A 139,808-nucleotide genomic window follows, 5' to 3' on the forward strand; every position below is an offset into this window, starting at 1 on the left:
ATCGATTACATTCTTTCTCTATCATACTCAGACACCAGAAATATACATATACATGCACACACATATATATGCATATGCAGATTCATACAATCCATAGCCTCAGGAAGACACACAGATACAGATTCAAAGACACTCAGAATGCATAAATATACAACAGAGAGACATGAATAAACACATGGAGACACTCACCATCCCGAGACTACCATGACCTGAGTGTGTCCTTCAGATTCATATCGAAATCCTACCCCTCAAAAGAGATGATATTAGAAGAAATGTCCTTTGTAAGGTGATAAGGATTAGTGTCCTTGTGAAACAGGCTGAGAAGAAACCTCTATACGTCCTGCCATATAAAGACACAATGAGACACCATTGTCTATGAACCTGACAAAAGGCTCTCACTAAATGCCAAGTTTGTCAGCATTCTCATCTCAACAACTGCAGCTTCAGAACTGTGAGCAATACATCTCTGCTGTCTACGGTCTAGTTTAGCATACACTGCTAGAATAACTCAAGGGCTGGAGGTAGAGACAGATAGATGGATGTACTTGAACACATGATTATAGCCTCAGACACAGACATACCTTCACACTGAACACAAACAGACACATGCATGCCCGTCCCTACACACTGACAGGTATACATGCACACCAGCAGTTACACAAATGGGCATGTGCATGGAGACACTTAAAAACACATGCTGATACACCTACACACCTTCCTACGTGCTCTTGCTTCTGACTCCTGGGTCCATCAGAAGCATCAGTAATAAATGATGTGGCTACTTCCTCATTCTCTGCGTGTTAGAGCTGCCACCTCCATCAAAGGTCACACAGGTCCCCAGGCACAGGCTAATATTTGTCTTCTCATTCAAGCAGCTGTTTTCAGGAAAACACTGTCTTTTAAGTGGAGATCTGGGTTCCAGGAAAGAAACAAATCTTGAGTGCTATTTCTGCTGGTGGAAGAAACACACAGACACAGGCACACACACACACACACACACACACACACACACACACACATCTATCTATCTATCTATCTATCTATCTATCTATCTGTCTATCTATCCATCTATATCTATCATCTGTTTGTCTATCTCTCTATCCATACACACACATCTGTCTGTCTATTATATGTCTGTATATCTCTCTATCCATAAACACACATCTCTTTCTCTGTATCTCTATCATCTATCTATCTCTCTATCCATTTATCAACCTGCTTATATTTCATCTATCTTTATTTCTTTCTGTCTCCTTCTCTGCCTCTCCCCCTCTGTCTCTCCCCTCTCTCCTTCTTCTCCCCCTTCCCCTCTCCTCTCTTTTCCCCTCCCCTCCCTCTCTCTCTTTACTTCCCCTTTTCCTCCCTCTCCCTCTCCCTCTCTCTCTCCCCCTTCCCTTCCCTTTCTCTCTCCCCCTCCCCCTCTCTCTCTGAGACTGAAACAAGGGCATCCTACTTGTCAGGCAGATATTCCCCCACTGAGTGACACATCCAGTCCTCCACACCACTCTCAACATCCTGTATTGAGAGAAACATTCACTCTGCCTGAATCATGAGCAAACCCAAGCAAGGATACACTCATTCTAGGTCTTGGACTGAGCCTCTCAGAACAACCTCAGCTCTTGTGTGTCTGGAGCTTGGAAAATCACCATGCAACTCTTGCGATAGAGACTGTACTGTTAGACCTCAAGGAGCTGCCTTCATGGCACCTATGTCTGGGCTTCAGACTCCCATCCCTCTGCACATAACTTTTCATTGGGTTCTGTGTGCATCTGTGTGTGCCTTATGCTTACATTCACTGACCTGGGGCCTTTTAGGGCTCTGCATTCTGAGCATCCAACCAGGAGCCTTTGGTTGATTGATGTGCAAGATTTATGACTGCATCATTTCCAGCAAATAATTTGACCATAATTTAACTTTTTTTGCCTTTTCAAGTAACTCAGACATTCCTCTTTCGTGGGGCCGCGTACCCCCTGGGGAAGCAGGGATGGGCAAGACATGCCTGGCTTTGCTCTGGCTTTGTCCCAGTCTGTTCCAGAGAAACCGCGTGCATCCCCTTCATCTTATCTGACTTTGCAGCTTTTGATCAATAGCGGAGGATGTGTGTTTTATCCAAACACTAACCAAATGCATTCAACAGATTACACATTAATCTTACCATGCTGACATTGAATAGAAAAATAGTCCACAGAAGTGCTTCAGATTTCTTAAAAGTGAATTTAATTATAAGTGGTAATGTGGACTGCAGAGTTACAATCATGAGAGGCTATGTTCTGTAAGTCTGAAAATGAGAGCTTATATTTCAAAGGCTTATTGAGGTGGAATTAAACGACCCAATTTATTAGTTGTAACTGTATGATCACTGCAGCTTTGCTACACACACACACACACACACACACACACACACACACACACACACCCTTCCACATATGCAGCATATTCTATCTGGATTTTGTGCAACATAATCTTTCTACAAGAATCATATTTCATTACGAAAGCAGCCTCTCTGTTAATTTATTTGTGAGAGACACAGGCAGCTGATCCCCAACCTTCCGAAACCCAAATAGAAATACTATTGGGTTTTTCTGAGGAAGTGGACAAGAAAGAAAGTGCAAAGGTACTGCTGTCAAGATGGAGAGGGGGAGGTTCTGTAAGGGTCGCCCGGAAGACAGAGGCAGCAGAAGGCTCTGCTCCAGTGCTTCATACTTAGGCACTTGCTGCACACCTGCCATGCTCCGGCTACCACACAGAGCACATCCCGCAGACTCCCTCCGTGAAGCCTCTCAGAACAGTGACCAAAGGCAGGTGTATGGACCACTTATTGGACTGATGAGAAAACTCAGGCCCAGAGGGATTATCAAGGACTCTGTAGGTATCCCGAGTTCATGATCAGTGGGAGCTGGACTTGCATGTGGGTCTAATCAGAACCTGTGTTTCTGCCCCATCCTTGTCTATCAGAGACGTACTGCTCATTAGAGACAGGGGAAGAGGGAAGGTGGGCTGTGAGTGTGGCCATGGTGACAGTGAATAGGTGAGAAGGTTGGAGAAAGGGGCCCACGGCGATGATGAAGCAGGATGTGGGGTGCAGTGACAGCTAAGACAGCAGACATGGCACTGAACAAAGCCAGTGTCAGCAGGCAGAGGAAGAGCATTCCTGGAAGATGACACACTTTTTAAACAAGCACTGAAATTATGAAAGAGTCTTATGTTTACAAACACCAGATGAGGGTTTGGGGAATGAGGACATCAGGTGAGAGAGGTATTAGACATAGGTTAAGCCTGGAATGCTCATGGTAACGAGTCTTGGTCCAGCCTGAGTCGTTGAGGTTTTCTTGTCAACAATAGAAAGGTTCCGATGGTGAGTGGGCATGGACTGGCAGTACTGGAGGAAGGGGTTGCCACTTCACTTACCTATGGGACCCAGGAGGATACAGACCTGGTCAGGTTGCCTAACATGGACAGCATTTCCAGCTGCAGGGGTATCTGCTGCCTGACTCCCGTCTATTGGAGATGATGGCGAGTTGTCAAAAAAAGCACAGAAATTTTATCAAGTTGGTAGATGGGTGTCTTAGTTTCCTCTCTTTTTCAGGGCCAGAATAGCTAACAGAAACAAAGTAAAGGAAGCGCGTTCTTTCAGGAATGGCTCAAAAGCAACAGTCATCACAGCAGGGAAGGTGTGGAGGCAGAAGCAGTCCCACCTGTGGCAGAGGGACTTCCAGTAGCCATCCACATTGTGATGGCAGACAGGAAGCAGAGAGCTTACACTAGACCACAAGACAAGTTATGAACCTCAAGACCCACTGTAGTGGTCAACATTGGCCAGCATGGTCCCATGCCACAAAGAATCTACCTATGACCAACTCTCAAATAGTTTGAGAACCACCTACTAAGTCTGTGGGAGGCATTTCACACTTAAAACACAACAGTAGATTACAAGCTAGCTCCTGCCCACAACTCTTTCTCCAGGGGTCCTTTACAGTGTGATTCTATAGCTGTCCTATCACGGAACAGAGCCATCAGACATGCCATCGGGTTTGCTGTGAGAAAGGCAAGGTGCGCTTCTATTCCGAGCCTGGCCTTCAAGAAACCTTGCAGCCTCCAACCTCTTGCAACCTTTTTCCATCACCGAGCAAGTCTGGACTGGCCTGTCAGAGGACAGAGCCCAGGAGTTGTAGACCTGCCTACAGAGTCCAGACATGGCCATCCTGGACCCGTCCTCCCTCCTGACCCGTCATTCTACAGACAGGAGGGAGCCCAGCCTCATGCAGGGAGCAGCCCCACACTGTCAGCCTGCGGATTGATAGAAAATATGTCTTTTTAAAATCTATCTTGGAACAGTTTGTTACGCAGCAATAGCTAGCAGATACTCTCACTCACTCACTTATGAAACAGCTCCGTGCTGATTCCTTTCACCGCCATGAATCCTTCTGGCTTCGAGCCAAAAACTGTCCAATTGCAGCCAACATGATGGGGCAGAGGAGGGAAGGCCTAAGACCATTTTGTACTTTGACGCCTGGCCTGCCTGTCCCCATAAGTGGTTGGTTGCTCTCAGCTGGGTCGTCCGTTGTAGTTCCAGTGTTCCAGAGTCACATCCAGTCCCATCCCACTGCTGCCTGCCCAAGCAGCTGTTGTACATAGTGGCTCTGCTCACATCTGGCCCCCATCTGGCCACCTCCTTGTCAGCTCTGACCTCTGGAGCTGTCTCATCTATGAGCATGTATTACAATGTGGGCCGTGAGGACAGGAACTTGTCAGGACCCCAGGCAGCAGACTCATACCCTTACGAAATTGCTCGTCAGCCAAGTGCCCTCTGCTGAAGCCACAAGGGTGTCTAGCAGCATGAGAACTTCCACTCGCACAGTTGGGCAATATCTGCTGTTGGTCAGGTAGAGTTCTCAGCCTGGGATAGGCAGTCTTCCCCTCGCAGCAGCCATATGAGGTGGCCCTGCTCAGTTGCCCTTGCTGGTCTCCTGTGGAGCTGAAGTATTTCCTGAAAACTCCCATGATGAAGGTTTACTATCCAGTGTATCAGTGTTCAGAAATGCGGCCTTTAGGAAGGGTTCGGATGGTGAAGACCCAGACCTCTGCAGTAGATTTATTCTCAGAGGGATGCTTCGCTTAATGGACTAGTGTGTAGTAGAAAAACTTGGGGAGACAGGACCTAACTGGAAGAAGTAGGTTACTAGTGTTCCCTAAGAGGGTGTATCTCTCTCTCTCTCTCTCTCTCTCTCTCTCTCTCTCTCTCTCTCTCTCTCCCTCCCTCTCCCTCTCCCTCTCTCTCTCTCTCTCTCTCTCTCTCTCTCTCTCTCTCAAACACACACAAACACATACATGCACACATATGTGCATGCATATGCACACACACACCAGTCCCCTTCCCCCCTCCTCACAATATGCTACTTTACCACAGGCCCAGAAGCAATAGAGCAAGTGGTCACGACTAGAACCCGAGTGGAAATAAATGTTTCCTTTTGTAAATGTGTTTATCTCGAGTATTTTTTCCACAACAACAGAAATTTAGCAAGCCTGGGATCCAAGCCTGGAAAGTGAGCAGAAACAGGTTTCATCAGTGCTCCCTTGATGTCCTCAGTGCTCCCTCACCATCCTCAGAGCTCCCTCAACATCCTCAGTGCTCCTTTACCATCCTCAGTGCTCCTTTACCATCCTCAGTGCTCCCTCAACATCTTCAGTGCTCCCTCACCATCCTCAGTGCTCCTTTACCATCCTCAGTGCTCCCTGACCATCCTCAGTGCTCCCTGACCATCCTCAGTGCTCCTTTACCATCCTCAGTGCTCCCTGACCATCCTCATTACTCCCTTACCATCCTCATTGCTCCCTCACCATCCTCGGTGCTCCCTCACCATCTTTAATGCTCCCTCACCATCCTCATTACTCCCTTACCATCCTCATTGCTCCCTCACCATCCTCGGTGCTCCCTCACCCTCAGTGCTCCCTCACCAGCCTCAGTGCTCCCTCACCATCCTCATTGCTCCCTCAACATCCTCAGTGCTCCTTTACCATCCTCAGTGCTCCCTCACCATCCTTAGTACTTTCTCACCATCTTTAGTGCTCCCTCACCATCCCCAGTGCTCCCTCACCATCCTCATTACTCCCTGACCATCCTCATTGCTTCCTCACCATCCTCGGTGCTCCCTCACCATCTTTAATGCTCCCTCACCATCCTCATTACTCCCTTTCCATCCTCATTACTCCCTCACCATCCTTAATGCTCCCTCACCATCCTCGGTGCTCCCTCGCCATCCTCAGGACTCACCCACTGTGCAACCTTGAATGAACTTCATCTCTGGGTCTTTGTTTTCTCACACACAGAGGAATATTGTCCATAAGAATACATCCTCAGTGATGTTTCTAGAACCCCATGAACCAGCACACTAAAATGCTTTGACTGGGATTAGCTAACAAAGTAACAAACACCAGCTTTTCTCGGCTCTGCCTGTGATTAGCAGGTCAGTTCCACACCCATCTTCACTCCAGCTAAAATGAATATGATAGTCACAGTAAGAGGAAGTCAAAGAGATAAATAAGAGCCAGAAAGTTAGAGTCAGTAAATCCTGTCTCAGTGATGGGTTTTCTGTTTTTCTTGCTTAGTCTTATACTCCAGGTCTTGGGCATGCCTGCTAAGCACTCTATCATTAAACTACAGCCCCTTGCCTTCAGGTGTTTGACATAGTTATTGCTCTGTAGTCCAGGCTGGACTAGAACTTGCCACCTTCCTACTTTAGCCTCTAAATGCTGGGATCACAGATATGTGCCACCCAGGGCATGTTTAATAAAAAACGAGAGCCCTGGCCATCTCTGCTCTGCTCAAACTGTGGCCAGAAGTGCTTAGAGGTAGGAAAGAAGTTCTGTTAAATGGGAAGGGGGGACCTATTAGCCCTGCTACTGGTCCAGGGGCCATGTGGGCAAACACACCCGAGGAAGTCTCCTTATAGCCAGGCTTCTCAAACAAACTTCCCAGAGTTAAGAGCATGTGAGAACCAAGTCTAAAATCTAAGTTATATGACTAAATCCTCTGCACCCTCAAATTCTGAATTTGTATACCATATATCACTTGGACTTTTATTTATTATTAATATTTTTATTTATTCACTTTATATTCCACTCGCTGCACCCATCTCCCCCATAACAATCCTTACCCCATCTCCCCTTGCTCCTCTAAGCTGGCGGGTCCCCCCTGGGCCTACCCCCACCCTTGCACATCAAGTCTCTATGAGGTTAGGTGCACCCTCTTTCACTGAGGCCAGACAAGGCAGCCCACCTAGAAGAATATATCCTAGGTACAGGCAACAGCTTTTGGCATAGCCCCTGCTCCAGTTGTTCAGGACCCACATGAAGACCAAGCCGCACATCTGCTACATATGTGTAGGGAAGCCTAGGTCCAGCCCGTGTATGTTCTTTGGTTGATGGTTTAGACTCCGAAACCTCAAGGGTCCAGGTTAGTTGACTCTGTTGGTCTTCTCGCGGAGGTCCTATCCCCTTTGGACCCGAAATTCTTCCTCCTGTTCTCCCATAAGAGTCCTCAAGCTGTCTCCACCGTTTGTCTATGGGTGTCTGCCTCTGAGTCAGCTGCTGGGTGGAGTCTCCAAACATAACAGTGCATCGTTAACAGTTTCGGAGATTGGTGCTTGCCCATGGGATGGGTCTCAAGTTGGGCGGGTTATGGGTTGGCCACTCCCTCAGTCTCTGCTCCGTTCCTCATCCCTGCATTTCTCCTAGACAGGATTAATTTGGGGTCGAAGGTTTTATGGGTGGGTTGGTGTTTCTATCACTCCACTGAGGCCTCTTCGGGTTCCATATTCCTAATGCTGTGAGTCACAGCTAAAGAGACCTCCATTGTTCCTGGGAACCTCCCTTATCCCAGGTCTCTGTCTATTCCTATCACTTGGATTTTAAGAGTCTACTTGAGGCTGAGGCTGATGGGACTGTGAGGCTTAAAGCCTACAGGACTGGATGTGATTGTCGCACATAATTCACTAGGTGGAGCTGAAACCCAAGAAATTTACCAACCCAGGCGAACCGCACCCTGAAGCTGCTTTTCCAATAGTAGCCGCCAGATGGCGCAGCCTGTCCACTCTGGAACAGCTGGCCTTCGAGAACCAGAAATTGATTCCGCAGCGCGGTGCTTCCTCCATCAGAGGCCTTGTGCCAGGAACAGTGCGGGGCATCCAACTTCATCCTTACTAGGACCCCACATGGCAGTAGCTAGGCACTTTCTACCCAGACATAAGCCAGACATAGGCACATGAAGACTTTAATCTCTTGAACTAATGTATGCGTGCATGTATGTGTGCACGTGCGAACACACGGGGCGGGGAGGGAGGGAGGGAGGGAGGGAAGGGGGAGTGAAACCTGCAGAGAGCACATTATTATAAAGACAGATTGGTTTTTGAGTGTCTGCTGCATGCATGCCAGGAGGTGTTAAAGATGTAATAAAGCACTAACCCTGTTATTACAGACCTGAGTGTCGGTTTCACTATTACAGGACCCATAAAGGAAGTGAGGTTGCCATAGTTCATGACCCACCATCTGGACATGATTATGATTGCTGATGACTGGCTCCGAATTGGGGAGGACTTCCTGGAGGTGTGTTTTGAACTAACTTTGAAAGTATAATAATCTTGGATTGATTTCGGGAGCAAGGGGAGTCAGGAAGTGGAGTTCAGTGGGGGGCAGAGGGGACCCTGACAGTGAGCTAAGGACAGTCGGGTGGGGAGTGACAGGTGTGACTAGAGTACTAGCAAGAGCTGCAAGGAAATAGTCACTGGGCTCCCAGCATTGTGTGTACTTGCTGTGTGTCCTTGGTCAAGCCATTTAACTTCTCTGGGCTCTTTTCTTCCTATGATCAGCAAAGGGTCCATTGGGTGTTCTGTGAGACAGCACTTAGCACAGTTCCTAATGAGATGGCATGTAATAGTTCAGGAAGTATACACAAGGATGTCCCGGTGTGGATCTTACATCCATGGCCTTGAGTGGATCATCTCAGTGTTCTCCGCTCTAAGCCAGGGGTACTGGCTTCCTCCCACCACTCCGCATTCAGCTACTAGACAGAGAGGTGGCACAGGGCCATCTGTAGGAATCTTCTTGACTGACACAGTGGTGAGTGAGCAGCCTTTAGCATGCCCAAAGATGGCCCAGAGACTGTTTCCACTGGACCTCTCTCTCTCTCTCTCTCTCTCTCTCTCTCTCTCTCTCTCCAGGAACCAGCTTAGAAAGGAACCACCCAAACATTCCAGTGCCTTCCAGGAAAAGCATCCTCCTGATTCAGGAGTAGCTCTGGGGAGAACCTGTGGTGTTGTAGGTACCAGGACCATCACAGGATAGACTCACTCTGGGACGGAGAACTGAGCTAGAGGTGGTCTGAGGAGAGGAAACAAAACAAGAACTCAGCAAGGCTCAGCAAGGCCCATCCCTCCTATACCCCACCCTCAGGGATTGTTAGCTCTGAGGAGTTTTCCCTGGAGCCCTGCAAAGAAGCTTTCCATCAAAGAACGCAGTAGGCAGGACTCCTGGCTACATATGCCACTGCCTGCTACATTGGGAATCCCTCTGAGGGGTCCTGAAAGCTGAGCATCCCGGTTTCCCTTTCATGGGGCATAGGTCAGTGGCGTCCTCCCTGATTGGGGCTCCCAGCCAGTCTGAGACAATCCAAGAATGAAGAGCTCACAGCTCCATAAAGCTGAGCTTCCAGCAGGGACAGAATCCCTTTCTCCACTAACTTCTGGCCCCCTTGTGATGACCTCATATTTCTTCTACCTGTGGGGCCAAAGCAGAAAGTTTTAAGGAGGGAGAAACAGCAGGTACTTTATGGTTCACAGCTAGGGCACTCTTGGGTACAAGTAATAAAAATGCTACCTAAGCTGCACTAAATGTTGGAAGAGCTCATTGAACTGGAAAATCTAAGGTTACGTTGCTTTCAGGTAAAGCTAGATCCAGGGTTTCAAAGCATGAAGCCCACACTGGGAAGGAAATGTGGCTTCCATGTGTTAGTAGGCTGTTATCAGAAGATAGTAGGATAGGGCAGGCCCAGGCCACAGCTCTTTGGTGATGCATTTCCTCCAGAGCATCTCAGACAGACAGCAGCTTAAGGTAGAGGCTGTGGGTCTGGTGCACAGCTGGGAGATGGGGAAGTAGGAAGAAGGGAAGCAGGCAGTGGCTCAGAACTCCAAGGTCAAGAGGGTCAGGCAGAAAGGACAGGAACTGCTCTTGTGTCTTTCCAGCCCAGCTAGAGCCTCCACCTAGCTGGTCTACATAGCTGGTCCAGGGTAGACCAAAGAGGGTCTTGCCTGTCCTCTGCCTCCCTGAGTGCTATAAAGAAAGCCTGCCAAGAAGTGTTTACTGGCAGGAACCAGATATGGATGTCTCCTCAGAGGCTCTACCAGAGGCATTTAGATACAGATGAGGATGCTTGCAGCTAAACATCAGACTGAACACGGGGACCCCAATGAAAGAGCTAGAGAAAGGACTGAAGGAGCTGAAAGGTTTGCAACCCCATGGGAAGAACATCATCAACTAGCCAAGACACTGAGATGGAGAGAGGGATTGGGAGAGGGAGCACCTTTACTGAAGCAAGTTGAGGGAGAGGAGGGAGGGGAAGGGGAGAAGGGTATAACATTTGAAATGTAAATACAGAGACTATCCAATAAAAATATTTTTTTAAAAAGCCTGCCGTCTCTGACACTTGGGCCTGCCTTTCCATCTGCTCATGTGTGGAGAACGATTCACTTATTTAAGGCATTGAGACAACAAGTATTTAGTGAGCAGGCGTGTGAAGCGGTGACATTACTGACATTCTAGTGGCGGCCTTCAAGACGAAGTACGCAATGGAATAATTAGACTATTCTAAGAGCTGAGTCAGCGGGTAAGAGGGTGAGCGGACTTGCTCCGTGAGCACGGATCCCGGCGCCCTGGTTTTTAAAAAGCCGGGCTGTCATAAATGGGCATGGAACCCCAGTGCTGTTAGAGGGAGGGGACAGAAGCAAAGAGCTGAGACTTTCTGGTTCCCAACCCAACTCTAGGTTCTATGAGAGGCTCAGACTTCAGGGAACAAGGCAGAGAGCAATGGCGCAGCATGCCAGACATTCTCCTCCTCCGTCCTTTGTGTGTGCATATATGGACACATAAACACCACACACACACACACACACACACACACACACACACACACACACACACAAGTAAATGGCTTTTAAGGAAAGATTGCTTTCAGATGAATGTCACTACCACAAAGGTATCAACACCAGTGTGAATTCTTTCAGAGACAGTCAGATACAGTTTCACTTGGAATGAGATGCCCCCCCCCCAAACACACACACATGGCTTTGCAGGCTTTTGGAACACTGAGTGTGACAGTGAAAGCCTCAAATAGTGTTGGAGCTGGCCTTAGGGTTAGCAGGGGAGGGACCCAGTGCCTCAGGCTCTACCTCTGCAGGCCATCCTGCACCCCCAGTGTGTGGGAGCCTAGAACTGTCCTCCATCTGGCTCCAGGGAAGCCTTTGCCAAGGCCCCTTGTGGGTTGTGAGTTTTGGGCCTTGGGCAAGGAATGAGGGTGGATGGCTAGGAGTGTGTGCTTCTCAGATGAATAGGAGAGATCAAGACACGGTGACAAAATAGGGAAGGGCAATAGGCACTTGAGGGTCATGGCTTCCCAGAGTTTCTCAGAGGGCCAGCCTGGCTCATATAAATAGGCTTCTGGCAAAGACGGATCAACGCCAGTCAAAGGGACACACTGGTTTTCTCAGTAAACTTTCAAATGTAACGTGGCTGGGAGGCTGGGCAGCCTAGTGGGGGCAGGGAAGAGGAAGTGGGAGGGGGTTCCCCTTTCTCCTTGGTTCATGACCTCATTGTCATCTCTGAGTCATCCCACTTGAGGCAGGCCCCGGCCTTTTACTGCCCTGTACCATACCGCAGCTGAAAGGCAGGCACATCCCAGAAACGCCAGAGAATGTCTCTGAATTATCGGCTGGTTTCAATGGATCTTTAAAGCTTAGCTCTGAGTTCTGCTTTGCCAAGGGGTACGGATTCACTTTCCATCCAAGTCTATGCCAGGCAGCCAATGTGGAGCTGGAGGCAGGTCACATCCCCTCCCCATAGGGCCCAAACTAAAGAGCAGGTCCTGAGAAGGCACAGGGGACAGATGTCCACCCCTCCAAAGCTTTTGGCATCATCACTGTGAAGACTAATGCCCCTGGACAACTGTATTTCTAGCTCTTTAATTTGCTCTGAGTCCTACCAAGTTTATCTCAAATTCCAGGAACAGAAAGCTCCCTAAGCTCCCTACACTCTGACTGGAAGTGACCTGCCCTTTCTCAAGCAAGAATAATCATCTCCTAATAGGAAACAAATTGCCCCTAATAACGATGCCCTGGAGCCAACAGGAGCCAGAACCACACCTCAGATAGTCGTCATCCAGACCATCACTAGGCCAAGAATGCTTGACTATGCCCTCTTCTTCTCCTCCATTTTTGTTCTGCTTCCCTAGACCCTGAAGCTCCGGTAACACCCAGAAGCCAGGGATTGGAGTCATGATACCCATTTCTCCCCAATGTGGCTACACTGGAGAGCAGCCCACCTTTCCCCTCCTCTACTCAACTTTCCCTGATTGGACTCTTGGTTGGCTCTGGTCAGATACCTCTGCCCAAGGACTTCAGGAAGCAATACCTATTTCTGCAGTGGCATAGACTCGGCTATGATACCATTAGAGTTCAGCAGCTGGAACAGTATGCATAAAAGAAGTCTTGCGTGAGTGAATGAAATAATGAATGAATGAATAAGTGAATGAGTTAAATGCTTGCTATAGCCCGACACCTGATAGTTGCTGTCTGGGTAGTTTTTCAGGACTATGGTGTTACTAGTTACCTTTCTATTACTGTAGAGATACCATGTCCATGGCCACTTATTAAAAAAAGAAAACATTTAATTGGTGGGACTTGTTTACAGTTTCAGAGGATGAGTCTGTAACTCTCAGAGTAAGGACCATGACATCAGTCAGACAGGCATGGTGCTGGGATAGTAGCTGAGAGTTTACATTGTATTTATAATTTATAGGGTGGGGGAGAGAAGGAAATAGGAGGAGGGAGAGGGAAGGGGGATAGGGAGAGGCAGAAGAGCTTCCTCCGGTACAGCTAGGCCTAGCATGGGCTTTTGCAACCTTATCCCCACCCCACCAATAATGACACACCTCCTCCCACAAGGCCACAGCCTCTAATTCTTTCTAAAATAGTTCCACCAACTAAAGACCAACCATTCAAATATATGAGCCTATGGGGACTATTCTCATTCAAACCACCACATATGTGACAAAATTACTATATATATATATATATATATATATATATATATATATATATATATATATATATATATATATATGGTGATTTTGAGCACCTGAAGTTCATCTTCACCTGATTCTCGATCCTGAAGCCCACTCTGGCACCTGCAGGGCCACACACTCCTCAGGGAGACCCCGGAAGAAGTCTTCCTAATCTCTTTCAGCTTCTGATGGATGGCCAGCAAACACTTGTGGCATGCTGTCCTCTAAACATGATATACTGTTATCATGAAATCGGAGCAGCTATGAGAACCCACACAGGACCCTCACGAGACCGGATTGCATAGCATTCTCCTGTGGAGGAAGAGAAGGCTCATGAGTTACACATTAGAGATATAGGAGCCCTTGTCCCTCTGTGAGAAATGTATGAATAGGTCATGAAAGTTGGCCTGGAGAGATGTTTCTTTGGTTATATATAGCTCTTCACAAGTTGTCCATAGTCTCTCATATGTACTCCTTCATGCTTCGAAGTAAATACTCTAGTTAGACCCAGTTTGATGATTCCATGGGTCAAGGCACTCGTTACCAAGTATGATGACCTGAGGTTGGTCAATCTCTAGAACCCACATAGTAGGAAAACCAACCAACCAACCAACCAACCAACCAACCAAACCACTCCCACAGTTCCACCCAGGGACTTAAAAATGCCCCTCTCTCCCTCAACGGAGCCCCAGAGCTCTACTATTTGGGTTCTATGTCTTCCTAAGGCTTTTGGAGGAAAGGTTGAAACTGAAATCAGATGTCTCTAGAATTTTACTCAGGCTTTCTGTCTGTTCCCTTGTGTCCTTGTCTCTTTAGAAAGAGTTCAGATGAGACATGCAGTGTGTAGTTAAGATGACACATTTTATTACAAAGGAGAAGGAAAGCAGTGGATAAAGACTAGTGGCGCCATTGTGCCGATGAATTTGTAGGTAGATTCTATCCTGTTCCTAAAGGCTCTAGACTAGGGAACTTCCCCCAGATGATTGGCAGGTCTCATTGGGTTCTCTTTCTGGATAAGGTAATGGTACATGAAGTGTTCTTCTGGACAAGCACTGTACAAGGTTTGGGGCTCCTGGAATTAGGTTCGGTTAGTTATCAACCAATAACTACCAGGCATTTCTGGTACTTAGTGTCTCTTCCTGGGATATGGTTCAGAACACATTCCTCTTGCCAGTAGCATCCCACAGTTCTGGTCCTCGTCTGTACAATTGTGGTGTAGGAGGGAGGGGTCTACCCCTGATGTTCTTCAAGGTGGCTAGCTACCTAACACAGGAGACCTGTGGGTAAAGGTGACAACCATGAATTCCTGTCCAGGTGGTAGAGAGTAACAACGTTTGGTCTGAAGGGGACGACCTAGCCTCAGCTAGTGGCTGTCATAAGAAAATGGCACCCATGGTTTCCAGGTCTAGGGAATTTTTAAACAAAACCAGAAAGTCTGAGTTTTTTTTTTTATATAAAGCTTCCAAAATTTCAAAATGCTATTCAGCCCACAAGCCACGAGTTTTCAACCCCTGCTTAAGTGAAACAACTTTTTCCGCCTTTACCACTGGCCTGCTCTCCAACTTGGCTCTCTGGCTATCCACAAGACTGGATGGCCAGGAGCCAAATGGGGCTGAACCAGAAAATGATTCCCCCTCCCCAGAGGTCCTCCATATCCACTCCAAGGCCCAAGCTGCCCAAGCTGAGATGGCTCAGCTCGCTCCTACAGATTCTGGTCCCAAGAGACTCCTTGCAGCTGACCCTGGCAAACCCATTCTACAGGCTGCTGGACAAGCCTAAACTTGTTGGAAGCCCACTAGGTCCAAGCCACTGAGCTGTCCCAAGCCCCAGGATAGAGGACATACTCTTTTTACCATGGTCTCCAAACACTGCAGGTGGGTGCTGCTGGCCCTCTCAGCACATGCCCTGGCTTCTGAATCAGACCCAGCTCACCCTAATTCCACCTCCTTCCCAGACTGTCCTTGCTGGTTCCTGGGGCAGGGTAGCCTCTACCTTTAAGACAGGGGGAACTTCCTTCTGTGATAAAGCTTGCTGGAAATGTCTGCCCTGCTCCTACCCTGTGCCCCAAGGTTTAACTCTTCAAGGAACTGCTTAGAAGTCACGTCTTCCAAGGTTTTTCCAGGATGGCCTTCTTAGGTGTGTGTGTGTGTGTGTGTGTGTGTGTGTGTGTGTGTGTGTGTGTGGACTCAGTGAGTATGGTCTGATTCAGTTGTCTTTTCTAAGAGAAAGGACATTTCTCAGGGTGGAGTGTTGTGTTCACCACTGTATTGTGTTCCATGGAGGACTACCGGTGAAACCTAGTAAATATGTATTTTCGAGAAGGAAGGCAGGCTAGATTCTATTAATTTCTATCTGGCTCTTTCTACTTCTTTTCTTTCCTCCAGTGGCTCTATGTCTGATTATCTAACATTTCTGCTTTGGACTGTCATGAAAGGTTGGGGTCCTCTTGCTTCTATCTTTTTTTATTTTTTTCCGGACTCCTGTGCACAGCTCAGTGTCCTGATCCCAGCATCCCTCCAAAGACAAAACAGTGATCCAGTCTTTAAATAAGAGTCTGCAGGGCTCACACCAGCTGTTTAGATGAAGAGGACCTCCGTGTAGAGGCAGAGTGGTCCCCCAGCTAGGGAGCAAGAAGGCCTCAGTAGCTGGAGGCAGAAGGGGGATGGGGAATGGAAGAAGAGGTGGGAAGAAGCAGAGAAAGGGGTTGGGGGTGGGGAAGAGAGGGGCGGGTCAGACCTCACTCCCCCACCCTCCCCACTCCACCCGGTGCTGCCAGCACTCTTCCAGCCCAGCCGGCCACATCTGGCGTCTGCCCGCCCTTGTTTCCGCTGCATCCAGACTTCCCCGGGTGGCTGGAGGCTCTGTGTGCACCCAGGACTTTAGATATACAAAGGGATTGCCAGGACCTGCAAGCACCCGCGGCAGTGGTGCGGATTGGAACGTGGGACCCCGTTATGAGACCCTGAGCCCGGAGAAGCCAAGGGGATCTCGGAACGCTGTGTAGAGCCGGCGCCAGCTGGGCGGACCCCCAAGGCACATCCAGCTACCTCGGGGTGACACGCGGAGCCTGGGGGCGCAACGATGGAGGCACAAGTGGCCTGGGGAGCGCTCGCCGGCCCTCTGCGGGTTCTCTGCGTCCTGTGCTGCCTGCTGGGCCACGCCATCGCTGCACCATCGCCCATCATCAAGTTCCCCGGCGATGTCTCCCCCAAAACAGACAAAGAGTTGGCAGTGGTAAGTTGCTACGCTGGCTTAGACAAATTTAGGAAACAGAGGACGCAGGCCACCGTCCCTCTGACCCCCTCTACTGGCACACAGCATCGGGAGGGACTTTTGTAAACATTTTTGAGGTTCTCTTTCTTGGCTAGATGATGGAGAGGTTGGCTTTTGGAACTTTGGTAAGAAGAGGCAACTGATAAGTAACTTGGGGAAGTTCAGGGTACATCCAAGGAACCAGGAAGAAGCAAAGGAGGGGAGGTGATTGTCTTGGGAAACATCTGGAAAGGGTTGTTTTTGTGAATAATAGGGACTTTGTCTACTTACCTAAGGGATTTGGTTCTAGGCAGGCTTTATAAATGTCTTTTGGACCCAACAGGAGACCTGGCAACAGAACCTTTGGCAATCATCTTGTCAGGCCTTTAGGGCAATCAGTTTAAGGGGGGTTGAATCTCTTGAAAATGGGGGGTTTGCTTTGGCATAAAATTTGTATAAGCCTTTGTGCACAAAAGAATAGCCAAAGCAAGGCTTGGCACGTTTCTGGGAAACATTGGCACACATCTAGAGACAGGCCCTTGGAGAGATGCTGGAGAGGATCATTTGGCAAACAACAGAGGCTGGAGGAAAGCGGAACATGCATTTTGATGGATGCCTTGGTTGAAGGAAGAAGTTGTTCAGGATGGTCTAAGGAGAGTTTTTTTTTTTTTTTTGAACTTTTCCCTGGGGTCAGAAGACACAAGGAAACAACCCGCCAGGCTGGCGGGCCTGAGGAGCAGAAGCAGAAGGCCAGGGCGCGTGGGGCGGGGGCGGACTAAGCCGGGCTGGGGTCGGCCAGCGGCCAGCGCGACCTCCTTCTTGGCCAGGCCCCAGAGCTGTGGCTCAGTTGTTGTTGTGTGAGCGTGCGCCTGGCTCTAGGGCGCCCTGGCAGCAGCATTGCATAAGCCAGACAGGGAAGCAGCTGCAAAGCGATACCCAAAGTAAGGAATAGGTACCTCTTGCCATCCACTGGCCGTGGGTTGACATCGATGCTTTACAGGATCTCGGAACATCTGCATCTTTATTGCTTTTATTCAGTCATTTTAGAAACCTACCAGGCAGCCTCTTCCCAATCTGCCCACTACTGGGAGTCACGTGCTGGGGGGGGGCAATTGTTTTTTTCTGTAATGCCTCCTTTACAGCAATGGTTCTCAACCTGTGGGTCATGACCCCTTGAATGGATGGAATGATCCCCTTGAAGGAGTCACATATAAGATATCCTGCACGCTAGATAAGCGCAGTACAAACCACAAATAGGCAAACTTACAGTTATGTAGAAACAACAAAAAACAGCGTTAGGAAGGTTGAGGAAGGCATCACAGTCTCCATCCTCTCTCGGTAGATGGGTTGGGAGATCTTAAAATAGGGCTACTTTGTTTTGAGGGTCTAAAGCATCAGAGATGCGCTTGTTGGCTGAAATGGAGAGTTGGACTTCAGTGTATTTACCTGGCTTCCCAGGCCTTCCCTAGCCTAAAGAAACCTTTGCGGAGCAGAGGCAGTGTGGGTGGAGAGAACTCAACAAGGTGGCCAAGGATGGTGCACCTGGGGATACTGGGGCAGAAAGTTCCTGGGTTCAACTTAAAGTGAGAAGCAGAGCGCCACCGCCCCTCCCCCCAAGAAAAAAAAAGAAAAGAACAAAAAAAAAGAGGAAAGAAAAAAGGAAGGGTGGGAGGGAGGAGGGAAGGAAGGAAGGAAGGAAGGAAAGAAGGAAGGAAGGAAGGAAGGAAGGAAGGAAGGAAGGAAGGAAGGAAGGAAAGAGAAGGGGCCTTAGCTTGCATGCTCTGACTCCCTGCAAATCTTGCATTAACCTACTGGCCTGCTGATCTCTGAGGACTGATTTCACTTCCAGAGTGGCTGTTTCTTTGAAGTCAGAGGGTCACAGTGGCACTGTCTTTGTGATAGAGGAGCAGGTAGAGGAGCAGGTGCTTTTTAGACACTGGAAGAGCGCCTGGCGCTTAGGAAACAGTACACACCAAGCATTGTTACTGTTACACTACCATTGTGGCCATTACCTCTCCACCCCCTTTAGGTGAGAATCAGTCATGGACCAGAACTAGTTTCTCCTTTGCCATTCTGGCCACATGTCTAAGTTTGCAGTTATAGTGATCCATCCACATTCTTGCATCAGGTTTTGAATCTCACAGCCTAAAAGTGCCAGTCTCAATCGTCAGTTTACCTCAGCAGTAGCACAAGGATTGACATGGTAGCCATCCAAAAAATGCTTGTTGAGCAGCTGGTTGGTAGTTTGGGGCAGACCCTCTAAAGAATAAGACCAGAATCATTTTTAGAAATGGCGAACCTAAGATTTCTTTTTTAGAAATGGTGGTCTGATACCAGACTCCATGAACACAATTCTTGAATTTCTTCATAAGAAAAAAAAAAGAGGAAAATAATGTATTCCTAGGTCTTTTGGAAGGTTCAATCAGATAGAATCATGGGTTTGAGGGTTCAAGCACAGGCTTTGGAACATGACAGCTCAATTGCAAATCCAGATCTGCTATTTGTGAGTGGTGTCCTCTTGAACAAGTTTCTTAAGCTGTCTGCTTTTTCTTAGATTCTTCCTCTGCATGAAAGAAAGTGTGTGTGTGTGTGTGTGTGTGTGTGTGTGTGTGTGTGTGTGTTACATAAGTTAACATCTACTAAATTATAAATTCGAGGAAATAAAAGGTGGTAGCTATGCCCTTTACAAATGGATCAACCCACTGGTGGGTGACAGAACTCATTTGGGAGCCTAAGACTCCACTCACTGTCTTTGGATTCCTGGCTCCATCCTGTCCCAATGAGTGAATGCTTGGCAGAAGCTGGGGTTGTGTGCGTTGCCACCCCGATGTGGCTCCCGGCTTTGAGAGTACCTGTCTCTTTCAGCAATACCTGAACACTTTCTATGGCTGCCCCAAGGAGAGTTGCAACCTCTTTGTGCTGAAAGATACCCTCAAGAAGATGCAGAAGTTCTTCGGGCTGCCCCAGACAGGTGATCTTGACCAGAACACCATCGAGACCATGCGGAAGCCAAGATGTGGCAACCCGGATGTGGCCAACTACAACTTCTTTCCCCGAAAGCCCAAGTGGGATAAGAACCAGATCACGTACAGGTACAAGGAGGGGCTGGGGGGACACAGAGCCAGCAGCCCAAAGGATGTGTGTTTCCTTGGGAATTGCCTTCCCAGTACAAGGGGTCATTCTTGAGAGCTGAGCATCCAGGGACTTTGCTTACGGAGTTCTTGGAGTATGGATTCAGGCAGATCTAGTCTCGGGAGCCCGCTCCTGCACTTAGAGTTGATATCCTTGCCTATGGAACAGGGCTAAAACATCTGTTTTTCATAGGGGTGGTTAAGAAACTACATTAGGTTAAATGTAAATCAAAAGCTTCCACAATGTTTGATACAGAACAAGGGTCTACAAGTGTTGGTGATTGTTATTATCATCTAGGTCACTGGGGCAGGTGAAGGAAGCTTTGTTGATCAGCTGATAATTGTGTTCTTCATTGTATAGTGTTTTTATGATTGGTTGTTAATTAGGCTAAGATCTTTACTCTTTTTGCCTGATATTAATCAAGGATGAGGTCTCTGCCTTTTGTTTGATACTGTACTGTTTATTTCCCTGGTGCCCTTGTCCCAGACAGAGTGAGGGATGAGAAGGTTTGAGATTCTGGAGACATCAAGAAAGTATAGGAGGGTATATTCAGTGAGTTTTGCTCAACATATCCACTGCACAAAAATACATGCACGCACACACATACACACACATTCTATGCACATAGACACTTGCACAATTGCATATATGCACAGTCATATACATTTCTTTCCCCTCTAGGATTATTGGTTACACACCCGACCTGGACCCAGAAACAGTGGATGACGCATTTGCTCGGGCCTTAAAAGTATGGAGTGATGTGACTCCGCTTCGCTTTTCTCGAATCCATGATGGAGAAGCTGACATCATGATCAACTTTGGCCGCTGGGGTAGGCAGAAGTGGGCTAGAGAGCAGGGCAGCACAGAGACCATGGGGCTAGGTAGACATTTGAGAAGTGTGGGGATCCTGAGAGCAGCTTACCAAGGACGTCTAGATAGCAGATGTGCGTCAGATGCAGGTATCAGAGCAAGTCCCAGACACCGGAAAGTGTAGGACGCAGCGCATGCAGCAAAAACCAACTGTGTCCTGTAAATGACAGCCCCTAAGTGCATGCGACACTTGGACTTAAAGTAATAAGAAAGACCTTTACAATGAAAATTCAGTAGTCCCAAGAGCAACGCGAGAGGAAGTGGAATAGAATCTGGGGCCAAGCCACCCTATGAGCTGTTGGTATCAACCGACCGCAACACACATATGAGGGTTGGTGGCATGAATACCAGAAGGTAAAGCAGGAAAGGCAGAGGTCAGGGGGAGAGCCGTGTGGACCTGGGGGTAAGTATGGGAAACATCCTGTCATGGTAGACCTGAAGGCTAGCTCTGGGGAGAGTGATGGCAGCCTGGCATGAGATAGGGCATAGTGAGGAAGACACTGTTCATGGGAGGCCATGGATGGCAGGAGGGCATGGGTTATTTTATCATGCTGTAGTGGCACTGAAGACGTATTGGGTGGGCACAGTGTTCCTGATATCAATGAACATAGGAAAGGTCTATCTAGGGTGCAGGTGAGAGGACCACATGGCCTTGAGTAGTATGGGCCATAGGATGGTTGCAACCCAGCTAGAGCTTTTCCATTGACTCCCTGCAATACTTATTAAAGATAACCCCAATGGAAAGGGGGAAAGAGAGGTGTTTGAATGACTGACATGTTCCCAACACAGATAAGGGTGTGGCTGGGTTTAAGGAATGATAAGTGTGGGGCCAGAGCATGATAAAGGTTGAGTCGATGTGGGTTTCAGAGCATGGAGACGGATACCCATTTGATGGCAAGGATGGACTCCTAGCACATGCCTTTGCACCGGGCACTGGTGTTGGGGGAGATTCTCACTTTGATGATGACGAGCTGTGGACCCTGGGAGAAGGACAAGGTAAGACAGCCTCCATCAGCATTCATCCCTGTCTCCTAGCAACCCAAGCCAGCCTTAAGCCCTTCATTTGCTCCGATGGGAGCAATGGGAGGAGGAGGGAACTCAGCCTCCAGGATGAGCCCACAGCCCAGTGTCTGAGGAAGGTCCAGGGGAAGTGAGTCCTGTGCTCCCTGTGTATTGCAGTGGTCCGAGTAAAGTATGGGAACGCTGACGGCGAGTACTGCAAGTTCCCCTTCCTGTTTAACGGTCGGGAATACAGCAGCTGCACGGACACTGGCCGCAGCGACGGCTTCCTGTGGTGCTCCACCACGTACAACTTTGAGAAGGATGGCAAGTATGGCTTCTGCCCCCATGAAGGTGAGCATCTGCCCGGCCCCAACCCTCACCCTACCCAGGCCCCCAGACTAGGGGTTCCTGCTGTACCTACATCCCCCGAATTCCACAGGCCTGTCAACCTTCATCTCCTCATCTAAGTGTCTACTATCCTGATGTCAGCCATCACTGTGTCCCCCTCTACTCTGTTGCCTTAGCAACAGGCACACATTCTAAGAAGGGTAGCTGTGCAAGTCTGTCATCATTATGTGAACACAGTATCCTTACACAAGCTGAGAAGGGTTCAAAGTCACCAGTCGGTCTGACCTTACGGACCATTGTCACATAGGACCCTCAACCTGTGTGTTGTCTGTTATAACTTAAATACTACGTTTGTGGCGCATAACCATATCTGCTTACTTCTTCATATTTAGCCAAGTTACTTCAGATAATGTAGCTTTATGATCTGTGAGATCATGGATGTGATAGAGCAATTATTTTTCTAATATACATGAAAATAACTATGAACATGTCAAAATACAGTTGGGGACCCTTTACACTATATACAAGACATAGCGCTCAAGGACAGGAGGCTAAGAGAAGGGAGATGAGGCCCAGCGATTGATAAAGAACTTAGCAGTGGGAGGGGAACGAGGCTCAGTCCAAGCTGTTACCTTATCCAAGTAGGGACTCCAGTCTGAGAATATTAGCCATCCCTCCCACACTGGGCCCACTGTATTAAAGAGAGCCACTTAAAGTGGTCAGAGCTATGACATTGAACTCTGCCTTCTGTCCCTCTGTCATGACAAGTTTTCCACTCCATTCAGTGTGTGTGTGTGTGTGTGTGTGTGTGTGTGTGTGTGTGTGTGTATGTATGTGTGTGTATGTGTGTGCGTGCATGCATGTGCGCGCGCACGCTCGCTCTCATCGGAGCTTGGAACATATTTCCCCTTCTACCATCTATTGTGGTGGAAGTGTGAAGGGGGAGGGTACTGATGTACACTCAATCTACTGAAAGCTTCCTGAACACACACTTTCCAATCATAAATCTTTGCAAAAGTGTACTCATGACATCATACTTGGTCAGGCCATCTCACTTGATGGTTCTAGAAATTAAAAATTCACCAAATGGAAATGCAGAAAATGCAGACTTTCTTCTAAGTATTAGCTTATTCCCCAACCCATTAAGGCATTCCTGGGTCACAGACTAAGGACAGTCTGGGGTGAGGAGGGCCTATAATTGTATATAATTGTATATGGCTTTGACTCTCCCTGACCCTATTGCAACAGAACACTATCACCAATCATCTGGACAGAAGGGAAGGAACAAAGAGCTTCTAATCATCTTCCTGTTTACATTTCTTCTTTTCCTTCTGTCTTTGCGGGAGCAGATCCAACCCATGGCCTCACACATAGTAGGCCTGTTCTCCACTGTAGAGCTCTATCCCCAGCCTTGTTTTCGCTTTATCATGGAAGCTGAACGCTGTGCTAAGAATCGAGCTATTGACTGTTAGTAAGTCAGAGGTTTTAAAATAAAACTCGGTGTCTTGAATTTCCCAGTAGGACATGGTAGAAACGTAGAAACCCTTTCCAGAGTCAGTCCTCCTGCTGATGAAGGCTCCGTGGATAGATAGGGAAACAGCCTTGAACTTCTCAAGCTTGGACAGGTTCTCTTGGTGTCAGACAATGGCTATTGATTTGGTCCTCGGCCAGGTTCAAGTACACACACGGCACACGTGTTTGGCAGCGATTCTGATTACTCAGCCCCTCCTGACTGCTGATTCAGTGTCTCTTCCCTGACCTTCTCTTTGGGAAGAGGGTGGGTCCCAGAGGAGATGGGCTTCTGGGTGGCAGAAACACAGCTGGTGGGATTAAAGTTATCACTTAACTCTCCCCAACTCGGAATCACCAGGGCCTCTGGGCTCAGCTCTGCCTCTTCTCTGAGTTTGACTCTTCTTGGTCCTTCAGGAAAAGGTTTCCCGGTTTGGGGAAAGGGAAATAGCAATGAAGATAGAGACCCACCCCAATTCCTGCATTGGAAGGCCAGGGGTTGGGTTCTATTCAGCTTGTGGTAGAGTTAACAGACCCAGTGAGGTCACCTCTGGCACTGCTGTGCACAGATGGTCCTCGTTACGCACTGTGGTTTTGCTAGTTGGCAATTCCAGACACACACCATTTTATAGCTCTGGAGTGGACTCAGCGATGGGAGCTTGGGAGGAGCTCAAGACGGGCTGAACTTGATCCAGTTTCTCCCCATTCTCCAGTCATGCCATATCCTGTGGTCTTCAGGGTAGGAGGCTAAGATTCCAGCCGCCCCTGCCCCTTTTTCTCTCCCTTCCTTAGGGATTAGCTAGAGCAGCAATAAAGATGTCCAGAAAGGACTGAAACTTTCTCAGAGAAGCCGGTTTTCACCAGTAGAGACTGGTTTTTTTTCTTTTAGATTTATTTTTATCATTTTAAACACATTGTAGGTGTGTGTCTCTGTGTGAATACATGCACTAGAGTGCAGGTACCCTCAAAGGCTAGAGCCATCAAATCCCCACAGCTGGAGTTACAGATGGATATGAACTGCTTGACATGGGTGCTGGGAACCAAACTTGGGTCATCTGGAAGAGTAGCCACTACAGAGCCATCTCTCCAGCCTCCAGAGATTGTTTGTAGTTAATACTTTTTAGTATAGCATAGCAACAACTTGTCTGGTATGAACCGGCAAGTGGGTGAGTAGCCAGCTCTGCCCAGACAGGTATCTCTCTCAATGACATCTTCTCCCCGCTTCCCCTCCCCAGCCTTGTTCACCATGGGTGGCAATGCGGACGGACAGCCCTGCAAGTTCCCGTTCCGCTTCCAGGGCACCTCCTACAACAGCTGTACCACCGAGGGCCGCACAGACGGCTACCGTTGGTGTGGCACCACCGAGGACTACGATCGAGATAAGAAATATGGATTCTGCCCGGAGACTGGTGGGTATCTCCCTGCCTCCCCCGGCTCCTTGTTTAATACCTGTTTGTCCACCCATAGCATCTTTTCCAAGACTAGCTGCCACCACATGGGCATGGGAGTCAGCTGTTGGCAGCTGTGCTATTTATTGGCCAGCAGGCTTGCACCCTTCTAGCGAGTCTGCACCAAGTCTTTCAGCTCTGACACTGTGTCCCTCTCAACATGTGCATACTGAGCCCACTTCTTGAAGCTAAGTCAGAGATTGGTGTCTGTAAGACTGTGCCTAAAGGTTCTTCTTCTAGGGCAGTGTGTAGAGACCATCAGCTTGCTTCCGCTCTTTGACTCTGGCCTCTCTGCTTCTATCTGTAACCATCCAGTTCTAGACTCTGAACCATGGCCACCTGGGTTTAAACCTTGGGTCTGGTACTTACTTTCAAGCACTGTCTGCTCAGCAAGTTTCTTAATCTCCTTGAGCCTCTTTAAGACAAGTCCTATCTATGACATGGAGATGTCACTATAGGGTCTCTACTGTGCCAGGGCTATTGATGGAGGTGAATAGGATGGGACTCAGTGAGTGAATGCTAATGCCACTGCCCTGTTATCGGTTCCTGTCAGTGGCCTCAGATCCTCTGCTGCCCCTTGACCTGTGTCACTTACCCCACAGCTATGTCCACTGTGGGTGGAAATTCAGAAGGTGCCCCATGTGTCTTCCCCTTCACTTTCCTGGGCAACAAGTATGAGAGCTGCACCAGCGCTGGCCGAAGTGACGGCAAAGTGTGGTGTGCGACTACAGCCAACTACGATGATGACCGGAAGTGGGGCTTCTGTCCTGACCAAGGTAAGAGGCCCTGGCCTTTGAGTAGAGACACTGGACACTCCTCCACTCCTGAGCTGAGGTCTGGATAGATATTGTCCCTAGATAAGATATCCCCAGTGTACCTTCAGACCTAGCCATCAGAGCGGAGACCCTGCTCGGCCCCAGGATAGACAGGTTCGCTGCTGAGGTCCAGCCATATCAGGTGGACATTCACACAGCTCCAAAATGAGACCCTATGACTAGGTAATGATCCTGGTCGGAAATCAGTTCTGCTGTTGACTTTCTTGCCTTTCACTCCAGCCACCCCTTCAGGCAGCTTTGTCACTACCAGAAGACCTTCAAAAACCTTACTCTTGTCTTTGAGCAGGGTGCTTTAGGTCCAGCTTTCCATGCCTAGAGGCAAAGGGGTTCAGTTTTTCAGGTAGCCCAAAATGTTTAATTAAGGGGATAGGCCCAGGACCTGCCAGAATTAGTTGGGTCTCTCTTCTAGTTTGATTTCTGGTGTTTTCAATAAACACTTAGGGAGGAAAGAGTTACAAAGAGGTTTATACTCCCAGGGTGAGGGAAGTCAAGGCAAGATCTATGACAGGCAGGATACCACTGTGTGGTTAGCTCACAGGCTCATGCTTAGCAAGCTGTCCAACATAGCCCAGGATATCTGTTTAGGGAGTGGAGCTGCCTATAGGCTATGCTTCCTACATCTATTGACAATAAGACAGTCCCTCAGCAGCATGGCTAGAGACCAATCTGATGGAGACAAATACTCAATTGAGATTTTTTTAAAATGATGATTCTAGGTTGTGTCACAGGGACAGTGAATGCTCACAGGGACACTCTTTCCTTCTGTGACAATTGTTTTCTCTTGTATTCAGATGCACTGTGGTGAATCCCAGCAGCTGGCCAAACAAGTTTTTCTTAGGAATCTATCTTGCCCACTAAATGCTATCCTAGGATATAGGCAGACACCCCTGCTTGGTGCAACTTCTGCCTAAGGTGGAATCTCCATAATATACTGATGGCTTAGAACAGAAATAGACTCCCCCGAGTCTGAAGGCTGGAGGCCTAAAGCCACAGTGCCCAGTCCAACCTGTATCACTTACTCATCTGCTTCAGACATTACGTGTCACTCCCTACTCTACATCTGCACCTGTCCCTTTGTCTCTCTTATGAGGTTGTGATCCACAGTAGGAAAAGAGCTCTTGACTGCAATGTGGTAGCATTTTAACCAATTAGTTTATTTGAGACAGGATTTCGCTATGCAGCCCAGATTTGTCTCAAGCTCACAGTCTACCTTCTTTAGCACCTCAAGTTCTGGAATTATAGATATATAACACCAGTCTTAGTTTTGGCTTCCGTTTTAGTGATATCTGCAAATAAGATCACATGTCCTAGGTCACCAGGGACTGAAATTTATTTTAAATGATGATGCTGATGATGATGATTATAGTGGGACCTGTGAGATAATTAAGTCACAACACAGAAGGTGCCTCACATGATTTCTTGTTCTCTGTGGCCAAGCCTGAGAAAGCCATACAGGCATGGATGTGTTTTGTTTCAGTTTCCCCATAGGACTGGATTTGCTGGCATACACTAGGCAAATGTTATGTCATCAAGCCACATTCCCAGGGGAGTGGCTTTTACTCCCTTCCCTGGGAAGAAATAAATGGTGAAACTACCCTGAGGCTAGAATCTTTCTCTCTCTCTCTCTCTCTCTCTCTCTCTCTCTCTCTCTCTCTCTCTCTCTCTCCCTCTTTGAGATCCCGAGCGGCAGGTTGTATGTCAACTCTCACAAAGGGCTAGAAAGCATGATTTTTAACAGATGGGACTTGACAATGCCCCTGTCTCTCTCCATACCACATGCAACCATCATGGGGAAAGGTTGCAAGAGGATACTGGCTGGCCTACTCAAAAGCAACAGTACTCTCAGCACAAGGGGAAAAAAATACATGTCACTTCTTGAACTTTCAGCTCAGCCCTGGAGTTGTCCTCCCCTCCCCCAAATCTCCTTTCTGCGAGGCAAGTTTCAATGCCTGTCTTATTTCTCTTGGATTCTACCTCATGTTCCTGCTTTGGCACTCAGGATATAGCCTATTCCTCGTGGCAGCCCATGAGTTCGGCCATGCCATGGGACTTGAACACTCTCAGGATCCTGGAGCTCTGATGGCCCCTATCTACACCTACACCAAGAACTTCAGATTATCCCACGATGACATCAAGGGGATCCAGGAGCTCTATGGTAAGCCACAGCTTGAGGACCTCTGAGGGTAGAGGTATCTGCAAGTATCCCACAGCCTGGGTGGAAGGACACAGAAGACTTGAGACCTCATCTAGTCAGAATGGCCAGGGACATCATCAGGGGACATGGCTTGTGCCTGGTCCTCAGGCTTCAGAGGAATGCTCCAAAGGGCTGCTCAGACAGCTCTGTCCTTTCTAAAACACCATTTATCCACTCCCTTCTTGATTCCCCATTTCCAGGGCTTTCCATATTCTAGGTATATGAACTGAGGCTGGAGAAAGGAAGTCTGTCTGGCCCAAGGTCAACTAGCTTTCAGCATCCAGGTAGGGTTTAGGATCCAGAAAAGTGAGCTGCCTACAGGAAAGGGTTGTCTCTGGCATGAAATGGGTGTTGCTAGGTCTCCTAAGATGCTGATGTTGTCATAGACACATAACTGTTTCCTGCCACCAGGGATGGTCTTTTGTCTGTGCTTTCAGTGAGGTTAGAGGCATAAGAGCCAGTCAGTGTCTTTAAAAAGAAATCAATTATGTGAGAGTCCTAATGGTTCCTGAACCAGGCAAAGCAATGAAAGTAGAACCAGGATGGGGAAGCCCAAGGAGTCTGAACTTGGAAAAGAAACAGAGATGCAGAATGTGATGTGTGACATTGCAGTCTTCCTAAGTCTACATGCCAGCTGAAATGATGCCACAGTTCACCTCCCTAGACTAACTGATGCTCGTCCTGAGGAATATAAAAGAAAATCTTTAAGAAAGTGCCACACCTCTACTGGCAGCAGCCAGGGTTCTGTTTTTAAAGTGAGAGACCACACAAGATTCAAGAGTCTGTTCCCCTCTCTAAGCTCAGGCTGCACCAAGGTAGATTTCTCTTTTTTGTAGCATTAGCAGTTAAGTGAGCAGTATTGGGGCCCAGCCTGCTGATGAGAAGCCTTGTTGCTTGGAAGCGGCTAGGGACAGGTATATCCCCATTTCTCAGGGCCTTCCCCTGATGCTGATACTGACACGGGCACTGGACCAACACCTACACTGGGACCTGTCACTCCTGAGATTTGCAAACAGGACATTGTCTTTGATGGCATCGCTCAGATCCGTGGTGAGATCTTCTTCTTCAAGGACAGGTGAGTTCAGTTGTTTTGGTCTTTCTTACCTTCTGGACTCTGTCCTTTCCCTTTGTTCTTGTGTCCCTACTGTTGTCAAGACAATTTGTGGGGCCTCACAGAGTGACCTGCAGTAAGCAGTTTTTGCTTGTGTCTCACAACCCACAGATCTTGGTGGCTTACCACACAGGTGGCTCTCTTGAACTCTAGGTCGACCAGATGTCTGAGCCTTTGAATCAGCTGGTGGCCTGATATATACTACATGCTACTCATTCCATAATGTGTGGATACTTGTGGTAAATGACACAGTGTAAGAGGCTAAATCAAACCATACACACACACCGAAAGATTTTTATGCACTCAATATCTGAGAATCTTTTACGGGTAAAATCCAAGAACATAACTAAGCCGGGCATCCCAGTCCACTCAGGCCAGCCCTGAAAGATATACCATGTTATCATAAAGCAAGGCACATCTGGACATGTTTCTGAAGTAGGACAGAGAGAAGAACGTAGGGGCATTAGACAGTCTTCCATTGGCATTCTCCCAGAATGCTTTTGATCTCAAATTAAGATCTGTATAGATAGCAAGTGAGCATAGGTAGAGAGAGATCATTTCCCTCATTCTACAAGGCTTTGGTCATGACAGATGGCTGAGAGTTACCCTAATGCCCTGGATGCCTGGGTAATGGGAAATACTAATTAGGACCTCATAATAAATTCCATTCATTCATCAATCTGTTCATCTTCTATCCATTTATTTATACCTACCTCAATCTATTAATCTATCACATATATATGTAGGTACCTATTGATTCATTAATTGATCTACCAAGCATCTGTCCTTCTGTTCTATATTACCTTTCCATACATTGATCCAATTACCCACTCATCCATCCATTCACAGAGTACAACAGTTAGAAAAATGTGTGATGGAAGTAGAAAACTACACTAATTCTCTACAGTCTATATGATCACCAGCAGGTTAATTGTTTTCTTCGTACCTCAGCTAGCCCATTTTGAAGATGGGGCTACTATCTTACCCTATCAAATAGAACAGATATAAGGATTAGATGGGTTTAGTGCTTAGAACAATGTCAACATAGGGTGTATTTGTTTGAGGACATTAGCTGTCATCTTAATAAATCACAATTTACCATCTATTGTGCCAGTTGCCTTGATGAGTTTCAGTGATAACCAAGGAAGGAAAGACAGCCTGTTGGGGGTAGAGGGTCTATTTAATGCCACCTCTGCTACCTCACTGTTCTCAAAAGAAGTGCCAACACTTCCTAGAAAGGAGGTTTTTCTGGTGATAAGAATGCCAGGTTCAGAAGCATAAATCCAAGACAGAGATAAAAGTTTCTAGTGTATACAGTTTGGGTCAGAGAATCCACTGAGGATAAAAGCTATCCATGGAAAGCCTTTCTTCTGTTCCACCAAGGGCTTCTCTTCAGATACAGGAGCAGTATAGGATACAAATGTTCTGCCTTTCCTAGAGTCTACGTCTTCAGTAGGCGATAACAGGAAGCTAGAGAAAGAAAGGAGACTCAAAATGTACTAAGTCAGATACAGTTAGGTCTTAATGGCTGAACTAGTTTTAGTAATTCTAGATGCTGCTGGAGTCCTGCTTGTAGAGAGGGAGAAGAGGTCAGTGGGTACTCTACTCTCTAGCAAGGTCCCCAGCTTGCAGCACTTCAGTGGAAACTGACAATGAGCTGTCAGATGTGGTAATCTGGGAAACAGCTCAGAGCCAAGGCTCAGGCCAAGGGGGGTTCTGACACCGCATCATACTTGCTATCAAAAGGTAAATGTAAGTTCAATAGAGTCATCGAATTTATCTGTAAATATTTAAACAGTAACTGTGTCAGGCTCTAGGTGGACAGGGCAGTACTACAGGGCCCTTGAAAATGGATTCTGGAGTTTGATGTGGACTTAAATCCAGGCACTACCATAATCTGTCTGAGTGTCGGTAAACTAGGATCATGTCCCTCCCTTGTGTGTGCTGCTTCAAATAACCACTCTCCCTTGCCCCAGATTAAACAGTGGAAGAAAAATTGGCCTTTCATGGTATAGTGTCAAGGGATAAAGCTGCTTTAAGGGGAAAAAAGGGTTGCGACTTGTCTTTGTCCATTGGCACCTCCGTATAGCATGTACGCCAAGATTGGCTTCCAAGATGACTGCCAGTGAGTGGTCCTTAAGACCACAGGCTTCCCACATCCAGCCAAAGTGTGGGATGATGAGGTAGGGAGGGAGGAGAGAGGGAGAGAGAGAGGGAGAGAGAGAGAGAGAGAGAGAGAGAGAGAGAGAGAGAGAGAGAGAGAGAGAGGTGTTTAGAGGTGAGACACCAGTCGATCTGTTCAATCTTGTCATGCTGATATAACACACATAGCAAGAAATGTCAGGCTAACTAACTTTGGCAGACAGAGTCATCCAGAAAGCTTGTTCAGGCAGATTCTCAGTCACAAGCCAGAGAACTCTGCTCCGCAGAGCTCAGGTTCACATTTCTAAGGCAAGCCCAGGTGCTGCTGGGGCCTCCAATTTGAGGATTGCAATTTGAGCTCAGTGGTTTACTCATGACCAACCTATACTCAAGGCCACTTGCAGCTGAGGATAGCTTTTGTCTTTGTAACTCAAAGACATCTTTGTTACAATGTCCAGCAGTTGAAGACCCCTGGATGAGGATGAGGTCATGGGCATCAGGGGCTCCTGGTGCTGAGGGATGATTATAAGTGTGGGGATGAGAGGAATGATGGGAGAGAGAGACACAGTTGTTGGGCAGATCATCAAACACACATGTTGTGCAGTTATGAATGTTTGAATGTTATACTTTACAAGGCTCATTCATGAAAGTGCTTGGCGCTTTGTATGCCCCCAGTAAATGTGGCTTTTATTTTGCCAAAACACATAGATCTGTTCCATTCAAATTCTGAAAATGCTTCAAAGTACTGTCAGTATCTGTCGTGGTTGGCCTCTAATCAAATAGGACAGATGAGATAAACAATAGTCATTCCAGACACTCAGTGCTGGTGTTGAGAGTTACCTAGGAAGAAAACACGGGAAAGAGAGACAGTCTAGGGTGGCTTCCTGAAGCAAGTAGGGACAGGAGTAGCTTCTTAGCTCTGGCATCTTGCAGAACAGTATCCCTCTCATCCCCCAGCGACTCTCTCCAACCTTCCTTTGACCTTGCCTGCTTCCACCATCTTACCATGTCTCCGAGTTGGTTTTCTGATTAGAGCCTCAGAGTGATGGAAGGTGTGACATCTTGTGGCTCATTCCTGTCCCAGGTTTATTTGGCGGACAGTGACACCGCGTGACAAGCCCACAGGTCCCTTGCTGGTGGCGACATTCTGGCCTGAGCTCCCGGAAAAGATCGATGCTGTGTACGAGGCCCCACAGGAAGAGAAGGCTGTGTTCTTTGCAGGTATGTGGGAGGATCTTGTTGGCCCTCTGTTTCTGTTTAACTGGATCCACTTTCCCACCAAAGCACAGTGTCTTAGTTGGGTTTCTATTGTGCTAAAACACCAGGTTCATAAAAGGGCTTATCTCAGCCTACCCAAGGCAGGCACTGAAGCAGAGGCCATAGGTGAGCACCGGGCACTGGCATGTTCCCCACTGCTTGCTCAGCCTGCTTCCTTATACACTCCAGGACCACAGAAGTGGCACCACCCACAGGGGCTGGGGCCTCCCATATTAATCACTAAGATAATGCCACACTGGTTTGCCTACAGGACAATTTTATGGAGGCATTTATTTTTTCAGTTGAACATCCCCCCAACACACACTTTCTCAGGTCACCCTAGCTTGTGTCAAATTCTCTCTCTCTCTCTCTCTCTCTCTCTCTCTCTCTCTCTCTGCGTGCGTGCGTGTGTGTGTGTGTGTGTGTGTGTGTGTGTGTGTGTGTGTATAGCCAAGGGTGACTTTTAATTTATTACACCTCTTGCCTCCTCTCAAGTCTTAGGATCAAGCATTTGCTATCACACCTGGTTTACTTTGATGTTGTGGGCAGAACTCAGAGCCTTACACAAGCTAAGCAAGCACTCAATTAACCGAGCTAAATCCCTAACTCCAAACTTTTGAAAACATTATATATGCAAATGTGTGTATGTATGTGTGTGTGTGTGTGTGTGTGTGTGTCAGGGATGTGTACATGAGTGAAGGTGTGTTCACAGAGGCAAGAGGCATTGATCCCTCTGGAGCTGGCGTTACAGGCATGTCACAGGGTTTCTATAGCTTTGATAAAACAACATGGCCAAAAGCAACTTGGGACAGAAAGTTATATTTCATCTTACATCCCATCATCCAAGGAAGTCAGGGCAGGAGCTCAAGGCAGGCAGAGGTTGTCAGCCACCAAACCTGGGTACTGGGAATCTAACTCCCATCTTCAGGAGTAGGAAGCACTCACAGTCACAAAACTATCTCTGCAGGCTCCAGTGAGGCCTCATTTTTAGCATAAAACGTTTTGCTTAAACATGTATGTATTTGAATAAAGGTTTATTCAAAACCACTTTATACTTGGTGTCTATACTCCAAAGAAGCATCACTTTATTAGGCTTGTTACTGTCATTTTGTTTTGAAATAAGGTCTTATTATATAACTCAGGCTGGCCTTTGCATTTGCTATATAGCCCAGGCTGGCCCTAAAAGCTCACCTAAGATTGGACTTACTGTCTCATATATGGACAGCTTTGGTGACCAAGCGAGCTTTGACTCTCAGGGCACTTTGTACAGGTGTGAAAGAGGGGCTTCTTGTGGCCGCTATGACACTTGCATTGGCTGTGTCATATCTTCCACATAGCCTCCCTTGATTGTCACCTTTTACCACAGACTTATAAAACCTTGGGCATGCCACTGGGGATGCAATTCAATTGGTAGAAAGCTTGTCTAGCATACACAGAGCCCTGGGTTCAGTTCTCAGCCCTATAGAAGTCAGGTGTGGGGTAGTCTACCTCTTTGTCATTTCAGGAGAGTGAGGTACAATGGTGAGAAGTTCAAGGCCAGCCTGGGCGACATGAGCTCATCTCTAAAGGAAGTGAAATAGAACATGATCCTGTGTTCAAGGCCTGCTTCTAGTCACAGAACTGGGATATGAGCGGAGTGGGAAAGACCCAGCAGACTCTTCTGCCAGAGAGATGGCGAGAGGGCCAGGTTGACCTGAGGCATTTCCCAACAGCCACCAACTCATCTTCTGCCCCTTTCCTCAGGCAACGAGTACTGGGTCTATTCTGCCAGCACTCTGGAAAGAGGATATCCCAAGCCACTGACCAGCCTGGGGTTACCCCCTGATGTCCAACAAGTAGATGCTGCCTTTAACTGGAGTAAGAACAAGAAGACATACATCTTTGCTGGAGATAAGTTCTGGAGGTAAGGGAATCCCAGGTTCAATGGCACCATGGCTTTTTATGAGGAAGGACACTCTGTGGCTTGATATACACAGTGTGGGTAGATGTCTCCTCCCTGGTCTCCAGCCTGCCAGGGAACAGGCCCTCCAAGGGAAGTCAGATGCACTTCCTTTGTAATGCTGTGAGGGGTAATTCTTGCCTGGATTTTCTTTCCTTTTTCAATGGCCTCTGATTGGGCCTGAAGATATCTAATGTAGAGTCTCATGTTAGGGCAATGCAGAGGAGCTGATGATGCAATTGCAGATAGCTATTGTTGCCAGCGTAGGCCAGGTGCTAATCATATGGCCGGCCCAGTGACGTATATTCTTCCAACATCTCACCGGCAGGAAACAGAATTCCAAGGGCTTAAAAACTAGCTTCAGTTCCCACAGCTATGAAGTGACAACTGGGCTTTGAGTCCTGGCATTCTGGCCCTGGAGAGTACACTTGTCCTCCCATGCCATGGAAGGCCAGGGAGGGAAGGTGAAAGCAAGGCGGAGGGAAATGAGGAAGAAAACATTCAGCCAGGACCTGGGAAGCCACAGACAGCCTCCCCCACGTCTGCAGCAGGCACCCTCCCCCTTGTCTGAGGCAGGCACCCTCCCCCATGTCTGCAGCAGGGGAGTAGTTTTGAATCAGGTGGCTCTGCTCCAAGTCCTCCGAAAAGAAGGCTCTAGCACTGAGGGCCAGAGGTGAGGATGAGGAGCCAGAGAAAACAGTATCCAGGGACATAGCTCAAACCCAGGAGTGTGCTCACAGTCACTCACAGCCTACCAGAGAGGAAACTGAGACCTAAAGAAACTGAAGAACTAGGGCATCTGACTTATATGTAAGTGTGCCGGCCCAGAGATACGCTTAAAGATGCTTTTCCTGTATTCTCCCCAGCACTACCTTCACTGCCCTCTGGGTCATTTGATCAGTGGATGGACTTAAGTTCCACAGCATCCCTCCAACCCCCATCCCACCTCTGTGGCTGTCATTTGTATCCAAGCCTTACCCAGGAACTAGCAGTGGAGCTCCCACACTTTGTCTGGCATCCCTAAACAAACAGCCCAGCTTCCTTCATGGCCTCTGTCTCCTCCTCTTCCCCTCACCCCACCAGCAACTGCCCTGATTCAGAAGCTGCTTATGTCCTGGGGCTGCCCATGCCAGGGTGGAATTCTGGACGCACTGCTGAGATACTTAGCAACCTAAGCTGATTGGTATCTCAAGCCTCAAGAAGAAAAACAGCCTGTCAGGAAACCACTGAGCTGACCTCAGCTCCGGAACACCCCCAGCTTGCCCACGTACTGCGAATGGCATCCCAGGCACTCTGGATCTTTAAAACTGAGTGTGGAGGGCAGGAGAGATGGAGGGTCACAGACTCCTGAATCAGGAATCTCAGAATCCTAAAGCCTAGGTGATTCCACCGTAGTGCCTGGGAAGTACTCTCCCAGTCTCCCTCCTACACACCCTATATGTGTATACACAGGCAAGAACAGGCATGTCTCTTGTGAACAGGGGTGTGCAGGCATACACAGACTCACGGGCCCTGAAATGTCTTGCTGGTTTCTTTTAATCTTTTTTCTTGATAAGTCCTCTAACTCTAGATGTCGGGACAGATTGAGGAAGCCCCGTGAGCCTTTGGTAAAACGGCTAGACTAGAAAGGGCTGATCTTAGGTTCTGGACTGTGCATATAAAGAAGACAGGTCTGTCCCAGGAAAGGTGACACAGAATTTGAGACACTGTCATGGGCCATGGTTGCAGGAGAGAGAGAGACAGACAGACACAGAGACAGAGAGACAAGAGACAGAGGCAGATAGAAACTAGGGTGAACAGCTGTTCCTAGCATGCCAGTCGCTGCTTTTTTAAGTCCCCACTGAGACCATAGTTATGCACGCAGTGTACCCTATGTGCTGTGTGCAGAGGTAGGTGCTGGGGAGATGGAACCCCAGACATAGCCCCTCATTGTCCTCCTGGATCTTATGATGCAAAGAGGCTCAAAAACATCTGCATCTAACATTGACAACGTCCATTCCAGACCTGGATCTTTCTCCACATGGAGGCTGTGCGTATCATCTGGATTGATTTCTCACTTAATGTAGATATTGTCATGAGCGCCATTTTCTGGACCAAGGCAGAAGTGAGTCAAAGACACACATAAAAAACCTGGGACATACATGTCTCTGTTGACACTCTATATTTCACCCTCTACATCTGTAGACAATCATTCAAGATGAGGAAACCAGAGAGACAGGAAGGAGGCAACACATTCGTCTGAGATGGCACTGTAGTCTTCCTGGATGAAAAGAACTTTCTGGAAGCAGGCCGGGTTCATTTCTCTAACACTCACCTATACAATGGGTTGGGGTTGATTCCTTCCCTATCTTTGTGCTAGAGAGGAATCCTTGGGGTGGGGCACATATCTCTGTCCCATTGTAATTCTAGAGATTTACAGTGTGGGGCTCATTGGAGGTCATGCAGATGGAATGGGGAAGTTTTTCTGACAGTTCATGGGGTAATGGGTTGCAAGGAAACTCCATAGAAAAGACAGATGTGGGATAAGCTATGGAAGTGGGAGGGTTGGCTGCTGGGCAAAAGGAGAGCCATCCAGGATGTCATGTGGAGGAAAGAAAGCTTGGCTAATCACCAGAGTGGTATCCAAGAGGATGTGCTCAGAAATTTCCTTCTAGGAGGTGAGATTTGACCTTGTTTCCTGAGATATCCTCAGGCACACAGTGGGAGCACATTAGCTTGTATAAGGTTCCATCTTTATAATAAAGACAGGTAGTGTACTGGGGGAAGACAGGGAAAGAGAAGGGATGAGAAGGGCAGCAACAATTAGAAACTCATCCAAGAAACCTGAGACAAAAGCCAGGGAGAAGGACTTCCTAAAACTCAAGGTACTTACTTGGATTTAATTCAGGACCCGGTAGAGCATGTACTCTGACGGCCGTGGCTGGGACTGGATGGCATGCAGTCTGCCCGGTGCCTTGTGGCCTTGAGCGTACACCCACCACATGGCATTGTAACCTCGCTCTCTCTGAGCCTCCGCTAACTCCCAGACATGGCTGGTGATCTCTGCTCCACAGATGAAGAAGCAGCAATTTGTTCAAACCACACAGTGGAAGGATTATAGGTCTGGTTCACTGGTCCTAGGACTGCAGCAGGCGATCAAAAGCTGTAAGGCTGGAGACATGGCCCAGCAGTCAACAGCGCTATCTGCTGTCCCAAGTGCTGGGTCTCATTCCTGGTACCCATATGGTTCATAAGCATCTCTATATAACTCTAGTTCCAGAGGATCTGACCCCCTCTTCTGGCTTTTGAAGACACTTATGCACATGAGATACACATACATGTGCAGGCAAAACACCCAATCACATGAAAAATTAAAAAAAAAAAAAAGCCTTAAAAAAAAAGAACTATGAGCTCCGAAATTCTGCTGAATACCAGACAAGAGAAATACAAGCTGCCTCTTGGTGGCAGTCACGCTGGCAGATACTCTTAAGGATTGTCTCAAGCCATTGATTAGGAAGTAGTACTGTGTGATTCGAACCCAGGTCTTCTCTAGACCCTCACATTGCTGTCTGCTTCCCCTTGGAAGGACCAAGTCTTATTTCCCAGACCCATTCTATGCCACTGGTGAGCGGGGGTGGGCAGAGGGTTGACCTTCATAGTGGTCATCTACATCTCCCTGTCTCCTTCCTAGATACAATGAAGTGAAGAAGAAAATGGATCCCGGTTTCCCTAAGCTCATCGCAGACTCCTGGAATGCCATCCCTGATAACTTGGATGCAGTTGTGGACCTGCAAGGCGGTGGTAAGCTACCCAGGCCTCTCTTAGCGTTCTAGGATTGCCTGGCCCTAGCCAGAAAACAGCTTCTCTTCAGCACACGCTCCTGTAGGGCAGCCCCAGAAAACAAGCCAGTCCCTTCAGCTCAGCACTGGGAAGGCAGCCAGTCTCCTGACCCTTGCTGCGCAGGCCAAGCTCCAGGCTGTAAGACCTAGAAAGGCCCCTTACAGCTGCAGGGCCTGGAGCCACCAAAGGGGAGGGCTGTGAGGCCTCCAGGGACCAGAAATGTGGCCTTGTGCCCTAAATTCATTCTGGGGGTTGAGCCAGACTGTATTGGGTTTCTCGGGAGGCCTTTTAACCAACTCCCATCCACTCGAGACAAGGCAAACTTTGTCATGTTCTGTCACTCCTGAAGCAATGACCCCCACTCAGCTGCTTGCTTCTGTGCAGTGTCAGCACAGGACCATAATTGGGATTCGAGAACCATTGTGACTCTCTGGAATCCCGGAAATGAAGTCAGTTTGGCTTTTATGGCTTTTTAGAGGAGGGTTTAATTCAGTACCACAAAGGTGTGTGTGTGTGTGTGTGTGTGGACTAAGTGTGTGGGGCACTGAATGTGTGTGCGAGAGTTTGTGTGTATATGTGGCTAAGTGAGTGTGAGTGTGTTTGTAGGGGGGCTCAGTGTGTGTGCCTGAGTGTGTGTGGGGGGAGGGCTGAGTATGTTCGTGGGGGGGGGGACCTAATTGTGTGAGTGTGGGGGAAGCCTGAGAAAGAGAGAGAGTGTGTGTGTGTTGTAAGGAACAGAGGAAAGAGATTCACTGACAGCCAAGGGTTGCTTCTCAGCTTCTGCTGACTCCTGACCTGCAAGAGTAGGGTCTGGTGGATTTAGATATTTTAGAGGTTTAAAGAGAAGCCAGACATCTGCACATTCAAATGATATTGCCAGATGTCCTTACACCTTGGCAACCCATTCAAAATTGAAGACAAAGAGAAGCAAATATTTATGTTTAGATTCCCTGCCATACTTATATGTGTTTATATTTATGCTTATATGGGTCTTCTGCTTCTCCTGATGTATAATATGTGTTTGGCTTGTGCTCAGAAAGGTGCCGTTGTCACCAATAGCAGATATTCTCTAACTTAATCTCATAACAAATTCTAAGTCAGTAGTTTTCAACCTGTGGGTAGTGACCCCTCTAGGGTGATCAAATGATCCTTTCACAGGGGTTGCCTAAGATCCCTGGGAAAAAAGATATTTACATTATGATTCATAACAGTAACAAAGTTACATTTACAATGTAGCAATGAAAACATTTTATGGTTGTGGGAGCTGTCCCCACCCGAGGAACTGTATTAAAGGGTCACAACTCACAGATTGAGAACTGCTGCTCTTAGAAGTTGGTGCCCTAATCCCTGGCTTAGAGGTACAGCAGCTAAGAGACCTGACTTCCCAGCCATTCCTCTTCCTTCAGACCAGAGGGTCTTTTCCTGGTTGAAAAGCTGCATCCTTTTACCAGGCAGAGGTAACAGCTCTCAGGGACCTCCCGAGTATCATGTAAGGTCACGTGGGTCCAGCCTCTCTTCCTTCTCTCTTAGGTCACAGCTACTTCTTCAAAGGCGCTTATTACCTGAAGCTGGAGAACCAAAGTCTGAAGAGTGTGAAATTTGGAAGCATCAAATCGGACTGGCTGGGTTGCTGAGCTGGCCCTGGTCCCACAGGCCCTACAATCTTCATGACTGCACACCAGGCCCAGGACACTGGGGAAGGATGTGAAGAGGCCTGGCTTCCCCCGTCTTCTGCTCTGTAGTTAATCAGCCTTCTCCTTCACCTGGTGATTTCAGATTTAAGAGGGTGGCTTCTTTTTGTGTCCAAAGAAAGGTGCTGACTGTACCCCTCCCAGATGCTGCTCCTCCCTCCTCTCCTCCCAAGGGGATGCTTGGATATTCTCAAGGCAGCCCTCCTTTGGGCTGCTGTGGTGCTCCACACTACAGGTTCTTCAGCTTGTATGATCTTTTCTGGCTTACAGCACCCACACCCTCAGAGTCAACAGAGACTGTCTTAAGAGGGCACTGGTGGCCCAACAGCCTGGCACAGGGCAGTGGGATACAGATGTGTCAAGGTGGAAATCAGAGACACCTGGTTTCTCACTCCCGGCTGCCCAGGCGCCTGCACGACTTTGGCTGCTGGCTTTGTTTGCCCTTTGCCGTTTCGTTCAACCTTTTCGGTTTTCCACTACACTGCATTTTCCAACCGAAGAACTCGGGTTGTCTCACATCACTGCATGATGCATGTCAGCCCGTCTACGGATGATTTGCCTCCTCACTCTGTGTAGAGCATTCCCAGTCACTTCCTCCACTGGATGGAGGAGAACCAAGTCAGTGGCTTCCTGCTGCGCAGCCTTCCCGCTTCTCCCTTTAACAGTTCCCCATGGGAAATGGCAAACAAGTATAAATAAAGACACCCATTGAGTGGCGGTGTTTGGCTCTGTGTTAGCAGCTCACAGCCAGAGGGGGAACTTCAAAGCAAATCTCTGCTCAGTGCAAGGCACAAAGTACATATGCTGGAAAGGTCAGGGGGTAGGCTTGTGTACCTGATCTACAGGTGGGGAAAGCCTAGACACAGAGGAATTTGGATCTTCTTGAGGAAGAGCTGGGACACAGCAGCAATTCCATTGCTCTAAGTATGGGGTTGGTTGGAGATTCGCTTTCTTTCTTCCTTCATTCCTTCCTTCCTTCCTTTCTTTCCTTTCTTTTTACGCTGAGAGCCTTCCTAATGACTGCATTAATCGCTTCCTTTCTCTGGGTCAGGTTTCTCAACCACAGTGGGAGCCAGCTGCTTTCGGTCTTTTTAAAACAGTAGTTCAATTTCTGTGAAAGACAGCCACAGAAAACATACCTGCTCCTCTTCTAAGCAACTTTATGACCAACCTGACAGACTCCCGAGAGTGGCAGCTGGGCCCAGAGGAAAGTGGTTGGTCAGGATCAGAGAGCAGTTAGAAACAAAACCTGAGCTGGGGCCAAATGATGAAGAACATCATCTCAGCCCAGAGCCGCTGCAGCCCCCACTCCAGCAGCAGCAGCTTCCATCCCCCATGAAACCTGCCCAGGAAACACACTTTAGGGGGATGATGGTCTTGCTTTCTAAACACAGCCACAATAAATGTGGGAGTTTCTTCCGCCTCTATTCTCCCCCATCCCCCACCTCCTATGTAGAGACGTGCCAATGAATTTCAAAAGTTACTTTTTGGGGGGTGTGTTTGTTTTTCAGAAGTCCATTCCAGATGTGACAGGTTGGAAGTCTATCCTTTGGGTCTTCCCTGAGAGGACTAGAGGTGATGGAGTGAGAAGTGGACCCAGTTCCTGGGAGAGATCTCAGTGGGCCTGAATTAAGCTTTTCTCCTGTGTCCAGCTCTTTGCCAGTGGCAGGTGATGGGAAGAGTCTCTAGGCCGAGACGCTTACCTAACAGCAGAGGCAGATCGTTATTTATAAGGTTCTCTGCTACACATTCAGAGAGAATTCAGTCGCTTGAGTGCTTTGCTATGTGTATTAGTATGCACTATTTAATCTTTATGATAGCCCCATGAGGTGGCAGTTACCCTCCCACTCCAGGAGGAGGCAACCAGCTCAGAGAAGTTAAGTCACTAGCCCAAGGTCTCACAACTACCAGACACAGCAGGAAGATTTTGGGATATTGTAGTGGTTACATTTGGACAGGCGGCTGTCTCAGGGCCTGGATGAATGATACTTCTCACCCTCCCCATCCCCCAGTGCCTGCTGGGAGGAGAGTTAATTAAGAATGAATGATTCAGTATCTTTCTTCTTCAACTCTAGCCAGTCAGGGTTCTACCAATTAGCAACTGACCTCAGGTCCTGGGCATCCCTGGAATCCCCCTACCCTCTTCTACACAGGTTCAGACAGGCCTCATACTTCCTCAGCGTGGAAGGAAGCCACTGCATCAAGCGTTTCCCTTTTCTGGGTCAGGTTCCTCATTCACAGTGGAAGCCAGTTGCTTTTGCCATTTCTAAATAGTAGTTCAATTTCTGTGAAAGACAGCCGTCTGGTCTGGGACATCATCTACCCCTGCTGCTAATTCCTGTCTTAGCTTGCTTTCTTTCTGACCTACAAACACCCCCAAATAAAATAGGTTTACAAAAAAATAATGAAACACTCCGGAAATACAACACATATAAAAAAACCCCTGGATTTATTAGTTTACTTACTAGATTGGGCTCCAAGAGGTGTGTTCTGAAAGCAGGTTCCCAGGGGGCGGGGCCGGAGCCCGGGGTGCGTCCCGGAGGCGGGGCGGCTAGTGGCTAGGTGACTCTGGCGCCTGCGCAGAAGCCAGGAGGGGGCGCCTGGGGCTGGGAGTCTCAGGTTCTCGGGTTGGGGCTGTTCTGCAGCGTTCGACCGCACACTTCGGGTTCCCCCTCCAGCATCGCTCGGGTCGGGCACCGGGATCTGTCATGAACCGATGCGCCGAAGCGGCCGCTGTGGCGGCTACGGTGCCCGGTTCGGGCGTCGGGGACCCTGGGCTGCGGCCGCCCATGGTACCTCGGCAGGCGTCCTTCTTCCCACCGCCGGTGCCCAATCCCTTCGTCCAGCAGACAAGGATCAGTGCTGCCCGAAGGCTGCAGGTAGAGGCGGGGCGCGCACTCAGGTTGGGGCAATGTAGTGCGATGGAGGAGGCTCATCTGGTTGGAGGAGGGTCAGTCTTGAGGAAATCAGGACTGAGAGGGGAGATATCTGAGGGGATAGCGGGTCTGATGGAGGAGGCATTTGAGAGGATCCGGAATTTGAAGGGTGTCAATGGAGGTCCCAGCCTGACACTCCGTGAGCATAGTGGGTGTGACTTGGAGTTTGTCTGAAGAATTGGAAATCTGACGGGGGAGGCATCTGAGGAGATGGTGAGTCTGAAGGGGGAAGCTGGCTGAGTGTGAAGTCTGGTAAAGGAGAGCATCTGCGGAAGGAAGAGCTGTGAATCCGACTGGAAAGGGTCATAATGACCAGACAGGAGGATGTGAGAACTGAGGACACGGGGGGGGGGGGGGGGGGGGATGGGATGATCCAAGGGACATGAAAGCGAGAAGATGCAGAGAAGGCATCTCAGTAAGGAGGATCCCATATAGGGACCTATTCCTTGCCTGAGAAGGGGATGGATGGGGTAGGAACTTTGGCTCGAGTTTGTGGAAGCACAGGCTTTAGAGCTACCATGTGAAAGTGGGTTTCAGGGTACTCTTCTTTTTATGCTCTTTGTAAAAAGGGGAGCCAGTCAGAGTCCAGTAGAGAGGAGGCAGGGAGTCCTGCTCTACAGAAACAGCCCGGCTGGAAATCAGAAGCAAAGAGAAATGTGGGAGACCCGTGAAAGTAGTTGAGATTTTTTTTCTTTTGAGTCAGCCTCCATACAACATCTTTTCTAGACTCAAAGATGACATGAGAGGTGGCCGTTGTAAGAAATGGACAAAGGAAGTTGTCTTTATCTCGGAAAGGGCAGCTTTTGGCATTAGTTCACTTTTTGACTTCCTCTTTGGTGAGGTCAGTGTCCGGAGAAAGAGAGAGATGGACGAAGACAGTGGTTGTCTTGTCTGCAGGGAACAGTGTTAATGTCCCTGCCCATCTCTTCTGCGATTTTGCACTGAAGTAGTGTTTATTTACTATTTTTTACGTTGTTTCTATATACAGCTCATAAGACTTGTGACTTCTGTAGAGGAGGCACGTTAAGCTTAGAGCTGTGTGTGTGTGTGTGTGTGTGTGTGTGTGTGTGTGTGTGTGTTGGGAGAGGGGTTGGTGGTAGAGATTGGTGGTTAGAGTAGCGATAGGGTTGAAGATAGGTATGAACGAGGAAGATAAAAGATGAGGAGACACTAAATTTGCAGAGTCCTCTTTATGCTTTGAATCACTTGCAGTACTTCTGAGCAATACGCCAACCTTCAAGATGAACTCTAGACAAGTGAGTTATATTTAAGTGGAAACTCACCTTGGCTATTTGGGTTCAGAGTTTGGAAGGAGGATCAAAGCAGAGTTTTAAACTATTTGTGTTGTTCCTTGGGTAGATTATTAATCTTTAAAAAAAGCCTTTTCTAAAGACTCCACGAGAACCACATCGAATGCAAAGCACACTGATCACTTATTACTCACAGACTCTGTGAATTTGGCCTAGTCACTCACCCTCCCTTATCTATTATATTTTCTCATAATTAAAAAGGAGAGTTAACTTAAATGAGGTGACATAATGTACTCTGGTTTGCCGGTTTTTATACTTGTAACTGCTGCATGTCTGTAAATGTATACTAGATTTAAAATTTGCAACTTGGATTAAATTGCCTGGGCATTCTTTTTTTTTTTTTTTTTCTTTTTTAAAACCATAATGCCAGGGATACCGTAGATGCATCAGAAATATGGCATTTCTACCATCTCCTTTAAAGTACAGATATACCCTCACTCAAGCACGATAATATACTTGGTTCAGAGTAAATTTAATATTGCATTTTGATTGGTGTCTTCTTAAGGATTGTTATCAGTTGCATTTTATTACACGGCTTAAATTCTTCCCTTCTCCTTTGTTTATGTATTTTAGAAATTATTCATGTATTTTTTATGTACATTGGTGCTTTGCCTCTATATCTGTAAGAAGGTATTAGATCCCCTGGAACTGGAGTTACAGACAGTTGTGAGCGGCCATGTGGGTGCTGGGAACTGAACCTCAGCCCTCTGGAAGAGCAGCCAAATGCTTTTAACTGCTGACATGTCTCTAGCCACTATTTATGTTGTTTCTTTAAAAAGATTAAAGGGTCTTTTGCTTCAATGTGTCTTGGAAAATTTTAACCTAATTTTTATTGCTGCGAAAGAATTTAGACCGAAAATGACCAGTGGTAACTGAAGCGATTATTTATTCACATAAAAATGTTTGTTTGCTGTATATAATACAGTAAGTACTAATCTCTGGACATACCGCAGCGAACACGAGAAACATGGTATGCATGTGTTCTGCAAAGATCCAAGAATGCCCTGATGTCTCTTCTCTGATTGGCCTTGAGGCTCTGTCCAAGCAGGGATCTAAGGCTCAGGCAGTGTTTTGAACTGCCACCTGCAGGGACATGTACTCCAATATGCACCTTGCAAAAAAGCCTCTTGCAAGTATTGGGACATTTATTTTTCTACACTAAAGGAAATTCCTTTATGCATTAACTGACTATTGATCAAATTGATCAGAGATTCCAGTAGCCACACATGACAAAGAAAATAAACTCCACAGAATTAAAGAAGACGGTAAACAATAGATCAATGAGAGAAAACTTGGCCCAGAAACAAGCACACATCTATGGCTATTGATTTTCCTACAGGGGTGCAAGAGCAATTCAGTGGAGTAAGACTTGTCTTTTCAATAAGTGGTCTGGGATAAATGGATTAACATGTATAAGAGAATTAAGTTCACCAAATATAAAACAGCCTAAGTGCATAAAAGAACTAAGTAGAGAAAATCTGAGAGTTAAAATAATGAAAGTGTTAAGAGAGAATGTAAGTGTAAATCCTAATGACCATGGATTAGTCATTCATTTGTAGATACACAATAGAAGCATAAGCAAGCATGCACGGGAGCTCGAGCGTGCGCACACACACACACACACACACACACACATACACACACACATGCCTGCGCAAATACATGTGCACTTGCTCACACACACAGGATGAGGTGGGGAGAGGGAGTCATATGAGAAATAGAAAAATAGTGTTGTGAAATTAAATTCTTTGTGCTTCACAATGTCCCCACTATTTTAAAGAGGGATCCAAGGCAATGCCACAGCGAATGAAGCCCTTATCACACAAACATGGAAGCCTGAGTTCGGGTCTCTGGAACCCTCAGAAAAAGCTGGACAAGTGTGGTGGCTGCCTAGAATCTCAACACCAATGAGACAGAAACAGGATCCCTGGGGCGAGCTGGCCAATGATACTACTCTAAATTGTCGAGCTTGGCTTCAGTGAGGGGCCCTACCCCAGTAATTAAAGTGGGAAGAGATTGAGATAAACGTGTGACACACCACGCCCACCCTCCCTGAGCATAAAGTGAGCATGCCAACAGGCACACGCACTGAACACATACACATGGAAGATGAGAGGAAGAAGTTAAAGTGATAGCCTACATTTTTCTTTGAGAAAAAAAAAGTTTGTATATAATATATCTGGTTTGTATATGATATATCTAAAGCATGTAAATAACTCCTAGAACTCCTTATAAAAGTCAATCTGGAAATTAATAGCCAGGGAGGAGGCTAGAAAGACGGTCCATTATGTAAAGTTGCTTACCACCACAGCAGATAACCCAGGTTCATTTCCAAGATCCACCCCATGGAAACAGAAGACTATAATTCCCACATGATATCCTTTGACCTCCACATGTGCTATATTATACATGCACCCACATACATACATGTAGACGCATGCAAAATAGACAGACGAATGTAATATAAAAATATTATTTGGAAACCGAAAGAAGATGAAGAGAGTCTTAGAAGGAAAAATGATAAGGGATGTTATAAGAACTGCATGTGAGGGAGGATGAAGGAACCTGGGCGTGGTGGTGCACACCTTTAATGCCTGTGCTAAGGAGACGAGACAGGTGGATCTTCTGCTTTACCTAATGAGCTCCAGGACAGCCGAGGCTGTACAGAGAGACTCTGTCTCAAAAGCCAAAGCCAAAACCAAAATAACCAAACCAAACAATAAACGAGGATTGGAGATGCAGAGCTCACTGGTGCTACAGCAGCATCCTGATTGAGGCCTTGGGTTCGATCTGCATTACAAACAAACAAATAAACAAAAGTAAACAAATTGGCAAGATGGCTTTCTAGGAAAAAGCTTTTGCTGCTGCTAAGCCTGACAATCCAAGTTAGGTTTCCCAGGACCTATGTAGTAGATAGACCTGACTCTGACTTCCACACAGGTGCAGTGGCACACACACACACATACATGTGCACACAAATAAATAAGTAAGAGTAATTTTTAAAAAAGAAAGAGACAGCCATGTTTCCAGTAGTAGAAAGATGACATTATATTCTCAGATAGAAATGTGGATACTCAAGGAAGAATGAAGAATATTGGAAATGGTACTTGGAAAGGAGTAAATAAAACTCATTTTTCTTCACCTTAATCAAAGAACTATAAAATGTGATATGTAGTGAAAAAAATCTAGCTGTATTTTTTCGAGTTTACATATATGCAGCTGTAAAACATGCAAAACAGTTTCGAAAGGACAGGATTGCACTGTATTTCCTACATTGTGTGTGAAGTGGCAATGCTTTAATTCTGAGTTGTTATGTATTAAAAGTATATGCTGTAGCAACTGCTGGCGAAATTTCAAGGCAAAATATCCAAGGAGCTATTCGAGCAAATTAGGTGTAACAGAGAACTGGGCTAATAAACAAACTGCTCTGAGGATGCTAACACTCATTTGTTAGTACTTGATAGAAAAGACCAGACCAGAGGTGATTATTAAAGTATGAGAGATAAAGAACAGTGGTCCCCACAGTCACTAAATGCCATTTGCAGGACTCTGTTCCCTGTAACTGCAGGATCTCAAGTCCTTTCCAAAACAGACCAGTCGTTAGCAGAAAAAAAATCTTGAAAATTTCAAAAGATTGGTATATTGAAGAATCCATCTGGTGATTGTAACAAATTATACTAGAAATAAAAAACAGACGGGGCATGGTTGTGCACACATTTAATTCCAACCTTCATGAGGCAGAAGCAAATAGAAACCTATGAGTTCAAGGCTAAACTGGTATACATTGCAAGTTCAAAGCCAGCCAAGTTACATATTGCTATCCTATCTCAATGAATGAATGAATGAACGAATGAATGATTACATAAGTCTGATACTTGAAAAATTTTTTCACATTTCAAAATTTAATCAATTTTGTATCTACACTAAACATCAAACAATTAAATAAAATGATCTAATCATATCTGTAATAATAGTAAATGATGTTGAATACTTAGAAGTATGTTTAATCAAAACCATGTCTGGTCACTATATTGGTCACTAACCAACAAAATAGTGCTCTGAGAAATTATGACTTGTGAGTGAATGTAGCATGTTTGTGAACTGGAAAACACAGTATTATTATTATGACAGTTCCAGATTATGTCTGGATTCATTAAAAACTCAACAAAACAACAAAAATCCTAATACCCATGTGTGTGTGTGTGTGTGTGTGTGTGTGAGAGAGAGAGAGAGAGAGAGAGAGAGAGAGAGAGAGAGAGAGAGAGAGAGAGAGAGAGGAGGGGAGGGGGAGGGAGGAAAAAAGGGAGAGGGAGAGAGGAGAGGGTAGAACACTGAGGAATTCTAAACTTTTATGGAAATGCAGAGGATCTAGAAATACCTTCAAAAGTATTGAAGAAAAAAAAAAACCCAAAAAACAAAACTAGAGCCCACACACCACCACCACTTGAATTGAAGTCCTACTTAAAAATTACAACTAAGACAGGAAGAGAACTGGAGTAGTTGGGGCATTTTTGTAAGTTATTTAATGATGTTCAAATTTCTGCCAATAGTAACAGAAGACAGACTGCGCTGTCTGTATCATGTAATTTATACAAAAAATTAGTATTATACATAGCTATTCACTTAAAAGACAGGATTGTGTAAGGATTGGGAGCAACAGCTTTCTAAATACCATTCTGTTGACTTATTGTGATTTAATGTATCTCTCCATGGTGTTCTTTGCATATAAAGCAACTTAAGCTCTTAAGGGCTAAATGAATCGCCTTGTGCCTGACACACAGTAAGAATTTTCACATGACTTAGTGTTCTTATTCTTACACTCTTTATTTTTACTTGTTTTTAGTTTTCATCCTCTCTCCCACTTCCTTGTTTATTAGTTACACAAAATTGGCAGACCTGGGAAGCAGTGCCATCCGTGACTCCGGTTCCTACTCTTCTTTCTGTGTAACTCTGGGGAAACAGTGTATCCATCTTGCCAGTCTAGCATCTGTTTACTTTGTGGTTAGCTATGCTTGGGCCACACTGATGCTGGAGATGGCATGAGGCAAACACTCTCACGGAGGTGGTAAACTCCAGTTCCCTTCACTGTAGTCTGAGCAGCCCTGAACTTGCTACTGGCTCCCCTATGTAGGACCAAAGATCAAGAAGCAGTTGCTTCTTTTGCAGGACTGTTCAGATTACCAGTTTCTCCCAGGAAGCCTGTTCTGACTAAGTGAGGCTCACCTTTCCTTTGTTCTCCCAACATCCTCCATACCCCTCATTGACATACAGAACAAGTTGTCCTATGGTTCTCTTACTGCTTCTTTTGCCTTTATTATTGATATTATTGGCTTTTGTTTTGTTTTGTTTTGTTTTTTGTTGTTGTTGTTTTATTTGAGATAAGATCTCATAATGTATCCTTTGCTGACTCACTGTGTAGTCCAGGTTGGCTTCAAACTGTAGATGTTATAGATTTGCCTGCTTCTTCTGAAAGGAGAATGCAGAAATTAGAGGTATGTGCCACCATGTTCTGCTAGAAGTGGCCCTTTGAGATTAAATGTCATAACTTCTGTGGGTATGTTTATATCTTAGTCTCATATAAGACAACATTTAACTAATTCACTCTTGAGTATATGAAGGAAGCCAAAACTTTCCTGTTATCCTTTTGTGTTTGGTGGTGTTATATTTAAGTAGCATTCATTTATCTTTTTTTTTTTTTTTTTTTTTTTTTTTTTTTTTTTTTTTTTGGTCAACATTGATTTGCAGATGGTTCTTCTCGGAATTATTCTGCTTCCAGTTCGAGCTTTGCTGGTTGGATTAATTTTGCTACTGGCATGGCCATTTGCTGTAATTTCAACAGCGTGCTGCCCTGAAAAGCTGACCCATCCAATAAGTGATTGGAGGAGGTAAGTGGTAATTATGTCCAAATATCACACAAGTCAAACCTTTAGTTTCCCCCCAATGGCTGATGGATTTAGCTGACTGCTCCTCAGTTTTAACAGTTTGTATTTGTTTCTTGCATGGAAATAAACTTGATTTATGCAAGAATTATCACACAGGTGCATTTTTGCTAATATTAAGTTCTAGGTATAGTTAATAAATGTTAAAACATTTTGCTTTCTGAGTTTGTAAAGGCTATTTATCGTTGGTCCTGAAAGAGTCCCCGTGGTATGTTTTAAATGAAATGAGCCCAGTAGCTTCATGTATTAGAAGCTTTGTTGGCATTCAGTGAGCTTTTTGGGAGTGACTGTGTCTTAAGGGCTGTGACCTGATCAAAAGATTAGTCTCTTGATGGATTCATAATATGGCAGCATTATTAGGAAGTGGTGAAAATCTGGAGGGGTGTATCATACTTGGAGTACTTAGGTTACTAGGAGTGTGTCCTGGGAATGCAGGGGTATTGCCCCTTTGTGCATTTCCTTTCTGTTTCCTGTCCACAGTGAGTTGAGTAGCTTCTGCCCTGTTCTCACAAGGCGATGTAAAACTCCGTCGCAGAATGGTATTGTCCATTATAAACCAAAACCCATAAAGCTAGGAGCTAAAACAAATCTTTTTTCCTTTCAAGTTGCTTGTATTGTGACACGCCAAGGCAGTCAGCCTAACATATTTCACTATTTCTGGAACATTGTGGCTGTAAAATAATTGGCTTTCTTTTTGCCTTTTCACATTTGCTTTTGTTCCCCTGACGTAATGATCTGCAGTAATGTTATCAAGTGGATGGATTATGTTAGTTTTATTAATTATATTAGTGATTAACATTCAATTTTATTATCCCTCAAAAGGGCATTTTTCAAATGTTAGTACTGAGGCAAATGGAACTGCTTTTCTAGAATTTCTAAAATTATCTAACTGGGAAGGTTCCAGAGAGCAGATTGAGCAAGAACAAATAAAATATACCAATAGAAGTTACTGACATTTGACAGGATCAAATTATTACCATCGATATACAGTATACATGGGCCTAATGTGCACTCTGTGGACTCCCATAGGCTTCAAATCCATACATTTATTTTAGGACGTTCATGAACTCCAAGAACTTGTACATGGTTTTTGTTCACTTGCTTTTTTCCATATGCATGGATGTGGGTTTTTTTATGCAAATCTCAAATGCAGATATGTCTTCCTAAGTCATGAAAGCTACTGTTCTGCAACCTTTGTAGAAGAATGCGGTTTGCTTTTGGTGTTTGCTCTAGTGAACACATGTGAATATCAAAAACAAAGATGTTTTGAAATGAAAAAGAGTTGGCAATACCCCCAGAGAAAACCCGGTCCTTGCAAATCATACTTCTTTGTTTTATAACTCAAGGGTGCACACTATAAAGTAACACTTTATGGGCTGCTTCTCCTGGTTCTCGATTCATTCAGATCCCTTTTTTGACTTTATAATTACCGGCTTACAAAAATCTGGGGGAGGAATAGCTTAAGAATCCAGAACAAAGGGCTATAAGATGTGTTCTTTTCAATATTTTATTGTGTTTGTTTTAGAAAACTTTTACTGCTGCCAACGAAATCCATATCTGTTTCCTCTCATACAAATAATTTTGAAGTTATTATGTGGCACAAGACTTTTAGCTATTACCATTATTAAGAAATGTGTGTGTGCATGTATGAATGCACACTTGCATGTGTGTACTGTGCCGCAACACATACATGTCATGCAGAGGACACTTGGGAGTCGGTGACCATCTTTCCTCTTGTTTTGAGGCATACTGTCTTGTTTCTGCTACTAGACAGCACACCCCATGCTAAGCAGCCTACTGTCTCATCTCCCATCCCTTCGAAGAAGCATTCAGATTGCAGACACATACCATTGCCTTTTAAGTGGCTTCTGGGGCTCAAACTCAGCCCACCAGGTTTGCATAGCCCTTTTCCCCTGGGCATTTATAAAACATTTAAATAGAAGTCTTGGGGGGGTGACTTTCTGAAATATATTTACAAAGAAGCCGAAGCACTGTAGTTAAGAAATAAAGCGTGGAAACATGGAAATGTCCTTTGTGTTCCTATGACACATATTGCTCACCTCTCCACTGAAGATGGAGGTCGTCGCCACCATCCTGCGCCCTCTGGAAGGTACACTGGATTGCTGAGTCTCACTCCCTGTGAGGCCAGCATCACAGAGCCTTCCTCGGTGGCTAGGTACTGGAAGCTTTTTGCTGGCTAAGGACTTTAAAAAGTCCTTCTCTATACCTATACTCATAGTGCTATAGAGTCAGGCGTGTGTTCTACATCTGCAGTTCAAATCCATGGTGGATCAAATGCTTAGAAAAGGGATGGTATCTCTACTGAACATACATGCCTATTTATAGGTCATTCACATTGCATGAGCTGTTATACACACTCTAGAGATGTTTGGAAGTCTGTAAGTCAGTGTGTGTAGCTTTTATGCCGTGGTTACAGGGCATCTCATAAAAACATTTGAGCCTTCAAGGACATTGCTATTTGGCTGGGTGTGGAGTCTCCTCTCCACAGTGATGGTGGAATGACTGCACACATTCTTCTACTTTCCGTGAAGAGCCGCATTGTTTTGTTTTGTTCTGTAAGTAGAGATGTGAACAAATGTCTATTCATTCAGATAGGACACTGATGATAGACCAAAGAAATGATTCCACCCAAGTCTAGCTTAGGGAACCAGTAAGTTTAGCTGGGATGCTTACAGGAGGGGCACAAAGGGTTACCTACATGAGCACAGGCAACTTGAGGGAGGCTAGAGAACCAATGAAAAGGGCATAAACCCGACCTTCACCCCAGCAATTTCCTTTTGCTTATATATCTGGAGGGAAGGATATGTAAGTGAGCCACTGGTGAGCCTTTTTCATGCAGGGCTTTGCTCTGCTGTCTTCTGAATGCTCTCACCTCTCCCCAAGGGAGGACCACTGGACCCAGTTTTGTGAGGATGCACACAACTGTTCTGATTTCAACTCATCCCATGTCTGGGTGCTCTATAACATATGTTTGCTCAGATACTGAGGTATCCATTCTGTGCTTAGGAAGCTGAATACCTATGAGAATATTTTTGGATTCCCTATTCTGTAAGCATATCAGATAAGGGGTTGAACCTTATAAGTCCTATTATCCAACACAGTTCTTCTCACAGCATGATAGTAATCTTTGTAAACATTATTTTGTGTGCCTCTGTGTGTATACATGTGCACAAATACCACACACACACACACACACACACACACACACACACACATGTGCAGAGGTCATAGTTGCCTCTGTCTCTTTTTACTGTGTGGGTCCTAGATATTTAATTCGAAGGTCCTCGTACTCGATGGCAAAGCATTTACTTACCGGCATAACCATCTTACCAGCACAAATAATTACTTCTAATGATAGAATATCTTAAAACCTTTTAAATTGCTTGTGTATCCAAGTTCAATGACAGTGCATCGGTGGGTTTACTTCTGGAGATGCTTGGGGATGTCTGTAGGCTGAAACATTATAGACTAGATTTACCTCTAAGAATGAGTCCTCAGTCACTTCCCCATGAGACTTCCAAAGTGTTTGGGCAGAGAGTAGCATCTTCTTTATGGAGGAATCCATTCCCATGATGACTGCTTTCTGAGGCCAGTCCTAATGTTGGTATTCTCCTTGTAGGAAGTACTTTGAAGACTCATTTTGATTATTTCAAGCTTATAGAAAAATGGAGCCACTTATGATCCAAGTATCTTTGGACAACTTATTATTCTGTGCCTTTGTTCTCTCATCTTCAACATGAGGTTAAGGAGAGCTGGCCCGGGGGTTAAGAGTGCTTGCTGCTCTTGTAGAGGACCAGAGATCAGGCCCCACTACCAACATCAAGTAGCTAACAGCCACTTGAAACTCTAGGTCCAATACCTTCTTCTGACCTCTCTGTATACCCATATGCCTGTGGCAAACACAGTGATACATAGAAATAAAATCAAATTTAGATGTAAATACTGAGATCAAAAGGGCTGACAAGATGGCATTCTGGGTCAAGATGCTTGCTGCCAAGCCTAACTACCTGAGTTCAACCCCTTGGTTCCACATAGTAGAAGGAAAGACTTGACTCCTACAAGTTTTCCCCTGGCCACCAAATGCACACGATAGGATATACATTCTTCCAGACACACATGTATATATATATAGATAAACATAAAGAATAAGCTTTTAAAATGATAATAATAATGTGCATTTCACAAGGATAGGCAGAGACTTAAAATATTAACATATATGAAACATTTGGAACAGTCTGCCAATGCACAGGAGTTCCCTGTTCATCTCCTGTTGATATTTGCTTTCTGTTGCTGTGATAAACACTATCCAACACCAGTGGAGAAGAAAGGGTTTGTTACATCTTAGAACTCCCACGTAATAATCTACTGATCATGGAAGTTGGGCAGGGGAACGCAAGCTTGGACCTTGGAGTCAGGAGATCATAGAGGAACACTGCTAACTGGCTTGCTTCCTAGGCTCATGTTCAGTTGCCTTCTCACCCAGACCAGGCCCAGCTGCCACAGTGGACTTGGCTGTGCCCTCAGCATCAGTTAGTGATAACGGAAGTAACCCACGGACAGATACACCCACAGGCCATCTGATGGAGACAGCTCCTCAGTCGAGGTTGCCCCCTTCCATATGTGTCAGGTAGACTGCTGCAGATAATTCCTACAGTCTTACCCTCCATAGATCATATATGAAGCTGAGGGTCTATGATCTGTTTCAGCTGCCCTAGTGTGTTTTAGAGTAAATCAAAGCTAAAGAAAAATGTCTTTTCCATTATTGCTTTTCAAAGGAAGATTACTCAGCCTGCTTTGAAGTTCCTGGGTCGCGCCATGTTCTTCTCGATGGGGTTTACGGTGACGGTGAAAGGAAAGGTTGCAAGCCCTCTGGAAGCTCCCATTTTTGTCGTTGCTCCTCATTCCTCCTTCTTCGACGGGATTGCCTGTGTGGCAGCCGGCCTGCCTTCTCTGGTGTCACGGAACGAGAACGCACAAACCCCTCTGGCGGGCAGTGAGTATTACCGCACGCATGTCGGGAGCAGGAAGACTTGCTATAGTCATTTTCCTTATGCATCCTATTTTCTTCCCTGGGGATTAAACTCATGGCCTTGAACACGCAGGGCAATGATCTAACACTTTTGTCCGCGGCCCGTTGAAAATAAAACTTTAAAATATTTTAAATGTATTTCATTTCCTTCAAGTGAGCTACTGTCTGTAAAGGGGGGGGGGGCTCTTTTCTTCTCTTTCCCTTTAGCTTTAGCGCTTTCCAGAGACTTCCTATTATCCTTTTGCTGTCCTCTTATCTTTGTGTCCTTATATATCAGGAGGAGAATCAGATTTCAGAAACGCTTACTTTTGTTTAAAGAGAGTTTGGAAAAAAAAAAAAAAACCCACCAGTCACATGCTATTTCATGAACTTCTCTTTATGGTTTGCTGATAAATGTGCTTAAATCCCCCCCACCCCCAGTGCTGCTTTCTAAATTATTGTGCCCCTATGGTTCCCCGAGGGACATTTGTGTAACCCTCTGAAAATTACGATGTGGAACAGTGAGTGCTTCCCGCCATAAAAAATAATGAAGCAGGCGAAATGTTTTTCCTGCCAGATGCTCCCATCTCTCCCAGGGGAACCAGTCTCCGAGTAACTGCTCCCGCTGGTCCTGAGGTTAAGGCACACACCAAGCAATGAGAGAGTGGGTGTGAAAGTCGCTGGAGGTTGCCTCGCTGTCCCGAGAAAGAATGGGAATCCTTGTAGCTTTGTCAATGAGTGAAGACGCCTTTTCTTTTTATTTTCTTTTTCCTTCAGTGTGCAACTTACTGTGCTTTTTTTTTTTTTTTTTTTTTTTTTTTTATGCACCATGGCTTTTCCCCAAACATCTCCAGAGCACAGCCCTGGAAGACTGTTTTTCAAGCAGTAGCAGGTGACCAAGGATTTTGGTAAAATCGGTCCCAGTCTCCCTCTACTCATGCACATGATCTGAAATCAGACAAGATAGTTTTGAAGCTTCCATTGATTGACAGCTTAACATCCATTAAGGAAGAAGATGTCTGCCCCGTCCTCCGTCCCTCCCCACCTATCCGCTCTCTCCACTAACTTCTATAGCATCCATGAAGTAAAACCCACCTCTGCACTTGAAATTGGAAGCTAGCTAGAAAACTTTGAAGCCGGGTTTTTTAAAAAGATTCCTCCTTTTAGATTTGCTAGCGTTTTCATTTGCTGTAAAACCCATTTCAGTTTATCCAGTGTTAATGCCATGGTGGCTTAAAAAAAAAAAATGACTTGGTCATGTCCTTTTGTCTTCAAGGACTGTTACGCGCTTTGCAGCCAGTTTTGGTATCCCGTGTTGACCCGGATTCCCGAAAAAACACGATCAATGAAATAAAAAAGCGAGCAACATCAGGCGGAGAATGGCCCCAGGTAAGACGCCGTAGCTGGTCGTTCATCTGTACCTGGTGCTTGTGTTTGTGGATGTGCTCATTTGAGTCCACAGAAAGCAAGAGCCGCATGTTCGAAGTCTAACAGGCGCAGCATAAAACCAGTTAGTGTGCGGAAGACCCTGTCCCCACATGTCCCAATCCCTTGTTTGTCAGATCTTTTCTTTGAGTCACAAAAAAATATGATTCTCTAATGCTGATTTTAATTCCCATGAAGTACAATGAATATTTTATATAATTTAACTCACTTGGGTGAAAATATTTTTAGTGTACTATTTTTTTTTTTCTGAATTGTATTTAAATGGAGCTTTCCATTCAGGGGTATATCAACATAGCCTGTAAAACCACTTCATACTTCACCATCTCCCGGCTCCCTTCCCTGGGGAGCCCTTTTAGGGTTGAAGGAAGGAACGATGTGCTGTATGAAACAGTTGAGTCAAACAAACGCTCTCTAATTTTCCCCTCGTGGAAACAAGATCACTAGCAGACAGATCTTATAGCAGGTGCCCTCCTCTGGTAACACACCCACTCTGGGGGCTTGAGAAACGGAGGCCTGTGAGAACTGGATTAAAATTAAAAAAAAAAAAAAAGACTGTGGTGACATTTGGAAATTTTTCTCTTTGGATCCACGAAGGATGTCTAGGATTAGTAGGTAAGAGATAACAGGCAGATTTCAGCTCACCTTTATCATGTTGCAGAACCTTTTCTCTGTCCGAGGTGAAGTGGTCTGGTCTGAAATTCTTCTCCAGTTCTGACTGACAGGCACTGAGGGGAGGAGACTGTGGAGATACCTCAAACCTCTGAGTTGCTAGGCTACCTCAGAGGCTCCTTCCTCCCCGAGATTCTCAGACTCGCTTTGTTAGCGGAACTTGTTAGCAAGCTGTTTGTGGCTTCACACCAAGTCAAACTGTTGGCCATTGTGTCTGGTTGTCACAGGTGACCCAATTTATCAATTAGGGGATGGAATTATGCCTACTGGTTAATTCCTGCTTCATAGTTTGAGTCAATGTTTTCCCTCTTTTATCATAACAGATCATATATTTGTCGACTGTTTTGGGTACAGGGGTTTGATTTGATTTTCTATCCTTAGAACTTAACCCTTGACTAGATTTTAAAAGCTTCAGAAAACCAAGCTTATGTCTTCTTCCTTAATGGAGATGCTCCCAGTGTTTGTGTTCTCAGAGAAAAGACCAAGTAGCACATTAAAAGCTACAGTGTTCTCTTCAGGAAAAACAGAGCAAGCCATGATGTGTTTCCCACACGATAACTGAGCAGAAGAAAGTCACCACAAGATTCCCTCCTCTGTTCTCAGGACATCCCTGAACTATATGTTGGGAATAAGTAGCATCTAATGAGGAAACTATAGCAAGATTTATTTTGATTGAGGATAGTACATTGCTTTATGTCTTCTTTTAAATTTATTCAGATCACTAATAAGAACATTGAGGATATAAAAGAAACACATGAAGAGCATATTCTGTACATCAAGAATACTATTTATTCTATGCCTTTATCTTTTTCTAATTATTATACTGGTCAAACTGCACTTAAAAAAAAAAACTACACTTCTTTTAAAGGAGTATATGGAATACTTCGAGTCCAGCTTTTATTAGAACCAAGAGTCAGCCTTTGGTTTCCTTTTATTTTTTGAAGCATTAGCAGTGTTGGTGAAGTCATAGGAGAATAATGAGGTAATCTATTAATTAGACTGAAATATTAAATTTATTCCTTTTCTCCCAAGATACTAGTTTTCCCAGAAGGTACTTGTACTAATCGTTCCTGTTTGATTACTTTTAAACCAGGTGAGATAAATTAAATTCTGTATTGTAACAACATAGTATGGGAGATTTCTCAAATGGCTCCATTGTAAAGCGCGATTATAATCCATTTGCTCCTGGCGAGCCTTTTCTGGTAAAATCTTTCTGATGCTTAGATTCCACAGAACCTATGCCTATGTACTCCTTTGTTCTCTCTTTTAGGTATAGCCTTTTCCTTTTAGGGGAGTGTGTGCGTGTGCGTGCATGCGTCTGTCTGTCTGTCTGTCTGTCTGTCTGTGTCTGCGTTAGTCTGCCTGTGTATATCAATGTATGTGTGTGTGTGTGTGTTTGTCTGCCTGTGTGAATCTATGTATGTGTCTGTGTCTATGTGTATCTGTGTGTGCCCATGTTCAGAGGTCACTGACATCTTTCTATTTTCCTCCAAAAAAAAAAAAAATCTCATAGATGTCTGGGGCCTTCTCTCAAGAAGTGGAGAGCCTAGCTTAATATATCACTCATGCTTTTTTACATGCCTTCCAAAGTTCACTTCTTCTTCTTCTTCTCCTCCTCCTCCTCCTCCTCCTCCTCCTCCTCCTCCTCCTCCTCCTCCTCCTCCTCCTCTTCCTCCTCCTCCTCCTCTGCCTCCTCCTCCTCCTCTGCCTCCTCCTCCTCCTCCATCCTGCTCCTCCTCTTCTTCCTCATTCTCTTCCTCCTCCTTCTCCCCCTCCTCCCCCTTCTTCTCCTCTGCCTCCTTTTTAATGCCAGGAAGGCAGCCATGATGTGCTTTTCATTATAACTTGTAACACTCCAGCTCTTTGTGTTGGCTGCTAGTGTGCTTTGCACAAAGTCATGGTTCACTTCAGGCCAATGTGAAGGCTTTACTTCAAGCATTTTCGTTATTATCTGTTTGCCTTGACTTTTGTCCTTAACTTTTAAAAAAAGTATTGGATAATATGTATTTAGAAAATGAGAACCATCCCCCAAATAAAAACAAATGGTGAAATTATATGTATACTAAAGAATTGTTTTGAAATCAATGCGTTAATTTTCTTTATCAGAGAAAGCAGTGAATAGATACACACTTAAGTGGCTTAGGCACAGCGTTTAATGTTTTGCCTAAGACTTACTTTGAATAACTCATGAGGGATAACTTATAATAACTTGTAAGTACTTCAGCATAGTCTCTGTTTTGTCTACTCTCAAACAATCGTTGCATTTATACGATTTGATTATTGTATACCTCTTGTTCGTATGCAAACCATGTTCTACAATTCCGATGTGGTTCCAGGAGCCTTCATTCCAGGAGTCCCTGTGCAGCCCGTCCTCCTCAGATATCCCAACAAGCTGGTAAGGGAAGGAATTCTGTATTCCAGGACTCTTAAACATCTCACGGATGAAAGGCTAAGTGGGGGAAGCAATTGGGCAGATTAATGCCACCTGTCACTGGCATTTTTAAAATGTATGAAACCCCATTCTGTATAACTTAGCTTCAGGAAGGCATTACATAGTCCCTGTTCTGCTGTCTTTGATGAACAGGGGAGCCTCAGACTTCTGCTCTGATTATGCAGGACAGTAGAAATGTGTGATTCTTGTGAAGGTGACAAGGGAACCTTTCTAGATACAGAGGTGACCAGTGGTAGAAAGGCCAGATGCAGAGCATAGACTTGGGGAAGGCAGTAAGTAGGTAGAGTATTTCCTGGCTGTGTGAGTATTGGCAGTTGGTGTAGAAACTGTGGTAGAGAACTCCACATCTCCTCTGGAGTCCAAGGTTGTCCGCTGGTCACACTGTTTTCCTCTACCCATTAACTATGCTCCAGACACTGGGCTTCATCCTGAGGGGGCCTTACCTATAAAAGGGAGGGTGTGAATGTTACTCATCTACAAAAGATTAATAGCTTTAAGCCTGTTCGCTTTCTAGCTAATAGCTGGCTTCTCAATTTTTTTTAAAAAAAGAAATTAAAATCTATCAGATTTCTACTCAGGCCTCTGTCTGCATATTTAAATCTTCACATATCAAAATTCCTTCACTGTGTACTGTTTTGATTTTTCTTCCAAATAATCATTTTTGATAATTGATAAATTATATATATATATATGTATATATATATATATATATATATATATATATATATATATATATATATATATATATATATATATTACATCTATATGGCTTTTCCAGATAAGCTTGTTTGGGGAAAAAATAACTGAACATGTATAATATTTTAAATTTAGAACAAGTTGTTCCATAAAAATATGTAGGGGTGGGAAATGATCGCTGTGCAGTTATATAATCTGTGTAATTAATGAGTTTTGCATTAATTCATGCTATTTAATAGCTACAAGTCTTTAATGTGTTGCTTTTTACTCTAGAAAAAGTTTACATGAGTCCAAATATTAAACAAAGATTGATTTTATTTGGTTGTTATTTAAATTTGTTTGTATTGATTGTGTTTTGAGACAAGGTCTCATACAGCTTCTGTTGGCCTTGAACTCAGGGTGTAGCTAAAACTGGCCTTGAACTCCTGATCTCCTGCCTCTATCTCTCATCTGCTGAGATTACAGGTATCCTACAGTCTAGGCTAACAGTGTGACTGCTTCTCTTTCAGGATACTGTGACCTGGACATGGCAAGGATATACATTGTAAGTCATGTATATAGCTTATAGCTTGATACGTCATACAAACTATCTTAATAAAGAAAAGAAATGCAATTTATTCCTTCTTCTAAACAAAATCTTACCTTATGAACACCATAAATAATTTATTCCTTCTTCAAAAGCAAGATCTTATTTGTATGAAAACCATATATTTCCAACGAGCCTTGAATCTTTTAACCATACCTCTGGAGACCCTATCACCTTCTTGCTCAGTAAACGTCCAGTGAGATTAATGTCCATTAAACACCATGTTCAGAATACTAGCTATCTATCAGTTTGTAAGGAATATTCCAAGGCCCTGGCTTACATCATGCTTAGCTTGGATGTTGGGGTCTCATATTCACTGGAGGTTTAGCAACATGGAGTCTTTTTGCTCAGACTTTATGAGGCTGGTTTAAGCAGTTCAGATCACTTGAGTTTCGGGACCTGAAACTGCTGTGGCCTGTCTGTTTGTGTGAAGGAAGTGCCTACCCAGGACTTCAGTTTCATGGTATTACATCTTGAAAGCACAGGGGTCAGCGGTTTCTCAAGCTCTTAGAGAGGTGAGGGATGCTTTCACCATTGAGCAAGCCAAAGCGAAACAGGTCTTTTACAAGAACGGAGCATGCAGAATGTTGTTTTCTTTCAAGATTTTTTTGATTGGCTCTCACTAGAGAAGTTTGAGGCTCCTAAAATTTCAGTGAGAGCCATATGCAAATCTGGACTTGAAAGTCTTCCCAGGGGCCTTACCCAGCTTCTGACAATGTCAATAGAACTCAAATAGCAATGAAGGTAATGCCACCAAGATATTCTAGCATCCCCTGGCTTCTCTACATAGTGTTTACACAATCTCTTGAGCTTTGGAAGGTCTGGGAGAAAAGGCAGTTTGCATTCTCCTTCTGGGTGTGTGTAGAAATGTCTCTGAGATAGTAAATTTGAATTAGGAGATGTAGCTCAGGGACAATTAGGTGAAAGTTATAGAGAACACATATGTTCCTTCAGAGCTTTAGCCTTCAGCTCTTGTAGGTGAAGTGAAACAGATAATGTTAGAAACAAAGAACAGGATGATGAAGGAGATGTGGGTGATGTGTTTTGTTCAGTGTTTTAAGGAATCAATTGACTCCTCAAACTAGCTGCTACTGATGTTGAATTGTGAGTTTTTAACTTTTGTGGAACAACAACAAAAACTTTGTAGAGAGACAAGTAGTATTTGATCATCTCAGAAACAGAGAGTCTGGAATTTCAGTAGATGCCGATTTACATCTTCTGCTGTGTGGTATCTGTTGGGCACTTCTAGGCTAGGTGTTCTGTGGAGATCATGGCTTTGAGCTTGCTGATCTGTGTGGCTTTGTTATACAGCAGTCTGGGTGGTTGCGAAGATCAAATAGAAGAAAACTTTCTAGAAGTGGAGTCAGGGGAAGGACACAGAGGGCATTAAGAACATAGCCTTCTACTCTGGGAAATGTGTGATAAAGGGAAAAATGACATAGGAAAGTAATTTTGGAGAGAAAAAAATGTTTCGTGTCAAAGATGCCTCATGACTTAGACAGGGACACAGATCTTTCCAAAGCACCAAGTTTGTTTTGTGCAAATGCACATGGCCCTTGCCTATGGCAAGTCCTGTTTCCATCTGTCTTCGGGCCCACTGAGGGCGTCTGTTAGCACGGTACCTATTACTCTCAAGTCTATTCGCAGTTACCGTTGCATCAAAGCAGAGATATTTCACCAAAGCAAGAGATATCCCAAGGGAGAAGGGACATGAGGGAGTAAGCTTAAAAGGGACAGAACTATGGGTGGTGGTTTTCTAAGAAGTGTTCTTTGTAGTGTGAACAAGGCTTGCTTAGTGATATGTTACATTCAACCTTCATACTTTAAAAAATAAATATATACCCGTCCAAATACTTGACCTCAAGGCCCTGTGTAAATGTTGAAAATAGTTCACTTGGGCTGGAGAGGTGGCTTGGTGGTTAAGATCATGGGCTATTCTTTCAGAGGCACCTAAGTACCCACAGGACACCTCACAATTGGCTGCATCTCCAACTTCAGGGCATTCGATGACCTCCTTTGGTCTCTCTGGATGCTGCACACACACAGTGCACAGACACACATGCAGTCAAGATGCTTGAACACATAGCATAGTAATAGAAAAAGAATTAAGAGAAGATAGTTCCGTTGACAGGAGTTAAGGGTGAGTTGATGAGGCTTAGAGCTTACATGTAATAAAAGGTCTTCTATCTGAGAGAAGGCTTAGAAACAATCACATTTTAATATAGTAATTAACTCTAACAAATCCTAAATCTAACTCCAAAATTCCTGTTTTTCTTCTTAAAACAGAAACTGTGAACTTTATTAAATTTGTTCTTAGGCTATTTTCACACGTGATACATTCTGGGTATGTTACTCCAGTGCATTCTGGGCATGTTACTCCAGTGCATTCTGGGCATGTTACTCCTTATCCTCTTTTCTCCTTCCCGCTACTCCACCAGCCTGTCCTTCTCCCTATAATTGCATTCATATCCTTTTGCTTGTTTTGTGACTCACTGGATTTACTCAAAGCTGTCTGTGTGACCCCGGGTTTATCTATTGGAGCCTGGTGACCTTGCCACTGGGTACACAGCTAAAGGCACCGAGTGCCCTTCCCATCCACGTGGAGCCAGTATTCCTTGGTGAAATTCCTAACTTAAGTAAGTCTCAGTTCAGATAATTTTTACAGACAATCATTCTTTAATTTCTCATAGCACTCATGCACAGAAATGAGAGCTTGACTAGCTGCTTTTTTAAACATATGTCTAATCCACCGTGCCTGAGTTCTGGGTCAGTTGTTGGAAGAGGCTAAACGGGAAAATCCTGCCGAAATCTGGCTTAGAGTCAGTTCATCCTGGAAAGCTGTGAGGCATGACCCTTGTCTCACGAAGTGTCTTTGATGTCACCTACTTACCGAAGCTCTTTGTCTAGATTTACAGTGAAATTTGTAAGTTTTCAGGATATTTCTCCATAGTTCAAGCCGTTAGCAGAGATGGCTTTCATAAACTTTGTAGTTTTAAGGAGAATCCCACTGATTTTTAAAAGTTGTTACCTGAAGAATTGAGAAATATGATATTCTATTTAGAAGTTTTTCTGTAAACACATTTGTGTACCTTAAAATTTTTATTTTGGATCTGTTTATTTTTATGTGTATGGATGTTTTACCCACATGTATGTTTTTGCTCTTCATGCCTAATGCCCAGGAAGTATTGAACTTAGGACAGGAATGAGCTGCCATAGGGATGCTGGGAACGGAACCTGGGTTCTCCGGAAGAGCAGCCAGTGCTCCTAACCACTGAGCCCTGTCTCCCATGCATCTTTATGTTTCTTAAAATAAACTTCATGCACTTTCTATAGAGACTTAGGCATTTGGTGATTTAGTTTTTCAGTATCGAGAGTGGTTGGTTGTCTAACCCAGAGAGGAGTCAGGGCTTAAATGTAGCATAATTCAAGTTATGTATGTTGCATGATATGGGAGTTCCTGTGTGTGAAGAACAGACGGTACTTTTATTGGTGTCTTCTCTTTTTCAGCATCCAGCTGTGTGTGCTCACTTTCTGTCAACTCTTCACGAAGGTGGAAATTGAGGTAAGCCTTTCAAATGCAGCCTATGCTCGGACTTGAAATCCTAAAGTGCAGTCCAGCACCTTTCAAACTACCCCCAGTCTTATAGATTCAGTTTCTAAGTCCCTGCTGTGAGATTTAGCTCCTGAAATCCAGCCAGCAAGCACATGTACCTTCTGAGACCAGCCAACATGCTAATCACTCGGGCAGGTGAAATATGCCTCCCCTCCTCCCAACCCTGAGCGCTTTAATGCTGGCCAGTGCCTAGTTGAATGTCCCAGTGCTAGTGGTGGCGTCAATTTCCTCCAAGACTAGTTGTATGAAAGCTGAGAGGTGGACAAAAGAAACCGGTATTGGATGCTGTCACCTACAGTGCGCCTTTGCACTTGAGAACCCCAAGGGTGTTTTGCGTGGCTCATGTCCTCATTCACGGGACAGTCTCTGAGTTTCAAGAGCAGATGGAGAATGAGTGAATGAATAGAACCTTTTTAAAATTTGGACCCAGACTGAAGACCCTAAGAATTGGTTGCAGACAGCAAGTGAGACCCTCAAGTCCTTACTGAAGGCGAGTTACAGTGTCGGCCTCTGACACTCAAGCCTGAAAATGCCAGTTGCAGCACGGGTTAGGCAGAGGAAGTAGGGGCTGGGGAGAGAGCGCAGAGGTTAAGAGCTTTGGCTGCTCTTCCAGAGGATCGGGTGTGATTCCCAGCACCTACATGGCAGCTCACAGCTGTCTGTAGCTCCAGGTTACCTACTGCCCTCTTCTGACCTCTGCAAGCACCACACCTGCAGGCAGAAACCCTCACACATATGAAATAAGAAGAAATGAAAATTTAAAAAAAGTAAAGAAATTATTACATACTTTTATGTGTACTGCAGAATTCTGAGTGGAGGCTTGTGTTTTAAGTGGCAGGACTGTGGCATTTAAAATATTATTTTTTCTTGCTGGGTAACTTAATTGTTTAGCCCTTTATAAGTAAGTAGCAATCCCAAGTAACACATGGGAATGAATTTGACTTCAGAGTGAGTTTAAGCATTACTGGATTCTTTGGAGATTTGCATGCTGTCCGGCACTTGAAGATGCCTTTTTATGAGTGTTACCGTAGGCCCATCCACTTTGAGAGCATCTGTCAGCATAGTCACAAACGGAGCAGAGCCTTTACTCTTGAGATAATCCTAGTTGTTTCTAGAGAGGCAAAGAGCTAATCTGTACGACAATGTTCAGCAAACACTAAGGCAAGTGCAGTGAACTGGGGTCTCTTCAGAGCTTTTGAACGGTTAAAACACAAAACTCTGCACAGAGGACAGTTGTGTCAAGTTCACACTGTTGTCCCTAAGTGCCCTGAGCACTGCTCTCTCTGCTTTAGTAACTGCTTATGTATGTGGTCTAGCTCTAGTTTCTTTTCCTAAAAGAGAAACCAACTGTGCTATACTTAAAACAACCTTGTTATCAACTCGGCAGACTTGGAAGATATAACACACACACATACACACATATACACACCACACACACACACACCACATACACACAGACCATCCACACACCACATACACACAAATACCATACACACATCACACACATACACACCACATACACACAGATCATAACACACCACACACACACACACTACACAAATACCATGCACCATACACATATAATACAAACCACACACACAGCACCACGAACACTACATACATGTACACACAGACATACTTCATGCACACACAGAAACCACATATACCATACACATACACACCACACATACACACATACCATACACACATGCACCACATACACAATATCATACACACCACACACATACACATCTATAGAACACACACACACACACACACACACACACCATACATATAATACACATCTCAAACACACACACCATACACATACCTCACACATATAATACAAAACACACACACAATACACACACACACACCATTTACATGTATCACACACACCAGCACCACACACACCACATACCACACACATATACCAACACCACACACACACACATACACACACACACACCACATACTACACACATACGAACACCACACACACACACACACACACACACACACACACACACACACACCTCACCATCAGTTACCCTTTCCTCTAAATTGACCATTCTTTAGTCAAGGGCCAGCTGCAGATGTGGAGTGCACACGGCCCCAGACTTTTCTGCCTTGAACACTTGTCAGTGATGAAACTGAGTTACATCAGGGTCCATGAGTTCCTCATCTTGTCCTCTGACTGCTCTTGCCACATTTCCTTTCCGTGTCAGGACAAAAGCAAGAAATTACAGTATTTGCATTCTCCCTCTGGCAAAAGAAAGAATGCCTTCTTTGTCCCACAGCTTCACAAAGTGACGCAGTTCAGCATTGTGGAACATGGCTGAATCAGTGGGGAGTTGAGCTGATATATTTGGATTGTGGTGCAGAGCTGGAATTTATTGACTTTTAAGTTCAGTATTCTTAGTTTTGTTCTATTTATTTTGGATTTACAGTTTTCTCCCATGGAGCTCCTGGTGGCTCCACTCATTTTTCTTTTATTTTGTGGTACTGGGAATTTCATGCAGGGTTTCACACAAGCTAGACAATGGTTCTACCACTAGGTTACGTATATCTCCAGCATTCTTACTTGATTTTTAAGAAAGAAGCGTGGCCACGCCCTAGCACCGACTAATCATCCGGGCCTTGCTTCTGAGACTCTGGCTTCTCTGTAATTTGGGCGGCAGAGCTGAGCTGCCCCACGGTAGTGAACACAGAGAGAAATAAAGTTTCCTTTATTTCTAACGATGGAACTCTTTCCTGTAAACATTGTTGCAGACACGGTATTAAAGCACCTTCAACCTTGAATAAGTCTAAGCCAAGAATTACTGCTCAATAATATGGTACTAGTTTTACACTTTTCAGAGTAAACTTGGGTGAATGATGATGATGGTGATTGTATATTATATAACATTTCTATGTTTTCCAAAAATTGGTTGCCTAGGGGAAGCTCAAATGCAGTTGTGTGGAAAAGCCAGTATGTTCACAGAAATGCATGTTTTATGTAAACACTATAGACCGTACTTGTACAAATCTGCGTACTTGTACAAACAAGGCCTCTCCACACAGCCGGCTTTCTAGGCTGTGTGGTAGAGCCTGTTGTTTCTCCGTTGCAAACCTGTTCAGCATCTTGCTATTTTAAATACTGTAGGCAGTTATGATATAACAATAAATACTTATGCATCTAAAAACATGTATAAACATCTCCATTGCAGCCTCGCAGGATCATCATTATATACCCGGTCCATTGCGGAACACAGTGTTTGGCTGCGTGTACCTGTATGTTTGAATAATTTATTTAAATATATTAAATATAAATTTATTAATTATTTATAATTTTGTATCTAAGACAGGCCTTTTAGGCAACCCCAATTTCTCGCCTTTACATAATACACACCAGCCACAGGTATACCTGTCCTGCCTGGCAAAGTACTTTTCTCTGAAACTTGACGGAATTCTGAAATTTCTGAGTATTAGTAGGCAGGAGCATTATAAGAAGCATCATATTTTTCCTATCACTACCTGCCTGTGTGTGTGAAAATTACTTCAGCTTCTCCAAATCTGTGTTCTCACTGGCGAATGAGGATAATAACACCTGTTTATGGGGTTGTGAAATTTAATAAGGCTATTTATGTGGCAAGCGTTCATTAAGCATTAATTTTTACATCCTCCCTCATTTGGCAGTGTTCTTCCTTTGGGAGGGAAGCACCATCTGAGGCCGAGAACAGCTTTGCTTCCCCCCCCCCCATTTTTTCTCTGAAGATTTAGAAAAGAAGTCATAAGAGCTACAGCGTCACATTAGTTAGCGTTGGCCTCACAGTGGGTTTGCTTTCTAAGACAAAGAAGAAGAAGAAGATGGTCATAGTGCCAGCAGTTAGCCATCTTCCCCTCTTAATCAGTAGTTGGTAAGATGCACTTGATGTGGTTACGAAACAAGGAGCAAACTAGTTTTACAGGTGTTCGGTGTCAGTGGCGGGCGTGGTCCCGGTTATTGGATAAACATGGCTAATACACTGGGGAGTTTTCACTGAATCTTGTGCACAGTTTAAGGCATGCAAAGACATGGGGACCATAGAAAACACAGCACAAAGCTCTGAAGCAGGACAACAAATCTTTAACAGGGAGAGGCTGCGAGACAAAGTGCAGCCTGGGGAACATGGAGAGTATTAAGGCAGGGAGAGGAGCAGCAGCTTCAGGGACAGAGGCAGTTCAGTCTCCCATGGCTGCCTGCCTGTTTTCTGGGGTTCAAAAGTAGACTGCCATTGGCAATCCCCACTCTTCTCTCAACATGGGAGGGGAATCAAGAGAGTAGTATAGGCAGAGAAAGGCAGAGAGAGAACAAGAGGGAGGGAGGGAGGGAGGGGGAGGGAGGGAGGGAGGGAGAGCGAGAGAGAGAGAGAGAGAGAGAGAGAGAGAGAGAGAGAGAGAGAGAGAGAGAGAGAGAGAGGCTAGCCATAAGCATGTGGAGAGGGAGGGGGAGGGAAGAACAGAAGCAGGAGAGCAAGAGAGAATAAGAGCTTATCTGGCAATTTAAAAACCGTATTCCCTTATATTGTTTTATTAGAAATTTAATAAACATTTATTTTTGACATTCTGATTTCTTAGGGTAGTTCTGTTAGGGTAGAGGGAAGTTTCAGTAACTGATTTTCCAGTGTGTTGTTCTGGGTATATTAAGTGATGTGGAGACCTCTGGTGGCTTGGTTGTTTTTCCACTGTAAAGAGATGCTCAGCAGAGACTTCTGATCAGACAGGACTTTAAGAGATCCTGGAGTCTAAGTTGCTCCATTGGCAGAAGGACCTGAAGCCTGAAGGGCTAAATGCCTTTCCCTAGCTCACACAGCAGGTCTGTTCTTCAACATGCTGTTGCTTCCTTGTAAAGCTAATAAGATAAACGTGAAACATATAATGGCCCATAGCACAGCATTCTGCAAGCCCTTTACTCCATCTTAAAAATGCTCCTTGCATCCCATCATGCTTTGCACCCTCATTCTATCCACTCAGTGTGCCAAGGTCTCTCTCCTGAGACCATTACAGAATCTTCCAAGCTCTGCTTTCTCTGCTCCCAGTGTCTTCCTTTCTGGTACCCAGCCATACAAGCTATTGCTCAAAAACTCACACTTTGCAGCCGAAAGAGGGATAGGCAGTTAAAGTCACTGGCTGCTTTCCCATCGGACCTGGGTTCAATTCCCACCATCTCTGTGGTGACCTACACCCTCTCCTGGCTTCAATGGCCCATGCATGCATGTGGTGAGTAGACATATATGTAGGTAATCCGTAAAGTAAAGCAAGCAAAAGAACCTTAGGCCTTGTCTGATGAGTCGCCAATATCCTAAGATTCATAGCATGCTTTATCATGTTTGAATATAGGTCCATCTGGAAAATAATGGTATTTCTTTGGAGAAATCTTCTTCTTTTTTTCTTTTAAGTTCTAGTGTGCCATTAATGTGTAAACATGGCTATGTTGTTTAGTCTTTTGAGCCACATTTTTACTGTAGGTTAAAAAGCTAACATTTTAATTGAAATGGTCAGGTTTACCTGAAAACTGACAGCCATCTGTAATGCCTTTATAAGGGATCCATCAGAGGTGTGGCTCTTGTTGGCTGACTTGGCTCATCCCTGTGGTGAGTACCTGCCATACTTCATGCAGAGCTTCCTGTGGGGGAGGGGAATCAGATCTTCAGACTTTGGTGCAGTCACTCCCGTAAGAGGTCCATTCTCGAACAACACTTGTCGAATGAACTCGAGTCCCGATACCTTGAGTCATTTCATCTTCACATATCATAATTCTTTATGATATAAATAAGAGAATTAATGAAATGGTGCCTATGCAACATAGAGCATGCCATCGGTAAGCAAGTAGAGATAAAATGGATGGCATTTTCCTATGATGGAGGATCAGATTTTCTAGAACATTCTCTACAGCATCAGTGCTTCAGGGTGGACCTTCTCCCTGTCCGCTACTCACTGCATCAGCTACATTACCTTTCCCCCAGACCCACTCAAAATTAATAATTTCCTACTCCCCGTTTTCATGCTCCAGGAAAAGAAAAGGTTTCTGTAGGAGAAAATAAAGTCTGGCCAGCCTTGGGTTAAGCCTGGGCTATGTGACCTCTGTAGCATTGGGTAGGCGGGCTAAGGTTTTAAACCCATGTGTAATTGTACTTAACATCAGGGAGTCCAATGATGTATCGATCTTTCTTATTAAGATGTGGATCTTCTTTAGAGAAGAGGGTCCTAATAATCTTGTCTGGATTACTGTAAGGGCTGACAGACTATATTGAATATGGAATTAAAGCTTCTTGGTGTTTGAAAGCCATAAATTAAAAGGTCAGGGAAAGTGGGTGAAGTGCCTGCTTCCTGGCATAAATACCTCTCAACTCTAGCGTTGGTAAAGAGACGAGGGATAGACAGACCCCTGCGAGCTCTTTGGCCAGACAGTCTAGATGATCATGAGCTCTGGGTTCAGTGAGAGACTCTGTGTCAAAACCAAATAAAGTGAAAAGCAGTAGAGGAAGGCATCCTGAATTTGACCTCTGGTCTCCACATACACATATGAGCATATACACCCACATGTGCATACACACACGTACATGCATGAACTTAAAGAAAGTGAGGACACTACCTATCAGGTGTTAATGTCAGGTAGTGAATAAAGTCAAGTTAAAAATGAAAAACCAAAAAAAGACACCCCCCCAAATAAAAAGAAAGAAAAAGTGACAGACAAAAAGCTAGAAAGCCAGTTTTGAAGTTCTAAAGTTTAATTTTTTTAGGTAGAAAAAAAATAACACAACATAATTTTCAATCATAGGTGACGTTAAAATGGGTCGAATAGATAATACTATAAGGAATATTTTAAGGAAAAGGCAGAGGTTCATTTTCACGTAAAATGGAGAGGGAGAGACTCCAGCTTTGAGGGGCAATGGTGGGTACTGCTGACTTGTGGATTCCAGAACTGTAGGCTCAAGTTCTCCTCAGTAGCACCTTGAAGCTGGTAGGTGACCACTGCCATCTTCTGAGAGTTGGGGAGGCAGTTTAGCAGAGTCAACACAGCCAGGCTTCTATGTCCCAAGTTCAAGCCCAGCGTCCCGTCCATGACATGTAACATGGATGGAGCTCTAGGAAGCCCACAGTTGGTGTGTGCTGAGGTCATTTAATTTATTTAGTGTTGACTGTCTTGAGCCCAAGGATTGCTATGGAAAGATGTTTGTTTGTCTTGCAGTTTATGCCTGTGCAAGCACCAAGTGAGGAGGAAAAGAAAGATCCTGTCCTTTTTGCCAGTAGAGTCCGGCATTTGATGGCAGAGTAAGTTTGTCCTGGAGATTCTAACTGATAGTGAGAATTGATGGTAAATGTCATTTAATGTCACTTAACCCCGCCCCCCATGGTTCCCATTCGCCAACTCATTTGAGATGTATCATGGTGTGCTGAGGGGCACAAGCGGTGAAATATTCTACAGATGCTTCCCAGGCGCTACCTCAAACCAATGAAAAGTGTGTGTCTCAGGTAGAAAGAGCAGCTAGAGTCTTCCACAGGGGCTGGCCTGTCACTACAGCGCCATGGGGTGGTTCCAGGAACTCCTTCTGAGACCACTTTTCTCTTATTTTCTGCATGGGGAATGGGTTGAGTGACAGCTTCTCAGAAAGAGTAAGAGAACCCGTCCTCCCACCCCTGAGCTCCTTTTTTTTCATACATAAAATGGGTATTAAAATTACTGCTTTGTCTTCCACGTGTTTTTTTTTTTTTTTTTTTTTTTTAATCATCATGGGTCTCAAGAGGGGAAATAGATGATCAAAACCGCCTGGAAATGTACCAGCTCTTTGCGGCCTTCAGAAGGCTGAACCTGGAGTGCACCCCGAGACCTGTGCTACAGTACAAAAGGCAGAAGCAATGATGGCTTCAGCACACGCTCCCCACCAAGTGCCTTGTAGACCCTTAAATCACACCATTTAGCTTTGTGCTCACAGCAACCCTGAGACCCAGTTACTGAGCCATCCCCCCCCCCAAATCATGTCACCCCCAAAGGTGGTGACAGTGTGGAACTCAAGCCCACATTGCCTATCACTAGACCCACACACCACTCTTATGTCATATGACTTATGATACTACAAATAATGTGTTGCCTTTCTGGTTAGAATGCAAACTACTTCCGCTCTGCAGGTAGACAGAGGGCACTTCAGTGGGGGAGACTGGAGAGTAGGAACACAGAGGAGGAAAAGCTGAGGGCTCATTTTCTTCTTCCCTGCACCGTGGCCAGTTCACCAGCTCAGGGGTAGTGCGAAACCATGAGCGTCTCACTGAACATGTTTTTGTCTTACTGCTTGTAGAGCTTTGCAGATACCGGTCACAGATCACACCTACGAAGACTGCAGGCTGATGATCTCAGCTGGCCAGCTCACATTGCCCATGGAGGCCGGGCTGGTAGAGTTTACTAAGATTAGCCGCAAACTGAAGTAAGTGTGTTGTTAAATCACTAAACACTCATAAGCATTCAAAAGTGGGAAGTTCCATCTCCGTTTTCCTCCCACTTTTATTGTTGTTCTGGTTCTGTGGTGGGAGGGTGCTTAGCGGGAAAGCTAGAATGGCACTCACAGTAGGAAACGAGAGTTATCATATGTCTGTAGATCACCCTCTCAGGACTGCCCCAGAGCAGCTGGTGAGTGCGGACCTGCTTATCAGAGGGTCTGCCCCGTGGATGGCACTGGCTTGTACTGCTTAGAACATTACCTGGGAAAGACTGACCCAGACAACTCTATCACTTAAAATACCTGCCCAACACCTGCCTTTTTAAAAGGTGTGTCTTTGTGTGTATGAGTGTGTGTGCATACACATACACGTGCATGTGTGTACACACTGGTGTACACATTCGTGCCATGGTCCACGTGTAGAGGTCAGAAGACGATTTTCGAACTCAGTTGTCTCTTTCCACCATAATTTCCACAGCAGATTAAATTCAGGTCAACAGACTTGGTGGCAAAGCACCTATTTCTGATTTGTCCTGTGGGCAACAGCCTTCCTGCCTTCATAGACTGTTGTTGTTGTTAGGGGGAAGACCTTCCCCTCGTTCATTTGCGATCCAATTTGAATCATTTGGTGTAAGTAATTCGGCTATTTGGTGTAAGAGGTGTGACCCTCACATCCCTCTTCAGAGTTAATCCCATTTTTATCCTCACTGGCATTTACAGAATTTATTGACCCTAGTATCTTATTTTTTTTCTCACTTTTAATAGCTGATATCAGAGGAAGTGTGTATAGTTTAGTGAATCACCCTATCATACCACTGTAGACTGTGAATTATCAACCTGAAAGCTTTGTGAAAGAAAGACTTCTAATAACTTTCATAATAATTCAAAAAGCAGCGCTTGACTTTCCAGATAACATAAAATTCATGGATCCCCTCCTGTACCCCACTCTGCTCTTAGTGACCTTTTATTCCTTCCAATATTTGGGTTTGTTACTCATACCGACATAGTTTTAAAAATTAAATGCTCGCATACGTGTTTGATATGTCCTCTCAAATGCTTGTTCACATCTGTTTTAAATTTAACGTAAAATATTTTCCCTTCCACAGACTGATAAAATAACACTCATGAACGGTCTGCGTGACTTAGAACTACTAACACGCACTTATAATTCTTTATCTAGATTAGACTGGGATGGCATCCGGAAGCACCTGGATGAGTACGCTTCTATTGCAAGTTCCTCCAAAGGAGGCAGAATTGGAATCCAGGAGTTTGCAGAATACTTAAAGCTGCCCGTTTCTGATGTCCTGAGACAGCTCTTCGCGCTCTTTGACAGGGTACGTCCAGCTTTATCTTTAATATTTTATTCGGCCGGTCCCTACAGAGTGCAAGGCAGACGCTGGCAAACTTAGTGGGTCAGTGGCTTAGTGTGGATAATCACGAATAGATCTTCCCCCAGGTGTGTATGATAAACACAGTCTTGAGTGTGTGCAGTGCAACATCATGTAGTGCGAATTAATTCGGGTATCTGTTCAGCAGTGAACGCCAACTGTATAGTTATGTCTGCAGTGTAGAGTTGGATATGTTTGTGTAGTTTTAAAAGTTCGTAGAATTTGTACCTTAGTGATATGGATAGTAGTGTACTGTCTTGAACATTTCTGGACTGCCCCTGGAAAGCATGAAAAGCCAATGGGTTTTATTTTTATATGAAATTGCCTGACAGTGTTCAAATGAGGGCTCCGCCATCTTTGAAAATGTAAGCTTGTGTAATGAGTTAACCGTTTCTTCAGGGAAAAAAATTAAGATTTTAAATTTTCCTTAAAAATGTATTTTAGTAGATGAGGTATTAATATGAACTCTTTTGGCTATAACTCTGAGTTAGCACAGGTTGAAGCCTGTAACATTTAAGAGAGTCTAGTCTTAACATAGTCTACAAATAACTGATGCAATAATTCTCTTGTAGCTTTTCATTTGGAGTTAAGCCTGCCTCCATCTGTAATCCCTTTTAATCATTAATCTTCGGTCCATCCCAGTCTTTATGCATATAGAAGAGGCCATATAAATGGATTTGGATAGTATTAAAGTCCTAATTCAGCTATTGTGTTGACTATATCAATGAGTCCATCCTGCTATTTCTCAGTTGAGGAAGGTTTGCCTTGGGTCCCATTGGGAAGCTTTAAACATGGCCTTCTGCCTTCAGGCCTCCAGGGTTCACGCCCTTACTGGTTGTTCTCTGGACTTTGGACTGATACATCAGCCCTCATTTTTTTACAGGTAGTCTATTCTTTCATCATCTAATTGGGAGAGAGCTTAAAGGGTGCTTACTCCCTCTTGCTTAGTTCTAGAATCTTTAGTTACCCATCACCACAAAGAAAAGATGGTTTCCAGTGAAATCATGCTGATGACACAGCAGGCTTCCTGACCCCCTAGGGCTCTCTCTTCCCTACTCCTCCAGCGAGGTCATCTTCCTAGTGGTTTGTTTTGTGATCCTACAGAATCAACTAGTCTTTAATGTGATACAGGTTGGTCACCCAGTCTTTTCTGTATGTAGTCCCTGTGCAACTCTTCGGGACTTGCTGCACATTCAGATAACATGCATTTCTTACATGGAATAGCATTTTGATGTCATGGCGTACTTGAAGCACAGACGAAATATATTAGATCAGCTATGCACACTGGTAAATTAGAGATGCTTTTCATTTTATAACTACTGCTTTTTTCTGTTACTTTAAAAAAATTGTTCTTCTCTCATACAATACGCTCCCAACACAACCTCCAGAGCCCCCAACTCTCCCCTCAGTCCCCTCTCCCCAAGATCTGCTCCTTCTCCTCCTTCCTTTCCAGTGATATTAACTAAACACAGCACAACAGGATACAATAAGACTAGATCCAAACACTCAGATCAAGGCTCAGTGAAACAAGTAGGAGAGCAAGGGTCACAAGAATAAGCGGGAGTCAGAGACACCCAGTCTCTCACTCTTAGGAGTCCCACAAAAACCCGCAACTAAACAACCACCACATGTGTGCAGGGACCTAGTGCAGACCTACGCAAGCTCCATGGTTGCTGCTTCCGTCTCTGTGCGCCTCTGTGAGCCCTGCCTAATTGATTCGGCAGGCCATAGTTTCCTGCTGTCCTTCCCCACTCCAGTTCCTACAGTCCTTCCTCCCTCTCTTCTGTGGGGTTTCCCAAGTCATTTAATGTTTGGGTGTTGATCTCTGCATCTGTCCCCATCAGCTGCCTGAGGAAGACTGGGCTAGGTGCTACTGATCTATATGAGTCTAGCAGAATATTGTTAGGAATCATTTTACCTGTGTGTGTGTGTGTGTGTGTGTGTGTGTGTGTGTGTGTGTGTGTGTGTGTCTGTCTGTCTGTCTGTCTGTCTGACTTGGGGCTCAGACTCCCTCTGGAGTGACATGGGCCTCTCATTAGACCAGCCATTGGTTGGTCACTCTCAGAAGCTCTGAACCTCTGTGACATTAGTATAGCAACTTTCTTTCAGTGGGTCTCAAAATCCACACAAGTGGTATCCAGTGAGGTTTCTCTGGTCGACATGCTGACAGGAAGGGGTATGGCAGCATACACACATGGTGAGTAATGAAGAAGTAGAAAGGGTGTGAGACAGGGACACTTGGAGCCATTGCAGCACACCCTTGACATCCTTAGGATCAGTGTTAAGTAGTATCTGTAGAACTTGAGTAGCATTTGTTGAACTTGTCCTGTACTTCCGGGGACAAACTGCCATAGCTGGCAGTTACAGGAATGTTCCAGCTTCTGATTGGTGACACCTGCCAACAGTGGCGTTTCTGTATCACATTAAAAACAGGAAGATTCAGGAGTGAGAAAGGAAGCTAAATGCAGGGATTAAAATAATCACCAGTCAGACAGATGGACTCACTCTGACTGATAGAAGGCAGTTGGCTCTAGGCACAGTGATACCGGTGAGAACCGTAGCCTGTGTTACTAACCACATTTCTCCACGGACTGTTTCAATAAGTTTGTGTTTATTATTTTTTTCCTGTTTTATAATAATTGGCATTCGTTTCATTCTGTGGTATGAAATACAACATGTCCTAATACAGACATGATGTCTTCCCCCTTCGCTCCTTAGGCAGTGTATGAGCTTGATTTGACTCTGCCTGTTCATGGATTCTGCATGTGTGTTGTTTACCATGACTGAACAGTGTAACATGATAGTTTCCTGGTTAGCCTGCCTGCCTCTGCTTTGTTAAACATTCCCACCCTACTTCTCTTCATCTTTCTTGGTGCTGCGGGCACTGATTCCTGATCTGCTCTTATTGATTTGAGCTCTTGCTTTTAGGCAATGCAGTTAATTATACATACAAACTCATTAGGACACGAGTGATTTTGAATATTTACAAAACAGTGACGTGTTCATGACACAACTTAGTAAAAAAAATTCAAAATGTAAGTTTATACAGGATGATTCCAGTTCTATATAAAAAAATAAAAGAAAATATGTCAGGTCCCATAATTTGAGCCGTATACAGGATTAAAATGGACATGAAGAAATATTCACATAGTGATAAGCTACGTAGCTTCAGGCTTATCCACAGTGATGCTGTGAGAAGGGGACTTTTAAATTTGTATTTCCTAAAAAATATGGAGAAGAGTTTTCCTATACAGAAATCTTGAAAGAAAAGACAAAGGCACGAAAGGCTGGGCCAGGGTTCATCTGGTAGGTGGTGTGTACACAGGGAGCTACAGATTAAATCGGGAACAGTATATGTGCAGTTGTCCAGATACCAGAGCTGGGGAAGGAATTCACAGAAACACATTTCACTCACCTTTCCACCTAGAAACGCCTCTTCCTGTACTTGGCTTTCCATATAGACCAGGGGCTTGTCTTCTGCCCGCCATGCATTGGAAAAGAAAATAGTGCAGAGAATTAATGACTAATATACTAAAAAACTCTGTCTGTCCATCTGTCCATCTGCTCACCCCCTTCTGTCTCCACCCTTCTCCTGTGTTTCTCATGCGGCTGCACGTCTGTACCTGTGAAGACTTTTTGTTGTTGTTAAGTGCTGAATTATGTAATTGTCACCACACCTTACGCACACTCTCACACATGCCAGACTCCCTCTGTCCTGTGAAAGGACTGAGCTGGGACTATTCAATGGGAGACCAAGGAGTTGCAGCAACTTCATCTCAGAAGCTACTGGAGTAATGAGTAATTAAGCATGCTTAATGAGGGCTGGGTGTTCCTGTTGATCTTATAGGAGCTGTGTGTTCCTGCGTGGAAAACTCCCACAACTCCTCTCTATGAACACGTTCCTTCTTTTCCTTTCTCCATGTTCCCTAAGCCCTCTGCGTTTGTTAGGATTTGAGATATGGAAAAACCCAACTCCGTGGCCTTCCTCTTCTTAGCTGCATTCTTAGATAATCTACAGAAGCCGCCCAATTATTTCTACCAGTTTGTCCTAAAGATGCTATGACTTGTATGTTTTATTAGATGCTTGTATATGTGATTGTAGACAACGTGAAGGTTCCAAAATGTGACAGGCCATTGTTTACTAGTTTGGAGTAATTTCCTTTGGCAAGATCTTGTCTCTCTGAGAGACAAAAGCAAAGAACTCTTTTTGTATTTGGGTTTAATTTTGCTTGTCTATGCTCATAAATATTTACTGAAATCTTCATATCAAAGACTAATTGGGAAATCTGTTAACTGGTCAGATGAGCCAGAGACAATGGTTAAGAACAAATGCCTCTCTGTTTTACTGTAATAATTCAAATTAAGTGCTAAACCATTTGCCAGCACATTTGAAGGGACTTCAGAGCATCTAATGAAATCAGGAACAGCTATGGGTCATCCACTTCTATAGATACAACAATGACTTACCAGGACCAGAACAACAGTGTTCACTTAATCCTCTACAACCCCCTCATTAATCTCTTCCCTCCCTCCCTCCATCTCTCCCTCCTTCCTTTTTATATCTAAGGGTGTTTTGCTTGCAAGTATGTCTTTGTCCCACGTTATATTGCATGCACCCAGAGGCCAGAAGAGGGCATCAGATTCCCTGGAGCAAGAGCTGTGAGCCACCTTGTGGGTGCTAGGAATTAAACCAGGAAAGAGGTACTCTTAACCTGAAGAGCCAGCCAGAACTCTTAACCTCTGAGCCTTCTCTCCAGCCCCTCTCCCCCAGTGCGAAGTAGTAGTATATCAACCACCTTCACAGACACAAGGAAAAGAATGAGAACTTGATTTCTGGTCCCTCAGGTACAGTCTGACATGAGCTCAGAATCTAATTAGCTGGCACTGTTGCCTTCACAGGCCATTGACTAGTAAGTCTTAGACGGTTACTATTTTTCCTTCTTTAAAAAGTTTACCAAGTGTCATATTCCATTTCTGCCTTTTGGTAGAGTTCTTCTGGCAGCAGTGTGCCTGTTGCCTAAGTATCACACAGGAAGGGTTTGTGTACATTTGACAACTCTGGCAGCTCAGCCTTTCTGGCTATTGTAAAGTTCTGTAGATCTTTTATTATTGTTTCATTCTGTAGAGTGAATGTGTTTCTTTATCCCAAGCTCTTTCCTGTCCATCCTGTTCTTCGTATGAGTCCAAGTATAAGTCTCAAATGCCAGTATTAACAAACATTCTGGCTCGCCTCCTGCTGTTAGAGGCAGGGTGCTGTGGTGCAGGAATCTCACGCCTGAGGAAAGTTAGAATACTTAGTAGGCACCTTCGATGGCTGTAGAGAGACTAGGACATGAACCCTCTTTTAATTGCTATGGCAGTTTTGATGCAATAATGAAGTATTTGATAGTTCCTGGGAGAAGAGTTCATCTCGGTTTCAAGTTCAGTTATCCAATCTTTGCTCTGTTAGACTTACTTCAGAACTTACATGGCATTGTTAGAAGAAAAGGCTAAAACTTCTGGGTGGATAGGTGAACTCTTCTACTCAGTTGTTTTGAAAGTTTGGCAGTCTTGTGTGTCTGAATATTTCTAGTTCTTAGGCTGACTTAGCTCTCTCATTTTATCTATACATTTGTATGTAAGCATACGAATTTATTTTTTGTCCCCATAGCTCATGGGTATCTGGGAGGTTAGTATATGACACAGAAAGAGGCTGTACCAATCCCAAGTTCCTCACCGCAGCTAGTGAGTGATTCTGGCCTTCCCCAAGTGCAGACAGAAGTAGAGAGCAGGCTTTGTAAAGAAAAGATTGTGTTTGACCCATTTCATTCCCACTCTGGAAAGGGCGAGAGTCCAGCATAAGGGACAGTTTGATACAGTTTACATGGACCCCAGAAAGGTTTTGATTTCACTCAACATGACATTCTGATCAACAAATGATTGCCAAATTCAGAATGTCTGTTCCACATCCTGTTGTAGGAGCTAAAACCACGCCTGACAGACTTTATCTTAGATGGAGGCTAGGAGTCCTCAGATAGCGTAGACTCTGTCCCTCTCCGTGATGTTCAAATCCTACTTAGAGGCATGATGCACCTAGTAGGTTGTAGTTAGGAACACTTTTGAAAATGAGGCAACGCATAGCATAGGGTTAGGAATAATGATATGTAATATGTCTTTCACATTAATAGAACCAGGCTCAAGGTGTGTGTTTGTGTGAGTGTGTATGTGTGTGTGTGTGTGTGTGTGTGTGTGTGTGTGTGAGGGGTATGTGTGGATATTTTGTAACGAGGTGTAGGTACCACAAGAAAACTGAACTCAAGGATTATGATGTTGCTGTCACTGTTACATGACACATGGGAATCTAAATGAATTCAACTGTAGGACCAGAGATCTTTGCTATCAAATCAATTACTCATCCTCTTCATTTCTGTAGTAAGCTGCTAGCCCAAGAGAGGAAGTTCCACCTCGTGACCACAGGTCTGGCTAATTGCACCACAGAGAGTCAAAGTGTTGTGTTCCTTTTTGCTGTAAACGGTTCCTGTGGATTTACAAATTATGTTAATTCACTTATTCCAAGAGCACAAGTCACTGCCGTCTCCCCTCAATTGCCTTATGAGATTACTCCCCTGTTGCCATCAGTCCAGCTCAGCACACGTCCATCAGCCTCGTGTGATTTCTTCTGTCATTTATCCTGTAACTCTTTGGTCCATGCTTTTTTCCCAGAGCCCAGGCAGCCATTAATCTGCTTCCTGCCTCTCTGGACATTTCACATAACTGGAATGTCATGACAAGTACTATCCTGTGCCTGGCTTTAGTTCACATGCTTTGAGATATACCCATCTATCCTTCAGTGATTCATTCATTTTCTTTATATCAAATATTTATTCACCAGTTAGCAGACGTTCAAGTTGTTTTTACACTTTGTGCATATAGAAATAATATTGCTAGCAGTTTTTCTGTATCATCGTTTATCTCTTAAGTTAGTAACTCCTCCCCACCCCAGATTGGGACTACAGTGTTCATCAGGTGTGGCCTGTTCTAACTTTTTCCTGTAGGCTTCTGCAATGCTGTTTCCTCCCAAATAGCAATTCAGATCGTTATAAATGCTCTAGTAAATAACCACCGAGAATTAAATGGTCCATGGAAGAAACGACTTACTCATCTAATAACAGCATTTTAGTCAATCATGATTTCTAGTAAACTATTAGCCAAATATCCTCTTTCTTTACAGTAAAAAAAATTAGAGAAATTTAAAATGTAGCAAAATAACAAAACAATGTATCCGATGAGATGAGATACATTGTATATGATACTAACAGCTATCAAATTACTTTGGAGCATTGTAAAACACCTAGAAAGATGGGTCAATGGTTAAGATACTGGCTGCTCCTCCAAAGGACCAGGTTCGATTCCCAGAATCCACAGGGAGGCTGGCAACTATAACTTCAGTGCCAGGAGTCTGATTCCCTCTTCTGGTCTCCATGGATTCTGCATGTGTTAGGTAGAAAGACACATGCAGATAAAACACCCATACATGCAAAATAAAAGTAATTTAAAAAAAAAATCATTAAAAACAAAGCCCCCTTCTCTTAAAGAGGCTTCTGTGAACAGATATAAGTCTGTGTGAGATGAAGTGGGCCCTGTGAATCTCTTACAAGTGAAGTACTAGGTTCTGGATACTTTTCCTCACACAGCTAAGGACTACACTTTGTCTTTTGGTGTTCACAGAAGCAATTTCATTGTGCCCATGAGAAATAAGGCCAGTTATTGGATATGGCTAAGAGAGACAGTATATTGAGGACATCATACCCTTGATCAAATAAATTAAAAAAGGAGGAAGGAAGTAATAAGAGAGGGGGAAGGAGGAAGGGGTGCGGCAGCATATACCTGTAACCCCAGCATTCCAGAGCTGAGACAGGAGCATTGCAATTTCAAGGCTGTCTTGAGCTATGTGGTGATTGTCAGCTGTTAGGAGGGGTTGCGAGCCTCTGGCTACCTTTCTCTTCTAAGTAGCCAGCGCATTGGTTGTAGAACTGTACAGTCCCACAGTAATTCCACCTCTGTTCTCCTTTGACTTGACTGTGAGCTATATGGTTCAGTTACACAGCAGTCCAGAATCCCTTCCAGTCCAATTCTGATTCGTTGCTGTCTCAGCATTTTCACGCCTCTGAACTGACTCTCATCGCACCCTGCTGTGTGCTGCCTCTTGAGCACCCAGCATCCCTTGGTTCCCTGCGCTTCTACTACAAGCTCCGTGTGTATCATGGAACACTTGGGAAGGACAACCACCTGTAACCAGGGGCATGCATTATCTCTTCTGCAGCAGATGTTCTCTTTCTTTCGACTAAATAGAATTCATCACTGTCCTTCGGCAACTATGTTAGCTTGGTAGTGCAGTATAAAACACGTTACATGCATGATCTTGAATAGTGCTAACTTTTTTGAGTCTTTCTCTGGAATATGCTTTTTTTTTTTTCTTCCAGGCAATTTTTATGAAACCTTAACATCAAATTATGACCTATGAAATTATAATGGTTTAGTACTAGTAATAGAAATGTGCAGATGGACACAGCTTGTACTTCTGGTCAGTGCTTATGATCTACTTGGTTTTGAGCACAGCAGTTCTGGTTTCTCTACCTTTGTAGCCTGACTACCTAGCCCATGTTCCATCATGTAAGAAGTTAGATCGAATCATTGAGAAGCAGGCAGGGGAGATAATCTTACTGTCACTTTTCAGATTTGAAACTAGAACCTTCTCCCAGGTACTTGGTAATAAAATAATCGTGTGTGTGTGTGTGTGTGTGTGTGTGTGTGTGTGTGTTTGTGCTCTAGTGCATGTAGAAGTCAAAGGTTGAAGTCTTCTTCAATTACTCTACTTTTTGAGATAATAAAACTCAATCATTTGGCCAGACTGGTCAGCGAAAAAGCCCAAGGATTCAGTTGTCACCACCTCCCCAGAGCTGGCTTACAGGAATGCGCTGTGGCACTTGGCCTTTTACATGGGTTCTAGGGTTCAAACTGAGGTTTCTATGTTCATTCCACAAACACTTTACTAGCTCAGCTATCTCCCTAGTCCTTAACTCGATATGATGATTTGATAATGAAACCATTCAGCCCTAGCCATCTTTCTCTGAATCCACCAGTGGAACTTTCACATACACATGGAGGACTTGGGTTAGATGCAGCGTGTCGAAAGGTAGGATTTCTCAGAGGATTGTCTGGGACCAGCATGTGACACAATGACTGTGAGAATGCTTGTTAAAACTCTGTGATAGAATCTCACAAGTGTAACATGGGAGAAAGGCAGGGAAGGAAGCCAGGCAGATTATCGGGAATGGTAGAGCTATAACCACGAATCTTACAGAGATACCAGCCAGTGTTCTGAGCACCCATACGTTACCTGGCTGAATAACTTAGATGAAAAGGGAAAAATTCTTAAAAATATACAGGCTATTATGACTGAATCATGAAGACTCAGAAAAGCCTGGAAAGACCTAGGGTCCTTTTTTCTTTTAATGACTCAATGAACCAGCCTTTAAAAAAAAATGATTTGATTTGTAAGTGTATGTGCGTGCATGTGTGTTTATTTGCCTACAGGAGCCAGAAAGGGATATCAGATCCCCTGAAGCTAGAGTTAAAGGAGATTGTGTGTCACTTGAACGCAAATGCTCTTAATTGCTGAGCCATCTCTTTAACCCCAAGACTGTAAGTTTAGACCTAAGTCTGTAACTTCATCCCAAGAGCGGATGACTTCACTGGTGAATTCCTGCAAACATGTAAATAGATTGACACCTAAGGCTGGAGAGATGGCCCAGGATCCAAGAGTGTGATCTGCAAAGGAAGAATTTTCTTCCAACACCAACTTCAGCAGCTCACAAAGGCCGTGACTCCAGTGTGCCTATAGGGGCAGGATCTACAGAGACCTATGTGTCTATAATACTTTTTCTATAAGTGTTAACCTCAAACATTTCCAGCAGTATTCATTACAGAGAAGATCTCCAGAACCTTTCAGGGTAGCATCTGGAGACATTAACTAAAGAAGACCCTCTTCCAAGTCTTTCACAAGAACTGTATTCTTTCCAACGGAATAGGAATATCTGTTTCAAATGCCTAAGAATTCTTCAATTCTACCTAACCATAAATAGTCCTTGGTAAAGAGGATGCTAATTCAAGCTACTTATCTCCTATGAGAAAAATCCATGTCCTATTTTGGATGCTAATAAAAATAAGAGAGCGTTGCCGTAGGAATGTATAGTTTGTATTTTCTATTTAAGGTAGTATTCTAATGTGGACTATCTAGAGACATGGAAAGATAACTTCACCGAGGCCAATGAAAAATATGGCAGGTGCTAGGACCCAACGGAACTCGGCAACTTCAGCTGGAGGTGAGACATGTCTTGGGTGTGGTACGCCTTTAGACTGGTACAGACAAGCCAGCTCTTCCACATGTGAACTACTGCTCTGACACGACTGCAGCTCTCTCTAAACCACCTCCAGGGTTTTAGCGGCTTCCACACCTGCTCGATAACCTGCAAGCATGTTTCTCGCAAAGGCGATCCTGGAAGGGGCAGATCGCGGCCTTGGAGGGGCTCTGGGAGGCCTTCTTGGAGGAGGCGGTCAGGCAAGAGCTGGCGGGGCCAACATCGGAGGGATCATTGGAGGAATTGTCAATTTCATCAGCGAGGCTGCGGCAGCTCAGTATACCCCAGAGCCGCCTCCCCGACAGCAGCATTTTACCGCCGTGGAGGCCTCAGAAAGCGAGGAAGTCCGGCGTTTTCGGCAGCAGTTTTCACAGCTGGCTGGACCCGACATGGAGGTGGGTGCATCTGACCTGATGAAGATTCTCAACAAAGTCCTTTCTAAGCATCAGGAGCTGAAGACGAATGGCTTCAGCCTTGACACCTGCAGGAGCATCGTGTCTGTCATGGACAGTGACACGACCGGGAAGCTGGGCTTTGAGGAATTTAAGTACCTGTGGAACAACATCAAGAAATGGCAGTGTGTTTTTAAGCAGTGTGACAGCGACCATTCCGGCTCCCTCGGAAGCTCCCAGCTGCACAGGGCCATGCAGGCAGCAGGCTTCCAGCTGAACGAGCAACTGTACCTGATGGTTATCCGTCGCTATGCTGACGAAGATGGCCGTATGGATTTTAACAACTTCATCAGCTGCCTGGTTCGCCTGGACGCCATGTTTCGAGCTTTCAAGACTCTGGACAGAGATAAGGATGGCCTGATCAAGGTATCCATCCGAGAATGGCTGCAGCTGACCATGTACTCCTGACATGGGCGTAGAGAGCTAGAGACGCTCCCTAGAGGACAGGACTTGAGAAAGCTTGCCCTATGAGCCACCCAAGAGCTACCATTGGTGGCCGCTTTTATAATGCAGAATATTCCTGATCAGAGTCTACTTCACTGCTTAATTAAAACTAGTTTTGGACAAAAAGTGTTCTGAGTGGTTTATAGATCAGTTTTTTTTTTTTTCTTTTTCTTTTTTTCTTTTTTTTTTTTTTTTGAGAGAGAGAGGATACATAGAAACGTGTATATGTGATGGGCAGGTGTTGGTTGACTTTGAAAGGTTGTTCCGTACGAGTGAAGGGATTTGCACTGCTCACAATTATGGACTAAGTCAAGAAAGCATCAGAAGGTCGATTTTTTTGCCCTTCAAAGGCTGAGAAGGAAAGGCTAAATGAAATCTTTTCTACTGATGGTTTCACGTTTAATCACAGATTATGGAGAAGTGCACTTTGCAGAGAACTCACTTTATAGAAATAGGTTAAAAATAGGAGCTTAAGCAGTTTTATGTCAGGGGATCATTTTATAAAAAATATAAACCCCCTGCCCAAGAGTCTAGAGCCCCTTTCCTGTTTTCTAATATGACAAACAGAGCAGTTTTGTCTTGGTGTTTGTCAAGAGTCAAGGCCTTGAGGAATACAAAGGTGTACCTGTTTTCAGCGTCTTTGGCCACCTTGATGCATCGAGATGATCATTCTTATGTTTACTTCATACAAACTCAGGCACACCCAGACAATGTCAGCCAGCTCTTGTCCTGTCTTGTCCTACCTCAGAGTAAGGAAAATTCTTTTGCTTATCTTTGGAAACAACAGGCAGGGAAAGGGGAAAAAAAAAAAAAACAAAAAAAAAAAAAACAAGACAAAACGCGCAGTTAGCAGTCAATGATGTGGAATGTGAAGCCTCGTGTAGACAGAAGACATCGCTGGCTTTTATTGCTGAGGTCTGAGGCGCTGGCTGCAATTTAGAGTTGCTGGGAGAATCCTTCAGCATTGAGTGGCTCCCACTCCAGATGAAGTGAGTCTCTTCAGAGCCCTCTCATCCTTAAGCCTCTGGGTTATGCTAATGAGCTGCCAAGCTGACAGTCATAAGCGCTTTGGATTATGGCTGTCTCTGTCTCAACCAGACCTGCCAAGCAAGAGAGTCTGTTCAAGAAAGGGAAATAGGAATAGTGAGAACCCGCCAGCCTGTGGCGGAGGTAACCATGTCTTTCTGCTGCCGAGCTCTTAACCGAGATTGATTGTTTTGGTGTAAGCTATTTGTTGCAGCCGGCAAGCAAATCTCAGGAAGCGTGTGTGTTGGCGCAGACTGCACAGAGAGGCTCTGTTGCAAGCCTCTGTCCATCCGTTCCCTGCCCTTCCTTATTTTGCACTGCACTGTGTTTAGTTCATTCCTTCCATCCCGGGGCCACTTTGGAGACTCCTGAGATGAAAACTAAATTATTTTCCTCCTTTAACTCATTTGAAAGAAAGGACATAACTATGGGAGCCGTGTAGCTGGTCTTTTAGGAGGTCTAGCGCTCCTGCCAGAAGGCCCTAGTGAGGTAGCTGGCCTCTTAGGAGACCTAGTACTCCCGCCGGAAGGCCCTAGTGAGGCTGGGAGATGTTGGCATTTGGACTCTGTGTGCACCGTCACCATCATCATGTAGTGTTTATGCAATACCACACACATAACTCTGGACTGAGCCAAGCACGAAGGTCACATCTGTTTTCTTCAAGGGACTTGTAATTTCCCTTAGACTGATAGTCTGCTTAGACCAACTGTGGCTCTATGAGCATGATCAGCCTCACGACTGTAGAGTAAACCCAGGAAAACGTCAGACACAGGAGCAGGAGAGTAGCCAGGAAAGGGAGCAAGCTGCTAAGATGTCTGCGGGGACTCAGAATATTTTTTTTTCTATTTTGATTTCCACATTGTGATTGTAGAAATGACAAGGTGGAGCTTGTGGTTTGGCTCCCATTTTTATCATAAATGTCGTATAAAACTTAAGGCTCTCAGTGCGTACTAGAAGTGGCATTCAGCATTTCCTCCACTCCTGCAGCTAAGAGAATACCTATCTTCATGAATCTCCTCTAACATGCGCATCTGCTGTCCTTCATATTCATAAGTAATGTATCTAAATAACCCCAGTCACCAGTGTGGATACTAGAAAATTCAGTCCTAACTCTATATTGTCCCAAGTAGACAAATCTTTGGTTACTATATAGAACCAACAGTTAGAACAGTGACTGGGTTTCTTAGCTTTCATTAAATATTTAACATTTAAAGCCACACTTTCAACAATAGAGAAAGTATTGATTTGCAACCTTAAAAGAATCACTAGGTTGTTGGGCACAGAAGCACATGTCTGTGATCTTCCCATTTGAAACAAAGGCATTGTTCAGGAGTTGGAGTCTAGCCTTGGCCATGTAGTTAGTAAGCTTTAGACCTGCCTTGGTTACACAAGACCCTATCTCAACCCCTATACCCCCCCAAAAAAAGTATCCATTTCTATATGGAAAACTACTGATAGCCTGTGAAGAAGTCCTTTGACTTATCAGCACCATTGTCAGTGAATGTCTAACATTAAAGAATACAAAGTAGTAAACAAAGAATAGCAAAAAGACGTAAATTATTCGACCTGCACATCTACATTCCAAAACTGCAAGTAACTTTGAAAATAAATGTGTCTTGGCTGTATCCACTGAATTCTACAACCCATAAGAAGTATAGAAAGAAAATCTGAGCTGTATATACAAGAGTGAAAAACTTACAAGAAAACTTCCTAATTTGTATGTCATCTTGAAGGTCACTCTAGGAATACATTTTCATATTTTAAAGCTTCATCTACATAGCAACCCTGTACAGAATGTGAGTTGATCTTGAAAATTGTCCTAAGTTACTGTTTGATACCTACCACTAAGTATACTGAGATAAATAATTTAATTACAAGAAAATTGGTAGGATTCTTTAAAAGGTGGTGGAAATACACGCTCAGTCAGAATAGACAGGTAATTGGAACACTTCCTGGCTGTTTTTATAACTGAGGCATAGAATATCTTAATAATGGTCTTTCTCAGGAGTATAGTGTGGCATCAGAGATGGTATCTTATTACAGACCAGTGGATTATGTTTTATGGGAATGTTTTGCATGTTACTCTGAGAACATTGGTTATCTCCCATTCACAAAGATGTTATCAATACAACAAAGAGAAAAAATTCTTGGCAATTAATCCTTGTAGCACGCATTCAAAATGGTATCCTTAAATGTTGCAAAACTGAAAACTTTATTTTAAAATCTGATTCTAAATAATAATTAAAAAATACGTTAAGCAAATTCAGTTCTGAAACATCTCAGAAGAATGGATGCCTGAGAATCAGGCCATTTATTCCTCATAAGATTTTACTTTTATGTGTATGAATGTTTTGTCTGTGTTTGTGTGTCTATATACCGTGTATGTACCATTCCTGCAGAGGCCAGAGTAGAACATTCGATCCCCCTGGAGTGGAGTTACAGATAGTTGTGAGCTGCCATGTGTGTGCTGGGAATCAAACCTGGGTCCTTAGCAAGAGGAGCAAGTGTTCTGAGCGGCTGACTGGCCTCTCTAGGGAGGATTCCATCTGTTGAGATCTTAAACAGCTGATATAAGAATGCCTCACCTAGACTTTCCTGGCTTCTAGAATCCAGGGAGGCAAGTAGACGGTGCTGGGTGAGTGGACTCCTCCCACACTTTGTGCCTTTTCGGGCCTACTGACCTCCAGAAAAAGGATGAAGTCCACAAATGGAGCTCATTAAGGCTTGGCCACGATTCTTTCTGCATTACCTCCATGTGACTCCTTGAAGTCTGGACTATTCCTCAGCTCTGCTTGGCAAAGGATGTGGAGAAATGACTAGAACCTTCTATTTGAAAGGCTAGAACCTTCCATTTGAAAGGTTTATTTCTTCATTTAAAGGTAGGCTCTGAAATAAATTTTAAGACCAGGTGCTATTAAATTTATAATTCTTCCTGGGGACATTTAAAGAAAACCAACATAGATTTATGGAACAATATAACTCACAACTTCAATTCAAAATATAAAAATCAAAAGAATGTATGTTATTATATATTTTTGTCCATTTTAAAACATACTTTATCAATCTGCTGGATTTGAATTATTGCTGGTCAAACTACTTAAATTTGATTGTAATTATAGAAACAGTAGGCTTTATTAACTTGAACTGAAATTCATGTCTTGGCTTCATTAGTATTTTCTACAATTTCTTCCAGTTCTTAATTTTATTATTTTGAATTAAGAGCCTCAGTGTGTATTATTAATCAAAATAAAATAATCTCTCCAAGTGATTTCCATCTTGATTTTTCTATCCTCATATTACTAGAAAGAAAAAAATTACACATTCTTTTTCATATGAGTCAAGAGTTTGCCCTAATGTAATTATATAAAAGGTCCATTGGAGATCCTTTGCCATCATAGGCCAATGAAAATGTCAGCTCCAGCACACTGTCTTGTTCCATGAGTAGTGGTTATGGGAAGGGTCTGTTACATTTTTATTTCTGCAAAAAAGAGCTGTGGTGCTTCACCTGGGTTCCACATAGGGTCGATGGTGTAGTGAGGATTCATCATCTACTTCTCCTGCGCTGATCGGCGAGAGTCAGTTGGATTAGAACCTCATCTATGAAGAGCAACTTTGCTGTGATTCAAGAAGCCCCTCAAAGTCTAAGGCTCATTAAAACCACTGTACACTGCACATAAGGAACTAACTAATGATGCTCAAAAGCATATTGCGCTCCTTAAAATGCTGTCTTCTTTGACACTTCCATGGTAATGACATACAGATGTTTACTGTGGCAGTGGCCACCTGGTGTACAAGATATCATAGGCACTTAAAGTTGATGCATCCAGCCAGATATAAACATGCAGCAATAAAGTCGATTTACAAGAAATAGTTATTCTCAAGATGTTTCCAGACAAATAGGGCAGCTGCATGACTTTTGGTATTGTCTTAGAAATAAACTAATACTTGGGGGAAATCTAAAAAAAATCCATGTTTGCCTGTTCTGTTGGGAAGGGGAAATGAAGTTATTATTCTTTAGTTTCCACCCTGCAGGAAGATGAAGTAATATGAAGAAAGTGATTTGACCTTTCAAGGGCTTGGCTGTTGAGAAACAGATGGAATCCTCCCTAGAAAACATGCTTAACAATGTGCTTATAAAGAGTTATCCAACGTTTCAGGGCTTTGATAGACTCTCCTCTTTAAGTGAATCTGCTAATTGTGTGTAGTTGAAGACTGCATGCATGTTAATCTGTGAAATAAAAGATCGCTCTGGCCTTGTTGTCCTTGGTGCATAGTTTATCAGGAGATTCACCATTTGAGGTTGTATTGCCAAAATGGTTTTCATCCCAGGACCCTCCTCATGGTGCTTAAATATCTTCTTCTCCTCTTCGACCTTCTTTCCCCTTCTCTCTTCCTCATGTTCTGACCTACCTCTCCTCCTGTTGTAGGATATTTGATCAGACTGTGAACCCTGAGATGTTTCTGGAGACATCTTCTTTACTGGAAAAACCTGTTTCAATTTCTGTGGCTCAGCCTTAGCACACACCTTTAATCCCTCTGGCTGGAATACAGACACAGCCTTACTACACTCTTTTAATCCCAAAGAGTGAAGGTAAAGTTAGTTTGTTGAAGGAAGCTATGTGATTGGAAGGGATGTCTAATTAAGGGTGAGACAAAGTGGGGAATCAGAGAAAGACTTGACAGGACATTCAGAACAGAGAGAAAAAGAGAGGCTACTTAAAAGAGCCACTCAGAAAAAAGAGGGAGACTGTTTTACTGGGAGACTTTTACAGACAGGTTGCCGAGAGAGAACAAGCTAGATGCAGGTGAAGACAGAATGAGCCAGAGCCAGAAGATTAGAAAAAAAAATTGCTCAAGTTAGTTTGAGGCCAAGCAGAGCAATTCACTCGAGGCCTAGAAAGAAGCCAGTTCGAATCAGTCAGCTTGGAGAGGAGTTTGAGTTAGAACAGCTGAGTTAAACCAGCCAACAGAGTTCAGATAGAGCTAGAAAGGGTGAGCTTTTTCAGCAGTAAGTCTCAGAGGCTGAAACATTCTAGGCCTAGATAAGATTGTATGGAGAAGCTTTCAGGACTAAGCCTAGGTTAGCAGATAGAGGTACCAAACCTTGGAGACAACAATTAGAGCTGGTGAACAGAAGTTACTTTTACACCCTCCTCCCTTTTCTTCTTCATTTGAGAGAGGATTTCACTTTGTATCCCAGGCTGACCCAGACTCTCTCTTTATACCAGGCTGGCCTCAAACTCAGAGTTTCATTTGCCTCTGCCCCACCCCCACCCCAACCGAGTACTGGGATTAAAGTGGGCACCACCAAGCCTGGCTCTTTACTTTCTCTTTATGTGAAGTTCTCTTCCTATTCATAGTTAATGTGCATATCTGCTTGGGTTAGAATCATCTACCCTTTGATTCTGTTGTGATCGTGACACCCCTTCTGAATTGTATCATGCTAGTTAGGCTTGGTTTTTATTGGTTTCAAAGTATAGAATTCTGGGACCCGAAATTCCCAAGGGGTTGTTTGGTATGCCCCACACAGTTGCTGGTGGTTTATTCCACATTAATCCAGAAAGAACTGAATAATGAAGCTTGATTAATGCCTCAGTTTCCCTCTTTTCCTTTCCCTTTCATTTTCTGTGGGTTTGTTGTTTATTAACCTTCCAGGACCTTTTGGGATCCTCTGATGCTGGCCGTCTTGGCAGGACCATTTTCACCATGGACCCAATGCTTTATTAACGTCCTAGTCCCTACCTCCCTGAAGGGTTCTCATCAGAGCCATTCTGAACTTAGGAATCCACACTGAGTGTCAGTGGGTCACTTGACATGGCCTCAGTGGTAAGTATTTCTAGATACTATTGGATGTCACATGTTCTGCCTCCTGAACTAGGGAGTGGGTAGCCTTTCCCTTGCTGTCCTTCTCTTCACAGTGGCCCAGTGCATGATGCTCCTGAGCTACACTTGGCATGCCTGCCTTTGCCTCTTTGGTGGGATTAACATTAACTCAGTAAGGGGCCTTCCTGACTGATTGCTATCTTTTCGCAGAACAATGACGGCAGTATTGACTTCCGGGAGTACGTGATCGGCCTGGCTGTCCTGTGCAACCCCGCCAACACAGAGGAGATCATCCAGGTGGCATTCAAGGTACTGCTGAACCCACTGCCCGTGTCTCGGTTGGCCTTGCAAATATGTGTTGACTCTAACTCCATTACTTAAAAAACAAATCAGCAAATCTGTCCCCCGAGTTTATAGATCTGCTGTGACATGTTTGGAAGGGTAATGTGATTAAGTCGATTGCAACTGAGAATAAAGGAAACACAAACATCCATTAAAACAAAAATGGACGCAGCGGAGGTGCGGACATCAAGAGTGAAGACTGGCTGATTTAACAAATTAATGTTATTTCTTTTCAGGCCTCTTTGGAAGCCCTGGAGTAAGATTTATAAATAAATACAACTCCTTGCCCCTTATCCTAGTCCATCTAGAAAGTTCTGCTCTGTCCTTCTTTTTGCATCTGTCAGATGGTGGCATTTTGGTGCTGGAGTTTATTTTGTGTGGTGACACTGGCTAGATACTCCCCTGAAGTTTCAAACCTTCAGCTTTGAGACTTCCTCATCAAAAAACATAAAAGGACACAGAGAGCTAACTTACTCCAATCCAGACATCTCTGTCTCTGTTTTGGGATTGTATGTGTAATTACATGTTTAGCTGAGCAAATAGTCACCCTTGGTTTGCCGATGAAAGACCCAATAGAAAAGTTGCACCTTAATCACTGTAATTACTGTTTTTAAAGAAGTCATGACAATCTTGACCGGCCTGGACTTTGGTTTGAAGATGGAGAAGGGAAGAAAGAAAAACTTACATCTAAAATTAGACAATTCTTTCCTATGGCAAGGGTCATGCTGTACATTGATTTTTACTTACCTATCTCTTTATTTATTTATCTATCTGTATTTTTAACTGAGACAAGATCTCACTCTGTAGCCCAGGCTGACTCAAACTTGGAGTACTTCTATCTCAGTCTCTTGAGTGTTGGGATTACAGGTACAGACCACTATGCCCAGCTCACACCTGTTACCTTAAGTTGCCTTTTAAATAAGTTTTATGTTATGTGATTACTTTAACCTTTTTCCTTTTCAGTTGGTAATATGCTTTTATAATATATAGGATACTACCACATCCTTTTCTGTGGTGCACACTTTACAGCTAACCTCCTACCTTTATTTCCTCTTTACGTTAACTATACAGGTAAAGTAGGAGAGGGTTTTAGTTGCAAGGAGTGGAGTCGACTCTGGCTTCCTGACAAATACTACTAGGGAAGAACCAGGGAAGAAGCCAAGGAGAATGTGCTCAACCAGCCCATCCCAGAGGTCGTGGCTGTAGGGACAGTCCTATACCCTTCCTTAGGCCTATAGTTAAAGTGGATGAGCAGTTCATAATTCATATTCCGGGATGGTCTGAAAGGTTTTGGGCCACCAGATTAATAGGAGGTACAGGGTTGTTTAATTAGGGGCTCTGTGCTTTTTTTATACAATGAGAAATTATCATTTCCCTAAGGAAACTGAGTGTCAAGTTTTCAACCAGAGTCCAGACTGGGATTTATCAGAGATCTGTGAATTAGCCAGCAGAGATGATTGGGAGTTCTTAGTAAGGGAGTTCTTAGTAAGGGGAATCAAGGAGGGGGAGTATCTAGGGTAGGTGTGGCCAATAATCAATAAAGAAGAAGGAAGGGCCAGGATGGACCTGTGAAGAGATAAATGAGGAAGTGAGACCAGCATCTGTGCCAAGCCTTTAGACTGCTAAGGTGGTGTGGGGAGATTCATTAAAGGCTGGATGGCTGGAGGAAGGTTAGAGCCAGTGGAGAGGCAGCGCTACTGAGTCCTGGCTATTACTGTTTGGAGTCCAAGATACATAAGGAGTCTGTGGCGTAAACCTTCACAGCCCACCCTCCAGTTAAAAGCTTAACACTTTCCGGAATCTCAGGGTAACAAATCCCAACTTTGAACTATGGATTTGTTTCACTCACCACCTTTTAGTATTCATTTATCCTTCCTTCCGGGATTACCAGACCCTCCCAACGCCACGTTTTCCTTTGTCTCTCATCTCATGTTTGGTCCGAAGTAGAGATTTCCACCCCCAGGGCTTTCGGCGCTGACCACCAGCGTTTGAATGCTAACACTGCCATTTTCAGACTCTGTGGCCTGGGACAGAGCCACCTACCTTCACTGGGCCCAGCTGCCACAGGTCTAGGAGAGGGCTGACACCCACTGGCACAGTGTTACTGGGAGGAAAGGGAACTGAATGCTGTTGGTTAGTACCTGTAAAGTATGAGTTCTAATTAAAACTTTTTGATACACCAGAGAGGATTTTGATTACTCACTATCCATCATTTCTTTACTCCTTTGATGCTGCCCGGCTTCTTACTTCCCCAGACCACAGCTTTTTTTCAATTCCACCTATAAATATAGTAACCACCTTTCAAGCCTGCATTGGTTTACTGCCTCCCACCCTCCATTTTGTAAGCTCTTAGTGATGCCCACATGGCTTGCATCACCGTCGTCTGTCTGTCCCCCGATTCTCGTTACCACCTCCCTTTTGGTTCTTGGAAGCTTCTCATTCTTAATTACCAAATGTAGCAACCGTTTCGTTCTTCTCCGGTTTCTCCATGACTTTGCAGTGTGATTCCTGTTAACACTGTCAGGTCTTGCTGTTCTCTGTTATTAAAACACTCTGTGAGCTTTTGAAGACACACCTTCATCTAACTGCTCCTACGTCTCATTTCCTCTCCTGCCCACACACCTCTGTGGTGGCTGTTCAGGGCTGTGCCTTTACTCCGTCCGTTTCTACTCACCAGAGAAGCTACCCACGTGCATGCTTTCCGTTCTTCCCTGGATCTCTACTGGGAGCCTCATCGGTCTTGAGCCTGCAGCTGATTAATTTTTCTTACTCTTGGCACTTCTAACTCAAATTTCATTTTCTAGGTCTAACTCTTGGTCTCATCTGGCAGTAATGCTTGTGGCTGTTTTTCTCCGTCAGCTCCTTGGCTCCCTCCTGTTGCTACAAATCCTGCTTATAAAGACAGTCCTTCCTGTCTGACGTGTTCACCCTAGACTCGCTTGTTTCCTTGCTTGTAGTCTTAGCAGTCTCCTGCCTCCACCCTGTCCTACACACTCTGCTTCATCATACATATGCTCACACCCCTCCCCTTTCCAGTAATAGGTGGGGCGCCATATGCACCCACCATGATCTGGTTCTGATGTCTCCAACTTAAGTCTCAGGGACTCACCTGCCATTCCTGTTATCTTGTGGGAATATCTCTTTACACTGTGAGAGTCAACTGTAATGACAGTGTCTCTGAAAAACCTTTGTAAACCTATCCGAGTAAGATTCATCATGTCCCTCCAGGGCGCCCGTGTTTTTCAGTCTGTACTATTGACATGGCCCCTATAGTATGAAGAGACCAGTTCGGTCTCTCTCCATGGCCAAACTGCTGTGAATAAATTTTTAAATCTTATAAGAGTAGCAGAGAGAATTCTCCCTCCTCCCTCTCGCCCCTCCCCCCCTTCCCCCCCTCTGTACACATTCATATACATACATACACATAGATGTATAGCTATATATCATACAGTAACTGTTTCCACTATTAAAGACTTACTTCTCAGTACAGTTCAATACCATATGCTTTAGGGATCTCCCTCTGTGTGCTTCTCCCCTTGCAGCTCTTTGACGTGGATGAGGATGGATACATAACAGAGGAAGAGTTTTGCACCATTCTGCAGGCTTCTCTTGGAGTGCCTGACCTTAATGTTTCTGGTCTCTTCAGAGAAATTGCCCAAGGGGACTCTGTTTCCTACGGTGAGTAGACAACCTCAACCCTTCTTTACTGGGCTATGAATCAAGAGTCAGATGAGCGGGCTAGTTTTTGGAAATAGCAGTGATGCTACTGATGGTAATATTGTCATGGTGGTGATAGTAATAACTAATTATGAAGATTTACGTGCTAGATACTCTTTTATGTTTTGTGTATGTGAACTTCTGCAATCGCATCCTGTGTTTTCGCTTCTGTGTTTGGTGAAGAACAAGGGATTTAAGTAATGTTCTTAAGGTTATCCACCTGAAGAGCATCAGAACCAGGATTCAAAATCTAACAGTCTGACTGGAGAACCTGTACCATTGACTGTACCTCAGTGCCTTTCATATCTGCCTTGTGTGTGACTAGGCTGCCCTTAGTAAGCTAGTCAACTGCTGTGGAGGCGTATGAACCAAGGCACTGGCAGTAGTAGTAGCCAAACAGTTTGATGATAGTTAATAAGTAGTTTATGTAAATGTGGACAGACTTTGACTTTTTCATCCTATAGCAGAAGTGGCCATCACAAAAGATGACCTGTTGTCTAGATACACACCATGCATTAACTTCTCCTTCATCCTGTGGTCTAGATACAGACCCATACACCAGCTTCTCCTTCATCTATGGTTTAGGTACAGATCCAAGCATTAGCTTCAACTTCAGCCTGTTGGCTCGAGACCATATATCAAAACAATGGTGGTGAATCACTTTTTTTTATACTTCCCAGGGTAGTCTTTAATAAAACATCTCTGTACAGAGGCCTAAATGATTGTTTCCTGCTTGCTTTGATGTGGTCTTGGATGGCAGGCTGTCTTATCTTCCACAAGCTTTCCCCTCTGGCTGAAGGGGTACTCTCTAACTACCTAATTGCATTGCCCTGATGGTATCCACAGAGCTCCAGCTTACGGATGCTCATAGGATAGGAGAAGCAGGTCAAATTCTTCTTTTACTCTCTTTTTAGTTACTGGTATTTTGGCTGCCCATATTCTCTTTTAATTATATACAGAGGGCCATGAGTCTTTGAATTCAGTTTTTTAAAGAAGTCTTCAAGAACTCATGTGAACTAATTTTTTCCCTTTGGTCATTTGCTCCAATAACACTCTATTATTCTAAATACCAATGGTTTCTAAAACTTAATTATTTTATATTTGTTTATAAAATATATGAGTTAATGTGCATCCTATACCCTCGGGAGCCCATGGAGGCCGGAAGAGGGCATCAGTTCCCCTGGAACTGGTGTTATAGATGGTTGTGAGTCAATGTGAGGGTGTTGGGAACCATTGAAGCATCTCTGCAGCCCCCAAACAACCAGGTTTTAATGAAGGGTGCTGGGGGTCAAACCCCAGTTCTCTGCAAAAACAAGTGGTCTTAACTAATGAGCCATATCTCTGCCCCATCTACAGTTTTTGATCATACCCATCTCTCCAATTCCTTCCAGTCCCTCTCAGTACATCTTCCTTCCAATATTACTTTCTCTTTTTTGTAAATAAATCATTGAGTCCAATTAGTAGTTCACATATGCGTGTGTATGCTGGACCATCCACGGGGACATAGGCAATGTGCTGATCCGGTAGCCAGAGCCAGTGGCCAGCCTTCTGGTTTTTAGTTCAACCTTTTCCCTTTGAGAATACCTAGAGTCCTCTCTCCTAATCCTATGTAAGTCTAAATTATAAAAGTAAAAATAAAATTGAGACATTTCAGTATTTTTTAAAAGAAATGTTGACATGAGGTAAGAACGTGATTGTTTAAATTGTTAGCACTCTTGGTTCTCCGTTAGTCATATCAATGGCCCCATCCTACCTATTTCTCTTCCCAGCACTTCTGAAAAAAAGGTGTTTGTTTGTTTGTTTGTTTGAAGACAGAGTCTTACAATATAGCCCTAGCTGGCTTGGAACCCCCTGAGATCCACCTGCTTATGTCTCCCAAGTGCTGGAGTTAAAGGCATGTACTACCATGCCTGACATGCAGAAATAAGACGCACGTTGGTGTCACTGATACCCACCAAGGCTTCACTCCTTTGAACAAAACCCAAGTCTTGACAGTGTTTTAGACCTCTTGTGCTCCCAGGTCTGTCTTAGAAGTCATTTGGATTCTTCTCATCACTGGAATAGCTAAAGATGCAAAAGAAGCCTTAAAACCAAGGACAGTGCTGCATTTTGGAAACTCGAGCTTATTGGAGATTTGCGATTGAAATCCTCATTGATAAATCCACATCTTTATCTAGCTCCCAGAACTACAACACTGATATATAAAAGAGCCAGGACTCAGGGCTCTTAGAATACGGTTATTAAATGTGCTTTTCTGGCCACTATGGGTTATAAATTGGGCTCAGTTCGTCAAGACTGCATCTTTCTACATAAGACTTAAGGGTTCGAATAGCTTTAAAATCTAGGGTAGACTGTCCTGCATAACAGGTTTATAAAAACAAGACAAAGCAAACCCAACAACAACAACAATGGCAGCAACAGCAACAACAACAACAACAAACCATAGAAAATGGAATAAGAGGACAAATGTATGAAGGGAACACTTGTGTAATTTCCATTCAAGAGATACATTCACTGGCATTGCATCTCTTATGCTCCACGAAGATGCTACAGTTGTATCCACAGCTTCTGAACCGTGTTCTTTTCTTCCCTGTTATGAATGACATTGCTTTGCTGTGAACATTTTTCATACATGTCTCCCAGATACAAGTTGCAATTTCCACTGGTTTGTACCTCAGGACAGAATTAGTGAGTCATTAAAAAAATATGTATCTTCAACTTGACTAAATGTTGGAAAAACTCTTGTAGAGAAGCTGAACAATCTGGATTCTCCTTAGCAGTTTTCCAAGTTGAGTAGCAGGGTTCTACAATGATTATAAGGTTAAGATACTTGGTAAAGTTTCATCATGCCAAAAAGAAAAAGAAAGAAAAGAAAAGAAAAAAACAACCAAACAAACCCTAATTTGTTGATTTTTTTTCTCTTCTAGAGGAATTCAAAAGTTTTGCCCTGAAGCACCCAGAATATGCCAAGATATTTACAACATACTTAGACCTCCAGACTTGCCATGTATTCTCGTTGCCAGAGGAAGTCCAGACAGCTCCCTCTGTTGCTAGTAATAAAGTCAGTCCTGAGAGCCATGAGGAGGGCACCTCAGACAAAAAGGTTGACTGAGCCAGTGTCCCCGGTGAGGAAAGGTGACATGGGAAAGGTGTTCGGTGACAACATTGTGGGCATGCTTATCAACTAATGTTGTTCAAAATTAAAAGCTTTTTTGTTTTTTTACTAAAATGACATATTTTCTTCCTAAAATGTTTTTATTAACCTGCCTATATCAAGTAAGTTCCTTTTGTCTTACATTGTGCTCGCCCGGTTATATTGACTGATGATATGTGCTGTATATTTTTAATGAAGTTTTCAGTTTAATTTTCTTAATAAATAAATCCATTGGTCTTACTATGTACTGCTCGGCATTCATCGACACGTGTAAGCAAGCACAAATTTCAGTCGTTTCACATGTAATAATGTATGTTTTCTCTAGTTCCTTCTCTTTCTGGGAGCAAGGGCAGGGATCTCAAAAGCCCTGCAGAAGTTTGTGTCTCTGTCTTTATGGGCTTAACCTTCCATTTAAAGTTCAGTTTCCCGGCTGATGCTTCCTAGGCACACAATCCCTTTGACTGCACCTGGATAGCAGGTTTCTTTAAATTGCCTGGCAGGGGCAGCAGGTCCTTCACACTCCCCACAGCGTAGAAGGGGTGTTTAAAGATGCTTGCAGAGGCCCACAAGCTGGGAATTGCCTTATTGAGGGGAACAGCGATTGCCTAATGAGAAAATGAATTGTTTGCTGCAGAGCCGAATTGAATTTAAGTTGACTGGTTCTGAAGAGAGCACTTTCCCAATAAACAAATCAGATTTGGTCCTTTTACATAATGGCCAAATTGGTATATTTTCCCATGCAGTCCAAGACAGAGTTTTGTCCTGTTAATTTTTCCTCTCAAACTTTAGAGTTTGTCAGAAATATTCACATGGAAAGCAGAAGTTTCCAACGTGTCGCCAAGAGCCAAGGAATCCAAAGGCTTCCTTTATTAATGTGTGGCCGTATCTACCCCCAGGCAAGAATATCACCTGAGCTAACTAAAACTTTCTTCAAATGACATTTTTATTGGGACCCACACTCTTCCTTGCGCTTATATTTGAGGGTTTGAATAAAGAACCAATTTATTAAAAGAATATGCAAAGATGATTAGTTCCTTTGGTACCAAATTCTTTGCTCTGTCTGGGTTTCAGAATCAATTAGATGGTCAGCCATAAGCTAGAAATTTGAAAGTCAGTTTTAAGGCTCAGGAGTCCCGTGAAAGTGTCGGAGACTATATTTAATTAAAAGCCACACTTCTAAACGTCTTTTGAACATGAAATAGGTGTGTTCTAAATGCCTACTTGGATAATTGAGCACCACAATTTTATCCTTAAGTATATGTAATTATTTGCTTCTCATATGTCTTAAAGCAATTTTAAAAGGTGTTGGATGAGCTGAAGCAATTGCTTAATTAGTTATGCGAAGAAATGTTTACACTGATGTCTGCAGTGAATGGATGGTACTCAGGTGAGCGCAGACCGTCCACAGGGCAATCTGCTAATCCTGAGAGAGTAGCTTTAGGAATTAGAGGCTTTCTAAGAGGCTCTCAAAACAGATCCCATAATTTTCTTCCTTTTATACTTCCAATTCTGTTGGCAGGGTATTTCTATTTTATGATTTCATCAGTGAAAAAATTTGCAGTGTAATACTCAACAATTACAAAAGTCTGGTTTTCTGTCAGTATTTCAAATATATCTGAATGTATATATTGTTGAAAATACCACAGTTTGAGTATGAGTTTACGCAATTATGAATGTATTCATCATTTTTCATTGCTCTTCGTGTGCTCTACTAAAAAAAAAAAAAAAACTTATTACCCAAAGTAATAGTAATTATTGGTTTGTAGATTTATTTTTATGTTACGTCATGCGGGCATTTTGCCTGTGTGTGAGTCTGTGTATCACGTGTGTGTAGTGCCCATGAAGGCCAAAGAGAATCCCCTGGAGTTAAAAATGGTCACTTATCATTGTGTGGGTGCTGAGGCCAAACCTGGAGCCTGTGCTAGGGCAGCCAGTGCTCTTAGCCACTGAGCCATCTCCCGGCCTATGTAGTTATTCTTGAGCTCAGCTTGGCTGTCAGAATGCTTGTCCATTTCCCACAGAGCAAGGCTGGACTTTTCCTGCCCTGACAATAATCCCTTTCAGAGAGGGTTTTCTCCTCATAAGTTTTATGATAAGAAATTAAGTTCCACTGTGATCACATGTACTAACTTGTGGGAGGGAAATTATAAATGTCATTTTTTAAAATACTTGATAAACCAAACACATTTCTCAAAACAGTTCTGTTGGGAGATGGTGATGGACCACGTACTTAAAGTACTGAAAGTATTGGCATTACGTGTGGTCAGCTTTCCTCTTCTGAGTGTGATAGTCAGTGGGGAGAGCTCTAATGGATATGTTACATTTGCAGCTGGACGTAGTAGCACATCCCTTCAATTCCATCACCAGGGAGGCAGAGATAGGTGGATCTCTAAGTTCCAGCCCACCCTGGTCCACAAAGCAAGTCCCAGAACAGCTAGGGCTACACAGAGAAATCCTTCTTGAAAAAAAAAAATCCAAAAACCAAAATATACATCAATTTACTTATCTGGGGGGAGGGGCAGACATGCTTTGATCATCCTATGTGGAGGTCAGAGGACAACTTAGTGGAGGGTGTTCTCTACTTCCACCATGTTCATTCTGGGGATCAAACTCAGGTCACCAGGCTTGGCTGCAAGCACCTTTACTCAGTGAGTCATTTCGCCAGCCCACCTCTAATGGTGTTTAGCAAAAGAATGTCCCCCTTTTAGAACATACACGTTTTGCACTCAGCATGAAGCAAAGCTGCTTGATTTGCAAGCTCAGGAACTTTTCCCATTGAGTCATTTCAAATACGGGTGGTTAATGGAAAGCAATGCATTTTTCTCGAATAGTCATGGACTGTGGAACAAACAGGCTTTCTGCTCTGAACATCCTTGGGTGGTTGGCTTTTGTATAACAATCATCAAAGGAGATTTAAAAAAGACACTTGGAGGCAGTGTTTTCTAAGGAAACAAGCACATTTATGATGAGTTAGATTTTCTCTCTCTCTTTCTGGTTTTTTGTTTGGTTGGTTTTATTTGTTAAATTGTTATGTCCGAGAAGCAAAATGTCCTCCATGAATTTCTGTGTCTGAACATTGGGTCGCAAGCTGGTAGTTCAGTTCTGAGAGGTGAGGAAACCTTTGGGAGGTGGGACCTCGACGGAGGAGGAGGCTCTCTGGAGGAGGCCTTTAGGTTACAGCCTGGTCCAGCTTCTTGTCCTCTCTACATCCTGGAACTCAGAGCAAACAGCCGTCGAATATTCCCAGCACTGTGAAGCCAACAGCCACCATGCCTTCCTGTGCATGGTGGACTGCCCTGTCACCATGAGCCAAAATAAACCCTTCTCTGTAAGTTGCTCCCGGTCACAGTGATAAGGAAAGCTAGCTGGTCATTTTCTCAGTGTGTTATACCATTGCCGTGATATGGCACCAGAAGGGGTAAACACCCCCCCCCCCCGACATTTCTGGTATGTCCGATGTACATATCATTTATATTTTTAGTGCGTAGGGCAATGGCCTGAAGAGCTTTGGTCCTTTCCATCCCAGCTGATGCTCCTCTTGTTGCTATTCGACCATCACCTCCCTGTGTGATTTTCAGGTGTCTGGGTAAGAACCACATGTCTAGCAGGCTGTGTCCTCTGTACCATCCGCCCAGATCATTGTTTTGTTTTTTTTTTTTGTTTTTTTTTTTTTTTTTTTTTTTGTAATATACTAAGGCATGATTTTCTCCAAGTTATTATAAACCAATCTGTGCACACAGGGAAAAGGAAAGAGGTGGAGGACAATAGATACAATCTCTCTAGCTTCTATCACTCTCAGTGAATTAGTACTAATATTTGAATATCTGATGTGTTTCGTCACTCGTTGGTTAAATATCCTTTTATCCTCAAAGTAAATGCACTGATTTCCATACTACCTTTTCACTTACCATGTAAGTTTTCTAATGTGACTAAAGTTCTCAGTAAAAATAAACGTTTCAGTATTTAACCCACTGTATGTATTTATCCATCTAATGTTGAGTGCGTAAGTTTTGCTTTCACTTTGGGCTTATTAAGAACCTTCAGCTCAACACTCCACCATGAAGTCTATTATTAGCAATGGTTAACCAGTGACTGACACATTCGCAGTTCTAAAGAAAAATATGGACAATTTTGTAGTTACTCATATTTATTTGAAATAATTCATTACAGAAGAAGATATTCTAGCTAATAGATTAGTGTAATTTCAATTATGTGATATGGTCACATAATTAGGTATCACTCTAGCTTATTTAGATTATGATAATTTCAATTATGTGGTGTGGTCAGCAGGTTCATGTCTTTTAGACAAAAGTAGATTTCATTTTATTCTTCCCTTAATAAAAGTACAGATGGTTTATTATGTATAATCCTAAGTGGCTCATTTGAACGCTCACTGGAACATGTATATTCTGTCCTTATTTTGAGTGAACAGAAGCGAGAACTTAGTCATTAAGTGGCAAGGTGCACAGTTAGGCCAAGATCTGCCTGATTCCAGCAGCCAGACTTGTAACCAGGAGGCTAAGCACTACCCTGCCTGCCAGATTGAACGTCTGCTGTGTGTTTCCCTGCATACAGGTTCAATGTATTGTACTGTGACTTAGTTCTTAAATGGAAAAGAGATAGAAGTGATTAAGAATGGTTCTGTGCTCTCAGATCAGAGAAAGAAGTGGAGGAGGAAACAGTGGTCCTGCCAAAGAAGGTTATGGCCATGTGCAGCCAATTTGTTTCACAAACTGCACCCAGTGTATGTCCAAGGACAAGACCTTTGGGACATTCACCATTCGGAACAATGTAGAAGCCACTGCTGTCAGGGGCAAATCTGAAGCAAGTGGCTTTGACACTCACGTGCTTCCCAAGCTCTACCTCAGGCTACATTACTGTGTGAGCTGTGCTGTTCATAGCAGGGTTGTCAGGATTCGATCCTGTGAAGGACCGAACACCTCCACAACAATTCAGACCTGCTGGCACTGCACCACAGCCTCCACCAAAGCCCACGTAAAGAGATGGCTTCATAAGAGCAAAAGGACAAATGCCTTGGAAAGATAAAACAGAAGTTAGTTATGCTTAGAGAAAAAAAAGTATGGACCCAAATGCATGACCAAAGTCTTTCTTTGGCTGCCAGCACCAACATGGGACTAAACAGGCCAAATTCTAATTTTGGTGGATCTGATGCCTTCTTTTGGCCTCTATGAGCACTAGGCACATAGATTCAGGCAAACATGTTCATAAAAGGAAAAAAAAGGGGGGGAGAAGGAAGGAAAGGAATAGTCTGAACGGTTGAGATGGTTCTCAGTGGTGAGCTGTGACTTAGATCAGTTAAGACAGATGAACTCCAGGCTACTGAGAGAAACACCCCCGTTCTTCCGTATGGTTCCTGTACTTCAGAGGTGAGGTGAGCTTCAGGATGCTGCAGGACCGGTTCCCTGTGGCTAGTGCTGGAACATGGGGTCTCTACCTCTCATCCTCTGCTGAGGTGCTGTTGAGGTTGAGGGTTGAGAGGCCCCGAGGGAAAGGCCTTCCTTCCAGCCCTTGTGGGATGTCATTTGTGTTGCCCGCCATCTTGTGACTACTGTTGCATCGCAGGGACCATGGTGATCCATTCAAAGCAAGAGACAGATAGCACTTCTCCAGTTTAAGCTTTTCAGAGGCCATCCATTACAATGTGGGTAAATGAAAACCTCCAGCATGGCTCACTCCTTATGAGCTGACTCCTCCTGCTCCCCAGATCTCAGCTGCCCTTGGTCTGGTCTCCTTTCTCACCAAATTCCTCTGGACTCAATTTCCTTCTTTCCTTCGAGCTGGATAAAGCCAAGTGTGGCCTCTGAGTCTGCTCTGCTGCCTTCTTGGATAGACTTTCCCCCAGATTTGCACATGGCTTCCTTCAGGTTTTAAGAAGAGCTGCACACAATCAGCTCAGATTTCGTACAGCATCTGTTCTGGTTTGTTCACGGGATGGATGGCCGTCACCACAATCTAATTTTATCATAATCAGATTTTAAATCAAGTGTCGTATCATCACTTAGGAATCCCCTGTCGTTAATCAAACAAAGCTATGGACACAGTCAATCCTGTCACCGTTCCTGTTAAGCTTACCTGAAATTAGTTTCTTGTGTGCACCCTTACTGTCTGCCATTTCTAGTGCGCAGGTTTCCCTAACACTTGATGTTTGCCAAAGAAATGATGATGACATCATCTTTTGTTTAGTGTTCCTCCTATAGTATAAAGGGAAACCTTTAAGACAAACTTGAAAACCTGGACTTATCTCTAAATCTCACATGAACGTTAAAACCAAAGAGGTTTTGCTTCTTGTTCAGAGTTATGTAACTGTGAACACTGGGGTAGGAATTCAAACCCAAGGCTGCCTGGCTCTCCATGAGGGGATCTTTACTGAAGCCAGTGTAATCTGAACCCATAGAACAGCTAAGGGATTATGTCAGGCTGAAGAGCCCAGAAACATGGTAAGTAGATAATATGAGAACCCACCAGCCACAAAACCTCCAGGATGCTAAACAGGGCAAACATGAATAGAAATGCAGAGGTGAGTGTGTGGTCCAGGAAGGGCAGTTCTCAGTGACAAAACTGCAAAGAGCCACAACCCAGGCTATCGGAAGGGATGAGGTTGCAGCTTTCCTGCGGGCACGTGCCAGCCTCACTGAGGTTCTAGAGGCAAAGGGTAAGGTTTCTGCATAAGGCAGGCATTTGGAACAGGCATCTCAGCAGAGACTAGTATATTTGCTAAATTCTCAATATAAGAATGAATTAGGAAAAAAATTCCAATTGGCCAAGACAATGAGGTTTTCTCAACCTGGTTGGTGCTAGAATGTGGGGAGATAGCTGATATTTTAATTTCTTATTTCAATTCTTTTAGCTGTATAGGGACTTGTTTCTATGTCAAATACTCTACAAAAAGAGTGTTTTTCAGTCTGTATGAGCCTCCCTCCCTCTCTCCTCTTCTTCCCCCACCCCACACCTCTGTGCAAGTGTGTGTGTGTTACACTGCCAGATATTGAAACTCAGACTTTGGGCAAACTAGGAAAGTACTTAACCATCCACAACTACAAAAGCTATATCTTTTATATCTTATATACTACAAAAAGTATATCTTTTATATATTATCTACTATAAGTCAGAGATTATACCCCAAGCCACCCTAGAATCTACAACCCTGCCTCTGCGTCCAAAGTGCTGGGATTGCAGGAATTTTCCACCACACCGAGGCCAGTCTGTGTTCTTTAACTGAAGGACTCTGTTCACTGACATTTAGTGCCATTGATGGATAGAGCTGATTGTAAGTTCATTATCTTTTATTCCTGCTTTTCTCCACCTATTCCTAGAATCTTGCTTTTCTCAACTTTATTTCAATAAATCAAATTTTACTTGTATCATTTTTCCCCTTTGGTTTCTTACTTTGATATGTATTTTGTGTCTATTCCTGATATATGTATGTATGTATGTGTATATATAACACTTAATGCAGCTTGAGTTTAAATAGTAATGAGGCCCTTTGAAACAGGATGCTTACAACAGTGTGTTCTCACTTACTTAACCCAAACATCTCTTTACCATTTTTATTCCAAACAGTAAACTGCACTTAAGGAATTTGAGAGGGGAAAGAAAAGCACTTTTGTATTTATCTCCATATTTGCTTCCTATTTCTAGCATTTTTCTTTTCCTTTCTTTTTAATTTTTTTTTGTAATTCCAGCTTTTCATCATGTTTTTTCTGAATGTTCTTGAACAATCTCTCACTCTCCCCTCCCCCTTCCCCTCTCCTTCCCCTCCCCCTTCCCCTCTCCTTCCCCTCCCCCTTCCCCTCTCCTTCTCCTCCCCCTTCCCCTCTCCTCCCCTCCCCCTTCCCCTCTCCTTCCCCTCCCCCTTCCCCTCTCCTTCCCCTCCCCCTTCCCCTCTCTTCCCCCTCCCCCTTTCCTTCCCCTCCCCCCTCCCCTTCCCCTCTCCTTCCCCTCCCCTTCCCCCTCCTTCCCCTACCCCTTCCCCTCTCCTTCCCCTTCCCTTCCTCTCTCTTTCCCCTTCCCCTCCCCCTCTCCTTCTTCTTCCCCTCTTCCTCCCCCTTCTCTCTCTTCTGTCCCTCTTCCTCTCCCCCTCCCCCCACTCTCTCCTTATGTCTCTTTTGTGTTGTTGTGGTGGTGGTGGTGCTTTTTTTTGGACAGGATTTCTCTGTGTAATCCTGACTATTCTGAAATTTGCTCTGTAGAGCAGGCTAGCCCAGAACTCACAGAGATCTACCTGCCTCTGCCACCCAAGTGCTGAAATTAAAGGTATACACTACCACTGCCCAGCTCTTGAACAATTATTAAGCACAAGATTTATGAAGATAATTCTTACAGCTTTGTTTAGCTTGAATATGTCTCTGTCTTCACTTCTTGAAGAATATTTTTTTTTCTGGATAAATAATTCTATATCATCCCCCACTCACCCCAAACACACTTTAGTAATTTAAGGGTCGATCCCATTGCCATCTGCTTCCCCTTGTTCCTGAGAAACAGTTGACAGCAATTTTCTTCACAGTTTCCCTCTATGCAAGGATTTCTTGTTTTAATTTTCTTTTTATTTTTGTGTATGAGTGTTTTGTTTGAATGCATGCCTATGTACCATGTGTGTGCAGTGTCCACAGTGGCCAGAAGAGGGCATTGGGTTCCGTGGAACTGGAGTTATAGATGATTATGAGTTGCCATGGCGAGTGTTGGGAATTGAATCAAGGTCCTCTGGAAGGGCAGCCAGTGTTCTTAACCACTGAGCCATGTATTCCCACTCTAATGTATGCTTATAATAATATTGCTAGTTGTAACATTTTTCTCTTACTACTAATTTTAGGGACAATATTTTGGTTTGCTTAGGTCTGATCTTTCTGTCTTTAGGGGGTATCTGTTCTTTATTACTTCTTTTATTTATATTTTAGACTACAGTATAATTATGTCATTTCCCCATTCTCCTTTCTCCATCCAAATTCTCCATACATCCCTCTTTGTTGCTTTTTGAATTCATACCTATTTCCTTGCTTTCCCCCTTAACTGTTGGTGTGTGTGTGTGTGTGTGTGTGTGTGTGTGTGTGTGTGTGTGTGTGAATGTAGCCTGCTTAGTCTGTAATGTTACTTGTATATGCTCTGTTTCTAGGGCTGACCATTTGGTTTTAGACAAACAGTCGGTGAGCTCTTCCCTGGGGAAGACTGTTTTTCCCACTCTCAGTGTTCCTTCCTTGCTGGTGGTTCTTTGTGTAGGACTGGAGCCCCCTGACTTTCCCTAACTGCTTTATCCTTGTTCAGCCCATCTTTAGACTTTCATGTTGGGGTTAGTATTTTGCTTGTTGATCTTTTCCCAGTGTTTAAGCTCATGGGTTCCATCAAGTTTTTAAAATGAGTGGCTGAGGGAAGTTCTCAGAAATTGTTGGAAATGGTAGAAGAAGAAGCTTTGGGACATGGTGGGGAAAGAATGAATGTGGTAAACCAGGAGACGAGTTTCGGTAGATCCTTGAGTTTTCTCAATGATGTTTGATATGTGAAGTAGAAATGACCTTGTATGACTAGCTCTAGAGTATCTAGGAGTAGTTTTGAATATGATCATGTTATAGATATGTGAGGGTCAAGGCACACAGAAGTGGTAACACCTCTGGATCTAAACTGGTAAAGTAATACCCAGGCATGAAGAGGATGGACCTACCCAGAGTAACAACTTAAAAAGCTGTAAGAGGTAGACACTCTCAGTAAATCAAAATGGAATTAGAAAAATGTTCAAAAAGTCGGGGAAGAGAAAAACCAAAAGCAGCACATAACCAAAGCTATTATGTAACCTTAATAACTGAATGGAATGTGAATACCTAAATGGGCCATTTAAAAATCAGAATTTGGTCTGTAGAATTTCTTTTAAAATTACACAACCGTATATTGTCTGTAAGAAACTCACTTCAAGCATAGCCATTGGAAGCATTGTGTTAAGCCTATCCAAAGGTACAGAATCAATCTGAGAAGATGTGTGTCTGTGTGTGTTGTGTACCTATGTACATAACTATGTTCCGAGAGAAAGGATTTAAAGACTTTTAGTACAACTGCAGAGGCTGGAAGATCCAAATTCATCAATGTCTGTGGTAGGTTGGAAATCCAAGAAAGGCTTGATGTTACAGCCTTGGAAACCCAAATATCATTGGAAGGCAGAATTTTGTTTTTCTCAGAGAGTTCCAACCTGTTTTTCCTTAAAGCCTTTGAGTGCTGAGTACGAACCTCAAGTTGGGGAAGCTATAGCTGGCAAAATGACTCCACTTCTAGAGGCAACTCTACACATGCACCTCTTGCATAGTCCCTCCCTTTCCACCCACTTCCCTCATGTTAATAAATAAAATAAATAGGATAGGGAAGATGACCCTTCAGAGATTCATGAGCCCACTGAGATGCAACTGAATTAAAGTGGCATTGGACCATAATGATGTTCTAAGTCTCCTGGAGTTAGTGTTGGTTCAGAGTCAGTGTCCGATAATTCAAAAAAGGCCTATTACCTTTATTTTTTTTACAATGCAATTACCTTACTATCCCCTTTAAAGAAGGTTGTGAGAAGTTTTTATTTTAAAAATTGGCAATGTGTCAAAGTCCAGAAGTCAAATGCCATCTTCCCATCAGATTCTATCCATTTGTCCTTGTTAGATCATTTTATTCATATATTTGTTGTATGTATATCTGTCTGTATGAGTCCTCATAGGCCAGAAGAAGACACTGGTCTCATGGAACTGGAGTTAAATAACTACAAGTTACCATGTGGATGCTGGAACAGAACCTGGTTTATCTACAAGAGCAGCAAGTGCTCTTAACCACTGAGCCATTTCTCCAGACTCCTTCCCACCTCCATTAAAGCTTTTAAGACTCATTCCTTCCTAATCAGTGTCTTGACTTTTATCAGTAGATTCTCTAAAAGGGCAAGAGCTCAACCTGTGTTTTGTCCAGCTGGCTACAGGTTGAAGAATCTGAAATTTCATATGAATGAAAGTTTCTCAAAAGAATGGTTTCTTCCCCTCAACCTTCTTCAAGGTTAACTAACGAATCAGAACTTCAATAATGTGTGTGTATGTGTTGGGGTGGGGTGGGGTGTACACTGTTGTAAGTCCAGACCAGATGACACTGGGGCATCTCTACCTTCTTAAAAGCCATTTATTTCCCTCCTCCATGGATAAGTTGACATCTTGGAAACAAATTGGTAGATCCATTGAGTACAAGAACAGTCCTCTGATTTCCAACCAACCAACAAGCCACATAGCATCTGGGACTTATAGCACCTGTCCTATCTTGTGTTCACCTGCCTTACATGTTTCTAGCATGTATTTGGAGAGTGCCATGCTGGATGGCAGTTTTCTTGTTCTGTTTTGATAAAGCTGTATGACCTCTTACCATTCTGGACCATGGAATCTGGGATAATCTGAATCTGCATTCCCAGGCCTTGGTCACTCAATCCTGGCTCCAGGATGAAGCATCTCTTTTATCCTCTGAGGCACCAGTTGTTTCTGTGTCAGCACATAGACCTATAATTAGGAATTAGCTTCCGTGACTATGGAAGCTGACAAATCGAAAAAAATCCGCATTTGGTAAGCTAGAAGCCAAAGGTAGGCTTGAGACTCAGGAAGAGCTGCCATTTCAGTTCAATTCAAAGGACAGTAAAACATTAATGTCCCCATTCAAGGCAGTCAGACGGGAGAAGGAAATTTCTTTTCCTCATGGAGGCCTTTCTTATTCTCTTCAGACCAGCAGGAGAGTGTGTGGGGCCCACCCACTTTTAAGGAGGTATCCGTTTTACACAGTCTATGACCCAGATGTCAATCATGTGGTCCCGCTTAGTTAAAATTAAGTGCCGTGTGATCTAAAGTTACACCTTATTCAAGCATTAGTTCAAAAATGGCCTCAAGCTTAAATATATAAAATGCAAAAACTACCACACTTTCTAAGTGAAATGTAGGAAGAATTGGATTCTATTGTTGTGTTGCTGTAAGAAAATATCCACACTGGGCACTCAAGATTTAGTTTCACAGTTTTTGAGAGTGAAAGCCCTACTGTATAGTATGAACTTTCGTGTTGAAAAGAGCAGGTAAAATCTGGTCGGGTAGGATGGAGACCTTAAAGCAGCAGTTCTGAGAGAACATCAGAGGCCTGGGATGCCAGAGGGATTTCTGGTTCCTGTCTCTTTGTTATCCCCTAAATGAGCATCTCAACCTGGAGGCTGTATGTGGCTAAGTGGCTGAACCTAAGAGGATGTGCTGTGTACCAAGGTGGACCAACTGGACTGACCAGCTCACCCTCCCCCATACCTGACTGCTGTTCCCGCCATAAGCTTACAAAGCCCTCAGACTAGCAGCCACTCATCTCCTGAGAGCTCTCCTGCTATACAGATATACATCCACCTTAGGCTCTCGACTATGAATCTGTAGGAAGTGATGCTCTATTTGTCTCTAAAACTCATCTTGTGTGGTCCACAAATTTTATTCTTTGAAATCCTGGGACAAGAGGCAAGAACCTTGAATTCCTGACACTTGACAAGAACTGGAAAGCTGAAAAGCCACTGGCTCACGCACCTTTGGTGACCACTGAGTGTTCTAGGATGCTGGCTCCTCAAGAATGGTTCTCTTGTTCTCGAAGACATCTCAATATCCCTGTATCACTTGGGATCCTCTGGATGTACCACCTCCAAGCGACAGAACCAGAGAGCATGCATGTGTGAGGGAAAAGAAGCTAGAGCGACCTTTTTCCGGGTGTCCTTTAAACTCATCTGAGAATGCAATCTCGCCAATCTAATACCCCAACTCTTAAAGACTGCACCATCTTTTATAACCACAAGAGCTTAGCCTCCCGGTACATAACCTTCGGGGAGACAAAGCACATTTGAACCATGGTGGATTCTAAGAATAAATTAAAGAATTTTAGATTAACACTGAAAATACAGTTTACGTAAAGCAAAAATAAAATAAAATAAAAACTGCATCATCAGAATTCTAGTATTTTGTTCTATGAGACTTTTTAAGATGAAAAAAATGAGTTACATATTTGGAGTAAATTTGTCTGTGATTTGTCTGTCTGTCTATTATTGTTGGCATCAGGAACTGGCTTCACAGTCAGGAACCAGCTTTAAGGTCACAGGTCACATCTGAATCCAGCGATGATGGTATGTGGGCAGCCCATCTCCTTCCTCTTGGACACTAGGACCTCCTACCCTGACAGAGTTTTGGGGACCCATTTCCCCCTTTTGTCTCCCTATTGTCAGGGTAGGAGGACAACCTTACCTTCCTCACCAGACTCTACCACTTAGTTACATTTTTAGGGGTGTACCTCTCACCCATTCCTTTTTGGTAATGCCAACACGCCCTGTCTTCATTATTGGGAAGGGGTCTTCTAGATAAATTGGGAGCCTCTAATTCCTTTGTTCCCCGGCCATTCACCTAAACCCAAGCTCACCAGTAGCCTCTCTTCTCCTTCTTTTAGCTAGTCAACCTACCAATCCTAACATGTTGTTTCCTTTACCAGCATCTCAGGTCAACCCCAGAATCTGGAATGCCCATAACCCCTCTGTTACTAAACATCATTCTCCTGTTGTCATTTAATTACAGGACTCTACCAGGTACATCACATCACCCAAGCTCAATGTCCTCTCTCTTTTTAGAACCTCGGGGGATTTAAGCCTATTATTTCTTACCTCTTCAGGAAAAAACTCCTTCAGCCTACCCCTTACCCCTTTAACAACCCTATACCAGCAGTTAATAAACCTGATGGAACCTATTGCCTGGTTCAAGACCTCAGGTGAATTAATTCTTCTTTTCCACGAACTAGGAGTAATCTGGGGAGTTAAAACCAAAGGAAGGGAAAACAATTTGGTTATCCTTGCAGTCTTTGAAGACTGGAGGGAGCCATGAGCTGTGGAATGTGGTGGCCTCTGGAAGGTGCCACAGGCAAAGAAACTTCATCTCCTTCGAGTCCCCCAGGAGGAAGAAGTGCAGCCTGTTGCTACTCCTGTTTTAGCTTTGCTCAGCTGTAGCCCAGAGGAAACCCACAAAGCGTACACAGGATAGCCATATTTTAATTGCTGGTGAATTGATAGTTATATTTCAAAAGAAATCTGTGTTTTAACGCCTTTGAAATTTTGATTACAAGAGAAGTAATTTTAGGAACCTAACAGGAGCATAAACACATCATGAGACTGTTTTAAAATCATAAGGAAACCCTACACTCTTTGTTTTCAGGTTTCTATCAAGTAGACTTTTTAAAGATTTGTTTTTAATGTATGTAAGATATGTGTGTGGGATAAGCTTGGGCACCTGAGTGCCCTCAGAGGCTAGAAGTGGGCATTGGAAATAGCAGGAGTTCAGGAAGTTGTAAAATGCTCAACACAGGTATTGGGAACCTAACCTGGATCCTCTGTAAAAAGCAATGAACACTCTTAACCAGTGAGCTATCTCTAAAGCCCCTCAAATATTTTTAAATAAAAATCTAACAAATCTAATTTAAGAAGAACATCATATTCTATATGTAGTGTGAAACATGTCACTGTGCTCCACAGATATGTCCAATTATAATGTGCCAGTGTAACATAGAAGGGTTGGTTTGTTTTGTGTCTGTTTTAAAGAGAAGGGCCTGGAGAGAATGCTCAGCAGTTAAGAGCACTGGCTGTTCTTCCAGAGGACCCAGATTGTATTCCCAGCATCTAGAAGGCAGCTCATGTCTGTCTGTAACTCCAGTCCCAGGACATTCAATTTGGTCTCTAGTCTCCATGAACACTGCATGCAGGCTGTACATAGACCTACATGCAAGCAAAACACCCACACACATACATTTAAAAAATTTAAAGTAAAAAAGAGAAACCCTAAGTAATTCTACAATCATGAATATCTAATTAATGATCTATAAATAACCCCCTAACTAATCCTCCAATCTATCTGTCTATGGTGTTAACTTTATATGCTGAAGCAATGAATCATCCCAGAATTGTGCATACTCAGGCAGAGTGGGAGAGTAACTCCCGTACCAAAACCCAACAAGGAAATCGTACCGTGACGATTGTGTTTTATTTATGAATAAATTGCCCAATGTTATTGAAATGTATAGAGGGCATTAATCTGTGGTGTCCTCCCAGGAATCTAAGGAAGGGTTAGCATAATTAGAGAATTCATTTGTGTGAACAAATTAAAATTGTTTGTTTCCTATAGCATCATCTCACTGTGTGGACCAAAACAGAGGCTGTGCTTCTTCCTCCTGGGGGACTCTAAGGAGATAAAGTTTCTTTGCCTGTGGCACCTTCCAGAGGCCACCACATTCCACAGCTCATGGCTCCCTCCTATGTCTCCAAAGACTGCAAGGATAACCAAGTCCTTTTCTCTTCATTTGGTTCTAACCCTTGGGCCTGAATTTTTTGCTTTCCAGAGCTCACCAAGGAAATCTGGGACCCTTTGATTGATTAGTAACTTGAATTACATCTGTAACCTTAGGTGGGTGGCTTTGCCATGCAAGGTAGCATATACAAGGGTTTAAGAATATGAAAGGAATATTTAGAAGGCCAATGGTTTGCCTATGTTTTTCAGAAAAAACAAACATTGCAGTATAGAAACTGTTTTAGTCTGGTTGCCATTACTATAACAAAATACCATGAAAATGAACTTAAAAAGAGGAAAGGTTAATTTGGTTCACAGTTTTGAAAGTTCCCGAAACTGGCCAGATAATTCCAGCTCCTTTTCAGCCTGTGGCAAGGCAGCAAGATCATGGTGAAGAGTGGTTCACATTGGAGCAAGCTAATTTATAGCAGACAAGAAATGAGGAGTGAGAAGGTAAGGTTCCAGCACCTCTTCCCAGAGCATGTGTAGAATGGTCTAATGTCCATCCACTGGGCCTTAACTGTTAATTCTGATACTTTCCAATAGTGTCATGACCAGGAGCAAAGCTTTAACATATCAGGTTTTTGGAGATACTTATCCAAACCATGGCAATCATAGTAGATTAAAGAAGACATTCACAGAATTCCTCCCTTTCCCATAATAACTGTCTCAGGAGAGAGAGAAGCTTCTTTCACTTGATTATGTACCAGAAACCCCAAGAAAATACACACTTGTCTATGGGACAAGGTTGGCACTGCACGAGCAAATGTGGCTGTCTCTGGAAATGTTGTCCGGAGAAGCCTGCCAAATATGATGACATCATGAAGGTGGTGAAGCAGGCACCCAAGGGCCCACTAAAGGGCATCCTGGGCTACACTGAGGACCAGGTTGTTTCCTGCTAAGCAACTCCCACTCTTCCACCTTAGATGCTGGGGCTGGCATTGCTCTCAGTGAGAACTTTGTAAAGCTCATTTCCTGGTATGACAATAAATATGGCTACAACAACAGGGTAGTGGACCTCATGGCATACATGGCCTCCAAAGAGTAAGAAACCCTGGTGTGGGGAGCCAAATGCAGACGCCATTACAAGATGGCGCTGGCTCCCTCACAGCTTGAGGTAAACAACTCCATATATAGTAATGTTCCTGTCAGCTAAGGCGCTGCACCCTGCGCATGCACAGTACATAACCTATCTCCGGCCAATCCTGAGGCCTCTGGTGTCAGCAGACTGGTGACAACCAATCATGGCAAGCCTGTATGCGCTTCTCCCTATATAAGCGGAGAGCTAGGGTAGTTCGGGGCCTCTTGCTTCCTGCTCTCCCCTTCAATCAAGAGGCTCCCATAAAGTGTGATCTGAGAAGAATCTTCTGGTGGTGGTTGTCTTTCCTAGAACCCTGGACCACCCACCCCAGCAAGGACACTGACCGCAAGAGAGAGGCTCTCAGCTGCTGAGGAGTTCCATCCCAACTCAACCCCCTACACTAAGCATCTACCTCACAATTTCCATCCCAGACCCCCATAATAACAGGAAGGGCCTAGGGAGCCTCTCTACTCTCTTAAATACCATCAATAAAATTTCATTGCACCCCCCCCCAAAAAAAGAAAATGCATGCTTACGAAGGCATTCCTCTAAAACACAAGAGACAAGAATCTACTCTCCTGATTCCTGTCACCACTGGAATGGGAGTTGCATGGGGCACATGGAGGTAAGAAAAGCCAGACACAGGAAAAGGAAAATAAAACACAGAAAATCTAACAGGCCACAGACTGATTAGTGCAGTTAACCAGAGTCCTGTGCTGAGCAGGACATGCTCACGGCTGTAATCCAGGCACTCAGAAGCTTTAAAGCAAGGGGAGTCATCACAAGTTTGTGAGTTCAAGGTCAACCTGGGCTAGAGAGATTCAGACTCTTGTTTCAAAAGCAGGAAAAAAAAAAAAAGCTGAACCCTATTGTCTGTGCTTTGATGAGCTCGTGGCTACTCCCTCTGTCTCTAGCTTGCATTCTTTCATCCTGGACTGCTATCTGTGTCACTACTTTAGGTTTCATCTGTGATGTGACAAGTCCTCTGCATCAAACATGGCCTTTCCTGGGCTCTCCTCTGCAGTGGGCACCCTCTGGCCTGCAAGCACACATGCCATCTATAGCTAGCTTCCTGGTCTGTGTGCGTCAGCTCTGCCCCCAAGCACACAAGCACTCAGCTACCACAGAGGAAGTTTCTCTGTGATTGCTTGGAATTTATGAGCTATTGAGAGAGACCTTCCTGGTTAGCCCATGAAGTCAGCCTGTAAATTTTGTTATGTCTTCGTATTTCCCCCTGTCTTTATTAAATGGATTCCAAAATCAGAATTTCCTCCACAAAGTTCTCATGCATTTATTTCAGATTCTTCTCACACACCCTTCTTCTAAAACATTTCATTTATCAGTTGCTAAGCTCACTGAAGCACAGAGGCTGAGCCTCCAGCCATGAGCCGGAAGGCCAGCTTCCACTCCCTTCACCCTACCTTCCTCCATTGAAACTCTTTTAACAAATATTTGCTGGGCACATCGTGAACGGACAGGGCAGACGCCAGGGACCCAGTGGTGAACAAGACAAACGGTCTTGATCTTCACAGGACACAGTGGAGAAGGCAGACATTTTCAAATGAATACAAGTTGGGCATCCCTAATCTGGAAATCGGAAGACCTTTTCGAGCGTGTCCATGATAACCCAAGTAGAAAAGTTCACACCCGACTTCAGGAGAGGGCCATGGTGAAACTGCAGAAGCACCAAAAATATGTCTTTTAAAGTATCTTCAGGGGGCCAACAAGGTGGGCAAAGGAGAATTACGACTGACCCTGATGACCTGAGTCTTATCCCTGGAGGTCACATGGTGGAAGGCGAGAGTTGACTCCTGGGAACTGTCTTCTAACCTCCACAAGTATACTGAATCTTGTATATGTATGTGCACACTCACAATACAAATACAAACAAACAAACAAACAAATAAATAAGTGTACAAAAATGAACTGCAAATTCATCTGTTGTTTAGACTTGAACCTGGGAATTAAAATCCTGGTGCATGGAGCCACAGAAGTGACAAAGATTCTGTCAGACCGGTTGATGGGTTGATTACAACTTCCATGACTATAGCAATCTGGAACCCTATGTGTCAGGAGGCTACTTATCTTGGTTATCTTTAGGTCCCTTAAAAAGTATTCCTTGCCAAGTTCTGTATTTGACCTAATGTTTATGTGAAATCTAGCTGAGATTTCTTGGTGAAATCACAGTTACTGCCAGCAACTCAAAAGCTAAGAACATCACAAAGTAACTGAGGCCTTTATAGGATTTCTCTGCTTCACTGTGCCCATCCTACCTGATAGGCCACCAAGATACTCTCGGAAGTTTCTTGAATTGGAAAATTCATTTTAAAAAAGATCTATCTATCTATCTATCTATCTATCTATCTATCTATCTATCTATCTATCTAATGTATACAAGTACACTGTAACTGTTTTCAGACATACCATAAGAGAGCATCTGATCCCATTACATATGGTTGTGAGCTACCATGTGGTTGCTGCAAATTTAACTTGGAATCTTTGGAAGAGCAGTCAGTGCTCTGAACCACTGAGCCATCTCTCCAGCCTGGAAATCTCATTGTTCGGTTACTATAAAACAGTCATAAAACTGTTACCATGTTGGGATGTGAAAATTTAGAGTAACTTAAACCAAAGTCCCTGGACCATAGGTACTCATATGTGATGCTTAAGCACCTCTAAGCATACATTCAATGAGTTATACAAAGCAAAAGAAATCCATCTCCAAATCATTCAGTCTCCAAATGAGTCAGGACCCACAGGTTGAGAACCACCAATTTAAAGTTTTTTGATCTAGGACCAAAGAGAACTGTGTCTTAGCGCTATGAGGAAGACCTCTCTTCTTAGTGGGACCAGGAGAATGGGCAGAATGGAGTCTTGTTGCTATCCATAAAGTCTGTTCTAGTTTATATGCATGTTGCTGTGATAAATACCATGATCAAAAAGGTAAGTTAGGGAGGAAAGGGTTTATTTCACAGTGTACTTCCAGGCAAAGATCCATCTTTGAGGAAAGTCAGGCAAGAACTCAAGGCAGAAACTTGGAGGCAAGCACAGAAGAGGAAGCCACTGAGGAATGTAGCTGCTGGCTCTCTCTGTCTCTCTCTGTCTCTCTCTGTCTCTATGTCTTTGTCTCTCTCTCACCCAAATGGAAAACAGCGATGACAAACTCACAGAAGGTTTTAAGACTCTTCAGACTACGCCATTTGCCCTGTTAGTGTTTCAAGCCAGACTCTGGCAGAAAAATAATTAAGCAGAAAATATTAAAACGAAAATCTTTCCCCTTGATGTAATTGTTTAACAAAAAGAAAAGAAACAAACGCACTAATTTCTTTTAAGTGGTAAACACAGGCCTTGTAAGCATCAGCATGTGGAAGGCTGAGACCACAGTTTGCTGTAGTTAATTTCTTTCAGGTTCACAGGCTGGAAGAAAACATCAAGAGAAGTGGGCAGGAGAAACTGTAGTAGACTAAAATAGCTTCCCATAGCTAATTTCTTTGAAGGTACAGTCTGAGCATCCTCCACTGGATCCAAAGTTTTCCCAAAACACCTGGTGCTGCTTGGCAGCCCAGGGAACATTTAGGAAGTGTGGCCTAGTGGACGGAGGCTGACTCTTGGAAAAATGCTATTGAAGGACATGTTGGGCCCCCTCCCCACCCACCTCACTTTCAGCTGGAATGAGGCAAGTAGGTTTTCTAGGCTGTCTCCTTCCTCTCTAAGATTTTGGCTTGCTAGAGGCTCCAAGTGACCACAGACCAAACCCCTGGAACTATAAGCCAAAATAAATCTCCCTTCGGTGTAATTTGGTTATTTTAGACATGTTGTCATAGCAACAGGAAGCTGACTAACACACTTTGGTAAAGTAGCATCTGCCCAGTGCCTCAGCCCCAGCACGCAATCTTGGTTTTGCCTGTACAGGCAAGACGTTCTTTTCATTCAAGCCAGGCCACATTTGTGTGGCCCATCTTACCTACCTACCCTTGTTACAATGTTTCAAAGGAGTAACCAAATACTCCAGACTTAAAACAAAACAAACAAACAAACAAGCAAAAAGATTCCTACAAACAAAAACACAAACAAAATAAGCCCACAGAAAATCCCGAGAAGAAATTATCTTCATGTTCCTGGCTCTTTAAAGAGGAGGGAAAAGCAAACCCAGAACGAAGGTGGTCCATGTTCAAACCTCAATGCCTGTTTCCTCCCATCATTTCCTGCAGTGCTTGTGGGTGATTTGGGGACACTGCTCAAGGTTTAGCTAGTGGGGAAGGATTGTGAGGATGGCTCACATGGTGACTCAGAGGACTCATGCCATCCCTCTTATTTTTGCAGTCACCGGCTCAGTGGGTCACTGCAGTAATCCAACCTAAATGTTCACCTTGGCTTAAATCTCAAATGATCATCCACAGGATCTACCTGATTTTGCACACCAGCAGAGAGTCTCAAAAGAATCCATGCAACTATTTTACAAAGAAACGGAGATCCCGTGAGGCTTAGCGGCTGCTTGATCTCAAGACTGGGAGCAAAACTTCCACACCTTGGGACCAGAGGTAGTCTAGGAATTTTGGGGACACACTTTGGGGACACACTCTCACTTTGGGGACACACCAGCACTAAGCCAACTTATCCCTTCGGCACATTAAAGGCTGGTGCTTCCTGTACCATTGTCTGTGCATTTATGGAGGAGTTCCTGCAAAGGTCATTAGGCCCCAGCCACTGACGCATGGCTGCCCAGGGTGGGGCCAGTACCAGGGTGGGAGAGAGTATCCCGGAGTTGGAAGAAAATCCTTGTTTGTTCCCAGAGAGCTTGATAGGCAGGCTGGAGATCAGGTTGTGTGTGCACATTAGGAATTGGAGCTCAGGATAGGCAGCGCAGGCTAGTGGGTCTGAGGGCATGCATGTGGACGGGTCTTCCTCAGTACCCCTATCCATTTTGCCGTAGTGTGCCTTCTTCTTAGTGGCCGTAATGCACTGTTTCTGCTTCTGGAGTCTGTAGAATTAGTGCCCATGTCTCTTCATGGATGGCTGTGGCTCTTGTTGTCAGTGACTTGGTTTCCCCAAATGTAAATACATTTTTTCTATGTGTTACTACTGAAATAAGATATTCTCTCTCTCTCTCTCTCTCTCTCTCTCTCTCTCTCTCTCTCTCTCTCTCTCTTTCTCTCTTTGTGTGTCTGTGTGTGTGTGTGTGTGAGTGTGTATGTTGAAGGTATACATACATGTGTGTGAGAGAGATACAGACAGAATGAAGTGTGATGGAGTTCTGCAACATGAGTCACCCACACCATTGTTAAATGTTTCCTTTAGCCAATGGGATCATGTAAGCTTCTGAAAATGCAGCAGATCTGGAGAACATAGTTTGATGTTTTGCTCCCACAGACCGCTGCCTGGCAGCCCTTCTAAGGTCCTAGAACTCTCTTATAGATGTGTAGAGGAGGCTAGAGGGATTTCCAGGAAGTGGGAGAGATGGCTGTTTATTAGCTGAGCCATCTTTAAAGAACTTAGAGGGGAAAAGAGATAGGAAATGGGCCTGAGTTGATGCTGGGGCTGCCTCAGGGAGAGCACTGGATGCAGTGTGGAGAGAAGAGATGTGTGTGTGTGTGTGTGTGTGTGTATGCGTGTGTGTATTCTAAGTGCTTACTGTGTGCTGGGGTCTCGAATTCTATCAACAGCTCCTGAGGACTATATATGACCTTCATTAGGATAAGCCTGCTTCCCATTCTTGTCCAGTGGAACCCCTTACTGAGGTTAGGTGAACTTCAGACTCAGAAAAAAAATAACAAATCTTACTTTTGAAGCATTGGACCAAATCAGACATTTGGTTCTTCTGGAGTTACCAAAGCTAAACTGTACCTTTAAAAATCTATCTCAGGGATCTACTCATAAATCCATTCCAATTTCCCCTCCCAACTCTTTAAAACTAGAGTATAATTAAAAAATTAAACATCATTATCTGAGCCAAATGGGTTTGGTTTAGAAAGGAACATTCAAGGGAGGACACTATCAGAGATCAGGGATGACTTTTTTCTTTCCACAGCGAAGTCTAATCAGGAGTAGCCAGCAAAGGGCTCCTAGTTCATACTTGAAGCATTTCTTCCTTCCCTTAAGGAAAATAAAGAGAGCCCGGGTTGTTCAAGCCTGTTATTTTATACTTGGGAATCTGAGGCAAAGAATCACACAATCAAGGCTAACTTAGACCAGAGAGTGAGCTCGGACAGAGCTGGGGGTGTGGCACTGTGGTAGGAGGCATGCCTAGCTCACCCAAAGCCCTGGATTTAATTCCTAGTACATAAAGAAACAAAAGAACTTGGTAGTTGTCAAGCCCAGAAATGGAGACACCCAGCTGCTTACAGCCCAGATAGGACATGCAGGTTGATGCACCTGGCCAGTTCCAGTGAGGCCAGGACCTTTAGAGAGTTGACTTCAGTATTAACATACACACCAGAGGTAGTGATCACAGCTCTCTTTGTTTTCCCCCAGCTCAAACTTTTTGACACAATTGCACCTGCCCAGAGATGTTCCTCTGCACCACTTCTTCCATTGCTGATTTGCAATTGTAGTGCCTTATGCACACTACTTCCTCATGCACACTACTTCCTCATGCACACTACTTCCTCATGCACACTACTTCCTCATGCACACTACTTCCTCATGCACACTACTTCCTCATGCACACTACTTCCTCATGCACACTACTTCCTCATGCACACTACTTCACCACTGAGTTACATCACCACCTTTACATTTTTTTAAACTGCATTGCTCCAGCTGGCCTTGAACTCACTCTATAGCCCAGGAAGACCTTGAACTTGTGTCCTCTTGCCTCAATATCTCTGGTAGCTAGGATTACACAGATCTATACAATGTTCTCTCCTCGATCTTTGACATAGGCCAGCACGGCCCTGAGTATCTACCATTTTTAACTTTTGAGCATCCATTCGTACCCCATGAAGAGCAAGGGGGTGATCTTTCCACCTTAACCTTGCCTGACAACTAAGATCTTACTATTCAGGATGCTCTCTCTTCTAATCATAGACAAAATCTTTACAGATTGTCCACTGAATCTCATTCAACCTCTCTTAGCATGTCACCAGCCACACTTAGAAAACAAAATTCTTCTCCATGAACACATGTCCCAGTGTGTCTGAGACACTCCAGGAGGACCTCAGCTTGTCACCTTGTTTTCTGGTGCCAGGTTTACCCTGCTACCTAGCCTAGTCCTGAGGACAGGGTAAAGCTGCACCCTTGGTATTGTAGTAGTTGGTCAGGAAGCTGTGCTGGGTTTGTACTCTGCCCTCTCATAATCATACCAACCCTAGGGAACCTTTCCTATCCCTCTTTATACCACTCCACTCACTTCTGGTTTTCCTCTTAGCTGCTGTGATCAATTCTCAGAGGTGGCTCAGGTTCACCTTTGGGTGTACCACACAACCTCGGAACCTCAAGGGAGCACAGTGTGCCTTTCTACTATTCGCTCCCAGCAACCAGTGTCCTGTAAGACCTGGTGAGCAGTGGCCGCAAACCAAAGAGCGAAGCTGCTGCATTCCATTCAGGGACAAGGCTGGAGGCTCGCTGAACAGAGGCTGTGGTGGAAGCAAACTCTCACTGATCTCAGTTCAACCTGGAACACTCCTTGACTTCTTCCTTCCTCTTTTTCTGGCTGTCTTGCTCTCTTCCTTCACTACTCTTTCCTGGAATCATCTCTCACATTAAGCTGATGTGGCTCAGATATTTACTGCTGGTGTTGAAAGACCCTCGAAGAAGGGAGACCCTCACTCAAGTCTCAGGATAATACGACCCCCTAAGAATTCACAGGAGACTGTCCTTGCTGCAATTACACGAGGTTTATTGATGAACCAGTGCACTGGGGTCGAGACTCATATTCCACGCAGGGGTAGAGGAGTCTGACCACGAGTGGCTAGGAGAAGAGGTTTTTAAAGGAAAAACCCACAACCAAGTGGGGAGGGAGTACATCATTGGAAAAATGCCAAAAATACCAGTAAAGAATCACAAGGGAAACACCTGGTTTCTCAAGAATGTTTATAAGGTTTTATGGTTTTATGGTCAGTCAGCTCCTGAAACAGAGTCACTGAACCAGCTATCCTACATTTTTTGGCTCTACTCTACCTGCTAGGGGTCTTCTACTTTACCAGTTAGGGGGTCAGGATTTATCCTGGTCTTTCAGTGTGAAGTCTAAAATTATGCCAAACTGACCACTGGGAGCTATGAAAAGCCCTCATCTCTTTCAAAGTTTCAGGAGTCAGCCTTTGTCATGATTCTCAAGAGGTACTGCTTCACCTACCAGATCAAACCTGCTAGAGCCCAGTCACTCCTCTCTCTGGTACACTGCCTGTGTTCCTCATTCCAGGAGCTGCTCTCCTCTCTCTGGGTCTCTTTGCCTAAGAGGAGGCCATTTGTTTCTTAGTTCAAGCCAAAATGAAGTGCCTAACATTACAGCCCTTAGAAAACGTACGTAGCTGAGAACAGACTCTCAAAACTGTCAGCAGATCTCAGTGTTTTCCCAGTTCTCACCTACCATTCAGCCTTGCTACACCTAAGCACAATTTTAGCCATCATCCCACACCTGGGAGGGCTTCTTTCTCAAAGGCGAAGTCTCTGTAACTCTCCTGACTGTATGGTACACAGGCCCCTGTCAGTGGTGAGCCAAGAAAGAGACAAAGGGTATTTGTCATTTCAGAGGATTGATTGTTTCTTCCATGGGGTGAGCAGCAGGGATTAGTATCTCCTCCTGGGGTGTTCCCACTGTCACCTCTACCCAAACAAGGCAGGCTTCATGGCACACACAGGACAATACTGCGAGCCACCATGTTCTTAACTTGTTTCTTCCTGTTTGGGTAAGGCTGAAGAGTGCTTGATAAGCTGAGTTCAGTTTTCTTTCCCAGCCCGTGCTTCCGCACGTAGGTAGAGAGGACAGTCTGGCATGCTCTTGTACACAAGGGCTGCAGTCTGAATGTGTCTCAACACATGTTAGAAGCCTGGTGTCCCAGTGTGGTGATGTTGACAGGTGGTGAAACTAGGAAAGATGAGGAGTACTGGGGAGTCTCCCATCAAATGAAGATTAACGTGGTTCCCTTTGATAGTTAATACAAAAAGAACACCATTTGGGCTTAGAATTTATAGTTTCTCTTCCTATTTTATTTCACAATACTTCAGCCATGATGATACCATCTGCCACCAGCCCTTCACAAGAGGCACAACAGTTGGGACCTCCTGCTCTTAAACATTCATCCTCTAAAAATGTAGGCATAATAGGTTTCCTTTTGTATACAGTACCCTACCTCAGGTGCTTTATTGCAGCAACTAAATGGATGAATACAGGATGTATTGGGAAAAGGCTTATGAGGTGGGAACAATTTTCGGATCTTGAAGTCTGTGGAAAACACATGACAAAGCCAACGAACCCGAAGACATGTGCCGATAGCTGCCAACTTCTCCTTCATATTTAGAAGAAATGTAGTCAGTTCAGGAGAGGAAGGTCTTGTCAACAACATCTTCCTATATGTGTTTGCACTTGGAGCTCCATGCTAGTCCACCAGGACCGAATTGGGTGGGGTCTTGTTTTTATCTTGGTAGTATTTAGGTGAACAAATGTGTCTTAGGGAAAAGAGTACATCAGGCCCAGGGAGTGAGGCAAACTCCAAGTCTTGGCTCACAGAACAGCTACTGTCCTCTAAGAAGGCAGGGGCCATGATTTCATGGTACATGTTCTCGATCTGGCAGCACTAAGAAACTGTTGGCTGATTGGAATTTGTTCATAGTCCCTAGTGCCTGTCTCACTTGTAAGAGTGGAGAGAACTCCAGCTATTGTGGACTCCTAGGTGTGTTCTGGATAGCCCATAGGAACTGTTTCCCTAGCCTTTCTGGTTCCCGGTGAAAGTGTAGCAGTTTCAGGTTCTTGACCAGTCCAAGAGTCAGTTTGCCATACCTGTGCTTGGCAAGTGACTCTGGATTTGCTGTTTTTGGTCTGCTCGGGTCTGGCCTTAAATCTAGGTGCCCCTGCAAAATGTTCCATGTCTCCCCAGGCATCACTTTGGAGTCTGTTTCTGATACATCCTACCTACCCCAACTTTCATCATTTACCTCTGAATTCTGCATCTACATGATCTTGCAGTACTCCTTGAGCCTGGACACACTGAAATTCCAAAGACCTTACTGGAGGAACTAGAGAAAGGACTGATGGATCTGAAAGGGTTTGCAATCCCAATGGGAAGAACAACAATATCAACCACCACCACCTTCAGAGTTCCCAGGGAGTAGAACACCAACCAATGAGTACACATGGAGAGACCCATGGCTCCAGCTGCATATGTAGCAGAGAATGGTATTGTCTGGTGTCAGTAGGAGGAGAAGCCATTGTTCCTGTGAAGGCTTGATGCCCCAGTGTAGGGGAATGCCAGGACCATGAGGTGGGAGTGGGTGGTTGGGAGTAGGAGTATCTTCATGGAAGCAAGGGAGAGGGGAGAAAGGGGATAACATTTAAAATGTAAACACATAAAATATCCTATAAAAAAGATTTTAAAAAAGCAATGGTAACAATGATTAGGTTCAGTTTTCTTCTGTGTCCCACATGTAGATCTGATGTCACTATGCTTTCTGAGAAGCAAGACTTCATTTTTTTTCTTATTATGTGCAGGAAATATGCAAAAGCAGCCACAATGATAATAATGATGCTGTAGAACCTGTGTGTATTGGAGGAAGGTCAGCACTATGTACCTTGATGAGAGGACTTGAAAGTCGATCCTGCTGGGTGCTTGTTTGGTGGAGATAGGTACCCTAAGGGAGTGGGATGTACAAAAATAAGGGCCATCTGGACTTGAAACTGTTTGCCAACACTCACTACGTGAGCTTCTAGGAGCAGTGATAACTCTTACCCATACAGTGGCACCATTCTGGGGCAGTGCAGGCCGGTATGGAGAGGGAGATGGATCAAGAGCAGGGCTTGCAAACTTTCAAACATCTCAACGATGGAACAAAGAAGAAAGTGGGAAATAGAAAGTGTGGTGTCATCTGGAGAATGTGTGCCCTCCTTCAAATTCAGGATAGCCAAAGGGAACTCCCAGAGCCTTATATAAAGCCAGAAACTAAGGTGTTGTAAAGAATTGCTCAACTTGAAAGGCACTGGGTAAAACCAACAGAACATGGCTGGGCCTCTGGGTGCTCTATACTGGCTTGCGAGTCCCTGTGACAGAGGTGGAAGTCCTTCCTTGATCTATCCTGAACTGTGAAGTGCCACAGCTACTTAGTGACCCTTGGTCATCCTTCTGGGTGATCACAGATAGCTCATCCCTGGTGATAGAGGAAGGGGACGGCCACTCAGGATGGTGGAGCTGGGGCTTGTGTTTATGCTTCACGGGGATACAATCAAAGCAAATTGGGTGAAGAAGAGGTGAGAAGATCAATGGCTGAGGCAGAGAGGAAACATGTCCCTGTGGACTCTTCAGCAATTAGCTTTGATTCCTGGCAGCTGCTGAATTCCAGAGGCAACTCTAGAACCAATATCTAAGACATCCAGAGAAACAGAGGGGCCCTGTGAAGAAATAAAAAGGGTGGATGGTGGTATGCTGAGGAGGACCAGGAGAGCTATCATTCCCACCCTCAAATGTGGTTGAGGTAGCAGCTTCTTCTGTGTGACTCTGAAGGGCAGAGTTAGGGAATCAGATCGTCCTGACCTAACAACCGCAGATGTCTGAAGAGGGGGCAGGCTGTATGGTCATATCCATCCTACTCTGCATCAATAAGAATACAGATGTGTGTTCAACAGTCACTGTTTGGGGTGACAGGTGCAGAGAGGGGCTCCTTTGGATGGGTTCTGGAGTCCCTACTGCCCTGGGAAGGCTGTGCCTTGACACATTTGTCGTAACTGCCACAGCTTGTGATTCCTGACTCGTTTTATTTATAGCCATGATTTCCTTAACAGAAAATTCAAATTTCTCCTTCTTCTCTGGAAATGGAACTCACAACCCAATAACAGAATGATCTAGAAAGTGTTGTAGTCTAGAGGATGGGAGAGACACAGGTTACTGGCAGTGTGGTAATTTGTGATTATCTAAGAACAATTAAATATAAGCCAGGCTTCCATGAACCTGGAATGGAAATGGGTAGGTAGGACATGAGAGTATGGAAGGGTGTGATATCTTTGTTTCTTTGTTTTTTTTTTTTTTTTTTGGTTGGTTGGGTTTTTTTTTTTTTTTTTTTCTTTTCTTTCTTACAGTCTAGAAGTGAATCCTTTACCTGATGTATCAATAGCCAACAGTTTATCCTGCTCTGAGATTTTCATTTTCTTGACCATTTCCTCGTTGAAGAAGCTGTTGTAGAAAAGATAAAGAACTTTTTATTATATTTTAACAGATTAATTTGTTTGTGTGTGTGTGCATGTGAGCACAACACACACATACACACACACACACACACACACACAAATTGGTATGCATATGGTAATCAGAGGACAACTGTACCTTTTCTACCTTATGGGTCCAAAGGGTGGAACTCAGGTTGCCAGGTTTACCTTCTGAGCTACCTTGTTGGCCACATGCAGACATTTTGTTTGTTTGATTGGTTAGTTTGGCATGGTTTTGTATTTGTTTTTGGATTTTGTTTGTTTTTTGTTTCAGTTTTCTAAGTTCAGTTTATTGATGTGTTGGTCATATTTACTGCACACCTGGAATTCTGCTCAGACACAGACAGTACACCTGTGCTCATAGGTTTAGCTATGTTCTGACCACTTACACTGAGGTCCTTGATTCACTTGAAGTTGATTTTTAAGCAGGCTTAGAAGTAGAGATCTATTTTAATTCTTCTACATGTTGATACCCTGTTTTCTCACCAGGTGTTAATGATGCTATTTTAAAATTTATTTATTTATGTATATGAGTACACAGTAGTTGTCTTCAGACACGCCAGATCCCCATTACAGATGGTCATGAGCCACCATGTGATTGTTAGGAATTGAACTAAGGACCTTTTGAAGACCACTGAACCATCTCTCTAGCCCTGATGATAGTGTTTTATTTCCAATGTCTATGTCTGGTACTCTTGTCAAAACCCAGGTAATAGTGGTTTCTTGGACTTATAGCTGGGTCCTCTATGCCAAAATACTGAGCAATACAACTGCTATTATTTTGTATAGACCAGAGGATAAAGACAGGGGTATAGAAAAACAAATCCTGACCAACCAATCACAATGTGTAAACATTGAATGGCTGCCTTTAAGAGCATTGTACATCTGTCACAATTGGCATCCTATCTCTTGTTCAGTAGTCACTCTTCAGGGATGGCTTCACACCTGTGCCCACATAAGTAGTCCTGGCTAAACTCAGTGGTTCACTAACAGAAACAACACTAAACAAGAAAGACATAGCGGGAGGGAGGCTTTTAGGAATAAAGAGGTTGATGGGAGTCCGAGGGGAATGGGAGAGAGGGAGGGAGGTAAATATGACCACAATGTATTTATGTGTGTCTTACCAAAAAGTAAAGTAATAAAAAAATAAAGAAGTCAATTGGATGAGTCACTGAACTAAACTCACTCTGAAGTTAACATGAGAAAAAAAGGAAGTCAAGTAATCAGAAAGTAATGAAAAATTCACAAAGACCCCAGGTGACCAAAGACTAGGAGAGGCTGGAGACAAGTAATTACAGGATGATAAGTGAGTCCCTTGTGGCATGCAGGTGGCCCTGCCCAGGCTCCCTTCTTCCTTTCTGTGTTCTAGGACACAATGGGGCTGGAGGTTCCTTGTGTTTGGAGAATGTTCTGTGCAAGCCCACATCATAGGCAATATATCCATCATTGGGTTCCTCCCTACAGAAAAAAACTTGTGATGTAAGAACAGAAGTAAATGCTGGGAAACCATCTCTTGCATATATAGGAGGAAAAGCTGAGAGCTACATTAGTTTTCTTTTTAATTAACTGGGGGGAAAGTCAATACTGGGAAAGGCAGAACTGAACTTCTTCTGCCTTTAAAATATTGTCTGCGGGAATTCACGTGGAGACCCAATCAAACAATGTCTTTTCTGTTCCCGAAGTCTTTTATAGATTTCTTACTAATAGCATAGAGGAAACCATACCCTTCAAAATTGTCAGAAAAAGCTGGAAGACCAAGCCATTGTCCAGAAAGAGCTGGAAGACCAGGCCATTTTCCACCCCTGCTTATTCACACCTTGCAAGCAATGGCCTTCTTGGTGTTCAGCCTCTGGCCATTGACGCTGGTAGATGCTGCTTGACGCATCTGACACAGCCAATCTTGTTCAGTTGTCCACGGGGCTGAGGCCTCCTCTTCCTTTTTTTTCTCCCCAAAACTTTGGAGAAGGTGCCCCTGAGGACCAGTCAAGGACTTTTCCAGAGCTTTCTATGGCTTGACGCCACTCTGGCATTTTCTTCAGAACCCTTATTAATGCATATCCATGCTGGATTTATTTTTGCTTGTTTCTTTCTAGGCTTTCCTTCTTCCTTGAGTTCAAGGAGGGACTTGAGCTGTCTTATTTGCCACTGTAGTTCTGGCTCTTAGAGCTGTCCTTGTTCAAGGTCGTAGACTGGGGAATGTCCATGGCAGGAAGGAAGGGAAGGTGAAAGGGAGGGATGCGAAAGGATATTAGTGAGTTTTCTCCTTGCTATTACCAGATATCAAAAACGAGCATCTTAAGTAGGGGAAGGTTCTTCTGGCACAGGGTTTGAGGACACAATTGGTCCTGTGGAGGAAGGTATGAGAGCAGGAGAGGCCTGTGGCTGCAGGAGCTAGCTGACATGCAGGCAGATCAGGAAATGTGGGCACTCGGGTGGCATTCTCCTATCCTCTTTTTTTATTCCAGCAGAGCTTTCAGCTCATGCAGTGGTGCCACACACTTTCAAGTTAAGTCTCAGTATAAACACCCCAAAAGACACACTCAGAGGTTATGTCTCCTAGTCAACTTTGAGTCTGGCAAGCTGGCAATCAAGACCAGCTATACACTGCAGAAAGGAGAGAAGAGAAAGGAAATCTCTTCCATCTGTGTATATCCTAGACAGTTTTAACCACAAAAGGATGACACTTCTAAGTCTTAACTGTGGGCTTTAAGCTCCCAGAGCAGCAATATTTTACAGCAGGCAAGATCCTTGGGGAACCACGACATCTTCCTTTATGGGTGTTGACTGAGTTAGGTGCCTATGTGTGGGGTATACCGAAGTCAAGGGACAGAGAACTGCCAGCAGGTGAGACTCTCAGCTCACAGAGAAGTGGACCTGCTTCTCCCCAGTGATGTCTGACACCAACACCTACCCTTGTGTGCTTCCAGAGGAGGGTTAGCTCCAGGTAACAGAATCAGAGAAAGAGCTGAGGATGCTGCAGATGGGGTCCAAGGAAGGAACAACTCCCAGCTAGCTTGAGTCTTCTGACACCCTTTCAGGAGCTGGTCAGAGGTTGGCACAAAGATACAGTTGTCACATAAGTGATGGCATGATACAGGAGGAAGCGTTCTCTGAGGAGCTGAGATGACCTTGAATGACTTCTGACAATTCTGAGAGCATCTCCATGGGAAGACACAAGACAGAAATGTCATCTGCCAGCCAGCAGGGGGCAGGCTGTGAGGACCCCACCACAGACCCAAGTTCTGGCAAAGAGACAGAGGATGGTGGTGGGGTGATTGACTAGCCTCACATTCTATGACACCCAGTCCAGGCTTCCTTCCTGCTGCTACCAAGTGGACCTCTCAGAAGTTGCCAGGAGGGGATTCAGCTCATCAGGGAAAAGTCAATTCCCCGGGGCTCTTACTTCTAACTTTGTTTGCAGATAGGGAGCCTTTTCCGCCTCGCTCCTCTTCCAGAGCCTTTCTGCCTGTAACAATCACATTATTTAATTTAGACGAGCACGGTTACCTTAGATCAATTATACGTATTTTTCCTGTGTAATTTCCAAAGCCTAATATCTGCATTCAGGCCCAGCCTGGGGGACAACTTGTCTAGCAGAGTCCTAAACGATCTCAGCCTTTAATTCGATTGTATTCTACCATGGCCCGAGCAAGGAGCATAATTCTTTTATCCCCAAGATGTCTCATTAGCAATAATCTAATAGCACACATTAAAATATAGGTCACCGAGGTGGGTTGCTGATAGAAGACTTGCCATAACTTTGAAGGTCGGATAGCAGCTTTAGTGGGAGCGCCCCTGACCCCAGCCCCTAGTCACACCCCCACTGAATGGTGAAGCAATTGATTCAACAAAGCAGTTTACTTTCTGCAGTTCAAGTCTGAGAAGTAACTTAGGCCAGGAAACGGGTTGGTGTCTGATTATGGGTGGGATGAAAGAAAGGTAAATATTTCTTGCCAACATAGGGAGGCTCTCTGGTCTCAGGCATTGGCTGGAAGCTTATTCTGTTGTGATAGGAACACACAGAGAGACTGGGGGCATAGCCATTACTGTCCCTGGCTTCAGATTGCATAATCATAAAAGGGAATGGCGGTGAGGGTGGGTGAATGGTACCTCGGTTCTGGGACTTCATGTACCATTTGTCCTGGAGTGGTCTTGATGTTTTCTTTCTAATCAATTGACTTTCCTTAATCAAACCCATTTTTTTAAAAACAAAGGAAATTCACATATCAACTTGGCAAAATCTCAAGAACATTTGCAGAAGGATTCGGGCAGAGTGATAGCTTTTATATAAACTTACAACAAACACAGAGTGAGGCTTTCTATTGTTCAGACAGATGAATGGGATTCATGCCATCAGGGGTCAAGGTAGAGGTTCCTTTTGGGCAGAGGGAGGGGATTCTGATTGGGAGGGTTGTCACGGGAACTTTTGCAAAGATATTCCTTTCTTTTTAATGCCCTTCATATAGTTAAATGGGTATATTTATTAGTAACAAAGTTCATTTGTTGTTTTCTCTTACACTCAGAGGAATGTGTGTATATGTGTGCACATACATTTATGTCACGTAGAACTTTAGGGATACCCTACACACATATTATAGGGATATTATGCATACATATATTTAATGGTATATGCCAAGTATATTATGTACATCCATGTATGATAAAAGTTGCACAGTTATACATTGCATGTATTTATCATATGGCAAATCTGTACACACAGTCTCAATGTCAGGCCACAGAGGATCTTTCTTCAGTGACTTCAGTGACTCTTATATACTTATATATCCACTCTTGAAGACAGCCCTTGGGTCATCTCCTAAGACTGCTTTACCACCTCCTTCTCTACTTTTTTTTTTCATGGAAATGTGTGTTTGAGTTTGATGGTGGAACTGAGTATTAGTAGTGACATTCACATACCAGCTCACACCTCCGAGGCAGTGTGACTTGCCAAGCTCTTCATTTAGCTTAGTGAACTGTGGGTGACTACACCTCATCACAGGCAACAGTGACCTATGAAGCCCGAGCCTGTTTGTGTTATCACTGCGAAACATGTTTAACCATGACCCTGTTTCACCTGACACTTTCAAGACTCTACTTAGACCTATAGACTCTTCTTCTGGTTCTGCAACCTTTATGACCAGACCACCTGGTATGACAAATGTCTGATGAGTGTCACATAATGAAAAGAATGGAGTGGGAGGAGTCTCCTTTCAAGTGTCACAGGAAACCAAAATCTTAAGTCTTAGAGCCATAACTAACCTGTGCCAACTTATAGTAGATATATAGCCTAGGGGTTGTTGAGTGGGACATTATTTTTCTCAGCTCCCTGGGAGGAAGATGATGAAGCACAGGAAAGTGAGGAAGAGAGGGTGTCTTTAGATGTCAAAGTCTTGGCAAGTGGGAACCACTTGGGGAGGCAGAGAAGAGAAGAAAGAAGATAGCATTTGGGGTAGGTTCTAAAGATGGTGAAAGAGATAGGCCTAGGAACCGGGAAAGAGCCTGGGAGTCTTGAAAGGCAGGAGAGCTGGAGAAGTAGATTTGATTGAGGTTCAGAAAGGCATCTGTTTCAAGATTTCTAGCCAAAATGGATGAGCAGGCTACTGAGAATAGAGGCCATGAACACGGAGGATCACAGAGGAGGATGAGGACCAAATAGCAAGGGACCGAGTCCCTGGGATGGGAGAGAAGTAAAGAGTATAGGTCCTGAGCTCAAGACCCATCTAGTCCCACTATAGCCCTCAACCCAAGACAAGGGATTTGGTCATTTTGAGCCCCACTGTTTAGCTATGTCAAAGATTTAATATCAAAAGTGAATGTTATATGGAGACAGCACAGTGCCTAGAATCACTTTGTGCAGTAAGTAGAGATCTACCGTGTAGGTCAGTGGTATCTGTTATGTGTTTACCATATGTTAAGCCCTGCTCTGGCTCTTTGCAATCACTGATCCATTTAATCCGTGTGTCTACTCAATAATATAGATCCCATTATCATCTTGTTTCAGAAGTGGGACACTGAGGCACTACTCATTAGTGTCAGGTGACAAAGCTGGTGAGTGGGTGCCTGGGTTTAACCCTATGTTTCTAACAGAAGGCAGAGAGTTTCTATGCTGTGTTACATCAAGGAAGGCAGGAGGTTGGACTTCTGGTGTTTACCCCAACCATGCTGAAAGCATGCAGATTCCTGGCCTCAATTTCAGGCTCACTCAATCCAGGAGTCCAGAACAAAGCCCAGCAATCTACTAGACTGATAAGATCTTGAGACGTGGCAAGCAGGCAGCCGTAGCAAACAAGCCAACAGCCTTGAAATCATAATCCTACTAATAATCACAGACCCTTGAGACACTCCTGTGATGGGGCCATCATGCCCAGTTTACAGATGGAGAAATCGAATCTGAAGATCATCCAACAACCAAGGTTGATGTGAGGCACTGAAGTCAGCTTTTAGTTATAACTCCAAAAGCTGCACTCAAAGCTGTATCTCCCACCTACAGTTCTGTCTCTTCCTGGTCCTGAAAGTTGAAGTCAGGGAGGCCTAACTTAAAATTCTGGGGGATCAAATTCTGTACCTCCAATAAATCTGTGGGAAATATTGGTGTGTGGGTGCTATTCTAAGTGCTTTGTGTTTATTTACCCATTAATCCCCTTAGCAGTTCCATGAGATAAGTTATTATCTCCACCACTACCTCCACCACCACCACCACTACCTCCACCACCACAACCACCACTACCTCCACCACCACAACCACCATTACTACCATCACCACCACCACCACCACCACCACCACCACCACCACCACCACCACCACCACCACCACCACCACTACTACCATCACCACCACCACTACCTCCACCACCACCATCACCACCACCACTGCCTCCACCATCACCACTACCTCCACCACCACCACCATCACCTTCACCTTCACCACTACCTCCACCACCACCACTACCTCCACTACCACCACCACTACCACCACCTCCACCATCACCACTACCTCCACCATCACCACTACCTCCACCACCACCATCACCACCACCACAACCACCACCACCACCACCACCTCCACCATCACCACTACCTCCACCACCACCACCACCACCACCACCACCACCACCACCACCTCCACATCACCACCATCTCCACCACCACCACCACCACCACCACCACCACCACCACTACTACCATCACCACCACCACCACCACTACCATCACCACCACCACCACCACTACTACCACCACTACCACCACCACCACCACCACCACCACTACCACCTCCACCATCACCACTACCTCCACATCACCACCATCTCCACCACCACCACCACCACCACCTCCACCATCACCACTACCTCCACTACCACCACCATCTCCACCACCACCACCACCACCACCATCACTACCACCACCACCACCACCACTACCTCCACCACCACCACCATCACCACCATCACCACTACCTCCACAACCACCACCACCATCATCACTACCACCACCACCACCACTACCTCCACTACCACCACCACCACCACCACCACCATTACCACCACCACCACCACCACATCTCACACACTTTATACTTACACAGCTTACACACTTCGGAGATGAGGAAATGGAGATACCAAGCAAACAGAGAAACTCAGCCAAGAGTTTGCAGGCACTCAGTGCTGAGGATAGAATTAAACTCAGGCCATGCCATTTCTCAGTATGTGCCTTGGTCCTGGTGCCATTCTGCTTCTGATGAAAAGGACCACACGATGTTTAAAATGCTTTGTACACCAGGAAAGGTGGAGACATGCCCTCTATTCTCAGATGAGAGGATCAGACCCTCTGAAGAGGTGAGTTCTCTTCAGACTGACCTCAGGTAGAACACAGTCACATTGAACTGCCATGATCCACTCCCCCACAGCACTCGTCAAGTGAAATACGGGATTTAAATAGAAGTGATGCTAAAGTGCTTTCAATGAAGAAGGACTGGCTGGTTTCCCCTATAGCTAGGAATATAAAGTAACAGTTATTAAGCCAGTGAGTTGTTTGATGCAACAGCACAAACGGAAAAGTCGATTAGTAAACCAGAAGAGAGAGCCCAGAAAAAGCCAAACCATTGAAGGAAACTTTTAGATCGAGAATTCTTTTCTAATCAAAGCAGAGAAGTGACTACTTGATAGTTTCACCAAGATAATTTATTATTTGTTGTCTCACAAATAAGTGAAATTCCTTCTATACACCTAACACAAAGGAACCCCCACTCCATGGATCACAGATAGAACTATGAAGAACCCAAACTAAAATTTAACATATAGTGAAGGAAAAATGTCAGCAAGGGAAGAACTTCTCCAATTACACCAAGACACATGAACAGTAAGAAAATGTTGACATCTAATTGTAGTAAAACCAAAAGATTTCTATCAGAATTATGAACAGAGCAGAAGTCCTGAGCAACCAAATGAAGATGCTTACACAGAACACAGCCAGATGAGCAGCCAGCATGCTTCAGGAGCTTCTATGAATTAAGAATGGCCAATAGACAACCAGTCAGATGTGCCATCATTTCGGAGAAGAAAAAGAAGCACAAAGGACCCAGAGACATGGGAGAAAGAATACAGTATGATTTCAGTCATATTTTCTCTACCCAGGAGAGAGGCAGGAGGCAGTTATCAGACCTCTGTCTAGTGACTCTCATAGTCATGATAAGGCCATCCAAGGTAAGAAAGAAAGGAAACCTCCTTTTCCTTCCCAGAGACTGAACCATGTGTTCTGGACATACCTTTTTCATTCTTTTTCCTGGTTTTCCTCTTTCCCTGAGTGTACCTTTTCTTCTTGTTGTTCCCTATCTCACCTCAACAATGGCCCGAGCCACAGCAAACCTCAGATACCCTTTCTGCTATTCTTCTTCTCCTCACCTCTCACACCCTAGTCCCTGATTGATGTAGGAGTTGTGTGGCTTCCCCAGACCAGTGTAAACAAGTATCATTGGTTAGGGAAGAATTTTAGATTTTATCACAAATAAGATAATGGAGAATGATCATGTTGCCAAAGCGTCTTCCTGCTGGTCCTAGATGATTCACAGCACAGAGGACTGGAGAGAAGCAGAGGAGGCCACCTGGAGACTGTCCCAAGTATCTTGGCAGGAAATAATAAGGCTTGGCCTAGGGATGTCACCTCGGAGGTGTGGAGATGTGACATGATTTAGAGTCCACAAAAACTGTGCAGGGTTAGATATCAGAGCAAGAGGAGTTAAGCTGACTTCAATCTCGCTGCCTCAAGGAGCCAAAAAGAGGGAGACAGTGTAACCTAGACAATGTGCAAGTCAGGTTTGGGCACCAGGAGCTTTGGCTGGTTTCAGGTGCTCATTGCTCTGTTTCCTAGGGAAAGGCCAAGAGTGTAGCTGAATCCAGAGTGCTGGAACCCAGAGCAGAGATCCTGGAAGAAGATTTAAACATGGAGGTCAACAAGAGAGTAACCACCGCCCTCCAGTGCCAGTGAATACAGGGGGCCAACCAGGCTTAGAACTTGACAGAGAAGACACCAAGGACTGAGTCACAATGTTCTAGGCAAGAAGCTTTAAGAACCCCAAGGGGTTTTAGTGGAAAGTGGGTGGAGACAGATGAGGTTTTTATATTTGGGGGAGTGGGCTTGCTATGTTACTTGTCTTTAGAACAGGGCTTAAGCCAATGATCAATAACCCTGGGCAGTCAGCTTCAGTGAAAGAGATGGGAAGAAAGGGAGAGGGAAAAGAAGAGGGAGAAGGAGAGAGAGGTAGAGGGAAAGAAGGCAGAAGACAGACAGACAGAGAGAGAGAGAGAGAGAGAAAGAGAGAGAGAGAGAGAGAGAGAGAGAGAGAGAGAGAGAGAGAGAGAGAGAACATACATACAGGTATGTTTTTTTCTCTCTTGCTTTAATTTCTCCTGTAATGCCTTAAACATAAAGACTGTAAAAATGCCTCCAGGACTTAACCCCTTGGATTCTAGATGCACCTTAGCCCAAGTTCTGTTTGTCAAGGCCTGGTATCTGCAGAAAGACGACCAAAGATGGACTAACAGCCGCAGCTATTGCTTTGCATCCCATGGCCTGTGTCACCAAGTGCCATGGTAAGTGGAAATGACGCCTCCCCAGAGACCATGCTAGCTCTGATAATACTGCAGCCTCCTGCCCACTACTTGCCCTCAGGCCACCTGGGGGGCAGGACACAGAACACGAGAGAAGCCACATGGCCCCAATGGACCTTAGAACTGTGAGCAGGGAGTCTGGGCCGGAGATGGAGGAGACATTTTCTCTTACTCAGTTCTCAGTTCTCCAGATGTCTTGGAAGCCACAGGGGGAACCCTGCAGACTTACCAATCAGCTTTCTGGTAATGTCTATGTAGTGTGGAGAATGTTTCTCTCCATCCTGCAACAGACACTTTCAGGACCTGGGTCTGTGCTGAGACCCTTCCCTAGCCACCCAGAAGTTCCCTCCCGCACACATTCTGACCTTTGTTTCACGTTCTGTGTCTGGATGACTCCAACACGAACTATCCCAAGCAAGGAGCACGCCCCTTGCCCTTTGGTCTTGTATGAGTTCCTGCAGAGCTCTATGTAGTAGGTTAGATCAGACACCATCCTCATCCCTCTTAGAGAAATCACACAAATAACTGTACAAGACAAGCACACAAAGCCCTATGAAGTGTAGATTCTGACTTCAGTAAACATTGCTTGTCAGAGAAGGTTTACCATTGGACATAGCCTTGAGGTTTGAAAGGGTGAACAGAAATTCCCCAGATAGACAATCAGATGAGATGAGTATACTGAATCCTCAGCAGGACATAATATTAGTTCTTAAGTATCACCCATGTGCTAAAGAAGAAAGTATTCTTTGAAGGCATTTTATTTTTGTGTATGATTTTTTTGCCTGCATGGATGTCTAAACAGCACATCCATTGCTGGTGTCTGTGGAGGTCAGAAGAGGAAATGGCACTTACAGATAGATGTGAGCTGCCGTGTGGGTTCTTGGAACCGAATCTGAGTCTCCTCCAAGAGCAGCAAGCACTTCGAACCACTGATCAATCTTGGAGGATGGGGAAAGGCTTGGGGAAAGCAAGGAGAAAATTAATGGCGGTAAATGGGCAAGCAAAATTTTGTCTGCACTGCTGACTCTATTTGTGTATCATCTTGGAGAGGTTGGGGGATCATTTAAAATTGTGAGTTATTGTTTTCCCCAACTGCCCAAGTATCAAATGCTCATTGTAGAGAAGAGGGTAGATAAATGCCAAGAGCCCCAAAGGGGAAAATGAGACAATTCT

General features: G+C 44.3%; 3 protein-coding genes across 5 annotated transcripts; all 3 read left to right on the forward strand.

Annotated features, from left to right (window-relative positions):
• The first annotated feature begins 16,166 nt into the window (after positions 1-16,166).
• On the forward strand, positions 16,167-40,584 carry MMP2 (matrix metallopeptidase 2). The gene is made up of 13 exons (XM_080936709.1): positions 16,167-16,561; positions 19,445-19,671; positions 20,393-20,541; positions 21,449-21,577; positions 21,761-21,934; positions 24,676-24,849; positions 25,491-25,664; positions 27,724-27,879; positions 28,852-28,993; positions 32,256-32,392; positions 34,172-34,331; positions 38,038-38,147; positions 39,717-40,584. The coding sequence occupies exons 1-13, from the start codon at positions 16,409-16,411 to the stop codon at positions 39,818-39,820; spliced, it is 1,989 nt and encodes a 662-aa protein (XP_080792835.1). The 5' UTR covers positions 16,167-16,408; the 3' UTR covers positions 39,821-40,584.
• Positions 40,585-42,519: 1,935 nt separating this feature from the next.
• On the forward strand, positions 42,520-99,713 carry LPCAT2 (lysophosphatidylcholine acyltransferase 2; the record flags this gene model as incomplete). 3 transcript variants are annotated; one of them, XM_080936711.1, is made up of 14 exons in its annotated part: positions 42,520-42,756; positions 49,869-50,008; positions 54,859-55,080; positions 56,357-56,480; positions 58,239-58,299; positions 59,543-59,601; positions 60,864-60,898; positions 64,448-64,502; positions 71,767-71,849; positions 72,872-72,997; positions 74,190-74,343; positions 92,753-92,851; positions 96,427-96,562; positions 99,529-99,713. In XM_080936711.1, exons 1-14 carry the CDS (start codon positions 42,586-42,588, stop codon positions 99,711-99,713), a joined length of 1,650 nt encoding a protein of 549 aa, XP_080792837.1. In that variant the 5' UTR covers positions 42,520-42,585. The 3 variants fall into 3 exon arrangements, with proteins under 3 accessions (XP_080792837.1, XP_080792836.1, XP_080792838.1); XM_080936710.1 differs by having other exon boundaries at positions 54,859-55,076; positions 56,368-56,480; XM_080936712.1 differs by lacking the exons at positions 58,239-58,299; positions 59,543-59,601 and having other exon boundaries at positions 54,859-55,076; positions 56,368-56,480.
• Positions 84,914-85,657, forward strand: CAPNS2 (calpain small subunit 2; the record flags this gene model as incomplete). Its single annotated transcript, XM_080936713.1, has 1 exon — positions 84,914-85,657. The coding sequence occupies one exon, from the start codon at positions 84,914-84,916 to the stop codon at positions 85,655-85,657; it is 744 nt and encodes a 247-aa protein (XP_080792839.1).
• Positions 99,714-139,808: the final 40,095 nt, after the last annotated feature.

This window comes from Micromys minutus, assembly GCF_963924665.1.
Source record: "Micromys minutus genome assembly, chromosome: 24".
Taxonomy (NCBI): domain Eukaryota; kingdom Metazoa; phylum Chordata; class Mammalia; order Rodentia; family Muridae; genus Micromys; species Micromys minutus.

Bases quoted from the DNA above. Each gene is read 5' to 3' on its own strand.
- MMP2 (XM_080936709.1), top strand. From the start codon at position 16,409: ATGGAGGCACAAGTGGCCTGGGGAGCGCTCGCCGGCCCTCTGCGGGTT. The intron at 20,542-21,448 runs GTAGGCAGAAGT...TGTGGGTTTCAG, and splicing joins GATCAACTTTGGCCGCTGGG to AGCATGGAGACGGATACCCA. The intron at 25,665-27,723 runs GTAAGAGGCCCT...TTTGGCACTCAG, and splicing joins GGGCTTCTGTCCTGACCAAG to GATATAGCCTATTCCTCGTG.